At 39.0% G+C, this 121,896-nt stretch overlaps 3 protein-coding genes and 1 long non-coding RNA gene across 19 annotated transcripts; 2 read left to right on the plus strand and 2 right to left on the minus strand.

The window, feature by feature from the left end:
• Positions 1 to 19,139: 19,139 nt before the first annotated feature.
• ABRACL (ABRA C-terminal like) lies at positions 19,140 to 23,723 on the minus strand. 3 transcript variants are annotated; one of them, XM_051615579.1, is made up of 3 exons: positions 23,705 to 23,723; positions 20,849 to 20,915; positions 19,140 to 19,680 (listed from the first exon to the last, which is right to left on the minus strand). In XM_051615579.1, the coding sequence occupies exons 2-3, from the start codon at positions 20,907 to 20,909 to the stop codon at positions 19,496 to 19,498; spliced, it is 246 nt and encodes an 81-aa protein (XP_051471539.1). In that variant the 5' UTR covers positions 20,910 to 20,915; positions 23,705 to 23,723; the 3' UTR covers positions 19,140 to 19,495. The 3 variants fall into 3 exon arrangements, with proteins under 3 accessions (XP_051471539.1, XP_051471541.1, XP_051471540.1); XM_051615581.1 differs by lacking the exon at positions 23,705 to 23,723 and adding an exon at positions 23,553 to 23,643; XM_051615580.1 differs by lacking the exon at positions 23,705 to 23,723 and adding an exon at positions 23,195 to 23,285.
• Positions 23,724 to 23,742: 19 nt separating this feature from the next.
• LOC127383132 (uncharacterized) lies at positions 23,743 to 31,580 on the plus strand. Its single transcript, XR_007889118.1, has 3 exons — positions 23,743 to 24,098; positions 28,669 to 28,809; positions 31,027 to 31,580. It is a non-coding gene; the product is annotated as an uncharacterized LOC127383132 (long non-coding RNA).
• A 10,276-nt stretch (positions 31,581 to 41,856) lies between these two features.
• REPS1 (RALBP1 associated Eps domain containing 1) lies at positions 41,857 to 107,307 on the plus strand. 12 transcript variants are annotated; one of them, XM_051615872.1, is made up of 20 exons: positions 41,857 to 42,213; positions 58,396 to 58,519; positions 63,576 to 63,772; positions 71,300 to 71,453; positions 77,784 to 77,911; positions 78,361 to 78,523; positions 78,834 to 78,897; positions 79,694 to 79,848; positions 85,056 to 85,195; positions 89,985 to 90,065; positions 93,491 to 93,578; positions 94,400 to 94,501; positions 94,840 to 94,912; positions 96,976 to 97,094; positions 97,850 to 97,914; positions 98,854 to 99,039; positions 101,243 to 101,338; positions 101,955 to 102,103; positions 102,725 to 102,830; positions 103,868 to 107,307. In XM_051615872.1, the coding sequence occupies exons 1-20, from the start codon at positions 42,061 to 42,063 to the stop codon at positions 103,934 to 103,936; spliced, it is 2,412 nt and encodes an 803-aa protein (XP_051471832.1). In that variant the 5' UTR covers positions 41,857 to 42,060; the 3' UTR covers positions 103,937 to 107,307. The 12 variants fall into 12 exon arrangements, with proteins under 12 accessions (XP_051471832.1, XP_051471834.1, XP_051471833.1 ...); XM_051615874.1 differs by having other exon boundaries at positions 94,843 to 94,912; XM_051615873.1 differs by having other exon boundaries at positions 89,988 to 90,065.
• Positions 107,308 to 113,711: 6,404 nt separating this feature from the next.
• On the minus strand, positions 113,712 to 121,562 carry CCDC28A (coiled-coil domain containing 28A). 3 transcript variants are annotated; one of them, XM_051615887.1, is made up of 6 exons: positions 121,504 to 121,562; positions 120,566 to 120,760; positions 117,775 to 117,938; positions 116,708 to 116,862; positions 116,016 to 116,038; positions 113,712 to 114,659 (listed from the first exon to the last, which is right to left on the minus strand). In XM_051615887.1, the coding sequence occupies exons 2-6, from the start codon at positions 120,721 to 120,723 to the stop codon at positions 114,605 to 114,607; spliced, it is 555 nt and encodes a 184-aa protein (XP_051471847.1). In that variant the 5' UTR covers positions 120,724 to 120,760; positions 121,504 to 121,562; the 3' UTR covers positions 113,712 to 114,604. The 3 variants fall into 3 exon arrangements, with proteins under 3 accessions (XP_051471847.1, XP_051471846.1, XP_051471845.1); XM_051615886.1 differs by lacking the exon at positions 121,504 to 121,562 and adding an exon at positions 121,001 to 121,099 and having other exon boundaries at positions 120,566 to 120,752; XM_051615885.1 differs by lacking the exon at positions 121,504 to 121,562 and adding an exon at positions 121,001 to 121,091.
• Between the last annotated feature and the right edge of the window lie 334 nt (positions 121,563 to 121,896).

Genomic DNA, 121,896 nt, shown 5'->3' on the forward strand with positions numbered 1-121,896 from the left:
CCTCTCAGCTCAGAAATTATTTGTGGCAACTAGCTGAACGTGGACTCTTGTGAAGCTCCAAGTGTTTTTCAAGTCCTAGGAACTTTGTGTTCCAGAGCAGCACATTTGAAGCTTTTGCAGCTACTGAGGGAAATTAGTGGCATTTGTTACCTTTACTGCTGCTGTTCAGAAGTGGGTAGGTGATGAAGTTAAGGGAAATTATATCAATTTCATATAGTTATTGCTGAGATGACAGGCAGTGCACAGATTTTCCAAGGGAATATCATTTGTCTGTGAAAAATAACCATTTTGTAGGAACTTGCGAAACACAAAATTATCTACAACCTGGAAATTTCCCCAGTTCTCCATGAATGTTTACTGCAAAGAAGTACTTAGCATTTCTTCCAGATATTTCTTAACGAAAAAAAAAAAGGAAACACAACATGTAATCTGTGAGCTGTTACTCATTCTTTGAGTAACGGATGCTATGTTTTGCAAAGGCCCCAAGCAATGCATGGGCAAGTTTTCTCAGTGTCAGTAGGAGGGTGATAGAGCAACAGTTGTTGAAGGAGAAGAGATTAAGAAGTCTTCATGTCACTTTTGCAGTGCTGACTTAAGAAAAATTGGATTGTTTCCAAACATCCAGTGGGAAGTGTTTGCCATCCCTGGGATCTGTCACTTGCATTGATGGGAGCAACAGGCAGGGATTGGTCTCCTGCTGTCATTCAGTGTAAAACTCTGGCCCTGAGAATTTATGATGACATCCCAGAAGATGGGTTCTGCTACTACTAATTGCAGATAACTCGTTTGAATGGAAAGATCGGTTTAGACATCTGTGATAGTGAAACTGCAAAGCACTGAAGAGCTGTACATGAAATGAAGGGAAGTGGTGTTGTGTGCAGTCCCTTGTGTTCAAGTGAGTTTGAGTGCTAACAATCAAAGTTGAAGCATAATCATGATGTTCAGCTTCTGCTGAAACCTGTTCCTGCTGCCCCAGATCTTAGTTCCCTGTCCTGGGAGCAGGGCAGTTGCGACCACAGCACAGACACAGGGTTTCTCCAGCCTCCTGAGCACAGCCAGTGCAGCAGGCTTACCTGTCCCTTCCCACTCACAAGGTAAAGCCCTGCATGGTGATAAGTAAGTTATTCCATATTCTCTATCTGAAGACATCACTGATGATTGTGATAATCATGTATGGTCTCCTCTGTAAGCAGTGGGGCAGGCTGAGTTCAGTGCTTTCTGTTCTCCCACCATCCTCTCTCTTACAAACTGATGAGCCTCGTGTACAAATTATGTCTCAGTTGCATTTAGCTAACAAAAGCAACAATAAAAATCACCACTGTGTCCACAAAGAATAATGAGGATTAGAGTCTCATCCAGCATGCCAGGAGGCTCATTTGCATTCCCTGATCTGGCTACTCCCCATTTTTCCATTTTATGAAAGGACCCCCCCATACATCTTTCTGTCCCTGGGACAAGAGAGCTATAAGATCATGTTCATCACATCTCCTTTATACCTAATTCTTACAGAGCATATACTTCTGCCATAATTATAATTTCATTTATGCCTCTCCAGAAAAACACACCCATCATCTCTGTGGTTGCCCTGTTTATCATCTCCGGCTGCAGGAGCTGGTACCAGCCAGGTGCAAGGACAATGGCTGGAAATTCATTTTTCTGCACCAGCTGTTCCCGTCAGCATGCACCAAGTCTGGGTCCTGCTGGAGACTACCCTGTTAAGGCTGCTGCTGCTGCGAGTTTAATTTTATTTTAAGATCTAATCCAGACAGATCATTCTGAGATCGTGCCTAAGTATAGCAAGGGATAAATACCTTTTATAGAAAGGCATATATTAAATTATAGCTTATAGGTCTGTGTGAGCTTTGGGTCTTTTTTCCTCAGACTCACAGGAGATGTAGACTGGTATGGCTGGATAACAACAGGCAGTAAATCACTACCCTGCTATTGGCATCCACCAAATTTATTTTTCCAGTATATGGGTCACATCATGACTTCAGCCACCAGCAATGTCTGTCATGAGCCCAGTACCTGGTAAAAGCAGGTGAATGCCAAAGAAGAGCCTGCAAAACATCTCAGCCCTACAAAGACTCCAGGACCAGCAGAGGCCATTTCTTGGATCTGTTTGTGCCCACAGGAGTCAATCTGCACCAGCATCTTAGGGATCCCAAACAAGAAGAGAGGAGAGGGTGCTGGTGTAGAGGAGTTCATACTGAATTGATGTCACAGGAAAGATGAGAAAATTTGCATACTAAACATCATGAAGTGTCTGAAGCGCAGACTGAGAATTCAGGTCCCAGTCATTAGTTTTCAGAAGCATGAAATCCATAGTTTCCCATCTGAAAAGCAAATAAGACTATCTGGGTTTTCAGAGAGTTTCTGGTTCTGGTTTCAACTTCTGCTGTTCACCAAAACACTATCTGCAAGGTTTTTTAAAATTGCTTTGAACAAGATGTTTTGTAACAAAAGGGGAGATACAATTTGCAGCTGTATGAAAACAATGCAAAAGATTGAGAAATTAAACTCAAAAAATCTTTTTTAACCTCAATGATGTCATTCATAGATCTCTTCCAACTAATTGTTTTTAAATTAGTTTTTCAGCTAATTGTTTTACCTCCAAACCTATTTCATTAATATTAAATGTAGATAAAACTGACTGTCTTATAGTTATGGCAATTACATTTAACTTACATCAATGGAGATTTTCCTTCCCTTCTTTCTTCTTGTAGCTCAGTCTAATATCAGTCAAACTTCCCCACTGAAGAATGTACTTCTTCCTCTGAGATTTCTGCTTTCTTGCCTCTAGCTGAGAGAAGGAATTTGCCAGTACTTTGACCTTTCACTCTCTACTGATGCAACCTGATTTGGTAAATGCCAAACGTAGGCTAGTTTTTTCATACTTTTCCAGTTTTACCTGCTGATAATCTGCCATCCTCTGTGTAGACTCAGGTGTCTGCAGAATAGTTCATTCTGTTCTTTTACAGAACACCAAACGACAAATAGGATTCTGTAAATACAGTAATAAGAACCCTGAAAAAATGAAATTGTAGCCTTTGAGAGAGGTCACTCATAAGTAGTTTCAATTCCAATGGATCCAGTATTAGTGACTCAGAATTGTGTACAAACCTAAACAAACCATCAGTTCATGCTGAGATACAGAGATGGGGATTGCAGGTTATTTTTTGTGTTGTTTTGTTTTGTTTTGTTTTGTTTTACTTTCCTTCTAGGAGATCTGCTGTCTCTTCACAGCAATTTCACATGTTTATGGTGTGATGTTGAGCAAATCATCCTCTCTAGTTTAAAGCCTCCCATTCATTAGAATAAGGACTGTGATTTGTCTGTTCTTTGTAAAATGCTTTGAAATCCATGGATGAAATCAAGCCTTACACTGAAAAATCAAGAGCACTATGCATTTACAGAGCAACTTCTAAAAGCTTTAGAATGCTATCCTGAAATTATACAAAAAATGCATACATTAATTCAGAAGTGCTCTGGTTAAAGATGTCTGAAAAGGCTGTATTCCCAGTTCCTGGACAATCAGCTTTTTTGTTTTCATTTTCAGTTTTGGTTCAAATTGTATCAGACTCAGAGATGATTAATATTTCCTGCAATTAGAAAGTTCCAAGGGAAACAAAAAGTAATCAGAAATACCAAGGAAGGATGACTTCCAAAAGAAATCACATTCCCTAGTGAATCCTGCATTACAGACAATAAGTGTCTCAGGTGGGGGGTAAGGAAGAAAAGAAAATTAGACTTGCAGGATTCCTGTAGAGAAGAAACACACCTTGTGTATTTAAATTGCTATTCCTCTTATTTTTGTGTTCTAACCCTAACCCAAAATTCAAGGTTCTGTAGTCATTTTCTGTAATGATAAGAGAGGCGGGTGTCATTGACACAGCTCCACTTGTTTACAAATAATGTACAAAATCTTGCTTCCTGGAACAAGGCAGAAACCAGCAAGCTGGAGACAGCTTCTCAGAAGGGGGTCCTGTGTGGCCAGCCACAGCACACAGCTCAGCAAGATGCCAGGAGATTTTCCCAGCACTGTCTTCCTCGTACTTTTCCGTGCCATAACTTAGGCTTGACTTTACCTTCTTCTTCTTGGGTACAGAGGTTCTCCTGGGCTGGTTGCATGGAGGCATTGTCCAGGCAGCCAGTGTTGCACCCTGACAATGCTCTCAAAGCCCCCACTCCCGTGCACAGCATTGAATTAACAGACCCTGCATCAGATCTTTTCAGAGAACAGTTGAAAGAAAAGCTCTTGGGGCAATCTGAAAGCTCAAAAGGAGAAGATCAGAGAATCTCCAATGTATTTTCTTCACCATAGAATAGTAACATTAATGTGAGGGCATTTGTTACTCTGGGTCTGGCTGCTGCTTTGAATTTCTCAGATCGGTGATTTTCAGGAGCTGACTCCATTAGGTAACAACACAGTACACTTCTGCCACAAGAAATAGTCAGCATGACATGGGCAGGATGGGGATGGGTAAAGGTGATAAGTAACACAAAGGTGGTATGCAGGTGCCAACAGTATCTCCCCTTGGCACAGCCATCACTGCCAGACTCAACCTCCTCACTATATCTGTCACAGACAGAAAGGCCTCTTTTGCTCTAAGAAAAAAAAAGTCTATTTTTCAACTCCCAAAGGAAAGTGGTTCATGTATAACAGACTCTCACTCCAGGAAACATGTGTGAACTCAGTGTAAATAATAATAATAAAATCATATTATAAGTATGTGATTTCCAGAAGCAAAAAATCAGTCGGGAAGGGGGAACTCGAAAGAAATATAAGAGGTCTATTTCATTATCTAATTTGCTATCATTCCTTGATTTCTCCAAGTGAAGCTGTAGGCTCTATGGCAGATCATTAAGGCTCCTTTTTTCTGTAGTATAGATCACTGCACTACAGAAAAGCGAAGCTGGCCTTGGAACATGTAGGGATGTCATGAGCTCTAGCAATTCTAGCAAATCCGTAGAGGGTTTATGGAGGATAGCCCCAGGCACCTGATCAAAAGAGCAGAGAGAGTGAAAGTCATGTTCAGTCTTTGGAAACACTGAGAATAGCTGGGAAGAGCTGAGCTTTATTTTTTTTGCTAAGTTCTCTCACCACTAATGAGCAAAAGTACTTCTGTCAGGTGTTGAGTTTAGATTTAGATTGCAGTGTTGTTCATTACTTTGTTACAAAAGTCAATTAGATTTAACATCCAGATCTGTAAATTCTTTGCAGTGAAACAGGAAAAAAATGAAGTTACAGAATGAAGACCAGTTAATGGGAGTGTATGTATGAGTGGCCTGTGGGATTTTCTCATTAACTGCTGCACTGATTTATATTGTTGTCCTCACAATCTTTTTGTATCATGTTTCATTATATCCAAAGAATATTGTTACAATTTGATGGAAAATTGTCTTCATTCAAGGCATGGCACTTATTGAAGAACAAGCATGATATTCCCAGGCAACCTGTCATGCAATTTGCTGCCTACAGCTGCCAGCTCACTTCCATTGGATCTTCATCTCCCAGGTTAGCCCAGAAGCTGGGGAATGGTTAACAAGGTGATTTCAAAACACCCATATCTGCCTTCAGGTAAAAGAAAAACAACCACCTTTGTGTGGGACTCAGAAGGGGAAAATCCAGGCACCTCCCTCCCCAGTTCAGGAAGAGCTGAAAGCAGCTGCTTCTGCTGGGGTTCACGCTCATGCTGCCGAGTGCAGCCCAGAGATGGCCTGGCCAGGGGGCATGTCTGCACACATTGCAACTAATTGCACTCTGTACATCCTACAGCAAAAACAAAGACCAAGTAATCATCATTTCACCTTGCCAAGTAAATAAATACCACTACCCTCATCTTACAGACAGGAAAAAAATCGTGGGGCTCTCATAGAAAGAGCTGGGGCTAGTGCCAGGACCAGGAAACAGGTATCCAAACTCTCCAGTGTGCTACCTTTCACCCTGCTTCCCTTGGGCAACAAAACTGATCTCCCATGGTGTCAGTCTTGAGCTAACTTCTCTGGAAGAGGGGAAAGCAGCAGCCAACTTGTCCTGATGTCCCATGGACTATCTGAGGTAGCTGGACCCTTCCCTTTGCCAGGAGCATGTTGCACTTCCTAACTTTTGGCTTCTTGGAACTTGTTATTTGTTTGTTGAGAGGAACTGGGGTCTCTAGGGACCACATATGGTAAGGGGATTCTGGTTGCTTCTATAGTAGCAAAGTAGCAGGCACAATAAAATAACAGTGGCAAGTTTTGAAGATGAGCTGATGTTTCATTTCCAGTTGATTTTCAACATTTCGTATGTGTGCATACAAACACAGGTGCAGATTAAAAGCTTCTCATTAAAAAATAAAACAGGGAGCCTGGAGTTTCCTTAAACTCAAAGGCATCACAGATCTCATAGTTGAATCTGTCGTCTTCAAAGGTAGACCAATGCAAACTTCTTGCTCCTGTTGTAACTCAGTTAATCCATAGACTCCGCCTGTAGGCCCATGAGACTGTCTTCAAATAAGTATGCAGGTATTGTTCAACTTGCAGCTCTTCCTTCTCAGAACAAAGAAAGAAAATAGAATAAATAAATAAATTTTAAAACCCCAACATCAAACTTAGCAGAGAAAACAAGATGCTTGGCCAAACCTAGCTCTCTGAGGGAGGTGACAGTTGATATACCCTGCTAACACATCAGTAATTCTCTGTGCTACAGAAGAACTATGTGGTTCAGCTTGTTTGCTCTCAGGGCTGGTGCTGAAATCCCCTAGCCACATACTCAGGAAGGGAACTTTTTATCAAAAAAAGCTTTTTTTTGCACCACAAATACTGTACGTAGGTGATACTGTCCTTCCATACATCCTTGAACAGGATTGATTGTAGTGATGTGGTAGCAATGTGCTGGCACCAGAACTTAGCCCAACAGATTTGGGCACTTACAATTGGGAGGATTAATATCAAGGAGTAAGTCTCTGTGGCCATTACTAGCTCAGTGGCAAAACTCTGCTGATCCAAATTCAAGAGACTAATCTCAAGGATGACATTGTATTAGACTGCTGGGAGAAGGATTCAGAGGCTGAAGTCACTGGCCCAAAAGCAGAAATTAAAGCTCACCATGGTTCCAAGGTTATGTATACCAGTAGGGACTCCACTGTATAGGGAAACAAAAATGCTGTGGAGCAAAAGGAATATGATAAAGAGACCTGGCTGGAGGAGTCCATCTTTAGACAGACCCAGGATAACTGAACATGGTGTTTATCTCTACAAGAGTAGAGGACAGATTTTGTGCTTGCAGCTGGTTAGGAAAGACAATAACCTCTGCTCTGTTCTTTCTGAAAAGTAAAAGAAATGCCTTTTCTGCATTTAAAAAAAAGGAGAATCTCCACTCTAGACCATTCTTAGTACACCTATGCAAATACCTTTGTAGCCATTGGCAACAAATCTGGAAGGTCTGACTCCTTCCAAACAACACACCAACACACACCGAACCTCACATGCTCTTACTCTATACCCCTTCATTTTACCAGATCGTAGAAAGGGAGAAGGAGGGAGAAATCCAGTGGATTTACTCTAATCCCTGAATACAACTTTGGATCTGCTTTTTATGGTCTCAGAGCCACACCCTTGTCTATATAAACAATGTCCCATGCTGAATAGGCAATTCTGTACAGCCTGTGGAGAAGGAGAGAAGGAAGGGCAGTGAGAAACAGAGACAGCAAACAGTTTAGGGAAGCATAACATATGAGTGGTAGAGTTTGCATTTTATGCAAAAAAAAAAATAATTCTACTAGTTTAGTTTTTTACTAGAACTTGCTGAAGTTAAGAAGCAGAGAGTAATTTTACACACTCTGACACATTTAGATGAATGATAGAGGAAAAGCTTGGGAAATACCTTTCACATCCGAATGTACAGCATGATGCATCTTGTCGTTTGTATCAGCCTGGCCTTCTGCGTGCCTAAGATTTAAATGTAAATCTTAGCCAAACATGAGGATTTTTTAAAGGTGTTAATCACATAGTCTTTTTTACTGTGTGCAAAGTGATTTGAAATCATTGGGGAGCACTAATACCTCGCAGGGAAAGTTCCAGATTAGAAGACTGCGGCACTGCTAAGACATAAATATCACTTCACATGGAATGTCATGATTTGAAACCACCGGGTTTGGAAATGGAAAAAAGATGTATCTTGAAAGATTCAAGCCGCTTTGAATATGCTAAGCCCAATCCTACAGCTCTTACTGAGACATATTCAACAAACTACAAAGTACATGCTGCAAGATCAAATACTTTCTGCTGGAAAACTTCCAGGAAAACTTACCCTTTCTAGCTCTGCATATATTTAGAAACACTGGGCCTAGTTGTACAGCAGTTTGCACTCAGTGTGGTCACCTGCTGTTGTGCAAACTGAGCACAAACACTTTTTCTGATCTAGCAAAACATCAGTTTGTCATTTTTGTGAGGTGCAAAGCCACAGTGAAGACTTCGTTCTGCAAGGGTAAGAAGTTGCAGAGACAATTTTCCTACTTCCATGAGATTGCCTGGCTCTAATAAGCAGAAAAAGGTGGAGACAACAGTCCCACAAAACTGTAGAAGTTACCAAATAATGGAAGTAGAAAAATAACGGAAGTGCAGCAGCTTCGTTCCTATGAGCAAAATTAGCTGGAGAGTAGGAGAAAATTATCATCTGTACCATCTCATCCTCTAACCTTCCTCACAGGCAGTCTTGAGGACAGGAGGGAAAACACAACTTGCATCCAGTTTACATATTATTTATGCTGGACCTGCACTGTATGAGACCTAGTGCTCTGATAACAGGAAATGTTAAGAAAGGAAAGCCCTAAAAAGAATTTATGAACTAACAGCTGTCAATTGGTGATGCTCAGTAAGATGTAATTAGTGACACTGAATCAGATGGGATGTGTTTAAACACTACACTTGCTTCTAAAAGCCATTGTGTATCCACAGAGAAAAGAATAAAATATACTTCTAAGTTTAACAAATTTCTAAGCCTACCAAAATTTCTCTTCTTCTAAAGAAGATGCCCTGCCTTTTGCCAGTTCAGCAGTAATATTTATATAATAAGCTGGACTTGTGTGAGGAGGTTATGAGGAGTTACATGTTTAGCTTGATTAGTATTTTCTATTGCAAAAGATTTCTGAGCTTTTTTGCAGGGGCTCAGATGCTACCTCTGCCTCGTAGCAAGCTTCTTCAAGTCTGGAGGGGAGTGAGGACAAGTGCTCTGCCTGCTTTCCATAGAGCTCCATTCAAGCTTGAATAACAAACAATGTTTTTCAGGTTGCTGTGGTCCTTCTGCCATCTGCATTTGCAGTGCCAAGATACTGCCAAAAATAATTGAGCATGAGCCCTTCTGAAGAGGGAGGATGGAGTGTGCTACCAGGAACAATGCAGACATAGATCCAGGGTGGGACTTTATTATCCATCTTCCTCATGGAGGACAAGTATGTATAAATGCTTATCAATATGTAGATAATGCTTATCAATACATATATATACTCGTACAAACAGCACTTAAATTATATGCTCTAGACAGAGGTTAAACCTTCTAGAATTATGAATGACATCTTCCATGCAGCCTTCAATTTGGTTCCTCGCGTATGTGCAATGGAAGATAACCTTTAATTAAATGTTGCTCGGTTTTGGTTTTGTGTTTTGTTTTGTTTTTTCTACAGGGATATTGTCATATGGTGAGAACAGCGATAAGGAAAACAAGCAAGAATCAGAATTCATGAGGCTCCTTGCTCTATTTGCTCCTCCATTTAGGAAATGAAATTTCTGCAAAGAGCAAGGGCAGGAGACTGCAGGAGAGAGCATGTCTTTTGGAAGAAAGTGAGTGAATACTACAAATAAAACTCAGTCATATCCCCGATGCTGCTACAGGCTTCCTTCCTGACAGTAACCACAGTTCCCTCACTCTGCTCCACAGACAGTGAGTCAACAGTTTGGACACAACAGGGCAGAAAAGAAGAGCACAGGTCAGTAAAACATGGGCTGACATTAGAGTGCCTGGCAGCTCTGAAAATCAGAAAAGACTGAGCCTTGTAAGAATAGGAAGGCATGGAAACAAGACATAACACCCAGTAGGATTAGGTACCTATTAATATCCTGACTCTATGTGATATGAAGTTGTTCTTCCATAACAGAGAATTTGCATTTGGCAAAATTCCCTTGGGACAGCTTTTAAGCTCCACGCCAGCATGTGAAACACACAAGTTTTCTGAAAGACCAGTTACTCTACTCAAGAAGAACAACAGAAAGTACTTGCCCAATTTTTCTTCCCACTACCAGCAGTACATTAAATGACTTCATTTTGGAGGTGAGCCAGAGAGTAGCTTAACAGCTTGTTAGAAGGAATAAACGGAACATTTGAAAGCATCTGTGTAGCAATCCTGACCAGAAGACTGCTGTGCATCGAGGAACTGGTCATCAACATCACAGGGAACCTGAGCAGTCCCAGGCCTGTGCTGTGCTGCACATCCAGCGTGGCTTCAGCCTGTGTTGGGCTGCACATATTCCTTGGCCACGGGACAAATAGGAGCCGGCGGGCAGCCCCTGCTTGGTGCCAGTGATTATGCCACCTGCCTAGCCTTGCCTTTCTCTGGAAGTGAGTGCAACAAGATGTTCTCCTGCAAACATCCTCTAGGAGTAGAGTTGTTTTCTCGTAAGGAAATTATCTAATAGCTCAAAGGAGGAACCTCACTTTGGAGGGATCTGTCATGGGAAAATCCATCCAGTCCAATGCTGTGCAAACACTGCTTGCCCAGTGTCTGAAGGGACATAAGAATTACAATCTATGTTCTCTATTCTATCTTATTAAAATGGCTATTTTATTAATCTGTTTGTTGTTGGCCCTTTCTTACTGAGATTCAGAAAGAGCTGAGATATTTTGCAATATGACAGCTAGGGCTATGTGGCTTGGACTTTAAGGGATGGAAGAGAGCAAGGAGGGATGTAATTCTGCTTAATTTAAATGTTTATCCAAGAGATAGACTAAAACAACAAAAAAGAGACCTGTAAAATGGACTGCTGTTGTTACAGAAATGCAAACTTACACTTTACTTCCTTCAGTGAGAGCAGAGATAGTCACCATTTTGGACAGTCACCCAAAAAGCCACATCTCAGAGCACTGGGAGGTGGAGGCAGCATGCCTGCCCCTCATCCTGCATACCATCAAACAAGGAGGAGTTAGGTGAGTGCTTCCCAGGTAGAGACAGCAGCGTCCCCAGAGCAGAGCCCCTTGCTTGCAACCATTGGCAGGACTGGGCTGAGCACACAGTGGGTCCTAGGGCTCACTCAGGAGCATCAGCCAAGACTTCTCCCACAGGATTGCTGCCTTCCCACAGCCATGAGACCAAGTCCCTCATCAGCCTCCACACCTGTACTACCCAAGTGAACCTTTAAACCTGAAACAAATCTCATGCCAGGTGTATCTTTTTAAAACATAATGTTAATGGGTTAAATTTATAAAGGTTAAAATGCTAATGTAAACCTCTCTCATGAGACAAAGGTATCTAGAATATGATTGTACATACAAGCTGTGGCCCTGGTAGCATCTGGTCAGCAGTATGATATCACTAACTCCTGCAGTCATGAAGCCACAAGATCATGACATTATGCCTGAATGGCTTGGAAACCACATGTGCTGGGGACAGGAATGTGCATAAATAGCAAGTGCACTGATGAGACCTGTGATTTTCACACTGATTGCCCCTTTGCTTCTATAGCCACAGCCACATACATGGCCTGATCGTGTGCAAACTGCCCCATTGACTCCTAAACATTTGCAGAAATAAAGGTCCTGTGAAATGCAGAAACATTCTTAGAAATTTGATGCAAAAAAAATTTAGTTCTCCTGTGGCCTCACCTGAAACATAGAATACCCTCAGATTCTAGATTTAATAGAAACCTTACCCTTGTGCAGTAGACAGTAGCTTGAAAATATGATCAGCCAGAGTAAAGGGAGGCACAGAAAAACCACCTTGAGCATTCTTTACCAAAGAACTTTGAAAAACCTCATCTTTACATCAGCCTCTTGATATTTTTGCAGCCTGACTCATAAAATGCTGAGTGTGTGTGGGAGAGGTAGAGTGGGAGTGAAGGGATGGCACTGCCATTTTAAAAATTATTGTAAGTAGATAAAATGCCAACTGTCTGCAATTTCCCCTTAAGACATCATTAACTGGCCAAGATTATTGCCATCATCTATAATTAATAATGCAAATATGATTAGTTTTGTTTCTTGAATTTAAAGGAGACTGTCATAAGACTTGACAGCAACACATGAAGCTTGCAAGGTACAACTCAAATCAGGAATTTTCTAGACAGTGATGTTTCTTTTCTGGTTTAAAATGAAGATTATCAACACAGCAATTTAAAATATGTGCCTGCATGATCCCTAGCGGTCTGAATTGCAATAAAACAAAATATCACAGTATCATTAACTTTGCCCTGTTTATCCTTTTTACTTCCTCTTGCTTCTGCTGAAGTGAGTGGGTTTCATTTTCCATTCTGCATTCAGCCCAGGGGCTTTCTCCCACCACACATCCTGCCAGCACTCAGGCTGCAGACTGCAGAGGGGAAGGTCTGGCTTTGTCTTCCAAATGCAAGGCCTGCTGTCTCTGGCTGGTTTAAACATGCAAGGGAAGCATGTTGGGCACAGGCCTAAGACAGTGGTAACGTAGTACTGCCATTTTTCTAACCTGTCCTGGTTTTGCTGGGATAGATTTATAGAATCAACCTTCTGTTCAGGGAAACCGCGTTTTTGAGAAGACTGCAGCGCCCAGTTCACAGGAACAAAGTTGATAAGACACTTTGTTTTAGTAGCTGGGTTTCTGTAATGAACAAGGTCTGAATCAGTTTTGAGTCGGCCAGGTGCTAAAGCCAGGAGGAGCAGAACCCAGGGCAGCTGACCCAAGCTGGCCAACGGAAGTACTGCATACTGTAAACATCACACTCACTACACATTGGAACTTTGCTGGGGAAAGAGCTCTTACCTTGGTGTCTCATCCGTGAAGGGTCTCACCCCTTGTTTTCCACCTGAGGCCTCCTCTCCCATTTGCTGTGACCATCGTGCTCCTGCTGCAGCTGTGGTGCTCACAGTATTTGGCATTCACTGATCACTATATGGGCTGAGTGTAACTTTGTATTTTATAATAGTGTTGGGATTAATATTAGTTCTTCATTATTTTATTGAATCGGTTTTCATTTAAACCCACAGGTCTTTCTTTTTCCCGGTTCTGCTTCTCAGTGGGGATGGGTCATCAGGTGCTAGAACAACTGCCTAAAAGAAGACATAAACCTTCAGACTTCTAGGATCAGATTTGCTCAGTAATGTCAACAAAAATGATGAGACCCTTACTAGGATGCGTGTTTATAAATGGTGCCTCAAGCACAATTGAGAGTTCTTTTTGTCATTCTAAAAAGGTATCTGAGATGGAACCAAGCTGATGTGTTGCTACAAATTTGTGGGTCCCTTCCAACTTGAGATATTCTGTGATTCTATAAACTGCCAAATGTGTTTATAGAGAAGAAAACAATTCTGAGAAGTCCCACTGTGGCAGTTCCCTGCTATCGGGCCAGCTGGCTGGGCTTGCTTGAGAGTAATACAATACAAATGTAAGCACACATAGCAGCATTGTTCTCCACAGCACAAAGTGAGACACAGGGTAGGGAATCCCACTCTTGGCTCCAAGCAAACTGTTCGACTTCAGTGCTGCTTACACAGAAGCACAGACCAAATTCCCAAGGAGCCTGAGGCACAGCTTTTTATACAGTGATTTCTCTTCACCTGCTGACATGTTTTTCAGTGCACCATGTGCTGTGCAGGGGGTGAGCACACAGCAACCTGTGCCCACCTGCTGCAGATGCCCCCACACCCTTCCAGCCAGAGCCATTTGCCAGGAAAATGAATGGTCTCTTAGTTGACTCTTAAGAAGAAAATTACAGACATTTCTGTACAGGTCCAAAGACTACTCACTGTCCATGTTTCCCAGTGCCAGTCCTGGGGGAGTGAGGCATAAGTGTGTGCTGTCTCCCTGTGGGCATAAGTCTGAGACAGGTGCTTTGGTGTTCAGGTCAGACAAGCAGGCAATGCCACTGGGAATATGGAGGTTTGCATTATTTTAGGTTCCCAGCAAAGTTTTCCAGTCAAACCTTAGATGTCTGTGGGCTTGGAACTACTTGAGTACCTTGCAGATGTTATGAATCACATACTTGAATTAAGGTACTCAAATGCCACCAAAGGTACTTATAATGCAACTATTTCCAGTTTTGGATCTTTACTTCTGTGTCAACTGCTACATAGTGTTGAACTCCAGCTGAACAGTGGTGTCTTCAACTGCTGTTGCCTTTATGTTTTTTTTTTTCTTTTCTGAGAAAACTGAAAGCCAATTTCCAAGAAAATCATACTGTGTTCCCAAAGGAAGCTTTTTAGAACATTAGCTACAGAGACATACCAAAGCCTCTTGACTAATAAAGACCTGGTAATAATATGCCTTCTGCCATCAAAGCTTCACAAAAGACCTAATTCTGCAAGATATATAATCTCAATTATTCTAATGTGATCTTCTGCGGCATTTAGAAGACTTAGCAAAGACCAGAAAATGCAGCTCACTATATTCCCATTCAAACATAATTGTAATTTACTGAGTATTTCCCCACTGGGAAAAAATAGTCAGATTTTGAGTACATGTTGTACCAGTATGTTAGCATAATACGCATATACAAATACATGGTACCTACTACTGTCCTCTCTGGAGCACAGCTTTAAGCATGATGAGGTGTCCTTAAGACTCGTAGCGTCACTCAGCTTGCGGGGGTTGTGCAGGAATAAGCTCCAAAAGGGAGCAAGGTCAAGGACAGAATGTTGCTATATTGGTGAATATGTGGTACTGGAACATGCTCAGGTCTGACTCTAAGCATTTCTCTGGAAGGAGGTTTGATCTGGATCTGATCTGACAAGACTCTGGAGCGTGTTTGTAGATCACACTACCCACTCCTTAGGTACCAGCCTTGTATTTAACCTCCCCGAGTCACTCAAGTGTCCTGGCAGAGATAAGCATAATCTGCGATGACATCCAGGCTACACTGCAAGATAATGCTGCTTCTGGTGTGTTATTCAAAATACCTGCCAGGAGACTCGCTTCAGCTGCTTAAATATGCAACTACAGTGTATTTGTGGCTAACACTGTACTCAGAGTGGCAGAACTAAACTGAACTGCCACCCTCAGGAAAGTTTTATGAGAACAATTTCATATTGAGCAGTTTATGTAACTAGATTTTAAATACACCAGCTTTCTAGAAACACTGTCAAGCACTTATCCATAACTAACCCATTTGGCTTTTTTTTTTTTTTTTTTTTCCAAAGAAGTACCTGGAAATATTGACCATACAGATTCCTGGAAAACATTGCACTGGCACAGCTCTTCAATCTGCCATTAATTTTATTTGAGAATTCAGCTTAAAAAGCTGAAGATACCTTGCCTTGCAAATAAAATCCTTAGGAAATCTAAGTTGGTATGGGTGCTGGACCTTTGAATAAATGCAGACCATTGATCTAGCATCACCTGTAAGGTTAATGGACTCAACTTGGATCCTGTCTGCATGTATTGGAGAGCACTAAGCTGTTTTTTGTCCTTGCCTTTTTTTCTCGTACATAATAAATACACCAAAGGGGACAGATTGAGTCTTTTTCATAAGCTTAATGGATAGTTTCCAAAGGGAAAAATTTCTGGTCTATAGGGAAGCATAAAAAAACCAGAGTATTTTGACATACATCATCATCTTTTGGGTTGCAAAACAAAGTATGTCACGCTAACATTTATCCTGAAAGGTATTCAGGCTTAAACACATCACATATCACCAAACTCATATTCTTCAACCTAGCCAGATCACCCGTTCTAAACAGCTGTCTGAGCACTGAAACATATTTTTTGGCCTAGCGGTTGCTTTTCCTTCAAATGACTTTGTTCATATTTAGTTCTACCCTTCGCAGCTGGCTTTGGAATTGTTTTCTTACATATCAGAAAAAAAAGATCCATTGCAGACCAAATGTCCCATATTTGTTTGAGAAGAATATGAACAAGAACAGTACTTTTTCAAAATTACTGACTTGGCCAGCTTCCAAAAGAAACACATGTTGGGCTTTTTTACTTTTTTTAAGTCCATGAAACCATGATTCCCATCATACAATTATCAGACGAGATTTTCAGGCACTACTGAACATGAATTATGTTGCAGGTTATAGACCAAACCTTTAGGACTGTTCTTTCATACTAGGTGGAGGAGACACAAAGATATCATTAATGGTTAGTGTTTTGATATGGAGCCATAAGGTCAGCTCTGTGGCATTCACAGGTTCATGCTGCATCATCTTAGCAAAGGCTCTGCAACTGTTAAAACATGCTTAATAGTCACTTTGTGCTGCTGGAGTAGAAGAGAATCTCAAGACTACTTCTGAATCATCCAACTATTTTAAAATAAAACTGCCAAGTATCAATGACAATATAATCAGTTTTTGGCACTTCCTGCTCCTCTTACTCTTGTTCTTTCCTTCAAGTGTTTTTTGTGACAAAGAAACTAAGTAAAGATAACCAGCTTCACACAGATATGAATGGCAAAAGTGACATTGCTGTCACTGAGAGAGATCCCTTGAAGCAGAAAGAACACCTCCAGCAAAGCCTGGAGGATATGAGAGATAAGCAAAATACAACTTGCATTTTCAAGATTCATTCCAACATGAGAGAGGCATAAAAAAGATATCGCATCCAGTTCAACCCTTTCTTTGCTCAAGTTCCCAGCAAAAACTAATGCTCACAAGACAAAGAGCTGCAGAGTTTAAGATGCTACCACCTCTCACCAGAAATTACACAAGCTTGCACCTCTGTGCCTTCACAACTTAAGTCAAAACGACTTTGAAAAGCACGTTTATCTCCAGTCACTGGATTTTGCATGGAAACAGCTGAGGTGAGGCGAGTGCACACTCCACTGCATCAGTTACTCCAACAGTCCCTGCTGAAGACATACAGTGGTAACATCTTAAATGGTACCAGCTAGATTTGCATGGAGCTCATCTAATCTCTCTTTGAGGTCCCACCACACTCTCAGATCTTATGTAGATAGAGACTTAATTAGCTAAACTACTCTTTCACTAATTTCCCAGCATTATCACAGGCAGCTATCCACTGACCACCTTTTTATGCTGCTGTTCAAGATCTCTGTATCTTCCTACTTCTCAACAGCCAGAAGGAATTGCTATTTTGGAATCACTGGCTGACCTACAAACTTCCTTCAGACCCATGGTTGGCAAGGTCATGAACTCATCACATGGGACTGATGATTGTCCTACCGTTTACAAGAATGGGTAATGCCTTGTCCATAGTTAGCTTCTCTATTATCGTATCAAGTATTCCAGGAACTACATCTTGTGTCCTAACCATTTCCTGTAGTAATTACTGCCTTCACAGAGGCATGATCCCACCCATGTGAGGCAATGTTAGTATTTAATCTTCTCTCAAAAAAAAATAAATTACAAAGTCATCATTGCTCATATATAACTTAAAGTGAAGAAGCCTACACTATTCTGGGGCCAGGAGGCATCTTAAGTGTCACACTGAGGGCAAGTTCTTGGTTTTATGTCCTTGTTCATGTTGTTCCTCTTCTGCTCTCAGAAGCTGAGGGAAAAGGAACCTCAGCTCCCCTGGGCAGTACAGTGTCACACTGTCCTCTGGTGTTATAGATTTGGTTTAGTGCCAAGTTTCTCTGTCCCTTGCTACACAGTGTCCCCAGAAGCTCTGAATACATTCATTAGCATTGTTAAGAGAACAAGCCCAAAATGAGACATGAAGGTCTCTTCATAATCCCATCTCAGCTCCAAGCCTTACATTTACTGGTACCTAAATTTTCAAGACTGAGGCCCTTTCAATGCTAGAAGAGCCATTGTGAACATGCACAGAGAACTATAACCTGGCTGGGGCAGGCTGGTGCCCTCCCAGACCAAAACTGGCATCTCAGATCACAAAGCTCTTGGTATCTGTGAGCATACTCAGGCTATCCTGTGAAGCCAGACAATGACTCAGGCTTTTGACAAAATAGAGGCAATGGAAAAAACAACTGTGGTTATCTGGTAACACAGAGCTGTCTGGTCTCACGTGATGCAGGAGGCTTGGACTCAGTGCCCCTTCTTTCCACCTGTGGGGTGCAGGGGTGCAGGCACTGCCCAGCTCAGGTCTGGAAGCAGAATAGCTGCATTGGAGTGACAGGGCACAGGAGGCAGTAATCTCTGCTGAGCTCCTGCTCTGCTTCTCTGCTCCAGCTGGCTTGGACCCAGACAGCTCAAGTTTCTCTGTGTTTCACTCCCTTGCTCTCTAGCTTCTGGGGCCTGCACAGGCAGAGGCAGCCCAGATCTGTTTGCACACAGGATTCAAGTTGTCTTCCTGTTGTGCAAAGCAGAGCAAAGAAAGATGAAAGGGGAAGCAGCTGGAATTATACAGCTTTGGAAAGATTCCATAATTGTGTGTGCATTTCCTGTATCTGAAAGTAAGGCGAGACTTTTCATGCATTTTGCAGTTGGAAAAGGCTGCAAAAAGTAGAGGGAAAATCACTCATCCTACAACTTTAAGAGCTGCAGAGCAGAAGTACAGGGCAGTAAGCAGTGCTGCCTTCCCCATGTAGCAGCTCTCTCCCTTCTGGGAGGGAGTATTTTTGCCAGCTAAGAAGTATTAGCACTAAGCTAGTAAACAATCAAAAGGGCCTTTTTTCCTGCACTCCCACCACTTTTTGCCTGGAGTGATTTAGAGGAAGTATGATATCTGTGAGAAGAATAATCAAACCTGCTGTGCCATCTTCTGTTCAACATCACATGAAAGCATTCAGGGAGCTCCTCACCCACTTCCTTCAAAAGTCTAGAGGACAAAAAAATTACAGCATATTACACTGCCAGAGATGAATGAGGTACATCATTCACGGCTTTTTTATGTGCAATCTGGTCACTCCAAAGGACAGTCATTCTTCAGTTGAATCATGCTACAAAATTATTTCCATCTCAGTGGCATGCTTTCTGTGGTTCCTTAACTATGCTCCTCACAGGAATTCAGTTTGCTTGTTTCAGATTGCAAATAAAAAGAGAAACAAGAGCAATAAGAACTATATACATTTGAAGTATGTGCTTTTATTTTATACTCTCATGGCACATTTTCATTTGTAAACATTAAATTACCAGCCCCCTTCTTCATATGTTGAAAATAACCATCAGAAATTTAAGAGAATTACCTGAGTTTTTTAAAAGTTAAAAAAAAGAGAGATCAGATCTGGCAACTTTTACATTACATACAGTACCACTTGAGGAAGAATTACAAAAGGGAATGCTTTCCAAAATAGCACAGTTTTGTTTTGACTATAAAGATATAGAAAATACATCAAAACACCTTGGAATGATCAGCCATATTCAGAGAATGTTGCAAGTCAGTCTCAAACACTTCTATTAATGCAGAGCTGAAATGCTGCATCAGTCCTGCAGGAGCATGATATCAACATTGTCATGAACACCTTGTAAAAGAAGCTCCCCTTGATAATTGACAATCTTCCGTCGTTTTGCAGCCTTAAGAGTTCCCACTAGGGCTTCAAAGAGGTTGGCACACTTTTCATCAGCAAAGAGCACACCAAATTTCACACTCACTTGTCCATCAGCATCTAAACCAAAGACACAACATGAAAACACATACAGATTTTCTTTCAGGTAGGAGCTTACTAGGGAAATAAAGTGACATGCAATTGGAACATTGAAAGTAAACCCCATGGTAGTTCCCAGTTTATTGGGGAATATATTACAAATTATGATGGTAACCAGTAGGCAAAACTCCTGTCTGGTATGACTTCCCTTTTTTTGTTCCAGAGACTCTTGCCAATAAACACGTATCTGCTGTGTTTATTTTTACTGATGCCTCTACAAACCCTATGACTGGCACAAGCTATTAGATCTCTTCAAAGCATAAGGAGGAAAATAGTTTTAAATAATTAACATGTTAAAATATTTTTTCAAATTTTTTTCACTTATTAACGTTTAAGGTTCACACTGAAAAAGATAAAATGTGAATTCATTTCTCACACAAAGCAAAAATTTTAAAATCTATGTTAAGGTTAACTCCGGTTAACTATACTTTAAAGGCAGATGTAGCCATACAAAATGCAAGATGTACATATCTATTTAGGCTTTGAAAACCAAATGGAACTGAATGAAATGGCATCAGAACTGAAATACATGAGCAGGTAAAAAAATCCACAAATTGCTTAAATATTTGTAAAGAGAGAAGAGTTTTAACGATGAAAAACAATCTTTAGAGAAAAGGCTACCTTCTAAGCAAGTTTAAGAAAAGCTGGGACCTCACCAGTAAGTCCTGGATTAGTTTTGGCACACAGATCAATTCCTTCCATATAATACTGCCATGAACAGAATTCTGAAGTTCTGAAGTTCGTAAGTTACCAAGGAGGGAGGTGGAAGGAAAAGGTATAACTTTATTTTTTGACAGTTGTAGCACGTATTGAAAGTCTAAAGAAAAAGGTAATTTTGCAGTTGATTTTAGTGGGAGCAGGATTTCGGGCCTACACCCTCTGTGCTGCAGAGGTTTAAACGTTTCACTTCATAACAGGACTACTTGAAAGAATGAGAGGCAGGGAGTACCATACAGTCCAACATAAAGTATACACACAAGTTTTCAAGTTACCTGAGCCTGTTTAATTACATTTGCTAAGTTCACCTATTGCTACAACATGACAACATCTGTATGACATGTCTATCATATACATGGGTGTATGTTTAACATGACTACATCTGTACAGTCAAATATATTACAACACTTACTTTTGGTTCCCAGCCGCCGAATCTCCTCAACTAGGAGGCTAATTTCATGTTCCACATTCATTGTGGTCTAAAAAGTAAAATAAGTTTTGACAAAGTTATTAGGAGACCTGTAAATCCTTTGTGCCATCGTGGCCTGTTCTCAAGTTTATCAGGAATGTTGCAGCACTTTGTAAATCCCAGTAGCCTGGAGACACACGGCTATGGGATAATCAGAGATTTCAGTCTTGAAAAGATAAAGAGCCTCCACATTTGAAGGAAAGTGAACAGCAACTACAACCTTGGTATATTCTAAACACAAATAAAGGAGCTAATCTCAAAAAAAAATAAAGTGGGAAGAGCAGGGGGAGGGGTTTGGTAGTTTTAGAGAACAAGCTTAAGCTGACAGAGAATCAGACCATCACAGGTCTTCAGGGCTTTGCAATTTTCTGTCAATGCCCTCAAAAAAAATAGAACATTTTCCTTTAAATTCCTCTCTGAGATACACAGTAGATTTGCTTTTTCAAGCCACACCACAGCTTCCCACTTATGCTGGCAAGATACCACAGACATCCAGCAGGTTACAGCAGGGTCTACACATGCAGTGCCAGGAAGGACAACAGCTACTGCGAGCAAAACCATGCAAGTGTCCTAAGAAGGCCAACATTAATTTCCATTCACATAAATCCCAAGAAACTACTAACACTGCCAAACATATCCTGTGCACCTTTTTGCTGTTTTCTCCAGTGTGCATCCATTTTCACCAATGTGCATCAATGCCCCTCAACAGTTTAGCCATAGTCAGCTTAGACGATGTCAACACTACAGTCACACAAAACACTGTTCGGCTACAAAGTATCCACGGTTAGTAACTACAGGCATCCGAAGGGCGTTTGGGGATCTACGCTGTGCAAAGAAGCGTCAACATAATTGAACTTTCAGATGTGCGTTCATTGGGCAAAAACTGGCATCAAGGTAAGCACAAGAAAACTGGGTCCCACAAAGCAACACATCAAATGCAGCTTCCACGGGTGCCAACAGTGCAGCCTGGAACAAAATCTAGAGAGAGAGCTTCAGGAGCTGAGCACTGTCCTGGGGGGGCTCACTGAGCAGAGACTCCTCTCTATTGTTTAAGAAACCAGGATTTCCCCACAGATCTGGTAAGTAAATGGAGTGAAAAACACTGACATCTGGATGCATCATAAACTCCCCTTAAGAGAAAAGCGTCCCTTTTTTTTTTTTTTTCTAAGACTGACAGTTCCATCTCCTGACCCCTCCTGATCTATCCAAGATGTAACAATCTTCGTAACTGAGCCCTTTTCAGATCCCTAAGTCACTTGCATGCAGAATCACAGAACGTTAGGGGTTGTAGGGACCTCTGGGGAACGCTGAGCCCAACCCCCTGCCAGAGCAGGACCACCACAGAATCCAGGTCACACGGTAACACACCCAGATGGGTCTTGAAACTCTCCAGAGAAGGAGACCACAACCTCTCTGGGCAGCCTGTTCCAGTGCTCCACAACCCTTACAGTAAAGAAGTTCTTCCTTACGTTGAGGTAGAACTCCCTGCATATTGACCAAGCTTATTACCAGCACGGATTTCAGGCAGAGCCCCATCCAAAGCACAGTTTCATCTCTCACGCACAGCAGGAACGAACACTCCAGTGAGTGACAGACCAACAAGTAACATGGCAACACGATGTGCTACGTGGTACCACTTCTGCAAAGCTGCCTTAAAAGGGCACAGCCACACGGCTGCAAGATTTTAATTGCCTTATATGATTTCTAAGAACGTCTGGATTTTGTTTAACTGAGTACTTAATATATTATTACAAGTCACTGAGGAACATACGACCCACTACCAAAAAACTTACTCTATCAAGATTAATTTGTCCAAATGCCAGTTTTAATATTTGTCATTAAAACGCCATAATTTGCTTTTCCTTAAAGATGTTCTACTAACTTTAAGGGCTTTTTTGCTTTAAACTTTAACTCTTTAGATTCACGTTAACTTAAAATTATTTTCCCTCAGACCCACTCACTGCCAAGTTCAATAGCAACATTTAGAATAAAGATAAATATAGATGTATATATATTCTACATCATTGTGGAGCACTTTTGAGATCAGAGAACCGTGGCTGTGTAAGGAGTAAGGAAGAAAGGATTCTACGTATTCTAAGCACACTTCAATATTTACTTTAATATACTCGACAAGCCAACTATCAAAAGTCACTGGCAACTATTAAACTCTAATACTTAAGATGCTACGCCCTGCCGGAAGCCAGCAGGGTTTTTCAGTGCGTAGTGCGAAAATCAAACTTCTCTGTATGTGCTGGAAATTCACCCAGGAGCCGCACAGCACAAACACACCTTCCTAACCGAAGGCACCGACCTCTCCCGCTGCAGATACCGCCAACACCTGAGAAGATGGCTCCTCCGCGGGCCCCCCTGTGCGGGCAGAGCGCGCACCTCTTCCCACCCGGGCACCCCCGGCAGGGACCCCCCGGCAGGGGATCCCGCCACCTCCCCGGGCCCCGCCGGGCCTTGGTTCCCCCGCCGCCCGCGCAGGGCGCAGAGGGAAGCGGGCCCCGCCCGCACCAAGAGCAGCCGCAGCCGCAGCCGTACCCTCCCGCCGTCGGCTGCCCGGGCAGCGCTGCGCTCCCCGGAGCACCGGGAAGGAGGGCTGCCCCCGGCCGGTGCCCGCAGCCCGCTGCCCGCCGCCGCTCACCCGCTGCCGCCGCTCTCGCCGCGAGGGGCCGCCTGAGGCGGCGCCGGGGCGAGGGGCAGGGGAAGGAAGGAAGGAAGGCGGGGGCAGGGCGAGGGGCGGGCGGCGGCTCGTCGGCCTTCGGCAGCACCTCCCCTCGCTCCGCCCAGCCACACCTCGCCTCTCGCAGCCGCCCGGCGGGGAGCTCCGCGCCGCGGCGCTCTGGGCCGCTGGTGGCTGCAGGAGGGGCCGCGCAGCCCGGCCGGGCTCCGTCCCGCTGCCCCGCCGGGGCCCGTCCCGCTGCCCGGCCGCGCCTCCCCTCCCCGCGGGCTGCCGGGGCAGGTCCCGCGGGCATCCCGCCCGGCGCCGGGCTCCCCTCGGCCACTCGCGGGAGGCGGGCGCGCAGGCCCAGCGCTGCTCCCGCCTTCCCCGCTGAAGGGCTGGGCCGTTTCCTCCCCTCTGAGGACCTGACCTCGCTCTTTTCCGTATCAGGGAGTCCCAGCTTTGCGCGGCCTGCTGATTTGATCAGCACACCTCGTTCCTGTCCTGACAGAGGCATCGCCATGCTCGGTAAAGTGCCCTCCACAGCCAGCCCTTGAGTAACTCCCTCTATTCCAGCGGGTCTGCTCCCAGCACAATGCACCGTGTTGCTTCAGTCGCTTTCTTTCTGTCGCTGTACTGTGCCTCACACACTCTTATCTTGTCTGGCTTCCCAAGGTGACACGAAGCCACATCCTTTTCTTATACCTCCCACATTCGTTTTCTCCTAGAAAAACAGTTACCTTTCCAGAGAAAGCGAATGAGCCAGGCTAGTATAATTTACCTCAGATAAAACATCATGTTGTGGTTTATCTATTTTTTCACGCCGCATCCTTGTACTCTACGCTGTGGAGAGAAGGCAATTTAACGTCTTCCACCGTGTATCTTGGTATTTGTTGCTACTCTTGCTTCCTCTTCACCTCACATACATGTTTACATCTTCTCGCAAGGAGACAGGCGCTAAGCCCGAGAGCTGCGTTAACTCCTACGAGGCAACAAGGCAGCTGCCAACCCGCTAATCAGAGGCAAGGATCACATCAAATGTCTCTGGAAAATTCTCACCGGCACAGCTCGAGGCATTACCATTCCTGGCTGTCTGTCCCAGATCCATATCAGGCATGACTGCCCCTAAAGCAGAGTCAGTATGAGAAGCTATTTCCAGCCCTTGCAGTTCACATTTTCATCCATTAGCTTCTGAAGGCGAGGCTGAGATACTTTCTCAGACTGTGAGCTGTGCCAGTTAGGTCTGGTCCCTTACTATATTCTCCAATGCCTGGTGTAAGGATGAAAAAATAACTAGTGACACCTTAAACCAAGAAAAGCTCTGCTAGGGCTCGTTTGGCAGAACCTGCACCTAGATAAATCAGTTTGCACAGTGGAAATACTGCCAAGATCACATTTTTATCATCCTTGGGACGTGTAACTGGAGGTCAAACCCCTTCCTTTGTGGAGGGATTTTTTTAATGTGTTTTTATTAAAAGATTGACTTTTCCTCAGAATAATCAGGATTTATCAGTAACACAATCTTTGGCTAGTAAGGAAAAAACAACCAGTGCTGCTTTCTGCTCGAGGAGCTCTATATTCAGCTGGTGATAGCATATTGAAACATCTTCCTGCACAGATTAGCTGCATTTAACATCAGTAAGGGGTGCTCTTTAAAAAAAAACAAAAACAAAAACAAAACACCCACAAACTTATCAGACAGGAAAAACAGATTGAAAGAGCTACATTCCTAAGTCAATAATGAAATTTACATCTATCTGAATTGAATCAAAAGACAGTGGAGAATTCTCAGAAAAATGTAGTCTCTGAAGAGCATTGATGCTCTGCGCATGTCATGGCATATGTGCTTATGTTAAGGTATACTCCTTTTCCTAAGATCTTTGTTTTATTGGCCAACACAGTGCTAAATACTACAGTCAAAAGGATAGACCTTTAAAGGAAATCTGAGATAAACCTTTTAAAATATAATGTTAGCAAATATATAAAATATTCCAGTTTTTTAGCAGTATAGAATAAAAGTGCTTCTTTCCTGTTTTCTATTGTTAGAATAATGCTTCCAGTTGTATCTCTCATGCACCCTAGATTTCTTAATCATTGGAACACCATTACATTTGCACAAATAATGTAAGCCTTTACTCTGCGTAATGTGATTTTCATTATGGACAATTTAATTTTGATTGACTTATGATGATGATGATGAGGAGGAAATCTATGTTAGAAATTCTTTTCTAAGTCTGTTTTGAAGCATAGCTCCTAACTTACAAGCAGCAGATCAACTATATGGTGAAACGAGATGAGAAAAATAAAAATAAAAAATTTATGAATCCTCATTTTCTTTAAAGCTTTTATTTTTTTGTCTGGTTTTGTGGGTTTTTTTAGAAAGTACAATTTTACTGTTTTTCATTCTGTCTTTTGGAAAGCAAGCATCATGTACCCAAGTATTGTATAGTACCCAAGAACACATCAGGACATGATCAAAACACAGTATGATCTCAGTACTGTTTCTTTCATGGCCCTTCCTTGTCATGTAATGTTAAAATAATTCTAAGTAAATCTGTACTCAAAACCGTCTGTTACCATGACAATTAAGGGAAAACTGATGCTGCCAAAGTATGAAAATGAGCAGCATGAGGACTGAGTGACTGATTATGTCCTTACAGGGCCAGCAGCAGAGAGTAGGAAATGTGAAAATTAGGGAGATGGTGATTTTGGGTTGTTCTGCTTTCATAATTTATTTTATTTAAAGGGTACACAGGGCAGAAATGGAAATATTGCTCATACATACTTCATATCACTGGTTAAGGTCATCATCAGACTCCTAATTCTTATTGCTGTTTGTGCATTTACTCAGAGTGCTCCCAAAAAGTAATGAGATTCTGCCTTAAACCAGTCTATTTTAATTTGACCTTCCTTGGCATCTCACTGTAAGATGCACAGTTTTACATCAAGGCAGCTAGACAGAGGAATTATGCAACACAAGATTTAAAAAAACAGCTCAAGAACATAAAACCAATCAAATTAACACAACATTTTGCCTTCAGCAGTAACCAAGAACAGGCATTTATAAAACATTATAATCAACAAAAACTATCAGTTGATCCCCTGGTTTCTCTCCTGGCTCCTGGCACTGATTGGAGCAGATAATTGTTCCCTCTTCACCTTTCTCCATCACATTCATGCCTATAGCTCCCCCATCTCTCATCCTATTTTCAAGCTGAAAAGCCCTAGTTTTATTTAATCTCATGTAATATGAATTACTTCCAATGTTGCTGATTCTTCTTGTTGTTCTTTATAATTTTTCAAATAATTCCACATACTTCATTGGGATTGAATGAGTTAGAACTGTCAGCAATATTCACCACATAATGACATAATGATGTTTTCTTTTGTTCTCACCCCTAATAATTTGGAACATCTTACCTGCCTTTTTGAAGAGTGCTGAGCACTATCCACACTGGTTTCAAGTACTATTTCCAAACCATTAGTAATGAATTTGTCTGTTACAGGTCATTAGGATTATTTTCCTCCCAGTATATTACCTTGCATTATATAGTATGACCGGCTGTTTTACTGAGTGATTTGACACAGGATCACACAAACTTTGTCACTTCTTTTCATCAATGACAGCTTTGAGCAGCACAGGTTCAGAGATGGTACTAAGACCTCTCTAGTAACCTCTCTTCCTCATGAAAGCTGACCACCAGCTCTACCTCTTTGTCTCCTTCCTACCTTTCAGCTGTCTACTGATTCTGAATAGAGCCTGTCTTCTTACTCCATGAGAAATTAGTTTTGTGAAAGTATTTAATGTTTACAGTAAACATGTTGTAAACATACCTGTGGCAGCAGGTTTCTTGAAAGACAGGTGTGTAGCAGCATGGGAAAAGCCTGAAAAATGTAGAGGAAAGTTACAAGGTCATTTGCTAGGTATGGCCATTGTTTTCTGATTTCCAGCATAAATTAACTAAATATTCTCACTTTCCTAGTATTTCTTGATAACCCATGCTGGTTTTGTTTCGTACAATTATATGTGCTTGTCAATAGGCAGACATATGTACCACATGTGCATGCACACCATTTTCTGTTGAGACACTCCCCAGCTAAAAACCATTAGAGCTACCATGGTGATTTGCAGATTTCACTGCTAGAAGACATGATCTTACCTGTCTTCTTACATAGTCTGGGTCTTACTTTGTTTTTCAACACATTTTTGTTTAATATATTGATTTAGTAGACACAAGTTCCTGCCATATGTGCCTGTGTGCCATACTTTTGCTTTAACATCAGCAACCTACAGAAGTGCCAGAGATTCTCTGCTGTCTCCAAAGCTGGACAGAACCTTCAGTGCTGTGATGCAAGCAGGAATGTGTGTGTGTCTCTTGTCTTAGCCCAGCCCCATCATATATCTGTGCCATTGTCCTTCCATGAGTCACTTCTTGACACTTGTGCCTTATTATGCAACACACTGTAGGATTATGACTCAACATGAAGTTGTGAAGCCACTTCAGCCCAGGCTAAAACAGGTCTTTAAAGATAATATCTTCACATGATTTAAAGATTTCAAGGGGTAGAGGATCTACTACATTCCTCATTCCTGTGGGCTTTGAAACAGCACAGAAAAAGTAAGATATCTTTTCCTAAGACAAGACAGGGTCCTTGGCTGCAATGAGCAAAAAAAACCACAGCAAGTCAACATTGTTATAGAATCTGAGAGGGGTTAGCAATATTCAGAGAGTATGGCTGTTAGAGATAGTCAGAAGAACAACTGCATTTGTTGAGACAAGCCCATCAACCAGGAATACAACAATCTATTCCCCTACGAACTCTGTATCCAAAGCATCTCCACCATTTTTGGTCCAATCATCAGTCTTACTTGGCCACTCTGTCTGAAGTCAGCAATTGTATCAAGGGAGAAAATGATTGTAACAAAATGGAAAGTGTAGCGATAGTCTGGAAAACTTTCCAATAACTTCCCTGTAAAGCCATGTTTAAAAATATTAGTTGTATGGGCTCCTAGCTGTACTTTTCCTATAATGACCAAAAAAGCCCAAATCAAAACAGAAAATAAAAAAAGCCTCACTTTCTCTTTTTTCTCTCTCAGAGCTGAAAAAGTAACCTAGCAGATAAGCATTCCTTTTATCATAAAAGCAAACACGATGGACCAGCCTCAGAACAACAGCAACTACAAATACAAACGCAGTGACTGTGGCAGTCTTGGCACTTGAATGAGCACTTCATTGAGGTAAATGGAATTACTCACTTTTGCTGTTGTTCACCTGTGACTTATTTCAGAAATAGCCTCAGGGCATTATGTCCTTCTCATTATGCATTAGGTGCTTCAAACAAAATAATTATTCTTCTTCCTAAATTAAGCATTCAAAAGTATACTACAGTTGAACAGAAAAGAGAAGTACTTAAAATCTTTATGTAAATCACTGAAATTACTTGCTCTACACCTAATCCAAGAGTAAACCTCTGTATGGAATGACAGAAAGATACTGCATCAGTACAGCTAAAAGACTGGGCTCATAATGTAGTTATATAGTACACTCTGTAAAAATAACTATGGGATGACCCTAATCGTGTCTGAGAGTATATACTTGAAAATTGTAAGACTGAACTCAAAGTGTCCCTAAATATGCACAAAGTCAGAATTAGTAAGGGGCTTATTTTGAGCTTGGGTGATGCTTTTCTGCACAAGAGGATGTGAAGTAAAGAGCATGTGCAGTTATGTTTTGTGGGAGCTGAGTATTAAAAAGTGTTAAGAGACAGTTCACAAAGAGAAAAATAAATAATTAAATATCTGATTGTATTTAATGTGGTTTATTGTGTCCTTTGCTATAACAGCTGAACATTTGAGAGAGAGGAACATGAAGATTAATTACTTTTGCAGATTCCTATTATAAAAATCTCCTGTAGCAGGGAGGCAGCAGTACATCTTCTGACGTCCAGACAGCATGGTAAAGCTGAATCATCCAGTCCCGCTGTCCTCTTGTTTGGTATCTGGAGTCAGAAAAACACCTCCCCTTCTCCCTTTCCCTCTACACATACATACACATACTGGTATTTTGGGGACTTTTTCAGAAAACTAAAAATACTGGCTTTGCATAAAGATGTCAAATAATTGTAGCAAAAATGAACAGTAAATTAGTACAGAATTACTATACACATCCATATCAAATACAGCTCCAGGTGTAATAACTTTATTTATTAGTTTCGTATAAATTTCTTCCCTAAAGCTCAGGCATTTATAATGACTCAAGACAGAAGTACATCAAATCTTTTCCTGAAGGAAATCTTATTGAAGTGAAATTGTGGATTGACATTTGTCAGAAGTCATTTACTTAATGTATGAAATCTTGTCATTGCAAAAGTCGTTACATTAAATTAGTTCTTAGTGAAATGTCAAGACCTCCTGCTGGCCATGCAAGCATGGTTCACAGAAGTTTATAGTTGGCTAAAAAACATAAGAATACTTTCTTTATGACTGGATTATCAATAGTTAATCATAGTTTAATGGCAAAAAAACCTGTTTATAAGCATTTTTAGGGATAAACCTGTAATTTTGCTATTCTATATTCAGGTTCTTACCTCAAAACCTGTGCTTAAGTTGCACATTGGATCATTCAAATCTGACAGTCTTCACAATGACACTGAATTTATACTATATTTTTAAGTCAAGTACAGGAGCACTTTATTGGTTGCTGCTTAAGGAGAAGTGTATTTTTAGGGTAAAATTTATATATAAACTGGCTTTTAAGAAGTTTTTTCTGGTTTCAAGATACAATGCCAGTTCTGAAATCCGAGCGAGGTTCAAATTTGGAACTCATCAAACGTTTTGCATTTCACTGGCACTGCAGCCAAAAGACTTTTGTTTCTAAATAAGATTATTTCATGCTGTTTGAAACTGCAACAAAGAAGAATGATGAGACTCGCAACACAGCTTGCCACATAACACTGTGAATGTTCTCACCTACTGACCTAATAGCCTAGGAGGAATTTCTGTCATGGTGTAGAAAGTCAAACTACATGCAAGTTTCAAATAGCAGACAAATATCTATGAGGGAAATATTATGAGAACATTATTAATTTACACTTTTAAACACACCATATGGTTTGATTACAAATTATGTGTCAGTTTTCTTCTTCACATAACAACTCCATTTTATCAATTTTCATGAATTTTTAATCTGCAAAGTTAATTGTAATTGTGAATCCCAAAGTTCTAGGATAAGTCTTACCATTTTTTCTTTTTCCTGGGTGAAATTTTCTCCAAGCATCTCTGACATCTTGGAGAAGGCCAGATTTCAAAACATGGCTAAGAAAATTAAGCATAACTATCTTCTCGTTTGGTTCATAGTTTTCCTATGTGATTGTGTTACATGTATACAAATAATATTTGCTTCTCAAGGCATTGTGATGTCATATTTAGAAGCAAATATTATTTGTTCCTTGGCAGATGAATAGCACAAATGGATTTCACTTCCCCTACGTTTACTGAAGGAAGCACAAAAGCTGTCTTGCACAGAGACAAGTGTTTTCATTGTGAACCATTACAGAAACTTCCCAACGCACATCCTCTGATTCCAAGCCTTCCTTACGTAAGCTTAGACCAGCTTCAACTTCCTTCTGCTGTTAGGATACAGTTACTCCATTTTAAATAGTTCATCTCCATGTTTAATTTAATGGAAGCTTATAATATATTGCTAGATGACATGAAAGTATGCTTCTGATGGCCTGCAAATTTGACAGAAGCAATGAGGGGAGGAGGTGGGGAGAGCTGATGATTCCAGAATTTCTACATGTATTTCTGCTCTAAACCCCATAAATAACTGTAATTACCATGCTAACAGGAAACAGAAATGGGAGGGGTAGTTTTATTTTTTCTTTATACAATCAGCTGCATCATAGACTTAGCAAAGTAAGTCAGTGTAGGATGAGGAAATTCCCAGCTACATAAACAAAGCACACGTCCATCAGAGGCAAAAGGTACAGCTGAGCACATGTACAGCACTTGGGATAAGATGCAGAGGAAATTTTAGCCAACTTCTTCAGGAGTACATTCAGGAGAGGTGGGGTCTTCAAGTAGAAATAAAAAACAGTACAGGGAGTTATTCTCAGTTGTTTTACTGAGACACATAGCTGGAGCTGTAAGAGAACAGTGGAGCAAAAACTGGAGAAACAATCTCTAAAACAGAGGCAACTCATCATTAAGTCAATCAGTGGAACAGCTCTCTCTTGTCCTAGGGAGGCATCCAAAGCCGGAGACTCCAGCCAGCCAACTTTTTCTCTTTCCTCCTATTGAACAATTTCACTTGCCAGGGGAAGCAAAGGATAGAAGAAATACTATGGGAAATGTTGTGAGAGCCTAATGTTTTGCTTTTTCTTAAAAGGGTGTGTTGTGAACTTTCATGCTCTAATCTTTTACAAGACTGCACTTGACCTCAGCTGGCATTTTCTCAGAGCACCTTTCAGGAGAAAAACTGACCATGATTCACACTGTTTTAAAAGGCTGATGTTGCACTCAAATGTACATCAGCCATGGAAAATTATTTATCAGCAGGTGCCAGCAAAGTAGGACTACTGTGAACTGCACAGAAAACAATTAACAATCACCCTGAAAAGTCAGCAGGCATTTAAGAAATCATTGGATAAAGTGCAGTGGCTAAGATTTTGAGTAGTTGAAAGTTACATCTCTGTAGTAAAGAGAAATTAAAACCTCACCTTTGAAAAAAGCACCACTATAGAGAGAACTTCAGTAAGTAGGTCAGAGATTATAACTAACAGTTACACAGATAAAGAGACATGGGACAAATAGAATCATAGAATGGTTAAGGTTGGAAGGGACCTTAAAGATCACCAAGTTCCAGCCTCCATCCTATGAGCAGGGAACCCTACCACTAGACCAGGCTGCACAAGCCTTATCCAACCTGGCCTTAAACACCTCCAGGGAGGGGGCATCTAAAACCTCCCTGGGCAACCCATTCCAGCACCTTACTACCCTCATGGTGAATAGTTTCTTCCTGATGTCTAACTTAAATCTCCTCTCTTTCAGTTTTAAATCATTACCCCTTGTCCTATCACTACCCTCTCTGGTGAAAAGTCCCTCCCCAGCTTTCCTGTAGCCCCTTCAGGTACTGGAAGGCCACTATGAGGTCTCTCTGGAGCCTTCTCTTCTCCAGGCTGAACAGCCCCAATTCTCTCAGACTGTCAAATAATAGATAGTTCTTTGGTCACAGCTGTAGGCTGAGAGACATGTAAACTAAAGTACCAAGACTGTAATGTTGACTCCATTCTATCAATTAACCAAAAATTATCTAAGGAAACAAATTACCCTCAGTATTAACAGCTTGTCAAAATAGCAAGTAGGCATCAATAAAGACTTAGTAGGTCAGTTAATTGATTACTACAGATCAGAAAGTTTCCATCAGAGAGGCAAGCAGAAGGTGGAAAGATGAGTACCTCAAACCAGAAGAAAGGCAGGCATTGTTTTGTTCACTTACTTTCTAAGGAATACACATCCTTTATTTCATTACTGAGAAATAGATTTTTTATGTTTTCCCAAGCTAAAAACTGACTGCACAGGCTATTTTTCTCACAGGTCAGATGTGAGGAAACAGAGCCATTTCACTTCCTTCAAAATCTCTATATAAAGAGAAGAGGAAAATGGGACTAGGCCTATTATTGTTCTTACAGTTTCCTGCCTCCATTTTCACTATGCCTCATTCAAAAAAGCAAGGGTCTGTCACTTCGAGTGCATCATCTTTATTTAGTGGTTTTGGATATCTAATAATATATAAATGGCTCTTGTAGTACACAGACAATATCGTAACAGCCTTTATTTGACTAAAAGGTTGTATGTCAAAGGTAGCTGCTGCCTGTTTTTCTTTCATATAAAATATAGTAGCTCTTTATTCAAAGTGTTCACTCTCTTCCAATAGAATAAGCTCAAACTATACAAATAAATAACCTGCCCACAAAATCCTAATAAACTATGTTTTGTTTGTTTGTTATCAGCTGTTCTTCCTAAGTGTTCAGTCCTTAGAATGGCTGGAGTATGATTATCCAATCTGGAGCACCTCTCCTATAAGGACAGGCTGAGAGAGTTGGTGTTTTTCAGGCTGGAGAACAGAAGTCTCAGGGGAGACCTCATAGTGGCCTTCCAGTACCTGAAGGAGCCTGCATGAAAGCTGTGGAGGTAATTTTTATAAGGTAATTTAGTGACAGGTTGAGGGGTAATGGCTTTAAACTGGAAGAGGGTAGATTTAGGTTAGACATTAGGAAGTAATTTTGTCGTGTGACGGTGGTGAGACGCTAGAACAGGTTGTGCAGGGAAGCTGAAGATACCTCATCCCTGAAGTGTTCAAGGCCAGGTTGGATGTAGCTTGAAACAACCTGGTCTAGTGGGAGGTGTCCCTGCCCATGTAAGGTGGGTTTGGAATTAAATTATCTTTAAGGTCCCTTCCAACCCAAACCATTCTATGATTTTATGATTCTATGAAATAGAAACAAAAGAAAGGTTTGAGTTATAAAGTACAATTTGCCCACTCTTGGCTGTCCTAATCCTAGGCCAAGGTTGCAACAATTCTCATTGGGACAAACTTGGAAGTGGTACAAGAAGTTTCTGCTCTCTCTCAGCAATGAACTGGAGATTTGGGGAAACAGCCATGAGCTCACTGTATTCTCCCAGCAGGCCCTGCTTGGTTGTCCAATGCTATTCCTTCCAACTGTACGAGATCCTCCACAAAGGACTTGCCGGGATCATACCCAAGGCTTGTCCTCTCTCAGTTTCTTAGCTATTTGTAAGACACCTACAGAACCAAGCACTATCCAGGTCTCTCCCAAAGCTGGTCATGAAGAAAACTACTAGTATATGTCTCTTTGGGGCTGGAGAGGAAGAGGAAGATGAAATAGCCTGTTTCTTTCTAGCATCTGTTCAAGCTAGGAAATCTAAGCTGCCATCTTATCCAGGTAACAGCAGTGCTTGGACTTCTGCAAAGAACCAGTGTTGCCTTTTATCACAACCATTGTTTGATCTGTGGGAGAGTACAGAAGTGATACCAATTCAGGACACAACCTTTCAATCAGAGGGGCAACTATACATTCTAATCCCTTCCTAAGGAAATTATTTGCTTTATAAGAAAGCCAAATTGCTCTTAGCCTGAAAGAAAAGGCACACGGGAAGAGCAATGATGTAAAGAGCTGCTTTTCTTCACCTTTTATTTCACCTTCCAGTACAAGAAGTGATATGCACTTCAGGCACACAGAGTATTCTAAAACCTTCATTTTATGATTAAAGAACTGTAAGAACTCAAATAAATAAAGTACTTGGCAATGATTCCACTTAAATTCAGAGAGCTGTAGCACTACGTGGGCTGAGCCCCAATTCTCTAAAATGACTGGAACAGAACATGATGTTTCAAAAATAAAGAAACGCAATTTCTTTAGAACATTTGAATGTGTGTTAATTAAGTATATTTCCACTCTGCTTGAATCGTAGGTTCAGTTCAAATAACATGTATTGATTTTACATTACAGGACTGTCGTTAGTATTTGCTAACTGAATCAAGTGTAGCAGGAAGTTACTATGGTAAGAGTTTTGCTTCAGGAATGATTTATACACTGACAAAAAAACTACATCTTTCTTCTCTGACATCTTGAGTCTCTTAATGCAAACAGAAGAAGCTTCAATTTTGTGTATGTTGCATATATCTTATTGTCAAACTCAATAAATGTTTTTTGTGAATAGGAATGGTGGTGCAATGCCCACACACACTAGTATAAATGCCAAGTTATACTCCTCAATGTGATGGAACTATTCCAGCTTTTGCCACAATATATGTACATTTGGGACACGGAGGTGAGGTCAACAATGTAAAGGTGTGTGGAGGTTTGGCTGTGGGGGTCAGGGCAAGTTGTGAGCCCGCTGCAGGAGGAGAAGCCACAGTCAGGGCCAACCTCATCCCATGGGAGCTGTCTTCATCTGAGGTTATGCTGTGGGGTCTGTCCAGAGCTGCAGCCCCACTGCCTGGCAGCCCTGCCTGTCCCTGGTCATGGGCTGCTGACCAGACCTCCTGGCCCTGCCCAGTGCCCTGGATGGGGTGGTGGGATGGGGCTTTTGTTGGCAAAGGCTGTTGGCCACTGCCTGTCCTGTCATCACACTTGGCTCCTGGATTCTCTTGCTAATCCCTGATAATAAATGTGGGTAAACAGATGTGATTTGAAATAGATCTTCAAAATAAGTCAAGATGTTCAGAAGAAAAAAAAAAAGGTAAGACCAGAGACAGAAAAAAATAACATAAAATTAGAAAGGGTGAAGACATGAGAGTCTGTAAAACATAATAAAGCAAAGCTATATAGAGAGAGATCTTTAATTATTAGATGCCTTCCTACAGCCACCAGAGATAGAACACACAGCATTCTTAGTATTTGTCCTATACCTGACTCAAACATCAGAGAAATATCATTATTCTAAGTGTTGTTTTTAACCAAAAGAAGCAGATTTGAAAGCATGCTGGGGTGTTTTAGATCTAGAGGACTATAATTTAAAAAAATAAACTATATTATTGCGATCTTAAACAAATAAAAAACACAGAGGGAGTTTTACATTTTATTTATGTTAACATATCAAGAGCAGCTCACATCATCATGGGGAAAAAGGAAGGGACTAAAATTCATGGGAAACTGATCTTAATGAAAAATAGCTGAATCAATTTCTGAGCAAGAGACAGAATCACACTGTGAAATAAACTGGTGAATCTGGAAGCACAAGTAAAAGGAGCTGGAGTATGAATCCCAAGACTATTAATATTGTGGAGGACTATATTGCTACTGTGAGGTAGAAATATGTAGAAAGAAAGTTTAAAGGGGGAATTAAAATCCTTGGGTAACTGATTATCATTCAAAACTGTTGAGGAAAAAATAGATGGAAACTAAACTATAAGTTAAATGGAAAATAAAATACATATTTATATATACAGCTAAAAGCAGAGAAGAGGAAAAGGAAGGAAGGATGAGCATGTGTAATATGGGAAAGAGAGACGTGAAATTTTGCTGTCAGCAGTTCTTCCCACCTTGTAACCCATTTCTGACAAATCCAGCAATGTGCCTGAAGTTTCCTGAAGTAGCCATTAACAACCCTCCCAGATGGAGATCATTATTCAGTAGAATAATGATCCATTAGGAAAGGATAACATCCTCTTCCATCAGCAAGGTACAGCACTTCCATATTCAAGGAGCAAGAGGAAAGAGTAAAAACTATTAGAACAATGGGAACTGCTCAAGAATCCAGGGAGATAGGAACTAAGGATATAAAGGTCATGAAGGAGATATAAGATTGTTTTCAAACTGGTTGGGGCTTCAGTAATACAAATTTTTAGGGCTTCAAAACAAAGTAGGATGTAGAGAGACTACAAAGGTAACCAAATCACTAAGAATAAAGTAATTTGCATATAACCTTATCATACTATAAAGCAGTTGATGTCAATATATAAATAATTTCATAAAGAATTATGTCTGTTTAATAATGCCAAAAACTGCAAAGAAAAGTTAAGCTATCTTACCCTTCCTGACCCTATGAGATTATAGAAAATATTTATTAAAAAGGATTTAAACACTATCATGAATAATATGTTAATAAATACAGCAGCAAGACCCTATGGATTCGTAGTTAAATATTGAAAGGTTCTAAAAGGAGTTTTAATTTCTGTAAGAAGAGACTTATTTGATAGTATGATGCAAGCAGGAGATATCCTCTCCTTTTGGAAGAAATAAGAATAGGTTTAAACTCCAAAGAGAGGTAGGATTTGAGCAGCTGCTCAGGCTTTTGAGGTGCTGAGGTAAATATAAAAATTCACTCTCCTTTCAATCCATTATCTAAAGGAATTCCTCTCTGGAACCTATCAAATACATACAGATGTGATTAGGTGAGGGTAGATGCCCCCCACCTTTTAAGATGTGGATATGAAATCTCATCTAGAAATCTGCCAAAATCATAACAGAGTAAAAGTTTTTCCTTTCCAGTACCTCCTACACTGATTTTTTTAACTAAAAAAAGTCCTTTGGTGGCTTTCATTGAATTGTTTACTCCTTTTGACCAATGCATTTGGATGAAAGAGCAAACGAGACAATTTTTAAAAATATGTGCAACTTCTACAAGGACAGATATATATATAGAGAGAGAGATATAAATATACAAATCAAAAGCTTTACAGGAGAGATCAGGGACAACTGAGCAGGTGCAATGGTGGATATTACAGAAAAGGTATTACTCATTTTCCACTGAGGAAATTTACACAGAGAAATACTATTAAATAGTCCACAAATAGCAAATGTCTCCAGCCAGAATCCCATACATATTTCGGTACTGACACAACATGTCAGGGAGGCTGCTGAGAAAGAAGTTATTTTCCCCTAAGGGATGTGCCTGCGCAGAGGTGCGGGAGGGAACAGAATGACCACATCGTGGTGAGTAACCACTGCTTGCTTGCTGAATGCTCCTTACAAAGGGGCGCTACTTGTATGGAAGGGGAAAAAAATGATACACCCCTAGCGGTTACTGTCTGATTGACGGCTCTGTGTGGAAAGGGTTTTTTTCATCCACTGTGGAAAAATCCTACAGTCCTAGATGTGGGATGCCTTTTTGATGGAGAAACAATCCCAGCAGGACTGCTGGAACAGGGGGTAGGTTCTTTGAAATGTGGATGCCATTTTGTAGAAGGTAAAATCCGCAGCAGGTGAAACTTGACCCCATGACAAAACTGCTGTTTCTCAAAATTGCGAGAATGTAAACATCAAGGCTGGGAAGAGGTTGTAAACTACAATACACAGAACCTACATGCAGAAATTTACAGAAGTATTGGTACAAACCTCTGTAAAGTGGGTATATTTGCATTAAAATTATGCTCCTATATAAAGGAAATAAGGATGTTTTTAGAAAGGCAGAACAGAGACTTCCTTCATTTGTGTTAACACCATTCTCAAAATGTTCTCCTGCCTGGGAATAACGTATCCTACCTCCAAAGGTATCTTCTTTTTTGAAAAGATCAGACAGTAACAATAAAACAGCTCTAAAGTCGGAGACAGCAGGGTCTTTTTAAACAACTCCCATTCATTTCTATCTTAAATCTACTGGTATTTCCACTAAAGAGTCAGGATAGAACAAGTTCCCATAACTCCTGATGAGCTGCAAGTAAAGGTGTATATTGACAGAGACTGTAAAACCTGCTCCACAGCATTGTGTATGCAGAAGAATTTAGGAAGGCAATGACAAGTAACCTCAGGGGCATTTTTCTAAATGAGGTGCAAGACAGGAGGTGGACCCAAATACACACTTAATAACACTGAAAGTTATATGAAGGTGTTTGAATTAAAAAATAAATAAATCTGAGCATGTAACTTGAGTGCAAAAAAGGTAGTAGATGGGACCCACTAACTGTAATATGAACTCAGAGATTCAGAGACACATCAAAAGCAGGTAAACCCTAGACATGGCACTCCCATGACACTTGACAGAGACAAGACCCTGCATTTGTGCAGGAGTTATGTTTATTTTTCAAAATTAATCTCAGCATGTATAACAACTAGTTTTTTAGAAACCAATAGCAATTTCACAGCTGATAAAAGATACTGAAACATAAACAAGTGTTTTAACCAGCATTTTATTTGAATGATTAAAACACTATTTTTTTTTTTTAAATTATCAATGGACATACATATTTCTGGACATCTATCTAGTTGCAACAGTATTCCTTCTCTAAAAAAAAAATTAAAAAAAATATGTTTTATTCATGTATACTTTGGTTCTGATTATAAGAGTTGTTACAGGCAGCAAAATAACCTTGCATCTCCTCCCATCTGGGACATTAGACTTGACCTTCCTATAACAATGGTGATTTTCTCTGTCTTTGATCTCTTAAAGGATGACTGCTTTGATATCAATACATGTCATCACAGAAAATAAAATACAGTAAACTTAGGCACAATGAAAATACCTTAACTCTTAGCTATTCAGAGATTTGAATTCTAAGAAGATACATTGAAAAGAGAATAAGAGGTACATAAGATAAAACACCAAGATAAGTTCCTCTTCTTGCTCTGTTTAAATTATAACTCAAAGCAGTTAAACTAAATGAAGTTTTTCATGTACCAAAGGCTAAATCTACTATATCAAAAGTGTACCACTAACAATACATATTGCTGGGTATTTTGCCATAAATCTTTGCATTTCTAATATAATCTCTAGGAAATGCTGTGATACAAAGCTTTCCAAACCAAAAGAACTAAAAATAAAAGTACTATTTCATTGATAGGGTCAGTTGGACTGAAAAGTGAAAATATGGACAAGTTAATATATCTTACAAGCATGCAGGAACACTTTTCCTCAACTGACCCTGCAGCAAACAGCATATTCTCTAGCCAAACAAAATTAACTCTCATTGAGAACCCTTGGCCTGGAGGCTTGCAAGGGGATGATAGGAGGGATGGGAGATTCCATAGCCAAAACCAGAAAATTGTAGTGGGACTCTCTGGGACAAATATTCTTCTCCCACATACAGATCTTCAAAATTAGAAATTAAATTTCCTCCACATAATTTCATTTTTATTCTTTCTGCTCAGTCTTTAACTAGCATACAATCACTGACCCTGTAAGAAGCAAAGGAACTTGAACCCAAGCATCTACTAATAAGTGATCTAAAAACCTCTTCTACAAAAGGCTCTGTATAACTAACAGAATTGCAGCATGTAATTTAGCTGTGGAGGAAAGGTTACATTCCTTTTACTTGCAGAGATACTGATATGACAATAGCTCAAATTAAGTGACCTAAGATGCTAAATTTGCCTTATCTAAGTCTCTAAAATAATAATAACTAGGTAAAATATTTTTTAAAGTTCATAATTTCTTCAGTATGGCTATTTTGAGGAATTTTAACTGAGAAATGTGATCACTCTGTGGTTCTATCATTAATCATTTGGGGTCACAAGAGCTTGATAATGGTACATTTAGGGAAGGTCCTTTTGTCTGTTACCTATAAGCTAACATATCAGTGGTTTTCAGAAACTTTAGTTAGCAGCAAAAGGACCACGTACTCCAAATATCAAGGAATCTCTGCTTGAAGTTCAGGACATCTTAAGAGGCAGAAAGGATCAGGTGCTTACGGGAAGTACAGCAGTTTGCAATAGCAACCTGGAAAGAGAAAAACTGGAAGAGTTGTGAAGGAAGGAGAAGCGCGAAAAGGGAAGAAAGGCACGTTGAAAACGAGAGGATGCCTGGAAGTACGAAGAACTGGACTGCCACCTCAGCAGGATTTACATCAGAGTGGGTAGTCAAGAGAGTCTAGGAGGAGACCATGGCATTCTGCGTAATCCCTGCATGCCAGGCGTATCAGGGCTCCCTCCAGAAGCCGAAGCAGCTTGGAGGCGAGTTTAGTGTTACTTCGTTAGTGTTACTTCGTTAGTGTACTGCAGCAAGGGCATGGATTTCCTCAGGGAAACACGCAGAATCCAGGAAAACAGAGCCAAGATTCAGGCGTGTCAGAGCTCCAGGGGCAGAGGTGAGCCCTTGCCTGCTCAGTCTCGGAAGGCTGGTTCGCGGAGCTGCCACCCAGGCTGCTCCCTGCGGGCTGTGCAGCGTTCCTGCCTAGGGCACTGGCGGAGGGTGACGGCAGGCGGGGGGGGGGCAGCGGTTTCTGGCCGCGTCGCAAAACGGGACCGGCAGAACCTGAACCCGTGCGGCTCCCGAGCGCCCCAGCTCCCCGCCGCGGCTCCGGGAGCCGCTCGGCGCTGCCTCAGCCCCTCACCCGGCCCGCTGAGCCCGGTGGCAGCGGGCCGGGCTGCCGCGGGCCCCGCCCACAGCGGGCTCTTCTCTTCTCCGCGGGGAGCCGAGCACCTGCGCGCCCGCGCTGCGCACCCGGACCCCGCGGAGCTCCCCCGGGCCCCAGAGCGAGGGCCCAGCGCGGGGCCTCCGCGGCCCGGCCCGCCGCACCCACGGGGGGCGCTGCGGCGGGGCGCACATCCGGGTCTCGGGAAGGGAGGCGGCGCGTCCGGGCAGACACCGTGCCCCCTGCTCCTGCTCCGCCCGCCCCGCTCCCGAGGGCGCCGGCACCGCGGGGCGGGGCGGGGCGGGCCCGCGGGAGGCGATTGGCCCTTTTCCCCGCTGGCCCGCCCCCCCAGGGCGCGCGCTCGCCGGGCTGTGAGCGCAGGCGCGGGGGGGAAGGCGCGCAGGCGCGCGCGCGCGCGCCGCCGTGTGGGCGGGCGGGTGGGGCGGGGCGGGGCGGGGCGGGGGGGCGGAAGGTGTGAGGTGCCGCTCGCGCGCGGCGGTTGGCTGGGGCGCGCGGCGGCGTTTCCCCACCCCCCCGCGGCGGGCCGGGCGGCGCGAGGCGGCCCCGCGCGCGCTCCGCTGCCCTCCCCCCCCCCCCCCGCGCCGGCCGGGCCGTGGCTGTTGGATGCGGGGCGGCGGCGGCGGCGGCGGCGCGGAGCGGAGCCCGGGTGTAAGATGGAGGGCCTGACGCTGAGCGAGGCGGAGCAGCGCTACTACTGCGACCTCTTCTCCTACTGCGACACCGAGAGCACCAAGAAGGTGGCGTCCAACGGGCGGGTCCTGGAGCTCTTCCGCGCCGCGCAGCTGCCCAGCGACGTGGTCATGCAGGTAGCAGCTGCGGGCCCCCCGGGGGGCCCGGGCGCCGCCCCGCCGTTACTGCCCGCGGGGAGGCAGCCCCGTCCGGTGTTGCCGCCCCTCCCCTCCGCTGCGACCGGCTCGGCCCTGGCCCGACCGGCACCCTTGTGCTGGGGGGTCGTCCCGTCGGCGGTGGCCGGGGCGGGGAGGCCAGAGCGGGACCCGCCAGGCTTCTCGGGAGCTGTCGGCCGGCCCGGGAGCTGCCACCTGAGCCCGCGCCGGAGGGGAAGGCTGAGCCTCCCGGCGGAGGGGGAAGGGCGGGGGGCACAGCGAGCTGCTGCGCTGGGCATGCCTGGAGCCGGGCCCCGCTCGTGTCCTGGTGGGGCCTCTGCCTGCAGGGCGGGCAGGGGGATGTCCAGAGTATCTGCTGGCCACGTCCAGCAACTGGTAGGAAAGTGTCTTCTTGCCTTCGTGTCGGCAGAGGCCATCCAAAGCGTCAGAACCCCAGAGCGTTTTGGGATTGCGGGGGAGTTTTACCCCACAGTCTGCTGATAAAGAGCAACACAGAAGGAAATCTGGGTTTGTGTGGTTGGGTGCTACTGACGCTAATCCACCTAAGCCGTGCAGTCTGTTTTGGACATCAGTTCCCGGCAGGTGTTAACTTACCTGTAGTCATCAAAACATTTCTAACAAAGAAAAGTACTAAAAATGACACGGGCCCGTACTTGCAATGTGTATGTGCACAGCTGTAGTGCTTAGTTCCTTGTGTTCTTTATTTCCTGCGTCTAAAAGGTGCAGCAGTATTACAGAGCTACTGACGTAGAAAAGGCTAAGTCTGCTTTCGTGTGCCTTGTGTGCAATTACTTGAGGAAAGTGTTCCCAGTGAACAATTCCTATGAGCAGCTCTTTGTAATAATTTGTTGTTTATACATTTTCCTCTGTTATTGTTCAGTGTTTTAAAATTTCTGGTGTTTTGAGCTGTTGTGAGTAAAACTATCTACAGCACTGTGCTGCATTTATTTTATGCATTTTCATCCTCAGCCTAGTGAGATAAGCAGCTCTTTTAATAAAGTGTTACAGTTACTGTAGCCAGAAACACAGTACACAGATTTCAACATTCTGCAATTTAGTAGGTGACTTCAGGAGAATACCTGTGTTTAACTAGGGTTACTGTTGTGTTTTGGGCTCCTAAGAGCTACTTGCTTAGTTAAAATGAGTTAAAGATGCAAAAAAGTGGAAGATAGCAGTATAGGAAATGCTTCTTACTGGTAAAACTGGTAATCTCTTTTTTGATGACTTGCTAGACAGGACTTAATGGTAAGAAAGCCTGCATGATTAGCGTCAGGAGTGAGATTTCTCAAGGGACACTGACTGCATTATTTTGTGTGTGTTCCCAAACAATTTCAGAAGAATTATCCCAGGTGAATGTTTACATGTTTGTAGTATTTAAAATCTTTTTTCTGTAAATCTTGTCTGGATCACTGTAAATATAAAGTAGGTTAGTGTTAGACTTTGTTAAATGCAGAGATTTAGTACAAGGGCTTGAAAAAACTTGGAATTTTGAATACAAGTGGCCACAGACTATATCCTTATCTGTTGCAGAGGAGGTCAAATAGTTTCTTGCAGAGTGTATCACATCTGAAGGGGAGAAACTGCTCAGGCATCATTCCATGGGTTCTAAATAAATAAAGAAGCAGACCTGGCTTATCACTGTAGTCATCTCAAGGAAAACCTTGCAGTTAAAATGGCAAACAAGATAATAGATTGCTTGTGGAGTGAGACTGTAAATAATACAAAGATAGTCAAAATGCCCTTAGCAGGTTGACCCATTATGAATATCTTGTGCAATCATTGCTGGTAACCTGTAAAGTACTTGTTCTTACGAGGAAGAGAATCTAGTTAACTAGTAATTTTATGTTCTCCTTGAATTAGAGCAGTGCCTTAGGTTAACACAGGCATGAATACATCGGATGGAGGTTTTTCCCAGGGAATTGGATTTGATGCTTTGAAAGCTGTGACTATGTAACTAAAACATCAAGATGATGTAGTTTAAGAAATAAGGAAACCTTGTGAAGGAAATGTTTTCTTTTGACCACATAGAGCTGTGTTCTTACCTGTTCATTTGAAGCACCTGATACATGTGGGGAAAGGAAATTCATTCAGTTACCCAATTTTTAAATAATCCAAGAATGCAAGTGTAGTATTAGTCATGTGAATGCTAAGTACCTTTGTAGGTGTACAAAACAAAATTATCTCTCTTCAAACTCACAGGATAGTAGGTCTGAGGAGCTACCTCAGAGTTGTTCCTCTTCAATAGTACACGTCTGTAAATGTGTGGCAGATGCATTTTTAGACCTATAGCTTGTTTTGCTTGCAAATCTGTCGCTTAAAGGCTGGAAACCCATGCAGCCTTTCCTGCAAAGTTATGTTTGTGGGAGATTTCTGTTCTTGCAACAGGAAAAGTTAACACATGCAGCCAGTTCTTCCTAATAATTCTCATTTCTAACTCTAAGGGACACTGTCATCTGCATATTAAATGGGAATAAATGAGTATATAGAAGACTGAAACAGTTATGGTTGCTGTTTACAAATCATATGCTCACAAAGCAACAAAACCCATGAAGAGAAAAGCTATATGTCCACTTAATACATCTCGACAAAAATGCAGTCTTATTACCAGAATAAAAACACCACAAGCTGTGTTGCAGCCTCAACTGCACATGTGAGAACATCAGCCTTTACTAACCCGTATTTTTGCCTGTTTTGTGCACATCCTTGAAATTAGCCTTAAGGCAAAAGATTTGCATAGAACAGTGAATAAAAGTATGTGTGTTGGGGTAACAAGTCCGACTACTTCGCAGCACTTAAACGAGTCTTTAAATTGCTCCCAGGGCAATTAGCTGCTACAGTGATCTAATGGTGAGTTGCCACTTATGGAGGTGGTTCAGTCTTCCCCCTGCCCTCAGCCTTGTGCTCCTGCTTCTCCTCGCAAAGACACTAGTGCCTGTCTGATGCTGTTAGATACTGGCATTAGGGGCTGTGTGGGCAGAAAATTAATTGCAGTTTTTTGTAGCTTTTAACTCTGTGTTAGCTAACAATGGAGCTGACTGCATGTCAGTGTTGGTACAAGGAAGGAGGTGGGAAAACTGTTGATGAAGTAGAACTTGAAATAGAACTTCTAGAGCAAGTGGATACTTCAGTTGTGACCCAGCATGGGTTTCACGTTATCTTAAACTAGTAGAAGCTGAAGCTGCCTTATGCTGGCACTGGCATTCGTTTCAGCAGTGAGCTGGTTCAGGGAGCTTGTTCAGCCAAAAGTTAGGGGTTTTTTTCAAGTTACTTTTCACTTGGCTCAGCTGCCTGAGCTCATGGCTCAGTTGCATCTGCATCAGTGCTTGTATTAAGCCAGTAATATGACACAACACAAGTGGTGCTGACGAGCTGCTATGCACCCTGTGTATGTATTTCAGAAGCTTTCCTTTGATCAAGTTCTGGCCTGGTTCTGTAGACTGAATGTTAGCTGGGATTCATTAGGTGCACTCCCAGTGTGTATCTGCTAGGTTAGCTCACTGCCTGTTCTGAAGTGGCTGCACAGTATGAACCAGAACACTTGAGAGTTATCAGGAAATTGGTTTCAAAAGCACATTTCACATCTGAACTAAAATGCTAATGTAGGTATGCTACTAAAGCCAGCTCTTGGTGCCTCTGTACTGGTGGCAAAGGTGCTTATAAAAGGTACAGGCAAAAAATGTATTGGGAAGTTCATTACTTGTGCATGGGATTAGTATAATAGCTGTTCCATTTGATCAATTTGTAGAATTCTTATTTAGGTGATTAATCACAGAAAATTTCAGGAAATGCACTCTTATCTTTGATTATAAATCATAGAAATGTCACAAGACAAGAAGGAATGGGTTATGTGTGTGATATTAATTTGAAATTATTGAATCAAAGCGTCTTGCTTTAAAATGCATGACTATTAAACAACAGATAGGAATATTTGCAGTACTTTCTCTAAAACAAATTAATTATCATCTTCAGTGTTGGCAGTGTACAGCAAGATTACCTGATTTCTGATTTAGTTTTGGAAAGTCTTTGAAATGACAAATCATACAATTTTGCCCAGTTTCTTAATTGCTTGCATTAGCCCACTAAAAACAGTGTAAAGCCTATTTTTGGCTCTTGTTAGCCAATTTCAAGCTGCTTTTTAGTTTCTGAGGAGTTTTTACAGACAGATTAGTTCTGATTATTCTTATGTCATTGATGGAAAAAATTACTGTCTCTGTCTACCTCAACTCTGTCAGAGTTTGCTGCCTTTGCATCAGAAGTTGTAAGAAAGAGCATAGCTGTGATGCAGCTGCTTCATGGTAAAGCCCAGACTCTAAGCATAAAGCGTCATTCATCAGCTGTTTCTGCACTGTGCCGAAGCACAGACAAGGTGCAGGCATATGCTGCCTTCTGTTGTTCGAGGGGTGATAGCTTTTGGCAAACAAAGAGAGTGGAGAACTTGGAATGGTAGCGTCCTCAGATGCTGGAGCTCATCTGTGGCACGTAGTGCAATTGTAATGGGAATTATAATCCATAGGCAGAATAAAACAAAATTAAATTGCAGGTTATTGATTTAAAACGTTGGCCTCTTTGTTGGAGAATGGATATAGAAACAAAGAGTTCTAAGAAAAAAATAAATCAAACAACCTGCTCACAATGACTTTATTGTTGTAGTTAGTGTTTCACAAAGGCTACCTGTTTATCAACTTAGAAGGATTTGCTAAATGCCAACTGCAAATAGAAGCTGAGCCAGGGCATGCTTAGCATTATGTGTCTGGTGGAGACATGTGGAAGACTCAACTTTGTTCTCATTCATTTTCTGAATTTATTATATTTTTCTGAACTGGTGAGGTAAGACGTTAGAATTCCTTATACACTGCAAAGCCCATGCCCTCCTTTCAGTGATTTGGAGTATATTTAAAAATATGTACACTTTCAGATATTTGAAAAAAAGTACGCTGCTGTAAAAGCTGACCTTTACTTAATCTGAAAACAAGCCCAGATTTTAAAAAGGCATCACTTAATTGAATCCACACCACACATTTTGGATTGATATTTATTTTAAAGCTTACAACTTTTATATGTGACATATTTTAAAATAAATTTAGTTTATATTTGTTCTGAGGCAGTATTTGCAACAGATCATTAAGGCATTCTTTCAATGTAGAAATGTAGAACTATAGCATTTTTCCTATGCGTTCTTAATAACATTCTTAGCCTGAACACCATAAATTTGATGAGTCTGTAGCCTTTTAGGGTTATAATAATACATAATTTATATATGACATTTGTGTATATATAGTATACATAAAGGATGTTTGTACATACTTTATTCTGTATCTGGGTTCTCATTTAGGAAAGAAGAATTTTTAGAAATGTGTTGTAAATGCAGACAGTGCCTGGATCTGCAGCTAAGAATATCCAATTTGAGAAATGCTTTTTTCCCTTTCAAAGGTTATTGTAATAGAGCAGTTTTCTTTCTCCTCAGCTGAGCAGTGGGTTCGATTTTTTTCTCTGTAATGGTGAGATATCTAAGCAGTCTACTTTCTGTTAGTGCCAGAAATGGCTCTTGTCTGCTTTGTATTCTGTGAACAGTGCATCAAGTTTTCTGCAGAATTCTGGTAAAAGTATTGAATGATGCCGCCTTCACAAAGACCATAGTGGGCTGCAAATTGTTTTCTCTTTACTGTTTATTAGTTTAAGTAGGCTCATATCTCAGCAGTGTTTAGTCAGAGAATAATCACTTTTTAAAAGGAAAGACAGGAAATTAATGCCAAAATTTGAGGAATGTAGATTAGGTCTGTTAGACTTCCATTTTTAAAAATCTGATTTCTCAGTGTAGCTGACTGGCATTCATACTGTATACTTACATAGTAAATAATGCCTTCAGAATTGCCTATGCCAGCACAGCACTCAGCTAATTTCAAGTATCACAGCTCAACTTTGAAAAGAGGTTTTTTTTCTTTTTAAATGTGCCATCAGATGACAGACAGCAGGGCTGATTAATATCCATTCTGACATGACCGGATAGAATTTTAAAATTATTCAGAAATTTCAGCACCTTTGGCAAATTCAGCTGTCTTAGAATCAAGTTAGCTGGACAAAATTATGTATTGTAAACTTGATCTTTTTTTCCTTTAAAGATGATTCTTTTGTGGTAGAAGTTGCGAGCACTTCACACACTGCCTGTGGAAAAACTGCAAACACGTCTTTGTCTTAATTTAATTTTCAATCATTACTGCAGGTACTATGAAATTATAGGACTTTGCTGGCAGTCTGTGACTTTTCAGTTGTATTTGCTAGCTTTCAAAATATTAGTCCTTAAAGACAAGTTTCATGCCTATTAGGTCATAAATGTTTGCTGTTTAGATTAGTCATTCTCATAGAATTCCTAAACTTCAAGTTGCAGTTCTGTGCTTTGAGTTTGAAGTCAGAAGTGAGTGTGGGAGCAATATGTTGACTATCAGTTTTTTTTCACTGGAGTTCCACTAACAATTGGTCTAAGAATGTATTTCCCACTTGTTCTTTTTTCTTTACTATTTCTTTAGACTATAGGAATATTTTTAAGCCAGTGATCTCATCTGTTCTAAACTAATTTACTGAGTTGGTGACCATGTTTTGTGACTTGCTTGTTTTTCCAACTGCAGTTGGTGTCTAAATAGTTAAATGAACCCCTGCCCTTGTTATACAAAAAATAACAGACATGCCCGTCTGTGCATAGGAACTGTGTTTTGATAGGTTAAAGGACTTGGAAAAGATGACAGTCTGACTGGAATTTCTGGAATGATTGACTTTCTGACATCTAAAATGCTCCTACAGTATAGTAACAGAGCAATTAGTACACTCAGTTTCAAATACATCTTTCAACTTAAGTAATCCCAGAGAAGGGTGATCATGACTGAGCTGTGTAAACTTTAGCATTAGGTGCTAATTTACTTCTGCTTCAGACTATTAGTTGTGGATTTTGTAAAAAAGTCTGTTCTTACTACATTAGTGTGTACAACTTGTTCTTTATTAATTAAAATGTCTTAAATAATTTAAGACCTAGTGTTAGCAGCTCTGAGTATCAAATGTAGCTCTGTAAACATGCAGTTTTTAGAATTTTAACTGAGGTTTGTTTAAACTTTGATTAACGCATTGTTAAGACTAGCAAAGGCCTTACTGGAAGATGGAGGACACGGCAAAGCTATGTAACCAATTAACACTGGTCAGACTGATGTTCAGGGGAAAACAGATTGAGGTGGGAAAGCAGTGTAAAGTAATGGGCACCATAGCTTAAGGTAAACTTCAATGGAAGTTCTCAGGAATAACAAACAAGATCTGAGCAATCTTACTTAGCCAGGCCACAGCACAGCCACTAATTCTGGGATCAGATAATGCCTTAATCTTCATTTTACAGAAGCAAAAAGCCAGAAGCTTGTGTTCATTCTTTGAGGCTTTTCTGTCTTATGTTTTTTCCTGCATAGTGATGAAAGGTCATATGTGGAGAAAATATTAATATCAAAAAAGTAAGAAAATCATGACTAGCAAGGAATATCAGTCATTGGAATGCTTCAATTACAAATGAGGTCTGAAAGGAAACAACATGTCTATGTAAATGCTGCTCTCTTCAGCATTTACCACTTACATAGAAATTTTGCAGGAAAAATATTCAACTTAATACTGCATGGCAGGAACATCCACAATTAGACCATCCATATGACCTCCCTTGTGCTTTTCATTATTGGAGTATTAATTTGATAAAATAAATAATTGCTGTAAAATATCTTTACCTGTTGGAGCTAGATGTGTTCTTTGTGCTTGTATGGATACTTTGGCTACTGTTTGTTCCAGAAAAAACAATCACTTGGGTGTTACAGAATCATCCTGGAGTCTCAAATTCTTACTAGAGTGTGTTTCTTCATCTCCTATTGCTAGAACTCTTCATGGCACCACCTGGATGGAGAGGAGACACCCTTGTTTTGAGGGCAGCTCTTACCAGCATGTTATGTGTATATATCTTTCCCTCCTAATTCAGGTTTCTTTGAGCAAGGCAAAGAAGTTAGAGTTGTGAGTGCTCCTCAGTTACCTCAACCTTTTCTGTTCCTCCTAAATGCAAAGCACTACTTTTTTTGAGCTACAGCCTTACAAGAAGTTTAGACTCAAATGAACAAGCTATTGCTGCCAGGCGCTGTTCCCATGCATCTTGTAGCTGCTGAAGTGTTCATTAATTGTACAGAAGGCAGGTTCACTTTAATAAAAGAGCAGATAACCAGCACAGCAACTTTTTGCTGGCTTACTGGGTAGAGTAGTCCTACTGTGTGACCAGATAGATGTGCAACAGTTAGTGCTCAGGAGAGAGAAACTGTGCAGCTGAGAGCAGAGTAGGGAGTAGCTATTTAGGTTCAGCAGCAATGTAAAATTGCATAGGAAGAAGAGAATGTGTATGTGGAATATCTTTCTAAAAGAACCTCTTTTTATGCACCAAGAGTTAAAAATAGCTCATGTAGTTCCTCAGGCTGTCTTTTGCTGCTTCAGAACATATTTCCAGTTCTTCTTGCTGTTTTATTACCATTGCTGCTTGTAAGGTACCTTCCTCATGAGCACCTACTCTGCCAGAAGAAGAGCAGTAGAGAGAATCTTAATGCAAGCAAAGAGCCTAGAGGTCTTCCAGTTATGACTTTTTACTTGAGAGGATACTAGTTGCTTTCTAAAGTGAGTGTTATCTGTCTGTCTGTCTGGACTTTCTTTTGTTGGTGCCATTGAACATGTCAGAAATAAATATGCTTATTTATTCTGTCCTCTTTTTAAGGGTGTTTAGCAATAATTTGTTGGACTTACAGTTGAGTAGGACAGTCTGTGGCTCTAAATCTTAGAGAAATGTCCCCTCTAAATCAGTATCTTGAACTTTTTTTGAATTGCATATGTGATGCATCTGCCCCTTCATCTTTGTGAGTTGATTGGCAGTGGTTACTGTGTACTACCAAATCAAGAGAACCACTGACCCGGAGAGCTGTAGAGCTCTGCGTAAGAGGCACTACAGGTAAGAGTCACATGGATGGCTCATAACAGCTTCTGCAGGAGCTGTTAGCAAGACCACTAACTTTGATTGCAAATAGAAAATCAAAGCTATTGCAATAGTAGATGTCTTTGATAAGTGAGGCTAATCCACCATGAGCATATGTGCTCCCAGGAGCAATAGCTGGTGCTGCAGACCACTTTTGGAATGTATTGGTCAGGAATAACCTAAAAAATAACTGTTTCAGAAAGTCCTACAGTAGGTGAAAATTCTGTGTTGGTTTTTTAAGTGGTGTTCAACATATTTACTTGTTAAGATATATATATTTATTATATGCATCTGTCATAAATCAGAGTTTTGAAATATCAGTGCTTTTTGTCTGCTGCTTTTCAATTAACTGACTGAAGTAATGACTCTAAATTTGCAAATCCTTACTTAGGGAGGGCATATCCTTGTAAAACAGATCCCAAAGTACAGGGACAAGATCATTCCTCTGGGGCTTAAAATACCAGGTCATTTTTTGATCAGCTAATTAACTTTCTTTCTGATGTGATTAATTCTGAAATTTCATTTGATTGAAACATATGTATGTTTGAACCCAAAATTACCTGTAGAATGAGAAAGTTTAGTTCTTAGTATCTATAGAGAATTAATTGCCAGAGATTTTGAGTAGTGTTTTCTTCCTATTGGTGTTTTAGCCGTCTACTTCCACTGTGGGTATGTGCAGTGTGAAAATCAAGGGTGGAGAAGTATTAGGAGAGACTCAGACAGTGGGAGACACTACATTGTCAGAGAGTGTGTGTCGTCTTGGAAGTCCTTCAATATTATTTGTTTTATTTCTTTGAAGGCTTGTGTTCTGAAGCCAGGTTTGTAGCATTGAATGAGATCCATCTTCATGGAACAGTCAGTAAGACTTAAAAGGAAGACCTTACTGTTTGTTATGCAAGAAAGTACAGCAATGTCCCAATATACCCTCTGCCTGGGAATTCTTAGTATCAACTAATTAAGTATATTTACTACTATACTTCTTAAGTACCTAATACGATGAATGTATGTATTAGAGGTAATATTATACTTGCTGCTTAGCATATGAACACTTCATACTTACCAAGAATTGCTATATTTAATTCACTCTTTTTCATAAGTGCATTTTGCAAATAGTCTTCTGACAGGTTTAAGACTGTTTAAGGTTTGTCATATACTGCTAATAGTGCTGACACAGAATTCAGAGCAATACTTGGACTGTGTCTTTTAGTGGCATATTTTTTGTCCTGTCCAATTTTTTTTCTTGTGTGCCATCATGTGCCAGTGTTTGTGGAGCCTTGCCGAGAACTAGGTCAGAGACTTGACTTGGTTAAAAATAACTCATCAAAAGAAGTATCTTTGTCAGTTCTCTGTTTTGTTCCTGCTATGCAGTGTTGTCAGCTGTTGTATCTGAGAAGCTACCTGCCAAGTGAGATTTTTCTGAAGAAAAAATAAAAATTCTTGCTGAAAAACAAATCAGTATTGCTTTGTCCAGTTGATGATAGGTGAGAGACTGTAGTTAGAAAACTCTGTCAGGCAATTAGTGAGACAGCCTGAGATAAATGAAGTGACGGGATTTGATAAATTGAACAGTGCTTGCAGAATAACAAGATTAGAAGGGATTGAATTGTGAAGAAAGAAATTGATTCAATCTAGAAAAAAACCACAAAGGAGGTTTTCATAGGTCTTTGGTATGTAGCAGTGGTCAGGTTTTTTATGCTACAAAAGCAATGATTAGGAGTAATTTTTTAAACTTCATTTATACATCTCCAAATTACATTGCATTGTAGATAAATTGTTTATTTTTATTGGTAGCTGAGGTGAGTGGACCATGTGACTTAAGGAGAGCACCTTTGTAGGATAGTATATTCTAGTACCCAGTTTGAGGCAATATTCCAATAAATTTTTAGTTTGTAAAGCATCCTGTTATACCTGTTTAAGTTTGCAGAGAGCTTTAGAATTCTCACTGGTTAATTGCTGCATATGGGATACAGAAATAACATTGTTGACATGATTATATTTTTCATTTTAAGCTGTGAATCAAAGTCCATCTGTAATTATAGTCACATTTTATATTAAACTATAACTGAATGCAGGTTTTTGTTTTTCATTTTTTAGCTTTATAATCTGACATAAGTAATTAACTTTTTATTTCTTGCTTTTCATTAAAAGGTTTTTGTCAGTGTGCAAGGTAAAACTCAAAAGTTATGTACTAAATGCTGAAGCACAAGTATATTCCTTTGGTCTGGTTTAGCTCAAGTTTGTGTCAGATATTGTAAAATGAATATGAAAACTCATTTTGTACCTCTGGTCCATGGTTTATAAGATACTGTCTCTGGTGATTGTTTCATTTAAATATAAGAGAAAACTTCCTACTGTAAGGGTGTTCAAACACTGGAAAAGGTTGCTCAGAGGTTTTAGTGTCCCTCCTTGGATACGTTAAAAGTCCAACTGGGCACAGTCCTAAGCAACCTCTTGTAGCTGAGCCTGCTTCAAACAGCAGCAGGGGAGTAAATGATCTCTAGAGGACCTTTCTAAGCTCAACTATGTAGTCTTTCTTTGCACTACTAGTTAAAAAAACAAACAAATAAAAAAAACCACCACAAAACAAAAAACTTAGACCAGCGATACAAACATGAAAATTCCTACCAAGTTTTACAGTAGGATACTAGAATGCCTCAAATTAAAAATGTGTTAATGAAATCAGGACCAAAATGTATATTCTGAGTCCCACTTCTTCATTCTTTATTTGTATCAATATGTGATTTTTTTTTTTTGGTTGGCTGTTTTTTTTATTTGGTTTAATTTTGACTTTTCGGGAGGTTTCTTTGGTGGATAGACTTGTTGCTGCTCCAGTTCAGGTCAGGTGATACAAAAGGTCCTTTGAGTTTGTTCACTCACTTCTTCTGTCAGCATACACAATGTGTCTCGTAACTTCGAGCCTTCAAAAGTTGACTTGAAGTCTTCCCTCTTACCACCTTCTGGTATGGAACTGTAGGTACTTTAGTAACTCTCTCCAAGCAAATGAAATATTTTTATCTTTGCGATGCAGGTGGCATGCATGTTGCTTCATTTATTAGTTTACCATTGAAGTAATAGATTTCCTTCCATGACCAGTTGACTCGCCTAGTGGATGACAGAAAGGCTGTGCACATTTGTCTGTCTAGACTTTAGTAAAGCCTTTGACACCCTCTCCCACAGCATTCTGGAGAAGCTGGCAGCACTTGGCATAGACAGGTGCACTCTTGATTGGGTAAAACACTGGCTGGATCGCCAGGCCCAGAGAGTTGTAGTAAATGGAGTTAAATCCAGTTGGTAGACGGTCACCAGTCATGTTCCCTAGGGCTCAGTTTTGAGGACAATTGTATGAGGTTCAACAAGGCCAGGTGCTGAATCCTGTATTTGGTCACAACAACCACAGGCAATGCTACAGGCTTGGGGCAGAGTTGCTGAAGTGAAGAGTGGCAGAAAAGGACTTGAGGGTGCTGGTGGAGAGCCAGCTGAACATGAGCCAGCAGTGTGCCCAGGTGGCCAAGAAGGCTGACAGCATTCTGGCCTACATCAGGAACAGCATGGCCAGGAGGAGTAGCGAAGTGATCATGCCCCCGTCCTTGGCACCGGTGAGGCTGCACCTCGAGAACTGTGTGCGGTTATGGGCCCCTCACTACAAGAAAGACTGAGATGTCGGAGCATGTTCAGAGAAGGGCAACCGAGCTGGTGAAGGGTCTAGAGAATAAGTCGTATGAGGAGAGGCTGAGGAAATGTTTACAGATAATGAGCTTGATTTGCCTTGTAGAAGAACCTGGGGACAGGGGCTCTGTGATATTCTGGAAGACTCTCCCAGAGAGGTTTTCTGAATTCTAGAAAGTGTGTTTCACTCCATTTGTTAGGTATGTGATTAATTCCACTTCATCTGGAATTTCTAAAGGTTCTCAAGTCTTGTTTTTTCGGTTCACAAACCTTTCCAAGTTCAAGGATCTCTTATTTGAAACTTGTAAGAGTTCTAGAAGGTATGTGTTTAAAGTGGTGCCCTTAGTCAACAGATTGCTTTTTATGTGTGTCTGAGCTGTGCCAACTCCTGATGTTGTTGATGCTGCTGTTACTTCTTTATAGTATGATGACTGAGTGTGCAGTTTCATAATTTACAGCTAATGCACTGAGGTTTTATTTTTCTTTTGTATCAACAGCTTCCAGCTATTCTGGAGCTTCACAGATTTGTTGGCCTTAATCCAGTTAATTACAGTACTGTGACCTCAGGATCTTCATATCTAAGGAGATGAAAACAGTCATGGAGCATTTTGTCTTGAAGATGGCTCTGCATTCCTTGAAGAGTTAAAGGAAATTCGTTATTGTCTCTCTTCCTAAGAAGATGAAAGCACTAAAGATAAATCTGAGAGAACCAATCCCGTGCTTATATTTGTATTATTATTCCTCACCAACCCCTGTCAGTCCATAGATTATTACCTGTTGAATGTTTAAATCCTCCTTCAGGGAGATTATGAGTACGCTGTTTTGAGTGTGTTCAAGCGTGCTGTCAGTCAACAGAGGAGTCTCCACTAGATCCTTGCATTTAATTATTTTAGCTCAATCTTCAGTTATGTTTCTGATTGGGTTATTCTTTGTTTGAAACAGAGGACTTCTTAAGCTACCTATGGGTGGACTTGACAGCTACTTACACAGCAGTAGAAGAGCATTGGGGTGGTTTTTCTGAGTGTCCCTAGCTTTTTCCTTTTGTTGTTACCTAACATCTGGCATATTTTTCTATATTTATATCTATTTACTTTGAATCCATGCTGGACTTTACTTTCTAATACTTATCTGCCATGGTAGCTTAATAATTCAGTTTTTAACTGAAGTTTTTTCAATCTGGTATTACTAACTACCTCCAAATAAGATAATTTCTAGTCCAGTACTGGCTTTGAAATTGCCCAAAGCCATTAGTGTCTAATGATTCCATAGGCTCCAAATGCCTATGTCACTACTTTCATAAGAAGCTTTTCCAGAGTCTGCTCAGTTACTCATCTGTCAGTGCTTGGCCACTAGATCCACAAGCTTTTTCTGTGTTAGGTGTAACAAAGTACATAGATGTTCAACAGTCTTTCAGGATACAGTGCTTTTAAAAAAGGAATTGTTCTTGCTGTCTCACTAGTTTCCATTGTTAGCTGTCTCTTTAGTTTCCACTGCTTTCATTCTGCCAGTTATTTAAATTTAGTGTAGTTATTTTTGGCATTAGGTTGGGAACAGGCAATTTATTTTAGGTCTTGATGCCTCAATTTTTTATGGTTTGAATTGTCACCTGTCAGTCTAGACTCACTTCTTTCCTCATGACAGTTTTTGTAGATCAACCAACCTATTGAAACTAATGTATTGCATTCAACTGTATTTTCTTTTAGTTAATGAACTTTAAAAAATGTCCAGACATCATGCTACAGAAGTAGTATAATGGGAAAATAAAGTTAACACAAGTACTGTAGGACAATGTGGGACATGTAGTGCAGGTGTAGCCAAGTGGCTTAATGCAGCTAGCTTCTGTCCAGAAGTATTTGAGCTGCTTGGACAGTCCTAGACCTTCTGATCCCCTTGGGACTTTTTTGGAACTAAGTGTTTGTCAACTTCCCGCACCTTTTGGGTGACAGCTTATTTTCCTGAGGTCCCAGGATTCTCGTACATGTAGGGAAATACCCAAGCAGCTCTTTGTTGAGCTATATCTAGCTCAGCTGTAGTTCATAAACCTGCCTGTTGTTCTGATTGTGCAAAATTACCAAAGTCAGTTTCCTGTTTCAGCAGTGCTGAAGCATATGGGATAACTCATGTTGTTCAACTGCTGCTATGTGAAAATGTAGTTGACTTTTACTTTTGGAACTTGCTAGCAAGCAGAGCTCCTCTGCTTTTTGGAACTGTCTCCTCTGAAAGCTGGTAAGTTCTTTCAGGACAGCTTTTTCTAAGCCCAGTTAAGTCCATCCCAGTAGTTAGGAAAAAGAGCATCTTTATGTTTCATTTGGAACATTACAGTCTAGATGAGACAGCTACGTAGATACAAAGACACTGTAGCTTGGAGAGCCTGATTTGGGATGTTTAATGCTTAGTATCTTAGCAGTGACCTGACGCTGACAGTGCAAACCTACTTGTAAGTTTTTAGGTCTGTGATGTGAAGGGGTGGGCAGTCATTGCGTTTGAAGACATGGCTTGCTGTCTGGATGGACCAAAATTTATTAAAATTCATAACGAAGAAATAATCACCTTTCTGTTACATAGAATGCTGGGGGAAGAAAAGGGAATAAAATAACACCAATTCTTTGTTGTATTTCTTAATTGAAATAGCATCTGTGGCATTTTTTGTTGAACCTGAAGTTCTGCATTTCATCTCAGTGCTGAAATCCATGCATATGTGCAGATACTTCTTTGTGTTTGAAATGAATGCTTTAGAGGCTTGTTTTGTAAGTTAAAAGCTGAGCTATAGCAAGCCTGTATCATAAAAGGCTGGAAGGTATCATTTGCTGTTGTCAAGTTTTTTTACCTTTTTGTAAATTCTAACCTTGTTCACTGAAGTTCTTCAGGGGGGAATTTGAGGGCAGACCATCTCTAACTTGATCAGTAACGCTGTTCAATTTTGCCTAAGAATTATTTCAAAATCCTGATTTTGTGTTTCTGGATTACATCTGACAATACAGTACTAAAAATGCTGAATGTTTCTGCTTTTCTGTCATTGTGATTGAAAACACAATATAGGTGCTAATGGACTAGCTAGTAGTGACATAGGTTGTTTATTATGTGCTTTCTGGTGTTTTTTGGGAGGGCGGTTTATTTGTAGTTTTTAAAGGAACATGACCCCAGCTACCCTCTCTTGCATGCTCTCTCATCAACTCTGTGCATCTTCTAAAGCCTAGGTGAAAGAAAAGGTGGATAATTGGGAGAAGCTTGAGTTTCAGACTTGATGCTTTTGCTGGTCATGAGGAATCACATGCTGTGACTCATGTCACATAATGTTTAGAGATTGCATATGAAGTTGTTACTGAAAGATTGTCTATAGGAAGCTGAGATCATTTAATGCAAGGTGTGCTGCTCTTAAAATGTATGAAATGGCCTCTGCAGAGCATTTCATGTTTTGAGTGACTTTGTACGAGTAACTGTGTGTTTTGTTTCAGATTATGGAGCTCTGTGGTGCAACAAGACTTGGCTATTTTGGAAGAAGTCAATTTTACATTGCTTTGAAACTTGTTGCTGTGGCCCAATCTGGTCTCCCTCTAAGAGTGGAAAGTTTAAATACAGGTAAATCCAGGACGGGGCGGGAATTGAGTTGCCAGGTGGAATTACTGTGCTGGGCTCGCAGGTTCTTGTAGAGTAACTTTGTAAATTAGTTTGGTATTTCTTTTTAAGCATGTTGCGAACTTAAAAAATTGCAAATAGACTATTGGGGAGGGTATTCATACTACACAGTAAATATGAGGTGGAATACCTTACTCTTACTCATTAAGTATTGTTCATGGGGTAAATGAAAAACTATTACTGCCTATTGTGTAGGTACAAGTTGATTTTATAGATTACTAATGTGAGAACTTGTGTTCATACACTGTATCATACTCTGAATAAAGTACTAATAGGACTAATGTGAGTTGGGAGGAAATTCGTAGAGTTTTGTAGTTGCTGAGTTTATGAAGACTTGACTGCAACAAATAAGAGGTAATCTTTTCTAAAGTCACATTCCTCTACACATGACAGTTTTCTTCCTTCTTAACGCAGATATGAAGATTAATGGTTTAAGATTTTTCTAGTGAAAAATGTGGACTGTAAAAGATATTTGGTTTGCCCCACTTATCAGAGGTCAGCTGTGATAATAGGTAGTGAAATAGAAACAGGGGAAAGACTCTAGGAAGACCGTTCAGAACAGCAGAAGCTTTGATACGAGGCTCTGCTTTAGCCTTCTGAGTGATGTAAGTGGATCCATGTCAATGTTGCTCTGTGAGATGAAAAGAGACGTAGGAAAATGAATTAGTGAGTTTTAAGCTACCATAGCCCTTTGCAGCATAATTCACAATTCACAACAATCTTTGGAGCACAGCTTTGCATATAAGGTGACTTTCCTGGTAAGTTTTGTATCTGTAGAATACATGTTGCGATATAATTTATATATGCTGGTAATTAAAAGAAAGCTTAGGAGTTTTTGTGTCTAAGGGATATAGATTAAACAGAGTAGTTAAGAAGACTAAGTTCCAACCCCAACTGCCTTGGGCTGGGACACCTGCCACTAGATCAGGTTGCTCAGGGCCCCATTCAACCTAGTCTTGAACACTTCAGAGATGGGGCTTCCACAACTTCCCTGTTCAACCTGTGCTGGTGTCTCACCACCCTCACACTAAAGAATTTCTTCCTAATGTCTAAAACCTAAATCTACCTTCTTCTGGTTTTGATCCATTACCTCTTGTCCTCTCACTACAAGCCCTTATAAAAAGTCCCTCCCTGGCTTTCCTGTAGGCCCCCTTCAGATACTGGAAGGCCACTATAAGGTCTCCCTGGAGCCTTCTCTTCTCCAGGCTGAACAACCCCAGTTCTCTCAACCTGTCCTGGTAGGAGAGGTGCTCCAGCCCTCTGATCATATTCGTGGCCCTTCTCTGGACTCTTTCCAGGAGCTCCATGTCCTCCTTATGTTGGGGGCTCCAGAACTGGACACAGTACTCCAGGTAGGGTCTCAAGAGAACCAAGTGAAGAGGGACAATCACCTCCCTGGCCCTGCTGGCCATGCTTCTTTTGATGCAGCCCAGGACACAGTTGGCTTTCTGGGCTGTAAATGGACATTGCTGCCTCGTGTTGAGCTTCTTGTGCACCATCATTCCCAAGTCCTTCTTCTGTGGACTGTTTTTGATCCATTTTCCCCCCAGCCTGTGTTTGTGCTTGGGATTGCCCTGACCCAAGTGCAGGACGTTGCACTTGGCCTAGCTGAACTTCACGCAGTTTGCACAAACCCACTTCTCTAGCCTGTCAGGGTCCCTCTGGATGGCATCCCTTCCTACCAGCATGTCAACCTCATCACACAGTTTGGTGTCATCAGCAAACTTGCTGAGGGTGCACTGAATGCCACTGATAGGACTGAAGTGTTTGAAAAAGCTATAAATAAGAAAGGTATCATTATGCATACTCTTACAGTTACATTTCTTCTAGGCTTGTACAAGCAGTATAAACTGTTTTCATGGGTTTTGTAGCTTTTTTTTTAAAAGTGCGTTATTTCAGTCAGTGTTTTATTGGTATTCAAATTCTTTTCTGCTCATAAGCCACCGTCTGTTTCTAAACCATTTCCCTCATTTTCCTGATCAGTGTTCCCAAATCTAAAGCCTCAGGAAGTTGTAGCAGCATGCCCTAGAATCAGAAGGCTGGAAAAGGGACCTTAGACTCTTAATATCCGGTAGAACTGGGACCTGATATAACAATTGTGGGGTTTTCCATCAAATTCCTGTGTATGTAGCTGTTTCCAGGGTTTTTGTATGCTTGGTTATATTTTAATTCAAGATACCTCAACTGGAATGAGCTTTTCTATTAAGGAAAATAAAGATTTGGAAGACATTTGATGGAAGAAATTGAAATGAAGGCACAGAATTAATTCCAAAATACAAAATACTTTGCTGTAAAATTAGCAGCCATTGGAACTTTATAATAGAATACATTTCCTTGATTGATGACAATATTAGAAATACATACAATGGCTTCTAGATTTCTAGGAATAAGTCTCTGTAACTAGTTCCAAATCTCCTAAATAAAACAAATGCAATTGACAGAACATTTATTTTTATCCTAACTGTTTTTAGCTTTGGTTGTCTGTTGCCTTGGTTGCAGACCTGTCTATGAAGTTCCTGCTCCTAGGATGATTTGAATGTTGTAGCAGCTACTAAACAGCTAAAATTTGGCAGGCTGAAGACTCATAACATGATTGAAAGCTTGGGTTACCTTCCTTTGAAAACTGGGGTTCAGCAGCCTGGACATCTGGGTTCTGCCCACAGTCCATCTCCAAGAGGTCTTGAAGAGGAACTGTTAGAGCCACCCCAAACTAAATCGTATACTCTTTCTGTCTTCAAAGTAAAACATTTAAAACTTTTATTTTAGGCCATCTACTTTTTAGCTCTGCATTCTATGCATGTTTTATTCCATTATTGTCTTAGTGTTATTCTCTCTCTTATCTGGACATTTTCTCTCTCCATGTTTCTTTTGTTTTTTTGTTCACTGTGTTTCCCTTAAGTAAACATGAAGCTTGCTTTATATGAGTTGCTGAGTAGAGACTACAGTCAAATTTTGAGTACAAGTGTAATCTAGGTGATTCTTTGCTATGTGCTGTTTTGATTACTCATGTGTGCAAGGTAGTAAAAATACTGGCTTTGGTTATTATACTACAAGCCTCTAAATCTGTTGATCTTTGCTGTCCCAGAAAATTTCCTTCCAGGAAGTGAAACATTGAGAAATTAACAACCAGTATCTATTTCCTAAGTATGGAATACAGGTGTTTTGTGGGTTTTTCTGGTGGAAGAAAATGTTAACAAGCCTATAAAAAGTAGAGAACTTTCTGGATTTACTCAACATCAAGTTTTAATTCCATTCATAACAGCTGTCACATTTATAATTGAGGATTTTCTAAATGGTAAAAACGTAGTGTTAAAATGAGTTTATTTCTGCTGTCATGGGGAAAAGATGAGACAAGTAAGATTGGGAGATTTCAGTTGGCCATGTAGAAACTTAGTACAGGAGAACAAGCCTATCTAGTCTTGTTTTAAAATAAAACAGTATATGTTCCTTCTAGGCCCCACTACATTATTTTGTGAGTACTGCTAGAGGCCAAAACCTCATGTTGGAACAAGTGATTGCATAGACTTCCCGTGTCAGTTGGATGTTCTGGTGTCTGTATTATCCCCTGTTTTGCAAGCATACAAATTTTCACTTGCATACAATCACTTTTTCACCTTTTGCCTGGTTGTAGTGCACTGTTTAGCTAGGTGAATAACTTTCCTAGTGCTGCATGGGATGCAAGGCTAATGTGAAAATGGGCATCTAGAAATTATGAAGGCATCAGGAATTGTTCTAACAGTATTTCCATGTGATGGGTAAACAATATTTAGCAGAGGCTGTGTTGCATGCTTCTTCCCTGTGTTGAAAGCTGTTTAGCATGTTGACTTGTGCTTAGTGACAGACTTAAATCAAGAGTTTCAGAGTGTTTTTCTGTAATATCGGAGGAGCTCATAAAGGTGTCTGTGGTTGTTCAGGACTATGGATTCAAATTACAGTCTTCAAATACAATTCAGTTTAATGTTAATGTAATAAATGTAAAACATAAACATAAAGATGTTTTATGTAATAGATTGTATGCCACTTCATCTCCTATTTTAAGTCAGTTGTTAGTACCACTGCTTCATTTTCACTACCAAAAGTAATCAATGTAAGCAGTGAACAAGAGAAATCAAATTTGAGGTGTGCTTGGAAATCTGTTTTGTGTTGGGAGAATAATTTCCAAGTAAGCTATACAGCACACTGACAGTTTATTTTTAGTCACGGTGGACCAGTAAGAAAGTTGTGGTTGGGATTCAGAAAAATGGTAGAAATCTTGCAGAGAAAAACTGAAGACTTTCATAGCCTCATTTTTATATCAGACTACTCTGAATCATGGCACATCAAACTAAGGCTCTTCTAGCATTTGGTAGAAACTCTGATTTATAGGTGTTTGTAACAAAGTGAGGTGATATTGGAATGTTCCCAGTTGTACTGCAGTAAAACAGCTAATTTAGTTTTGATTGTAGAAAAGTGTACACAGATGTGTTTAAGGTAATAGTTGCAGTTTCTGCAATAAGACTAGATTATATTTTCTGTTTTGAGTATAAACATCACATCAGCTCACTAGAAGATGATACTGAATGTACTGCAGTGTTTCAGTATTTGTCTTGCTGATGAGCTGTTCTGTATGAAGACTTAATTTTATGCATGTGTTTTGAAAGTGTGAAAATCATGCTTCAGTAATTAAATGTTGGCAAAAATAAGAAAAGATTAGCTAAATCTAGATTATCTGATTGCTTCTGCATTTAGTACAAAGTAGTAGTGCAGAACTGTTATGGAGCTATGTGAAGTTCTCTTTGTATACCAAAACCAGAACTTGGGTAGCAGAATAATGAAGTATAATGCAGAAAGAATATTTGCTTTTTTCCAACTGGCAGATGTTGCTTGGCTATAGCAGCTGTCTCAGTGTTTAAGTAATTGAGGCATGTGTGAAATTTTAACTAGAAAATAGAAATGCATTTTTTATTTTTAAGCATTGTGCTTCTGTATAGTAAATGGCCTGCTTTGTTTTTTTTAACAGTAAAGGACCTCCCTCTTCCCAGATTTGTTGTGTCAAAGAATGAACAAGAATCAAGACACACAGCTTTGTATTCTTCAGATGCCGATAACCCAGCTTCATATTCAGGTGTGATTCCTCCTCCACCTGGCAGGGTACAAGTCAAAAAAGGCTCCGTGAGCCATGATGCAGTTCAGCAACGTACATCAACTGATCAACAGGTAAATTATCTTATAGATCAAATAGGACTCTTAACCACTACTTTGCTGCATAGGGCTTTGAAACTTTACTGCTTTTTATATAGTTTCTTAAAAAAAGCATATTATACAAGAACACCATAGATGCTTCTGAAATACTTGCATGTAGGAGACACTCTTTATGGAGTCCTACAATCACTGTTTAAAATATTGGTAGTAACAGAAAGGACTGAGACAGAAAAGAAAATCAGTGTTTAAGATGTGATAACAAATATTAAGTTTTAATCATTATTATATTAGTGTCTCCTTTATTAGATAGTTGATGCTGGCTTTCCTGTTCATTGGAACAGTGGTAGTGAATGCCATGGAAGACATGATTTCTAGGCCTTCAACATGCCCCAATACCTTTAAATCTGAAATACTTTATTTAGGAAAAAAAAAAGTCTCACAGTTACTTTTCTCTGCCTTACATTTTATTCAGCTATTTAATTGTGAAGTAGAAACAGTGAGAACCAGAAATAAGACATACTGTGTTCTAATAATGAAAAAAACTTTTTTTTCCTTTTGGCTCACTGTTTCTTTCATCTTCAGCTACAGAGTATCTGTGTAAATTAAAACGATAAAGATTTACGATTCTATGCCTTCTCCTAATTTCTTGGGTTTTATGGACTTTACACTCTTTCCATGTGGAAAGTTGTATATTTTTTTTCTGATTCTTTTCTACAAGCAAGAACACTGAGTGCAAATAGTAAATTTTGCTGGCTGTATATGTGTCTGTGCATAACTGCTAAATGACCTTTTTTCTTCCCCATTGTATGCTCTTTTCTAGCCTTGTTTTGTAAAAACTCAAGAACTTGAAATCAAGTCCCCTACACTCATGAGGAATCAAGGAATCACTTGTAAACATGTATTAATCTCTCTGAGATACTCTCCCAGAGTGATCCAATATAAAGAAAAAGCAGATTAGCAGAAGCTTTCCCTAAATACTACCACTTCCTTTCTTCCCAGCTGGAGATGGGGACTGTAATGAAAGGAGGACTGGCAGTAGATCTGAAAACAGCTTTTTGTCATCTAGTGTGGTTGTGTGTATTTGAGAGAGCTCCCAAGTGCTTGATGAAGAAATCAACAATCCGAGCTCACCTTGATCTGATGACTGGGGTTTAGTTTGATTGAATTTGTGCTTTGTATGTCCATAATCATGGTGTTAAGTTTTAGTGAACAGATGTAATATGCAGGAGTCTGTGTAACTTTAAAATAACAAAAAAGACTGGGTGTTTGAGGTCTTCAGGTTCTGGATAAAACTGCCACATATTCACAAAGGTGTATAAGCATCCACCTTGCATTTCTCCATCTTGACTGATAGAAGCAGCTTGGTATCTCTTTTGCTCAAGTCTGTATGTGATCATCAGAATAAAAGAAACTGTGTGTAAGTCTTTTGGGAGAAATGACACAGAGAGCAGACTTGGAACAAATGTAACAGACAGCACAGCATTGAGCAGAGCAATTTTAAGCTGTATTCATGGTCTAGAACATCAGGGAATTACTGTCTGGTTTTGCACCCTATTGTAAAACTGCGTTTTCCATGGCTGATTATACATTTCTGACTGCACAATTAATCCATTCAAGCAGCTTTCTTGTCCCAGTCTAATATTTATTGATTTGGACACCATGTTAGAAACAAGCTGAGAATTTCAATCCCCTTAGGCTGAGAAAGGGGCTTGAACCAGTATTTAACTATATAAATACTCTAATTGGGTTATTTTCCAAGACAGCTACAGTTTTAGCTGTGTTTTTTGTAGAAATTGCTGATCCAGTTGTCTTCACCTGGAGATACTGCTCAGATTTGTAAAATGTAGAAAGAAGTTCAGATAGCAAGTCCTCATTGTATGCCACCTCTTTCAATGATGAGGATGAGAAGAGCTGAAGTTTGAGAAGTAGAGCACAATCTTTCTGAAGGAAATCAAATGTCAAGATGGACTATTTTGCTTTTATAGCTTGTTGTGTGGTTGTTAGATACTCCATTAGTGAGTTTGCATTTTGATTTTACTTTTTTTTCTTAAACAGTTTACTGGCTTTGGTAATATATATGACAATATATATCAATATATATTGATTTCATAAAATACTTTGGCTGAAATATTTTTTGTATGAAATCATAAGTTACCTTAAGCTTCATGTTTAAAATCTATGCAGCTTTCTGTATTGGTGAAAGTTTTCACGCATAATAATAATTTATGTAAAATAATTTATCTTAGAGTATTGTCTACTGAAATGTCCTAACTAAAACTATTTCTTTATGAATGTAATATTTTGGCAGTTCCCCTCAATTAGCTGCACTTGAAGGCAGGGTGTCAGGAAATGTCAATCAGGTTGTGTTTCTAAAGAGTAACTATAGACGAGCTCACTTTTTAAAGTGAGCATGAGCTAAGTTCAGAAACATCCTTTTCCTATCTCTGGCCATTTTTGTGGTGGCATTTTTGGTTTATAGTGGCTAAGTATTATGTAAATACAGCACTGACCAGAAGTTTGTATCTTTTTGATATTGTCAGTATTAACAGAAGATGTCTGAAGTCAATGCCCAGCTGTCATGGAAATGGCACAACTGATTCTAGGAGTCAAGCCCAATAGTAAAAGATGCCTTTACTCGCTAGACATCATGTTGACTGCACATCCTAGTGGAGATAAAACTTCTGGGGAAAATGTTTTGTTTTGTTTTTCTGCTGGCATAATTTCTTCTTCCTAAATAATAGAATCATGGAATCATGTGTTGGTAGGTACCTTAAAGCTCATCTAGTTCTACCTCCCCTACCATGGGCAGGGACACCTTCCACTGGAACACATTGCTCAAAGCCCCATCCAACCTCCAAGCTGCCCTTGAACACTTCTGGGGATGGAGCATCCACAACTTCCCTGGGCAACACTTTTCCAGTGTTTTACCACCTGCACAGTGATGAATTTCTTCTGAAGATCCCATCTCAATCTGCCTTCTTGCAGCTTAAAACTTCCCCCTCAACCCATCACTCCGTGCCCTTTTCAAAAGTCCCTCTCCAGCTTTCCTGTAGCCCCTTCAGGTACTGGAAGGTGCTTTAAGGTCTCCCTGGAGCTTTCTTTTCTCCAGGATGAACAACCACAACTCTCTCTGCTAAGGCTTAGTAGATTGGAACACTTCTGCTGATAATGTGACCTATATGTATGTATACAAGCACTTTTGTTGACATAGGTATGTTAACCCCTGTGTATATACATACGTCTATGCCTTGGCAGTAGCTATGCTACTAAAAATATTAATTTAGGCCAATCTTGAGAATCTAGATTCTGTTGAGCTCTTGTGGTATTTTTAAAAGCAATCCTCCTAGTAGAGTAAGGAGCTGTCATTGTAGATGAAAGCTTTTTTGGCTCTATTGTCTTACTCCTTTTTAAAAAAAGTGTACTTTAAGCATTTTCTTAGAAGAAGCAGCAATGCTGAAATTAGGAAGTATTTTTCATCTTCTGAAAGTAGCTTAGAAGTGATTAAGTGTTCTCAGTATCAGTCTTAGATATTGCCCCTGCATCTTTTATGCTTTTTTGTTAAAACAAAAAAAACCAAAAACAAAACAAACAAAACAACAAAAAAACCCACAAACTTTTTTCCAGTGTCTTTAAAGTGTGATCCAGTTCTTGATCAGGTACTGCTTTAGGATACTTTCACCTGGCTTGTCACCTTTTTCAAGAAAGGTAGGTAGCTAGTTTCAATAGACGTTGAGGCTCCAACAGCTGAAAAAAATGTATGTAACAAATCCTTGGTATAACAGGTGAAAATAAAAGGTGCTCATTTACCTATGTGTGCTTTCAAGTATAATACTGGCACTCTAGGTTATATTGATTTGTTGCCACATCAGTGCGGCCTTAGGAGGGGACAGGTCAAATTTGGCACCTGTAGCCTTCCAAATTTGATCATTTCAACTTTTTCTATCTCTTATCGCAATCCCACTGAAGTTATGCTGAAATTCAGGTTAAATATAATGCAGTACCTTTGTCTAGAAAATCACAAAAATAATATCAGCCAACTTAAGTTTCCCATGCTGTGATTGATCCCTTTTCCATTTGTCTGTGTTTATTATTTTCTTCAAAATTTAGCCTAAAACCTTTCACACTGTTGAGGTCAGAATAACAAGTTTATAATTGACTGAATCACTCACCCCCTTTTCTAAAAATGTGTAGTGCTGCGTGTGGAGAAGTTCACATTGACCTTTGGTATGTTTTGTTCTTCAGAACAAATGCTAATTGGTTAAAAAACATGGGTTCTACAATGCAATTACCATCTCTAGCATAATCTTCATGATGGATCTGTTCCCTGACTCTTACGCAGGCTGTGTGGTATCAGGACCTAGACCCCAACACCCTTAGAGCTACCCTTCAAATTCTGTCTGGCTTCATTGTCTCTGGAATTCTCCTTAGGAGGCTTTCTTCTGGCCTGAGGTGTGAGATCCAGGAAAAGGTTTTTAATCTGATTTGACTCATATGCTTGCAATGCCCTTGGTCGGGATTCTTCCAGAGTTGCTTTAGTGCAGTATTGTGTTGCCTTACACTAGTTTGTTTCCTGTCTTCACTATAATTTTACTTTTAGAGCCATGTATATTATATCAACTTTTAAAATTAACATGCTATTTTAGTAACTGCTGGTCAGTCTACAATCAAGTCCAAGTTTGGGGTCCTTCATAGTGTCTTGGTTTTGGAATTCCAGTTTGACAAAAATCATGCTTTTTTATAACTTCTTAAAATGTGAATCTATTTATTTATTTATTTTATTTCAGATGGGCTACTTAACTTTTGCCTCTTAGCTAGAACCTTAATTTCTTAATTAGTTATTGAGAAGAATGCACTCAGCAGTTTGATTTAACATGAACATGTAAAATGGTTATTAATGGTTTATGTGAATAAGCTTTTATTTATGTTTTCTGGAATAATTTGAAGAGGAAAAAAACATGTCTTAAGATGGTAAAACCCAGAAAGTTGTAATTGTTGTGATTTTTATTGAGGCTTGTTTGGAGAGTAATTAAAAGCTAGTGTTTTAAATTTTTAAATACAATTGCATTGAAAGCGCTAACATAGTTTATCAAAATAAGATTGTAATAGTAGGTGGTTTAATAAATGATACATCAACTAGAGTATGTAGATGGTGAGTAAAATTGTCAAAGTTCCCAAGGAGATTAAGTGGGTAACTTCTGTTAAAATTGGTGACATTAAAAATTGCTGAGTTATCAGTAACCCAGAATAGGCAAACTGTTTAGTTGTTACATTATGATTTTGAAGAGCAATTAAGTTAGATTCTGTACTGTAATACTTTTAGAAAACTTTATCCTGGATATTTCTGGCTTTCAGAATAAGTTTATTTTATTAATAGATCAGACAGGTGAAAGTGAATGAGCCTGCTTCTTTACCTGCAACCTACACTATGAAAACACTTTCAATTTCTCAGTGTTTGTTGCAGCTGAGGAATAGAGGTGGCTCTAATGAACATGTTGCCTCCAATTACTAAAGTGTGAAGCTTAGTGCAAAATGCAAGTGGAAACTTGGTACAACAAAGTATGTTGTTTTACATGACAACTTCTGACCCACTGCAAAGACAGACACGTAGTTCATGATAACCTGTATATAAGGGGTGGATGAACCTGTAGGTAATTAGTTACAATAAAATCCTACTAATTGTGTTTTCCTGGTAAGTCAGGGATTCTACAGTCCTGCCTCCTCTCCAGTCTTTCCTGGCTTGCATCTTCCTTCTTCACACGCACATTGCGTCATCAGTATTTTGGCTAAGCAATTTTTAAATTATATATGGATATATACACACAGAGAGACACAAATATTTGTGTGTATATATGTATATATACACACGCATACATTTTTAAAAAATAATTAAGGAGTTTAGCTCTTCTAAACTTCTAGTAAGCTGGATCGATTAATGCCGTAAGTGGAATATAAGAGTGAAATTTGGTTTAAACTGTTTTTGGGATGTGTGTCTTGTAATGATGATAAAGCTAAAGGTGTGGCTTGTGCCTCTTGCAGAAGCTTATTGACATCCAAGTTAGTGACATGCTTTTGCTGTTTAATAATTTTGGAGTCTGTAAGCTGAAGATACAAATCAATTGTGACAAATCTATATGTAAATGTTCAAAATTCTGATATAACATTGTCTAGAACATTGAGAACAAAGTTAATTATTTATTATGCTTGTACTTCTGATTACCTTGATTACCATTATTACATGCTTTACAGAATTTTGTGAACCATATGTAAACATTTAAAGGAATTGAAGTTGATGATCCTATTTACAATTTCTTCCTATGCCTTGAGCATAAGGCCAAATGTTAGATGGAACCTTGCTGAATAGTGATAGTTGTCAGCTTAGTTATATGTCAAGAGTTTTAATGTTCACATGCAGATACTGGAAGTAGTGAGTGATTTCCTGTGGGTAGGCTGTCATAGTTTTATCTGTGTCAGGTTTTCTTCTGTGTCTTTCTGGAGCATCTGACTTACCAGGGTAAGAGTACTTGAAGTAAATGAATAGTGTCTGTGACCAAGCATAGCTTTCCCTAGGTTTGTTCATTGTATTTTGTGTAAAAATTCAAACATCCTTCAAAACTTGTTTGATGAAAGATGGCTTGTATAAAAGCGGGTGGGAGCGAAAGCTTTTTAATTTCAGTGATGCACCATAATGGTTCTCTAAGCACCTGTTGCACTTTGCTAAGCGAGTTAGCCATTCAACCTTGGTTCTAGCTTCCAGCCTGCAAGTGGCACTCTTAAGATCTAGATATAGGGAGGAAATTACTTTCTATGTAAATACTTTACTTTGTACAATAGAAATTATTTCTCATTGTCTTTCATTTGAAATGGGATAATCTCATGATTCCAGCTAGAATTGCACATGTGATTCTCTGTTTGCCTGCCTCTTCAAGGAGTGTATAGTGCAATATGGGATTAAAGGGAAACATGAGCCTTAACATCAGGGCAAAACTAGCTTGTAATTTGTACAGCAGAGAAGTATATCCTAAATGGCATAATTGTTTGAAAAAATTACATCTATGTTTTTGCATATTAAGAAAAAATATGTCCCATCTAGTGGTTTTCTTTTTTTTTGTAGTGTTTAATTCTGGTTTGTTTTTTTAAGTGAAAGTAACTGATTGTGAATCACTTGATGAAAATTAGGTATGATAGTAAGTTGTGCAGTAAGTCCTTTTTTGAGACCTGGGTTCAAATATAACTTTAATCACAAGTGAAAGTGAGTCTTATAATACAGTTTCCATTGTAAAGTCATTTAATTCGGCATTGCTGTTGTCTTAAAAATGCCAGGGTAAAAAAATACTAGATCATGTTGTTTGAAGTTAATGTGTCCAGTTCCAGTCATACTGTACGTGACTTCTCCTCTTCCCCTATTTTAATAAGTACTGAGATTTTCACTCTCTAAAATGAGACTTTAACTGCAGTGATGGTTATTCTTAGAAATAATGGTTTTTGATAAGTTTTTTACTAAATAAATACATAAAAGCCTAAAAGGTTCCTTTGTTTTATTAGGAGTCCACATCTCCAGTTGTTTCACCACAGCAATCCCCACCAACCTCTCCACATACATGGAGGAAGCACAACCGCCATCCCAGCGGAGGGAATAATGAACGGCCTCTTGCTGGACCTGGGCCTTTTTGGGCTCCATTTAGCGAAGCACAACCAGGTATTAATGTCTTCTGTTATGCTTCAGCCGTAACCCAAAGTTGTGGAATTATTAAATAAGCATATTAAATATGTTTAGGGTAGTTTGTATTTTCCGATCCTGGAAACTTAGTGGCAGATTCAGATGTTCATATAGAAGCACTGTGGAATCTGTGGTCTTGCATGTGGCGGATCCATTTCTTAGTGTGGCATGTGAAATGCTTTTTTAGACTTTGGAGGGTGGGGAAAAAAGTATGATAGTTTCCTAGTGGAGGCTTTCTAATAAAAGCCTGAAATCCTGTTGAAATTTTGCAGGCACTTTTAGTGTACCCAAAAATGTGGGAAGCTCAAGGTAAAGCAGCAGATAATGTTGGTTGTTTGAATTATGTTTCTGGTAGATTAGATTGTCAGAATAACTTTTTTTTTTTTTTTTTTTTTTTTGCTTTCTTCAAAGCTTATGTAAACATACTTGAAGCTACTGTACCTCCAGTACTGTCAAGGTAGAAACACTTGTTTCAGTAGAGCTTTTAATCTTTTATTGTTCTTCATCTAACATGAAGAACCTCCCTGTTGTTGTATCCCTCTGCTCAGATTTAAAAAGCTTTCACCTTAATACATCATCTTTCAAAAAGCTGCTTTCTTTTCTGATATCTGATGGACCTAATATATTTGGGATCAGCAAAGCAATTGTAATTTAAGTTCTTTTTTGTTAATAATGCTAAATAATATGTTGTCTTTTGTAGGCTGTAGTTTTGGATTGAACTGTGGCTGGTTGGTCGATTTCAGTTGTGATATTTTAAAATTGATCTGTTGCTTTTCAATTTGTCATCATTCTGTAGTTACAAGCATCCATGAAGGACCAAGGATTCTGTTGTTAGAATTGCTTGGATAAGGAAATAAAACTTTATTTTAGAAGTGAAAGGAGTTGTATACAGAGGTTTATGCCAGTGTCCTGAATGTTATTTGCTAGTAAGTGCCAATTTAGAATAAAAAAAAAATGAAGATTATTGGTCTGTTACATATATGATCACTTCCAAGGTTTCGATCCAGGCACTGATTTTTCAGCAGTCAGTATCTTGACTTGTTTCTTGCATGGTTTAGTTGATGTGCTTTTCTTACAAGTTGAAATCTAAGTTTGCTTGGTAGCTGATTTCTAACTTTTCAAGTTTTTCTAACTTATAAAATCAAGGATTCCAGGAAAGCAAGCAAACTATTTATACTCTTGAAAAGTTTAATATTGTTGTAATATGTTAATATTTCAGTTTGGCAATACTTTCTCTGTGATGTATAATGGATAAATTTTCAGTAGTAGTTTGAAAACTTATCTGAGCTATGTCAATATTAATAAATTTTATATTCCATACTGAAACACATCCAAAGTGTTTTTCAGGTAATTTGGAGATACTGTTACAGAAGGACTGTCTGTTCTGCCAGTGTGAAGGATAGAGTGGATTTTCGTGTATAAGTTTAACAAATTACCATCCTGATTCACTATGGGTGATTCTTTTGCTCTGTAGATGATTAATTACTCCTTTGAATTTCAGGTGCTGTAGACAGTTTGTCATTATTTTTCCCTTTCTTGAGCCTACTTTTTAAGGGACAGTATTTTGCAGGAAAACTATGTTCTACTGAACTTCAGGTAGATCTGGATAGAGTCTTGGTTTCTTAAAATCAGCTCTTCAGGTTCATCTTGATTCCCATGCAAGATGTTCTTGAGAAAACAGGTGATTTGCAAGTACACGGTACTATCTCAATAGGATTTAAGGCAGGGCTATGCCATTTCACCTGTGATCCAAGAAAAGCAGGAACCCAGGTCTCTCTGCTTGTGTGAAACATTGTTAAGAGTATAATGAGTTTGTCAGCTGAAAGCATGGAACCTCAAGTGTAAAAAAGTTTCTGATAGGTCTTAATAATAAACAGCATGCTGCCTTAAACCAGAAGGGCAAAAATCAAACCATATTAATTTTTGTTCAGATAAAGATATGTTTAAATAGAAATATTTTTACTTAGGTGTAGTAAGGACACTCCAGTGCATCCTTGTACTCCCAACATGAGCAAAATTAGAGTGCTTTCTGTATTGAATTGAGCTGGACTATAATTATTAGAGGATTGTTATTTTTAAAAATCTTACACTTATCCGAAGTCTTAAGCATAACTTGTAGCTATAGTTCTCAATTTCTTGAGGAAGAAAACCTGTTTTCATCTCGACAGAGCAAAATATTTTAGATTTTAAATTTTTCTTGCCACTGTGTTATCCAGTAATTTCAGTTAGGATAGTGTTAGTGATGGTTTATAAGTAGTTGGACTCTAAGGCACTGGTGTGACAAGCTCAGTGACCTGAAATCAGAAGCCAGTGCTTGTTACCATCTTTCTTCAAGGCTTTTTGTAAAGAGAGTCCCAAAAGGCTTACATGTATTTTAATTTGGGGAATTCAAAGTTCAGTGACAGACATTGATCACCTAGGTAGAATAAAGTGTATAGTTAGTTCAGGTCTCATCCTTAAATGTGTGAATGAATTCTGTTAAAACCTTTATCTCAAGTCTTCCAGGTGTCTTTGATTTGACAGTTTAAGATAAAGCTGTTCAAAAATTGTCTTGTTAGGTCTTAGTCCTGGCTTGCATCTCTGATCTCTTTAACATTCCTTCTAGATCAATCTTAATAGAATAATACAGTGGATGACTGAGCCCTTTGTAGGAAACAGAGTTGTATATGAGGTGAGAGCCTCCAATTTCTATAAGTACAAGAGGAAAAACCAAACACACCACTTCATACTTTTACCTCTTCAGTTAATTTGCACTGCAGCTGCTAGAAGGATTCTGACTGTGAAAAATTTGGGAGAAAGAGCACCTTCCCTACTTCAAATGATACTTGAGTGGCATGTCAGAATAGGGACAAGAAATTACTTTGTTACCTTGTGGTCGGCTTGGACTGGAAGCGAAGCAGAGTATTTTATGTTGACAGTATCCAAATAATGATTTTGAATTAGTCAAAAAATCTGAGATTCTCTGTTCAGTCACAGGTCCTCTATTAGCTTTTCTTGGCATTACATCAGAGTTCTGTTTTGATGTATGAATATGTAGAGGAACTTGCAGCCCTAAGCCACACTTCTGCTTTTCATTGTTGAGAGAGATTTTGCTGCAGTTCATGAAATCAAAAACCAGAAAGCTTGAGGGACAGAAGCAGAACCTGTCTACTGTGCTAAGGGTTCATTTCCATCCTAGGTCCTAGGATATGTACTCTCTTTACAGAGGACTGAATAGTCCTTTGTTCTCCTAGTTTCTGCTTCAGTAATTGTTGTTAATTGCCCTTGTTACAAGTTAAGAATTGTTCTTACCTGAGTGTGATTATTCAGGAAGGAAAGACCTCTACATCATTTTCTTATTGCCAAAATTGTACTCACCTTCTGGTTTTGTTCCATTGCACATGGCTGATAAGGAGAACTCTCGCTAGTCCACAAAGTTAAGTATTCAGTTCTCTGTAAATAAACCACATTTGTGTCCTTACTGAAAAGTACAGCATACTCAGTTTTCATCTGGATAGGCCATTTCTTACACTTAAGTTACCCTTCATTTTAAGCTTTTTTCTCCCACAGTAAGTAAGAATTTTCTACAAGTAATAAATGTGTTGATAGGATATTCAAAGTAGAAAAGAGGATATAGAGCAGCCACAAGAATTTAAGTTAGTTCTTCATACTACGTGTGGCACATTAGACTTCAGGAACTAAGTTAAATCTGATAACTGGTCTTAGGCCTGCTCTCCTGCAGAGTGCTGTGGATGATGTTCTCACTGAAAATACAGAGACAGTGTTGCAGGCTGCTTTATTAGGTTACGAATCATAATAAAATGAAAATACATGGATTATTCTGAGTTTTCTTCGTTACCCAGTTTTCTTCCACCTTTCCTTCTACCTCAATGCTTCCAGTCTGCATTTGTAGTTTGAGAAGAAAGTTAGAGGCGACTTTCTTTAATTCAGAGGTCAAATAGATGTCATGATTAAGAATTTAATTATGGGCTGGTGGCAATCTGTGAGTATGTGTGTAGATCCAGGTAATTTTTCTCCAATGTTCTCCAGCCCTCCCATCCTGTGTCCTAAAAGTTGCATTACAGAATGAGTAAGGGGGAACAGTAAAGCAAGAGTATCCTTGTTGTGATTATTTGTACAGGGGAGAAAGGAAACAGTTCTTGTAAAATGTGGAAGGTATGACAGTTTGGTGCTACTGGCATCTCCATTGCTGTCAAAATACAGCTCTGGAAGAGGTGTTATGCTACGTGGGCTACAAATTGAACTGCAGTAAGACATGTTTTTGGGAGAAGTAAGGGCAGTGTAAACATATATTAGGCTAGTGGTAATAATGTCAGTGTTTGAGGAGCAGAGAAGAGATCAATTGTATCAAAAGTCAAAATTTGTGTGCGGCATATCCATAGGAGAGACAGGAAGGACTTGTCTGAATCTCACTGTCTTTTGCCCTGGGCTGAGAGACACTCAGTTTTTCTGTCTCATGCTAGTGTTCTGGAGTTAGACCAGCTACCGAAGAATGCCACCAAGGCAAAAAACATTGTTAAACTTTGTTCTCAGCAATTTTTTATGAAGTCAGTAGAAGATACAGGCCACATCAGGAGCTTCCAGAAGTGGAGGACAAATTTGGGAACAAAAGGAGTAGCTAATAATGGCTAACTTAAAAAAAAATACAACAACAATCAAACAAAAACCCAGTAAACCCTTGATATTATTCTCATACTTTGGTGAATTTCAGAAATAACATAACCTCTCAATTTTCAGTGTTTATCTTATCTGCTTCAAAAAAATCTTTCTTCCCCTGGAAATCCCTATTCTATGTAGTGCAAGATTAAATCCATTGTGCACAATTATGGTTATTGTATGTAGGAGAAGAGCAAAGATAAACCAGTTCTAAGCATTTCTCTCATTACTTTCTTCTAGGAAAAAGGGAATTTATTCAATGAAAGAGTACTTGCATACTGCCAGATATTATGTAGCAATTTTGTATACTCACAATGTTACTGTCACTTAAGATGTGTGCCTCATTGATTCTCAGATTTCCTTCACTCTGTTTACTGCAGATTGTGTAGTAGTAAAGTCATCAGTCCCCAAGAACCTGAAATCATTGATATTTGTTGGTTTAATAAATAAACTACTTACATATAAATGGACTTCTCATAGCAATATTTTTTAGTCAGCATCTTGACAATAAAGTCTTCAGGTTTATCACTTCAGTTTAGATCTTAGTGGGAGGATTAAAGTTATAACATTAGTATCATCTCTTGTTTGTGTGTTGTGTGGAGGGTTTACAGCAACTCAAGTTGACCTGCCTTTTAAAAGGAAATAATATACAAATAAGGCAGAAATTTCTATAAATGTATTTAACATATTTCAAGAGAAAGCATTTAATTGTGCAAGAAGAGTAGATAAAAGTAATCAGTTTCACAACTGCCATTTAGATTTAAGAAGCTCAGCATTTCTTTTAGGAGTCAAGGAACAGAATGGATTCCTGGGATTCTTCTAGTCTTGTTCTAGATGGTTTGCTTTCCCTCAGATCAGAGTTCCTAAAATTTTTCATTTGCATCTGCAATGTAAGATAATTTTGAGTTTTGTACATAAAGCAGTAGATGGCTAAATCTTTCTGTAGTTGCTTCTTCGGAATATTAATATTAAGATGTTGAATGTCAGCAGTACTCCAGAAGTAGATTATAACAAGGCACTTGGTGAATCTCATTTCTTGTGGTCTAGGTAGTTAATGCATAGCAGTTGTAAGCACTTTATAGGGATGCCTGATATTATTCTTGGACTGTTTTTAAGCAATTGAGTTAAGTTAGTCTAGAAATAATTTAGAAAAAAAAAAGTGTGCCAAAACCTCTGATTTCTAAAAGGAATTTGTTCTTAGAATGCCAACTCAAACCTAAAAAGGAAATAAAATAATTATGATAAATCTGCATGCAAGTATTACATCCCTCTTTTAAGCTGTTTGTCCATACAAGTGTTGTTCATTTCCATTAAGTGAAAATGTGGATTATTAACTCATTCCAAACCTGTTAAATGGGTAACATCCAACTTACATTTTACACATGTTGCAATAAGCTCGTGCCTCACTTCTGTCTTTTTAGTACAGATTAAAGCTGACCTAATGTAAAAATCTACAGGAGTCATGAGGAGGCAAACTTTGTCACTGTGGTGCAGTTTGGTTTTCGTTTTCTTCACCATTCTTCAAGTGTGTATCTCCCTGACAGGACCTTGTGTTTCATGAGGAATTTTTTTTTTTTTAACTGCTCTCCATACCCATAGTTCTTAATCAGTTTTCAAGGCTTTTTGAAAAGGAAATGTTTCTTCTACTTTCAGGCTCATCTACTTCTAGTGATCCCATGTGGTCTGGGCATTCACCACCACCCCATCAAGAAAATTGGGTCAGTTTTGCAGATACCCCACCAAACAGTGCTCTTTTAGCCATGCATCCTGCTTCTGTCCAGGTGTGACACTTTATTGGTATTTTATTTGCTTCATTCAAATTGATGTTGCAATCCTTTTTTTCTTTTGTTTACTGTGTATCTGTGCTGTAGCCTGTTCAGTGCTATTTACCCAACAGATACTTCTTTCATTGACTTCATTGAACGATAAACTGAAAGCTACTAATTAAAAACATGTCAAGAATTATGACTTTAAAACATTTGTGTTTAGCTTTTTTGCGTATGTACCATGCTTTTTTTTTCTGCTTACATAGCTGCAGTCATTCCTATCCATATGTGTCAATGTGCAAAAATACCCAGTCATTACTCTGTAGATGCAATGCACTGATATTTTCCTGCAGTTTTTAAACTACTGCAAGATCTAACTGTGCTTTACTTTTTGAAAGGAAGAAGTTGAGAATTCATAGAAGCATGTCAGGTAGTTAATACTGAGGAAAAATATTTCATTTCAGGACCAGACAACAGTACGAACTGTAGCATCAGCTACAACAACAAATGAAATCCGTAGGCAATCAAGTAGTTATGATGACCCTTGGAAAATAACTGATGAACAAAGGCAGTATTATGTTAATCAGTTTAAAACCATTCAACCTGATCTAAATGGATTTATACCAGGTAAGTTACTCTTTAAAAAAATATAATTGTGGGCGCAGCACTTCTGTTACAAAGACACTGTTGTTTACTTAGGCTTGCATAACATTTTGAAGAAAGCTATGCATTTTACTGATAGTGTTCTAGTAAAGTCCAGTGTCATTCAAAAAAGTACTTGAGACTTATTTGCCTCTCTCCTTTGTTTAACCCTAGTAATTAGTGCTGTTTTTTCCAAAACCTTTGCTAAATAGCTCATCTCCCTTACCATAACTCTTAAGTCTTCTAATAATTTAACTTGCTTTAAATATTAAAAATGGTTGTTGTAATTTTTCAGGATCTGCAGCTAAAGAATTTTTCACTAAGTCAAAACTACCTATTCTTGAACTTTCTCATATTTGGTAAGTGTGATGTGTCTTTATTCAGGATAATTATTTAGAAAGATGACAGCTATCTGGCAGTCATCTGATCTACTTAGTAGAAGGTGTTAAGTGGAATTTTGCTAGTACTGTGGTATGTTCAGTTCTACTTAGATTTGTACCAATATTATTTTAGTGGGCTTTAATGGGTCTAGGCTGGCACTATTTACATGGCATTTCGAGCTTTTGAAGAAATTGTAAACGCTTCAGAGTAAGTAGTAATTGATTTGAGGATTTTAAAGTTAAATATTCATTTGAATAATTATATTTATTCAAGTCTAAGTTTAAATTAAATGTATAGATGCAAATAATTATAAATGCACTTAGTGGGACTTGGTGACAAATTTAGCTTTGACTTGGTGCAGAGCTTGAATTTCATCATATTCTAGGCTGCATCACTGCATGTGGTCATGGTAGATTTGATCCTTATTTCAGTGCAATTATTTCTAATTCAGGTGTTTCCCTATTAAAAATAGCTCTTTGCCTCAGCACTATTGTTCCTTTAGTATGCTTTGGCAAAAATCTAAGGCAAATAATACTGTGTGTTACTGTCTTAAATAAGTTAAAAACCTTGAGAAATAAAGTGAGTTTGAATTGTCTTCAGGCTCTAAGAAATACTAATGAAGGCCCCTCTTTGAAGAATAAAGTGTGTAGTGCTAATATGAAGTGTTAAACTATAAACTACATTCTTTATCTTCCAAGTGACACAACAGAAATATGACTTTTGGAAACAGATCAGCTTTAAGAAATTTTACTTAAACTAAGTTTTCCTTTTTAGGGAACTCTCAGATTTTGATAAAGATGGTGCACTGACATTGGATGAGTTCTGTGCTGCATTTCATCTGGTAGTTGCTAGGAAGAATGGGTATGATTTGCCAGAAAAGTTACCTGAAAGTTTAATGCCCAAACTGATTGATTTAGAAGACTCAACTGGTAAGACATGCTTCAACACAAATTTCACTGTATTCAAATGATAGTATAGTTAAGATTACATTATATCGGCAAATACTCATAGGTTCGTATGAGCATACTGCATTGGTCTGTGTGAAGTGAAGCTATGTGCAATTTTTAGAAATCTTAATCATTGCTTAGAGCTAATCTGAGCACATACGTATTTTTGTACAGGGAGATGTTTTTTAGGAACAGTACACATAGTGGCTGTTGCATTTGGAGATACTGCCTGTTCCCTTCAAAGGTTAAGGAAAACAAGATTGTCACAGCATGGAGTTTATTCATGATCAGCTGCTGTATTCAAAATTCCCAATCCAACAATACTTCAGACTTCCTTTTAAATGAATATGCTTTCTGTTCACCCTCATTTTGGAAAATATGACACGAGTTTCTAAGTCTTGACGGTATTTAAAAAATATTCACAGATTTAATGCTAGGGGTAGGACTGTGTAGTTTAAACGTACAGGATCAGTAGCACAGGTGTTTCTTTTAAATTCTACTCTGGACTTGACGGCATGATTTGTCCTCCATTGCTTTGACACTTAGTCATTCTGTGCATGGTGTTTTACCTTTGGATGCTCCCAGATAAACCACTGAATGTATGTGTTATGCTTGTTAATATTTGCCAAATGCTCAGTCCCATAAATGAAAAGCAAACAACTTTTCTATATAAAAGTGTTGTTCAAAACCAGGAAGTTTATGGTCATCTTTATTTTTTATTTCAAAACAGACAAATGGAAAATTATAAAAATGCTTTAGATTGTTTTTTTAACGAGTAGTCTTTGCTTGGAAAGTCATATTATACTGTGGGTTCACAGATACTGTGGTTTCCTAGAATTTTCTTTCTTTTTATTAATGACTTCAAAGGGAGTCTCTGTATACTGTGTTGTGTCAAAGGCTTACGTCTGAGAATTATTGACAAGTTCTTCAACTAGATACTGTGGCTTTTACTAACACCGCTTTAATCATTAAGCGATTTTTTTGTGGGAGTAGCGTGGCTCTTCAAAGAACCTTTCCAACAGCAGTCAGCCACAACAAAAGTGTTTTCAATATGAATAAGCATTTTGCTATGACAAAGATGTTCAAAAGAAATATATACAATTAGTTCAGTGAATACCTAGCAAGTATCTAAAACATACCCACTCTATTATTGTGTTAAGGCAATGACAAAAAAAATATAGGAAATGGAATAGACTTTGTATAAAACATTGTTGCTATATCTGTATATAAAACAAAATTGCTATATCTGTACCTGTTCTTCTGCCTACCTCTGGTAGTAGATTTCAAGGCTTTTATTGTTTGAATGAAGTTGTCTGGAAACTCTATAAATCGGGCATTAAACCAAAAAGTGTTATGTGTATGTTGTTCTTAATTTTACAGGCAACTTTGCTGATGTAAAACTTATTTTTATGAGATATAAAGTGGTCTTTAAATTTAAAGAAAAACTATTTTTAAAAGTAATGAAAAGCAAGTGTTTTTCCCTCTGGTATTAAAGGGAAGTTACCATGTTCTGGTGAATGTTAAAAGGTTACCATGCTGTGTAAGCTGTGCTTTAAAAAAAAAAAAAAAGCTCTGATTGATGCTTGATTCTGCTGTTATCACTAGCTACAATGAAAAGTGACAGTTCTTGCAAACTTGAAGAGTTTTAGCCAATTAATTTGTTTGTTTGTTTAAATTTGGGCCACTAATATTGGAAATAGCAAATCCTTTCTAGCACTTAACAGATTTATCACCAAAGCTTGTATGTTGAATAAAAGACTCCATAGTGAAGTCAATAACTTCTCCTAATTGTAGTTAAAGCAGTCCCAATCTCCAGTCTACAATTCTTATTCTAATCTACATGAAAAGCTATTCATAGGTCTGTGAGCAAACTATAATACATGAGTTCCACTTAAAGACTGAAAATCAGCCTAGAAGGATACCAGTTAAATGTCTGTAATAGTTTCTTTGTTTTAGTTTTCATAAAAGCTGTATTTCAATAGAACTTGCTTCCAACAGCCTTCTCAGAACTCGAAACTGTAAAGTAAGGGCACTGAAGTATCTTTTTAAGTCCACTTCTTTTCATGGGAAAAGACTTTCTCAAAAAAATTGTTAGCATCTCCTGCTGACTGAAGCCTCAGTATGAATAACATAATTTCAAACTGTTCAAGAAGGTGAATTACTCAAATGAGTTTTTGAACCAATATGCAAGATGGTTAACAATAACTTCAGAAGTGATAACAATACCCTTATTCTGTCCTTTTGTTAGAAATGTACTCCTTGATCTTCCATGCTTTCGCACTGCACTTGAAACTTGCTGTTGCTTTCCATTTTGAGTTTTGAGCTAGTGACCAGCAGAAAGAAAACTAGCAGAGGCTCCATGCACCCTATACCTCTTGTGGTCTGCTCTTTCCCTCATGAGCCCCTGTGAATCTGTTGTGTGACCAACTGCAGGTGTCCCTAACCCATTAACGTATTGGTCTTGTCTTACATCTGGTTTCATGATACATATTTATCTCACCTGATAGATGTATAATAAAGCATCTATATAGTTGGTCATTTTTCGGGTATGGCACTATGCCCCCATAGAATTTTAATACATTGACATGTTAAATGAGGTGCTAATATCTTTTTGCTGACAAGGGAGAAAAATGAGGTGTTGCAAGTTCTTAGAATAATGTGTTAATTCTACAATATATTCAAATGGTTTTAGTGCTTTGAGTTGGAATGTATACTTGGAAGAACTATTTGGATTGCAGTAGCTCCACTTAAGATTTAACATTGTGTTGAGGTATTTATGGATAGATAATGTCAGCTCTTCAGAATGAACAAGCCTTGTGTAAGAACAGCCTATAGAAAAAAACTGCAGTGAATGGAAGTGAGAGCATGAAGTCAGGCCGTTGTACAAATACTTCTTTAAGTGCTTATACATTTATTTTATAATTGAATGCTGTTGATAGCATCTGTCATGGCAGAATTTATGTTCTGCAGCTGAAGAGTGCTACTCATTTTCTAGTATGTAAATAAATCTGAATACTTTCCTTTCAACTCAGTTTTATCTCAATTAGTAAAAGCTACCAAACCTTCACAAAACTCAAAGCAAGTTTTCTCTGCTGTGAATGTTTTTGTTTGGGCTGCTGCAACAATGTAATTTCTTCATAAGAAAAAGTATCTGCCATACTTTGTCTTACACAACTTTATTACTTTAACCCCTGAAGTTTTCCATAGGTGTCTTACTCATGTTTCATGTAAATATTTGCAAAATTTCTTGAATTACAGATAGCTGCATAGTCTATCCACAGCAGTTTTCAGCCTTATTTTTTTTGACCGAAAACTAGCAATGAGTTCAGCTATCTGGTGCACCCCCATTGAAATGAGAATTTAAAGTGTTTCTTTAACTCATGAAAACTGTTTGTTCGTAGTACACTTCAGAGCAATTTACATGCAGTGCACGTTACAAAAACATTACTGTTGGTGTATTTGAATTTAATACAGTATTTTGTGTACAATGACCACTGTGTCATCTTGACTACTTGGTAACATCAGTGCACCTGTAAGCATCAGCTTATTGTAGCCTTTTTTTTTTTGCCAGTTGCTTTTTACCTGAAACAGGTATTAGATACCATTTTTGTCTTGAATAATTTGTAAAGCCATTTTCCCTAAAGGGCTGTACTATGAGGTTCTAGGTGCTGGGCATAATTTTGGGAACACTGAGTCTCAATCTGATTCCTGGCTATTTACAGGAAGTTTGCAAGGCCTTTGAAGTCTTTGAGTTACTGGCTTATATGTGGCTTTTTTTCATGTCAACAGTACCTCAGCCTCCCTTGGCCTCAAGATGGGACAATTTCTTTCTAGACTTAAGCGTTTTGGCTGTTCTTTTTAGGCTGTGCCTCTTGTTGTGCCCAGCAACACTTTGGAGACAATAAGGGTTGGGTTTTGGTTTTCAAAGGTGCAGTTGTTCACCATTGACTATTCAAATATTTCCAATTGGAACTGTTTGTTGGTGCCAGTTTTACCCCACCAATTACAGGTGTCCTCCACTCCTGCAAAGCAGCTCAGTTTGACAGCAGATTTGTTAAGAGTTTCTTTGGAAGGGAAGATAGCAGACAGAATATTGAGCTGTCAGAGCAGAAGAGCACACTGCAAAGTTCAGCTCTTCAGGAGGCTGAAACAAGTCCTTTTGTTAGATTTCAATCAATTTTTGGTACAGTGTATCACACATTCTTGTGGCAGTCATCTTCAATTATATTATCTGTCACACAGACCTTTTAAATGGTAATTTAAGCAATCTTTCCTCTTGTGCAGTATTTTGTCTTTGTTAGAGTTTTAATTCTTTGAACTACAAACATCTTAATATGTCTTCGATTCTTATTAGCCACTCTTATCTGTTCCTCCTGTTTCTGAACTTGAGTTTTTTGAGGCTTTCATTGCTTTAGCTTGTACTGTGGTATCTAGCAGAGTAGAAGACAGGATTTTACTGTGTTAATGGAGAATGCTTAATCTGCTATTCAGCTTTTCTTTACCCAATTCTCTCATAGTTTGAAGAGGATGAAAATAACTCTGCTGCATCATAAAAATTTGTAGAATTCTCAGAGTTTTTTCTGCATGGGACTGTACCTGCTGAAAGCTCTGGGAAAATTGAAATAACATTAACAATGTAGAGTTACAATGTCACAGCTGCTAGACTTGTTCAATTTGCAAAACTGGGTGAATGGAAGAACCCTTATTTCAGCAAGGAGGCTTAAAACATAAAATGTTCTTTGAGTAGTATTCCAAGGGAATGGCTTTCATCTCTTATTTTTTGTTTGTGCTTGCATTGATACACTGGTTTTGTTTTAATCTCTTATATAAGGAAGTATTCTTTAAGATTAACTTCTTGGTTCTCAATGTAATAAACTCTAGTGTTATTTTCACATAATATAAGAAAGAACTGTATATTTCTATATGTTATCAAAATCTAAAAAAACCAACAAACCCAAAGTATTGGGACATAGTATAGTACAGAGTAATATCTAAAGTCAATTTTTTAGAACGATCCTCAAAATAGGAGTAGCACCTGATAAATAGTATATTTGACTTGAATGAGTTTTTGTCAGCAGCTAAGTACTTCATTGGAAAAAATGAAACCAAAGGGTAGTTTGTACTTTCTGTGGGATGTGAGCAGCTTTTCTGAGAGTAAACTGAATGCAATTCATTATTTTGGTTTATAGTGATTCCTGTCGTTTCAGAAGTTGGGGAACAGACTGGTGAGGTACGTTACTCCAGCTCTCCAGCAGAAGCACCTCCAAGCAAGTCTCCATCAATGCCATCCCTAAACCAGACCTGGCCAGAATTGAATCAGAGCAGTGAGGTTAGCACTTTTATTTAAGAGCTATTTCATTGCCAGTCAATAACTAAATTGTGTATGCATCCATAACTCATAATGAGTGGAATGTTCATCAAAAAATGTGAAAAAATTCAGCAGGACACAGGAAGGTTCTACACATGTTTAATTGTAAAAAAAGGTAATGTTTTCTTCCTGGTTTTTCTGTCTCATTGTGAAATGAACTACTGTTTAAAATGTTGTCATTAATAGTGATTAAGCTTTATATTAATCACAAAATGTTGTCATATAATTTATTGGAGAATGTGAATCTTTGTTATTCAGGATAGGGTTTTGGTTGGGTTTCTTTGTTACCTCTGATGGCCTTTTTATAGCCAACACTTCTGCAAAGCTTCAAAATAAATTTCTGATGGAACTGGACATTGAGACTTCTTTCCAGAGGTGATTTTATCCTGAAATATAAAATATATCACCAGTAATGTAGAGAAGTCATAGCTCTGGCTTTGTTTCAGAAGCAAAGATGTGAAGTTGAATCTGAAGCTAACTGCTCACTAAATTTATTCAAATTTAAAATTTTTACTGTTACGGACTGGTGATTTGTAGAATCATGGAATGTCTTGGGTTGGAAGAGACCTCTAAAGGTCATGTAGTCCAACTCCCCTACAATACACAGGGACATGTCACACTAGAACAGGTTGCTGGGAGACTCATCAAGCCTGACCTTGAATGTCTTCAGGGATGGGGCCCCCACCACCTCTCTAGGCAATCTGTTCCAGTGATCTACCACCCTCATATTAAAGAACTTTTCCCTAATGTCCAGCCTAAATCTGCCCCTTTCTAGCTTGAAACCATTGCCTCTTGTCCTATTGTTAACATGCCCTTATCATCCTTTATCTTACATATTTGCTATATAAGGAGTCTTATATAGTAAAACTATATTTTGTCAGAATTTGAAACTGAAGATACCAAACAAGACTTTTTCCCCACAGATGTCTATTTTTTAAAAAACCCGTAGGGGCTTGATTCCTGGAGTTTTTCTTGTTGCTCTGTCTTTACATTTTTGCCTTTGTGACTTAGAATAAACCAATGTTTTATTCTAAGAGCTACTTCAGAGACTCAGGTGAGTTCCTTACTACAGCCATACTTTAAAGATGATGTAGGCTTATTTTTCATTAGAAAGGAAAAAGTATTGAAATTATTTATGGAAAACATTTAATAATCTGAGACTTGCAAGAACAATTTAAAACTTAACATCTTAAGTCCTGTCAGCACCTGAGTATTGTCTTACCTGATTCTGTTATGAAAGAGCCTTTTTTTTTCTTTTTTCTTCCTTTGTTAGACTTCACATGAATAGAATGATAGTAAAAGATTTAGAAAAACCAAAGGAGTGTCAGTATGAAACAGAGAAGAAGCAAATATTTAGGATTAAAGTTAGGAGCAGAAAAAAAAACATCTTTCAGGACTAAGTACGTTGTAAAATCTACTCTTCCTTTTAAGGACAAATGCTAGCATCTCAGTGATGTCCTTACCAAATAAAAAATGCAGGAAATTGTGAGTCCTAGTTGTTCTTTTTGACAGTGACTCTTAGACTGCTGGTAGGAAGCTGTGTTTAAGGAGGGAGGTGAGCAGATACTCAGTTGTTGCTGAAAAGCTGTAGACATCTGCAACTGTATTAAAATTTGCATTGATACGTTCCCTCATGTTTGCAACAAAGAGTCAACTTGCTAATCATTTTATAAGCTGCATTATAATTGGAGATTCCTTCGTGGTTCAGTGCAGCTCAAATCAATTGAATGGGATAATTGCATTAGTAGTATTAATGACAATTCTCTATCAGCCAAAATCTAGTCTTACAAAACTGACTTTGTCCATTCGGATAGATAATGTGACATTTTCTTTCTGAGAATCTACTAAAACTTTAGGAGGTTTGGAAAAGTTCTCACAGTAAATATACTACCAAATACTAACTATACTAAAGTTAGAGTTGAATGTTGATTAAATGTTTAGTTTTTCATTCTAACACAAAGGAATTTCTGTTTCTCAGCTATATTGCTGTGCATGCTTCTTGCTTCTCAACATTTTCTCTTCAGCATGTGTCAGGTCAAAGTCCTCAAGGCTTTAATGACATGAAAAAATCTCTGGTATTCCTGCAGGCACCAGTGTAATTGTTTCCTCTTTAAACCTCTTATAACTGTCATCAACAAATGAATTTCTTGAAAAAGCTAAGCATCTTTGGATCATCTGCCTTTCCCAGCAGCCTCATCCCAGTCAGTTTCAACTTTGTTCTTTATAGCTTATGGTTGATTTTTAGACTCAAGTTACTCTAAGCTCACAAGTATGAACCAATGCATCAATCTCAAGCTTCAAATAAAGGGCACCATGAAAGTCCACTTAACTCTAGATACTACATGCTTCACATTCTTATCTCTTCACTCATCACTTTCTCACTTCAGACATCTTTTTCATCCAATGTCAAGGCACTCTAGTTAGGAGAGCTAGAGAAAATTGAGAAGCCTCTTAAATTTTTGTTCAGAACAGCTGAGTGTCATGTGGTCATATTTACTTTGACACAAGTGTAGAGATTTGCTTTTGAGTTCACAACTGTTACACCCTCCTTCAGATCTCTTGGTGTTCTTTCCATAAGGGTTTAGGTTGTTGTGAGTTTTAGTTTTTTAGTAATTAACCTTTTGAAAGTATTTTTGGAACATTTTTGCAAGTCTAGAAGACAAGTGTTTTAGTTTCAGCTAGTGTGAGTTTTATGTTAGCCAGTTAGTTGTATTGTCAATGCCCTTAAACCTTTCACAGAGTTTGAGATGCAATCCAGTAATTCCTTAATATGTGTAGCTTTCTATTAATCAGGGAATTAGCAGTAACTAGCTTCTGGTAGTATTTCAAGATGGAGCACAAACAGCTTGTTCCCCTGAGCAGTCAGGAGGTGTTGGTGTTTATATGTCTGTGCCCAGTTGGGGAACCTGGGGACAAGTAAAAAATGTCATGCAGTTTGGCATCAGAGGAATAGAATAAGAGGTAAATTCAACATCCATTTCTGAAAAATAATACTTTAACATAGATCTTAAATATAACATAGATGCTATATATGTCTTTATGGAAGTTGCAAAAACTTAAAAAACTATTTCTGTTATTATATGGTCTGTTTGCCAGTCTTCACTGGCAACTTTGCTGCTGGCCAAATTAAATTTAAAAGGTTAGTAGTAGTCCTAAAATAAATATTAATGTGTGTTTCACGAAAGTGAGCAGCTGTGTAAACACAAGAGGCCCAGTCAGGGGAAAGTCTGGCAGAACTTGACCATGAAGTTTCTGACTTAGTAAAAATGGGTTCTGTCAACATGTTTGTATAGCTCCAAACTACTTGCAGTGCTGCTTCTAAGTGACACAGATGAGGTTTAGTAAAGGGAGTGAGACAGAGCAGATAGGAAGGGGAAACCTTCCATCCTTACTAAAAAGGTTTTGTTAGATTTTGTCCATTAAGGGGGTAGTTTTGTGTGTTTAAAACAAACAACCCAAATAGCAACAAAACCCACCCCCAAAAAATAAATATGAACAGTATCCCATAATTTTCACCTTAATTAAGTTTGATATGAGGAAATAAGGCTCTGGCTCCGGGGGCACCACTTAAGAAAGCAGTCAAAAATTTAGTTGGTATTTTTCTGAATGTAATTTCAGCTGATTGAAAGCAGTTACTTAGGAATTTCTAGAAGGAGTTATTTCTGAAATAATGGTTTTAGACACATACAAGCCATTCACTGAATATAGCTCAGTGTAGAGGAACACATGAGATTAGGTTGACTATCACCAGACAGTTTGTCCTGTATCTTCTGGAATAATTTACATTAATTTGCCTGTACAGATGGGACAAAAATATTAAATCTGTTTTCACAACTATGTGAATGGTATTTTTTTCAGATTTTCTTATCACTAAAAGATTTGTATTTATATTTTTTTGTTGTAGTGTTTAATATTTACATTTTATTTTACCAAAATATAGTAAACTTAGTATTCCTATTGTGATTTGTAATCTGGTTTCTGGATCACAGACTAATTGTATGTACTTTGGTACTTGTTTGATCCAGTTGAGTCTGTAGTTTGACTTGCTGAGCATGAAATAACTCTTGACAACCGTGTATTGATACAGCATGCCTATATCTTATAAAATTGTTCAGAGATTGACTTATTTGCTTGTAGCAATCAAAAGTATGTTTGAATTTGTTTCTTTGCCTTGGCAGTGATTTAGACTTGTAAAAATACTATTTACAGCATAGAATCACTTCTCAGGGGTTGCACTGGCAAGCTGAACTTGTGTAATTGGAGTACTCTGCTCAGTGTTCCTTTGCCTGGGATTTTCTAAGAAAATCTTAGTTTACAAAATACGTTTGAAACTTGGCAGCTACAAAGCTGAAGAACTTTTCTCTGGATTTTAAAATTACAAATGTGCACAACATGATTTTATCTTTGCAATATTTGAATGCAGTATTTGAATTTGACAGGTTTTTTTTACCTGTATGATTTTCATTGGCAAACATGAACTCTGAAGGTACTTGTTTTGACTGCACACTTGTATCTTCATTGTGAAATGTGAAAGCAAAGATCAGTACTGACAGATAACAAACCTGGGTGCACAACAATCTCAGGCTAAAATAGAAATATGAGTTTATCAGTGTGCTTTCCAAATCAAGTACTGTCCAGCACAAATGTAGTGCTTCCCAGTGCAGCCTCCAAAATACTGTGCTAAATCTCCTCAGTGATCTTTTACTCCCATCTTTCTTATCATGCTGACTTCTCTCCTCTGTCTGTTCAGCAGTGGGAGACATTTAGCGAACGCTCTTCAAGCTCACAAACTCTGACCCAATTTGATTCTAACATTGCACCAGCTGATCCTGTAAGTCAATCACTTAGCTTGCTTGTTTGAAATTAATTTTATTAACACTGAATTTCCATTCATCGTTTTTAGCTGTTATGCATGATTCCATGGACTGCTTTTTGGGAAATGGTGGCAGGCTTCTTGATTTTTTTTTTTTTTTTTTTTGCTTCTTTTAGGAATATAAATTTCCTAGTGCAGGTCATGTTTAAGATCTGAGTGCAAATAATGCATTTTTCCCTTGATTTTTATGTAATACCAAATGGATGCTGTCAAAACCTGTATTAAAGTATTTGAACATAATGATTTTTTAAAAATATTTGTAAGCTAATACAAGGGCCACTGCCAGTGATAAACAGGTCCCATTTTAGATTGTCTTCAGTGTCTTCATATCTTTCAAGTTGCAGAGCTTGATTTGCATGAACTTTTAGGAGCTGACTGTACAATGTCACTGAAAAAAAAATGCTGGTCTTTAGTGAGTGTGATATTTCATACTCCTAATGTTTTCACCAAGTTACTTACAAGGCTTTTCATATTTCTCCAGCTAAACCTGTGCTGTTCTGATGCTTTACTTGGTGAGGAGTGCTCTGAAGGATTAGTTAAATATCTTGCCAAGTTTGGGAGCCAAGTTTGCTACAGTGTTTCAAGTTCTGCTGTTTTAAAACTTCACAGCGTGTGACTTTGAAGCAGTCTGAAATGCATTAAAAGGACTGCAGTATTTAAGCTGCTGCTTTCATCCTGCTTTTCTTACTGATTTAATTACCACTGCTCATATCCATTTTTATTTCATTGTGGTGTTAGTGTCCATTAGATTATATAACAAAATATAATAAGTGTGCCTAATACACATTTAACTGCTTTTAGTATTAGACTAAGGTCACTTCTGAAAAGATATAACACATAATATATTTATATTTTAAATACATCAGTTCTCCACTCTGAGTTAACACTGATATTTAGGTGGAAATAGCATTTCTAGATGCTGTAAGCTAGAATTCAACTGCAATGTTCCTGTGCTCAGAATTGTCCTCAGTAAAAGTTCAGTGTCATGGTTAAAGTGGAAACCTGCCCTTTTCATCCTAGAGACACTTTTTTGGTGTAAATTTACTACGTTTTTATGCTTTAATGAAATAAACATGATGGAAACCGGTTTATAGTCGCTTCTTAGTGTGTATAATTGCTTGGCAGTAAAGAGCTATCACTGTCTTGTTTCCACAATAAGAACATAATTTATTTTTATGCATAATTAGGAAATTACAGAAATCTGAAGTTTTTTCCCTTATGTTGACAATCTGAAAAGTAGAACAGTGATAATTTATGGAAAACTCGTAGCTCTGTGTGTGTGTATGTGTGTACATGTGTATATGTGCAAACAAATTCAACAGAAAAATGAAAAATGTACTGGGAGAATTTTCTTGAGTTGTTTTCTCACAGTGCTTCCAATTGAGAAAAAACTTTAAATAATAGGAAACTTTGAAAGAAAACTTGATGCTTGCTAAGGTAACAGACTTTGGGAACAGATACTTCACAGTCTTTATTTTCATAGGAAAATAAGAATAAATGACAGCAATATTAGGTGGCAGTGTGCAGGCTTGTTTTAGCAGCCTCAACAGTGGTGCATAGGACTGACTTACTGAACAACTTCTGCTTTCCCAAAGGACAGAATCAGCTTTCTTGAGCAGTTGTTAATGACTAACTAAAGAGTAAATTTATAGACTAGTTCTTCTCTCTTTATTCTGGGAAATCAGCTGCATTGGCAGTAAAAGATAAGTAGAAAGTAAAACAGTGCATTTATCCCCTGGTATAGAAACATAATTTGCCTATTGTAAGTGAAAGTTGGTAGTATGTTAAGTTGTCTCATGTAAAATTAGATTCACTTTCTGAATTAATACATTATATAAAAAAACATTTACCTGTTTGAGAAATTACTTTTGTAGTAGCTGCACAGTAGATTACAGCAGAGGACTGAAGTAGGTACAGCAAGAGTGGTCTTTGCATGATAATGCCACTCAAGGGGAAAGAAAATTGTAACACATTTCAAAGCAGTATAAAAGCCTGATGAAACAAGAGTGCTTGAGATGTGACTAGAAAGTGTTTTTTAAAAGCTTGTATTTGCAACAAGAGTGTAATGCAAGTCACTTTAAACAGTTTTAGAAAATATTAATGTAAATGTATTAGTGATTAGGACAGATTACATTTCTGATACAAGGGTAGCTTTGGAACTTCATGTTATTTCTAGGAGTGGAATGTAATTTGGGATGTTTTGTGCTGTCGTTGTCCCACCCATTCATACATTCTTGATAGAAATGACAGTAAAAAAGCCTGAAATATCTATGCCCATATTTTAGGTTGCTTGGGAACAAACATCAAAGTTTTGAGATTTTTTTTTTTTAGCTGTCTGCACTCAGTCTCCCAACCAAAGGGAAAAGGCTGTATTAAGTTCATTAGAATGGAGCATGTTGTCTCAGCTACAAAGAAAATGTCAAAGTGTAAAATCAATACCTATCTAGAGGTATATTCCTTAGGGCTTGTTATACTGAAGTTTAGAAGATTTTACTGTTTTGAAGACTCCTAAAACTATTTGTCTTAAACTGCTACAAAGTTACCTTACTTTGTGGAGAGTTATGCACACTATTTAAAGAGGCCATAGCTTTCTGAGGTATCATAAGTAAAGCTGAGGAGTGGGGGGTTGAAATTGTTTGGGTTTAAGATGCACTTGAAGTAACAGATATCTGGTATGACAAAAATAAAATAATTATTTAAGTTGGAAGGGACCTTAAAGATCATGTATTTTCAACCCCTGTACATGGCAGGGGCACCTCCCAATAGACCAGGTTGCTTAAAGTCCCATCCAGCCTGACCTTGAACACTTCCAGGAATGGGGCAGCCACAACTACTCTGGGCAGCTTGTTCCTGTGTCTCACCACCCTCACAGCAAAGAATTTCGTCCTAATACCTAATCTAAACTTATCCTCTTTCTGCTTGTAACAATTACCCTTGTCCTATCACTCCACACCTGTGTGAAAAATCTCTTCCCAGTTTTCCTGTAGCCCCTTCAGCTACTGGAAGGCTGCTATGAGGTCCCCCCAGAGCCTTCCCTTCTCCAGGCAGGACGACCCCAAGTCCCTCAGCCTGTCTTCATAGGAGAGGTGCTGCAGCCTCTGGAAATGGTGGAAATCTGGTAAAATCCAGGTCCTGTTTACAACACAGTAATCTATAGAAACATTTCTAGTGCCCTTTTATGGTAGTATGCTAGGTTGCACCTTATAAATAATGAGAGAAGCTTTAGCTTATAGTGCTTTGGTTTTAAGTATATTCCATTCCCTGAAACTGTATTTAAAAAATAATGAAATTTTGTTTAGAAATTGCAGTTTGCATGGTGTCAGAGACTCTTAATAGAATAATTTAAAATGAAATTAACATTACTTAACTAATCTCTTCCACAGGATACTGCAATTGTGCACCCAGTTCCAATAAGAATGACTCCAAGCAAAATCCACATGCAGGAAATGGAGCTTAAAAGAACTGGAAGTGGTAGGATATTTCCTCTTGCAAATGAGGAAGTTTTTGTAAAACTAGAGTTGGGTTTTCTTCCTTAAACATCCTGAGGTTTTTTTTCTTCTCTTTACATGAATATAACTGGCATAATTAATGAAATTCTCTGAATTAAGAAATAGAGTAGTGTTTAGATGGATGCAGAGTTTGAATTAGCCATTTGCTACAGTGTGGATTTCACCATTGATAGGAGATAATTGCTTGGAATAGTTCAGGACCATCACAATACAGATCTGTTTTGGACCTCTGGGAGAATGTCTGGTTTCTTTATTAAATACTGAAGGGAGACAGTGAAGTTGGAAGACATAGCCTGCAGTTGTAAAGCTTGTTCTCATGTGGCCGGAGTTACTGAGTTTATTATTTTGAAACTTGACAGTATTTGGGAGTATTAGGCCTTTTTTTAAGTGTTTTTTTTAATACTCTAGTCAAAAATAAGCAAGGTGGTTTGATAGTTTTCTTGAGAAACAGTGGAGTCTCAATTTACAGATATATTGCATTATACCAACTCTTCTTCTGAAGTCATGTAACTCCTGCACAATATTAAGCACATTTCTTTTAAAACTTCATTAGCCTTGTACATAGGTAAATATTCCCAACTGTAAATGCTGAGAAATAGAAATAACTGTTACAATATAAAACTTCAAAGTTAAAATGATTCTTACCCTGAAAGTGTTGCAATGCAAGACAGTTTTAGTCTTGAGTCACCTCAGCAAAGGGCTGAAAACTAAATCAAAGCTTTGGCATTAGAAGTAAAGGCTACTTTGAATATCTTTGTTTATTAGGATTGTTTTTCCATCTAGATCATGCTAACCCTACTAGCCCACTACTTGTGAAACCACCTGATCTCCCAGAAGAAAACAAAATGAGTTCATCTGTAAAATTCACAGCTGGAAATACAGTTAGTAAGTAGCAAAGTACTTTCTGATCTAATTTTTTACATTATGCAAAATGTAGATCTGATATATTCTTCAGCAAATGAAAACTTGCTAGATAACAACAGCTCTAAAATGAGGTAAACTTTACCCTTAGAGACATTTCTGATATGAAGTATATATTGAAATTACTCAGACTCAAGGATTTTTAATCCTGCCCATATGATACTTTACAGGGAAGCAATACAAGGACATAAACCTTCTTTAAAAACAAAAATTGGATCTTTCACATTATAAATTACCTGTATATGTTTAGGATATATTAATGATGCAAAATGAACATGAAACTTTGTGCTTTCTCTTGCCAGCAGATGGTTACAGCAGTTCGGACTCCTATACTTCAGATCCAGAGCAAATTGGAAGCACTGTAATACGGCAACGGTCAGTAGAGTAGCAACAGAAAAATAAAAGGTGTTTAATGGAGCCTGTTTTAAGCTTCTGGTTGTTTTACAACTAGCATGTAAAACGATGGCTAAACTGCTTCTTTTAATGCTTGGGAACCTGGAGGCAGTTTATTTTCTTATGCATTAACAATGTATCCTGCTGCTAATGTGTAAAGTGAAAATTCAGAAAATCTAAAGTGTCTTCTAAAGAAAGTCTAAAGTGTTGTTTGGGATTGGCCAGTCAAACAAAACTCCATATTCAGTTAGAAATCTTGATAAAGACTTTTTCCTTAAACACAGGAGAATGTACACAGGGGAGATCATGATGGGCTTTTATAAAATGAAGGGCAGTAGTAGGCCCAACTGAAATTAAGGGACTGGAGGAAGCTAAGCAAGCACATAACCAAAGCTGTGTCATTTGACGTAAGAGAATGTGCTGTACTAGCTGGTGCTAATTGTTCCCATTAAATCTGCCTAAATAGGATTAAAAACCAGCTATGCCATTAACCATCGTACAATCAGTTTCAGAGGTAAGTTTCAAAACAAAAATAATTAAGATGACGAATGGCAAAGAAAGATTTGCAATTGCCTTACAGTACAGCAGCTTGAAAACTTCTTTCCTTCATTGATACGCAGTGGTAAATCTGGTAGTGTCTCCTGCTTCTGTGTATTTTTTGCACTATCGACATGATGATTTCAACTCATATTTTCATCTCATTTTGGGTTGGGTTCTCTTGCTGAACTTGTGTACATGAGCAAAGCTTTCTGGTGAAGTTGCCACTTTGTGGCACAGGTAGCTTCTCTCCAGATCTGGCAGTTCTGGCAGTGTCCACCCAGGAAATTTTTCTCCCACATCTTTTATTTCCTTCCACTGATATCTCTTCTACCAATAGCAACTTTTCTATAGAGATTACATTGTCCTTAACCGTACCATTAGTCCAGAGTACTTTCTGTAATTTCAAAAAGCAAAAACTGGCAACGCTGTGTTGGATAATGATACTTCAGGAGTGTCCTTAGACCACTTGCCGCCTTTTTCCTACTTGTGCCTTTTTACTAGACTAGATAGAGAGGTTACCCTAGGACTCAACGTAATTAGACTGTGTGTTTGAAGAGTTACACAGTGTTACAAGAAGCATTGTTCTGGAGAGTATATTAAGGAAGCAGATTTTTCTGTTGTGATAACTCTTGTTTTCTCTCTGGGCTTACATATGCAGGAATTTCAGGGTTTGTGTGAAACTTAGGTACCTCTTACCCCTCCTAGCTTTTTCATCTTACAGAGGAGTTTGTATCAGTTAATGAGTTGAATAAATGCGTAGCCGTGTTCATGTCAGTGATTCAGTAAGTCTATCTTGCATAAATTGGACTAGTTAGGAGGTTTCTGCAAGCTGTTTTTAAATGGAAGCTCTACAAAAATTCTGTGGACATTAAATCCCACTTACATATCCTTCTTTCTGCATGCGTGCTCAATGAACTTACAAAAGGTATCCACTAGATGGTGATCCTACCTAAGAATGATTTAAAATTTCTGAAGGTGCTACTCATATAGATTTGGGAAATTTCAGGCAGAGTATTAAATAGCCATCTCATACACTCAGATTATATCCTTGATATACCTGGAGGCAGGTCGAACAGAAATTTAATATTCTTCAGTGACATTGAATTTGAACCCTTTTAAAACCTAATCAGGATATTGACTGCATCTTAAATACTTTGCAAATTATAGAGACTACCATCTGGATGGAATTACCATATTTAGGATTCTCTGTTCCTGAACTATCATTGTTTGGGATGTATATCAAGCTGTTGGTTTCCAAAGATAAATTACTCATGGTAATATAAGAATAATTTGGATAATGGAGATTTACTTAAATGGAAATATAAAAACCAGTGTGAAATCAGAGAATACCAGAAGTTTAAAACCGATTTTGCAATCTTCAAAATCAGTGATAGTCGGGCTCTTTTCCATCTGTCAAGCTTTATTTTTTAATTGCATACTTTGAAGAACTTTGAATTTTAGTTGTAGCTGCCTGAAATCACTACAGAAGCTTTTATCTTTTGCAGATCCCATTCAGGGACGTCTCCAGATAACGCTGCACCACCGCCACCCCCTCCAAGGCCTCATCCGTCTCATTCTCGATCATCATCTTTAGATATGAACAGATCCTTTTCAGTCACCCCAGGTAGATATACTGTGTTCTTAGTCTTTATTATTTTTCAGCACATATATTCCTGAAGCAGACAGGTGGGTTTTTTTTCCACTGAAGAATTATTTAGAGTGTGTTTTTAAAACACTACTTCTGAATGAAGAAGCTGAAAATGTTGTCACTCTTCCTGTTTAAATTAAAATTTGTACTCCACTTTGCTTACACAGATAATTGAAAAGTAAATTCTGAGTGTTGCCATTGTAGTCCTTCAGATGAATATGGGAGGCAAAGTCAGGAAGTAACATTTTGTTAGTGCACCCTCATGCAAAGAATTGCATCTGCCAGTACATTTTCAAGATAATTCTTTTGGTTTAAGTTGTATTAGAGATGGGTGTTAAGTATTTCACTTCAGAGATTATTAAAGGTAACTTCTGATGCTCCAGTTAAGCGTTTTTGTTGTACTTCTGACTTGTCAGTACTTCTCAATTCAGGATCACAAAGAATGAGAAAATGTTAAGTGACTATAAAAGGAAAAGGAAAAAAAGAACTAAGATCAGAAAAGTTAGGATCATGTCTGTACTTTGAGCTGGAACAAAGGACAAGATCTAGGTTCTTATTCCTTGTTTTGTCTGTTTGCAAATTTGAAAGGAGGTGACAGTTATTGTCCTCAACATGATAGGTTAATTTATAGGCAAAATGCAGGATTTCATCATGTTGACAAGCCAAAAAATTAGGTAGCACTGTAATGTGAAGAATAACAGTCTTGGCCAAATGAGATGCCTCTTTTACAGGACAGCAACAGGCTGGAGTTGTTGCCTATCCCCCTGCAGTGCCTCCAAGACCACAGCCTTCACAGGTGATGTTGTCACTTTTGAAAAATCATACTCTTAACTTGGTGCATCATTTTTATCTAACTGAATTTTAATTTTTCTCTAAAATGAGTAGTATTGCTTGGTATTTTTTGAAACTGCCAAGATGTGAATGACTGCAAAACCCAGACTGGAGCCAAATGTTAGCCCTTCCTGAATAACACATTGCTTCTGGTAGAACAATGGGAAGAGATTAAAGTAGACATTAAGGAGGAGTGAGTGGCTCTGGAGCTCTAAAGTGTAGGAAAGAAAGGAAAGTTACACTTTTACATTTCTTTTTTTTTTTTTTTTTTGCAAAATGAGTATTGTCTTCCATCTGTATCTGGCACAGGGTATAGTTGTATGTAACATGCCTGCTCCCAAAAGGAGTGATTGCACTGTTTCCTGTGTCATAGACTTGGTGATTTTTGCAGTCTTTGTCTCAGTCAGTTCAATTAGCTGATTTGGTGAAAACAAATACCAGAACAGTTGTTTTTATTTTGTCTCAACCAGCTGAATTGTTCGACTGCTGTGAAGATCTAACATAGGACAGATAAAACTGCTTTTCAGTTGTTTTTGAGCAGCAACTACTTGTTAGAATCTGTGTTAAACAGCAGTTCAAGTCAGTCAGTGCAAGGAAGGAGGCTACAATGACAGACATATTCCATTCACTGTGATCACATTAGCATGTTTTCTTACGGAATGAGACTAAATAATAGCACATCTGATTGAGATTCCTTTTCTCTTAAATATCTATTTTTATTAACACAGAGTGGTCTATTTGTGCCTTGGATGAGATGCACTTTGTCCTACTGACAGGACATAAATCTTTGTCCACTGAAAAGGCAAATAATCTTTTATCATTCTGTGACCAATTGTTTTTTGGCAAGATTCTTTGCATCAGATACCTATGTTAATATTGTCATTATTTTTGGGTTTTTTTGCAGGGTGCAGGTCCTCATGTGCATCGCCCAGTAGATGCTGAAGGCCTAATAGCTCATACCAGTACCTCACCTCAACAAATACCAGAACAGCCAAATTTTGCAGACTTCAGCCAGTTTGAGGCATTTGCTGCTTCAGGTGTGAACAAAGAGGAGGAAGATGAAATTGAAACACACTCAGAAGTCTTGCAGGTGAGCAGAAGGGAAGAGTTATGAGACTTTGTTAAAAACCTACTTCTGCTGTTTTAACTCAGTGGGGTTTTTTATGATGTCCCAATCCATTGCTGGAAAGCAATTACGTGGGACACTTCTGCATTTATTTAGTAACTGCCAAACACCTAGACAGAAGACATTTTCTTCTCAGATCTTGATTGTAGTTTAGAAGATTTTGTACTTACTAGCATATATGTGTGCAAACATTATTGTGTTGGTGCATTTAAGACTTGCCATAGGCAAAACTTTTATTCTACACACACTTGATACCCTTCCAAATGACTTACAACTTTGTAGTTTTTTTGTAAAGTTTTTTTTCTAAGTTTTAAAGTAGTCTGTCTTAATAAATGAGGTAACTGCCAAGTCTCAAACATCTGCCAAAACTCCAGTTACTTGGTTTTGTTCAAAGCCATTGCACAAGCAGTGAAAAAGACTAGAGCTCTGACATCCTTCTGTAATGCACTGTAAGAGGTGTTTACAAAACCTTGTTTCCTATTTCAAACACAGGACTAATGTCTTAATAGCTTATTGCTATTACATGAATTACTTGAGACTAAAGACTATTGCATGAGATTCAACAAGAGCAAATGCAGAGTCCTGCACCTGGGAAGGAACAATAAAATGCACCAGTACAGGCTAGGAGGTGATCTGCTAGAGAGCAGCTCCATGGAAAAAGGACCTTGGAGTCCGGGTAGACAAGAAGTTCTCCATGGGACAACAATATGCCCTTGTGGCCAAGAAGGCCAATGGTATCTCGGGGTGCATTAAGAGGAGTGTCTCCAGCAGATTGAGGGAGGTTCTCCCCTCCCTCTACTCAGCCCTGGTGAGACCTTACTTGGAGTATTGTGTCCAGTTCTGGGCTCCCCAGTTCAAGAGGGACAGGGATCTACTAGAGAGAGTTCAACAGAGGGCTACAAGGATGATTAAGGGACTGGAACACCTACCTTACAAGGAAAGACTAAGAGACCTGGGGCTTTTCAGTCTAGACAGGAGAAGACTGAGGGGGGATCTAATGTCTACAAATACATGAGGGCTGGGCACCAAGAAGGCAGGGAGAAGCTCTTTTCACTTGTGCCCTGTGATAGGAGGAGGGGCGATGCACTCAAGCTCAAGTGTAGGAAGTTTCACCTTAACATGAGGAAGAACTTGCTTACTGTGAGGGTTACAGAGCACTGGAACAGGTTGCCTGGAGAAGTTGTGGAGTCTCCTTCTCTGGAGACTTTCAAGACCTGTCTGAATGCCTTTCTGAGTGATCTGCCCTAGTTGTGTGTGGTTTTTTGGTCCTGCTCTGGCAGGGAGTTGGAGTCAATGATCTTCAGAGGTCCCTTCCGTCCCCTGATATTCTGTGATACTTCATGTTTTGTTTTCATAATTTGTAGCCTTCATCCAGATTGTAAGTTCTCTGGGACATCTTAGCATCCTCAGTTGGAAAAGTACTTCGTAGTGCTCTAAGGGTCTCCCAGCTATCAGCAGCACATTCTTGCTTCCCTTAATCAGGAAGGTCAATGATGTAAACACCATTTGAGCACTCTCTATGTACCTCATTGCAAAATCAGCTATGTTAGCTTGAGCTGCCATGGAAAACTGCTGAAGTTAAGCTTGCTGATTGTTTTGCTTTGAGGTGGATGGGGAACAGTTGCACTGTGTTCCAGTGGAGGGATTAACTTTTGGCAGTAACAGATAATGGTAATGTAGTAACAGAAGCAGCTGTAGCAGTATATCATCGGGCCACAGTCTCTTTTGTACTATACTGTGCCTCATAACACTGGGGATTGGACTTTATTCAGAATTCTTCTAACATCCAGAGCACAACGCTTGAGAGTGGAGTATGTTCAAATAACTATTTCTTCTTATTTTCATAGTGACTTTAGTTTCTTTCAAATCTTCATTTCTGAATGAAAAGACAGGTCTGACTGATTCTGCAGGTACAGCTTTTTACTGTGTGCCTCTTCTGCTCCCAGGCCAAAACAGTATTTATGGCCAAGTTAATTTTACATGTTTTTGCTCCAAAGCAGATACTCTTGTAATCCAGCCTGTGCTTCTAAAGAAAAACGGAATGAATTTTAGGTGTTAATTGTATTCATGTATCAGAACCACAGCATACTTCTATTTATTACAACTGTTTCTGAATGAAATATTTTTTCAAGTAGTAGTTTTCTAAATATAGTTTATATCCCTTTAGGTTGAAAAGCCATCTGATTCTGCAAGTTCTCTTAGAGTTGCCAAAGCAGATGGAAGAGTTGAAGACAAAGCTCCTGCTAATGTCCCCACTAGTGCGGTATGCAGAGTACACTTGGAAGAAGTGTACAGTTGTCTGATGTATATGAAATGATACAACTGTTTCAATTTGCAACAGCAACTTTATACACTTCCACTTGAACTCAGTTTTCTTCGGTCCAATATGTGCTTGCAATAGGCATAGATGTGTATGGTGATTTTTTGTATTAGAAGATGTTAAAGATCAGCTTTGTTCTCGAGAAAATTAAGATACTTGTAAGCATTTAAATTTTTTAAATAGCAAAACTTTTAGTGTAGAACTTTGTTAGTTGGAGCTTTTTTTATTACTGGCACTTATTTACAGGGGGGAAGTGTGCTCTGAGATGTTGTGTGTTCGCAATTGTCAGTCGTACCATGATGTTTCTGCTTGCACAGTTCTTTGTCCGTGTGTAGCAACTTGCTCCCCTTTCACCACAGGGTAGCATCTAGTACTTCAGTTTTTTTTTCCAGACCGTATTAGAATGCAGCTAGATGTCCATCAGAAAATGTCCCATAGCTTGTAAATTCTGTTAGCTCAGTACCTGATTTTAAGAACATGTGGCACAAATGACCAGCATATAATCCAAGTAAAAATAAGTTAGGTTGTGAGAATTAACAGGCTCTTTTTTCCTCTTCAGAGTAAAGGCACTACCCCACTTGCTCCACCACCAAAGCCTATTCGCAGAAGATTAAAATCAGAAGATGAGCTAAGACCTGAAGCTGAGGAACTTTCACAGAAAACAGGTGTCATAGCTGCTGTTCTTGCTTCACAGCCATCTATTCCTAGGTAACACAAGAAGTGTATAAATACATCTGTTACTGGAAAGTTTACATTTACAGCCTACACACTGTGTTCTAGAAGTTGCAAACAATTTCAATGTGTTTGAATTAGACTGATTTAACCATCTAAAGGCTTTTGGTTTTAAACAAGATCATCCCAAAGCCTTTACTACTGAGAAACCTTTCAGTGATCTGGAGTTTTGAAGTGTGAACTCTTTTAATTTCATCAAGTATGTTGGAAATCAGTGGTGGAAGTATTAACATGTCGTGTTTGATATTAAATAATGATCGCTATGAGCAGTCCAAAATGTCTTGTCTTTGTGTCCTAGCATGAAAGCAGACTATTAAATTACTCACTTTGTGGTAAATCAGTTTGGTGTGGTGTCTTGGGACTTCAGAAAACTGGTTATGACAAGTTCTTGAACTGTGCTTCTTGCTGTTTCATGGAAACCAAGTATATGTGGCTTAACAAGGTTAATCAAGCCACGCAGAAGAGGGAAAATTAACAGTGTAGCAAGGTTAAAAAAATTTTGAAAATCAAATTCTGCTCATTTAAAACGAGACTATGAATGAGATATTCAGCTAAGCAACAAAATGATTTATTAAAATATTTCCTATCTCTTCTCAGATCAGTGGGAAAAGACAAGAAGGCAATTCAGGCATCAATCAGGCGTAACAAGGAAACCAACACTGTTTTGGCCAGATTGAATAGTGAACTGCAGCAGCAACTAAAGGTAATTCCATAACCTTTGTCTAAGAGAAGGGCCTGAAAGAGCAATATAGTAACGATGCACAGTAACAGGCATCTCTGGAAACCAATGGTATGCATAGTAGAGGATATTGAGGTAAAATATTTAGTCATTTTTATAGATCATAGAATATACCTAATTGTGACAAGCATTGTGAAATTCCGAAGGATGCTCTTATTACTACCAAATACATTTTTCAATGTATTCATTTTCTTTCAGCTACACTAAACAAAAAAAGCAGAAATCTTAAATTAGTATTAATAATTGGGGATAGCTGTTGTGGTCATCAGATATCTTAAAAGCAGTATTGAGAAGAGCATCTGAAGTGGCCTGCCTTCTGAAGAAAACAGCAAACCTTGAAGCCTTACAAAATTATTTAATTTTTTTAAAATAATTATAATCTGAAATGCACAACTTGTTGTTTAAGAACAATAGTAATCTGTTTAAGTCAGCTATTATAATTTTGGATTTCTCCATAGGCACCATCTTAACATCTTTCTCTTGCCATCTTTCTTATCTTAAGATATCTTATTTTAATTATGAAGTTAATTTTTTAGAAAAACTGAAATGTAAAAATGAGTTAATGTGGTACTGTCTAGACTGGAAGATAGGCCAGTTTAAAAGTTATCAAGCCTGAATTTCACTTGTTTATGTTTATGAGAGTCAAGGTGCATAAAATTCACGTAACAGGAAAAACTGGAGGGAAAAAAATGAGTTTCAAATCCTTTAACTGAGGTTAGCGCTTTTACCCCCTTAACATTTTAAACTTAATTAGAAGATATTATAGTTGGTTTTGCAGCTGGTTACAGCTAGGTGGTTTTAAGCAAGATATTTTCTTTTAATGAGCAAATACTAGCTGGCCAGTCTTCTATTCAGATTGTGGGAAGAGTTCTCCGGATTCTAGAAGAGACCTGGATCTCAGTTCTCAGAATTGAAGCTGACATTTGCCTGTTTGGCTCACATGAAGACAGTTTTAATATTAATTCTCTGTGGACAGTTAGTAGAAAATCTTTCTTTTTTAGGATGTTCTTGAAGAGAGGATCTCCCTGGAAGTCCAACTGGAACAACTTCGACCCTTCTCTCACCTCTAAGCCTACTGCCGTTAACTGTGAATTTACTAATTTTGAAAGGGGTGTTCGTTTCAAAGCCTATTTAAAGATCCATGCATCTAGCTCAGTGCACTGTATTCTACATTAAATGTTGTGGTTCTATTTTGTCAATTTGTCCACTTTTGTATTTAAGTATTTTAATTTCAGTACAGAGAAAAAAAAACTTTTTCCTTGAATGTGACACTGCCTCTCACATCATTTTCTGTGGGCATCCCTGATCTTTGTTGGACTTGAGTTTGCAGAGTTTGTCGCCAAAATTTCCAACTGGAATTTTTTAGTGGTTTCTTTTTTTCCCCATTAAAACACTGTTGCAGAAGAGGATTGCTAATCAATTTACTTTAAACTTTAAGCACATAAACTCTTCTTTTGTTATGGCATTTATTTTATTGTGCCAGAAAAGAGAAAAACTAGTAATCTGTCATCAGCCAATGTTACTTTCCAAGCTGCCTTTCACAACTGGAAAGTTGTTCACAATTCTAGAAAGCCTGCCTCTTTGCAATAAACCAACTAGTTCAGGTTGACAGAGTTCTTGCAGGCTGTTTGCTGTATCATCTGGATTTGATTTTTTGTTGCATACATTACAGAGTATGTAACCACAGATTGCCAGGTGTTCACATTTTATCCATTCATGGTCCTGATTCAGCTGCATGTGTATAAAGATCTAGGGTACAATTGGTAGTCTCTCAGACCTTTTTCAGTCCTCCCTTTGTGAAAAGTTGGGTGTAAATCCCCAGCATATTAATTACACATTCCCTAAGCACCACCTGTAATTGCATGTTTCACACATTACCTTTTTAGTAACAAATCACATCCACCAGTCTTCACTATAACAAATTGTATTGTCAAGTAATGTGTCAATACCTCTATGAACTTCTACTTCCCAGCAAAAAAAAAAAAAAACAACAAAAACAACAACCCACAACAACAAAAAAAAACCCACAAAAAATTAACAGTTTGCTTTTTAGAAATTCTGGGGTACCTTCTGTCACCTTCTTTCCAGGCCTTATTTCTCTGGAGTTTAGACAGGCTTCACTATCAAGAGAGTTCCCTGAGTGTATCCTGCTATTCAGGTTGATGTACTGTATTAGGATTTGTTGTATATTGTATGATACACACCTTTTGATCTCATATGTAAATTTGCATTAATTGCTGACTAACAGCAAATATTCTATTTAATGGCTTCTTCTGGCTGTGGGATCATAGATGTTTAACTGCATGGATGTATCTCTGCAGAATCAGAACTAGCAATTGTGTGATTTTTACACCAATAAAACAGCACAATATTTTGATTTTGTTGATTCATCTTTACCTGGGAATTGAAACTTGTTCAAAGAGCGGGGAGGGTTTTATTGCAGGTCTGCAGGCAATTTTTTTGTAATTTTGACGCATGTATGCAAAACAGTCCATCATAATCACCTGACCATTTTCTTCCCTCATTTCTTAGCTGTTGGTCGGAAGTGATCAAATTCTCTTCGTAATCTGTGGCTGTACTCCTTTTGTATTCTCCTATAAGCAAATGTCATATAGTTGTAACTTCTAAAAAGTAAATGCTACTACTGACTTGGATCAAAGAAACGTATATTTCTTTAGTCTGCATTTCTGGTTTGATTTCCTTGAGAGTACCTTTCAAAATTAAAACCAAATGGATCCCCGGTTAGCTGTCCTTAAACTCACTGTCTCACTTCTATGCTTAAATGAAATTCTCTTAACATCTGCTTCCCTTACACAAGGATAGCTCAAATCAGATATTTCCACTGGATATGCTCTTTGTTAACATGAAAAAAAGTATTTATTTTTCTGGTTATTGTATAGACATTGGATAATAATGGTTATTTTTAATACTGTAGCTATGCCAACATTTTTTCAAATGTCATGGAAGTGTTGCAGATGCCTTATGTATGTAATCCAAAGCAAGATTCCCTGGTATGAAAGACACGAATGTCATAGTTGGATGAAAAGATACTTTCTATTTGCATGTTAATGGATTAAAAAATGCTAGCTAAATGGGCACAAAGCTTACATATAAATTACTTTTCAACTGTGCCTTGCTGATTAGTAGATAAAGTGCAAGACTTTAAGAAATAACATAACCAGGGAAATGCAAAAAAAAACACCCAAACCAAACAAACCAAACCAAAAACCCAAAACAGACCAAAACAAAACCAATTCAAAGTTGATTAACTAGTCAGTTCTATTATAACTGCCAAATAGCAAGAACAGTGTTTTAAAAGTGGGAAAAGTGGGTCACTTATGGTAGTAAAAAAATGTTGATTTCAAGCCAACTGTATCTTGTCCACAGGTTATTTTGAATTTGAAAATACATTTTTAAAATAGAACTTTTCATATTAATATTTAAGTACTAACCCTGTGTTTGTAGCAGCAAGATTCTTAAATCAGAATTTAACATTTTAAGCTTAAATATAAAAAGCCTTTTACATTCAAATGTGACATGTAGATATGAATTTATGTAACATCCGTATCTTTCTAGTGGAATGTCAAGTTAGTATCTCAAATTAAGAATTTAGGCAATCTGAACATTTTTGTGTCTTGCCAACAAGTCTGTTTTTAAGAATTTTTGTGGATTACTTTTAATGTATCATTCAGTAAGTTTTAAACTAGTTTTCCATGATCAGAAGAGCTTCTAACTGAAAAATTACTTATGTCTTAAGGACATCACTGCCAATGATGTTCAGAAGTTACCTCAGTAATGTAACCCAACTTTAATCCTGTATAAAATTATTCCCCTGTCTTCTCCATTTGTTTGATCTTGATCCAGCTACTTGATGCATTCTTTTTTATGAACTTAGATTGTAAGCTCTTTGGGGCAAGGAATTATGTACTGTACAAGTGATGTGCTCTCTATATTGCAAGTATAAATGTAGGCTAAATAGGATGAAGTGTGATTCATGTACCCAGCTAGGATGGATGGACAGCAGCATGCATTTCTGAAACACCTGCAAAATGTTTTTCTTTGGACTTTGTGATTGGGGGAGTGTCTCTTTTCTAACTTGATTTGCATTTCTGTTGTTTCTCCTACTAATGTGCCTCTCATTCCACCTGCTTTGGAGTTGCTTTTTTTCTCTGTTCATTGCCTATCTTTGGACTGCAGAGAAGACTTCCAACCTGCAAAGGTAAAAGGCTGAAAAGTCACTTTTTTTGAGCAGCATTTTAAGTCTACCCAATGTAAGCTAGTATTTTCAATTTTTTTGTACTTCACATGCCCCTCATTCTATTTGCAATTATATAGTACATTAACTAGAGGATCTCTTATTACTGAAAATGTCTTATGTGTGATAAACAAACTTGAGGTTATAAAAACTTAAAACTGAAGAAAATAAATCTGCAGCATTGTTTCTTGTGTGAGATGTCTCTGTCCCTTATGGATGGGGTGTACTGTGTTTCTGGTCTACAGCAGGGCTGAGTAAGTTGTTACTCTCCTGGGTTCTGCTATGCCAAGAGTTTGCAACTTTATGAATGACCTAGGCTGAATCACTTTCCTAAAAGAAAGAAAAAAAAAAAAAATTACCATCTCCTGACTCGTTCTAGTATTAGCTTCTCGTAGAAGGTAGTTTCACTAAATAATAATAGTTTACAAAAACATGGTACTCCAAAGTATATAACAACAATGCAATGCTCACTCTGTGTGGAACATTAAAAAATAACTTACGTATTTTAAATATATTTGTATGCTTAAGTTGCTTCAATAGTATACAAAGTAGACCATGCGCAGTTGAGTATTCAGTTATACTCCCCTAAGTTCCATTTTTTGAGACAAATAACTAGTTTCATAAGCAGAATTCCAGCATGATGTACATCCATTATGTACTAATCATTTATAAGACGGTTCTATAGAAGAAAACACATGAGAACCAAGGACCTTGGTTAAGAAGGTTAACATTAAGACTTCTCTAGTAACAAAAAATACTAAAATGTTATTTCTCAATAGTCTTCAAAAATACCTAACTAACTCTTGTATAGGAACAATGTTAAAAATGTCTATATACTAATAACCAAATGAGACTCCACAGTGTTGTCCTGATAATTAGTACCCAAGCAAAATACAAGCCTCTGAAATTATTGCTTTTCAAAATTGTTATGTGTTTGGGGAAAGAGTTTACTACTGTGTAATTTTCATTCAGTAATATTTCTTCAAATTGGCAACATGGGCTTTAAAGGTGTAATTCCTGCTTTAAAACTAGATTGTACACTAGTTGTGCCTAAACTATGCGGTGCTGATTGTGCACTAATTGTACCTCGTTGTGCACTAACAGTGGACTCCAAAGTGATATTTCAGTACTTTTTCCATCTTAGAGATATATAGGTATTCAGTGTCTTGCATTTAACTTACTGTTAGAAATAGCCCTTGTTTTATTTTAATAGTAAAAAAATCAGAACTGTAACTATTAAATCACAGAATCACTGAATCTTCAAGGTTGGAAAAGACCTTCAAGATCAAGTCCAACTGTCTGCCTTACAACCCCTAATCACTAAACTATCTCCCAAAACACCACGTCTGCCTGTTTTTTTAACGCCTCCAGGGATGGTGCCTGTACCACCTCCCTGGGCAGCCTGTTCCAATGCCTTACTACTCTTTCTGTGAAGAAACTTTTCCTAATATCCAATCTGAACCTCCCCGTCACAACTTGACCCCATTTCCTCTTGTCCTGTCGCTTGTCACTGACCTCACCATAACCTTCTCTCAGGTAGTTGTAGAGAGCAATGAGGTCTCCTCCTCAAAATACTAATTTTGTGATCTCACGGCTCATATCCAGATCTTTAGGGGAATGTTAGTACTATTTGTCACACTTTGACAGCATGCTGTAGCACAGAAAGTTACATGAAATCTCTTCCATCTTTGGTAGATGAGGTGTTCTTGATGCTTTCACTCTTACAGATACAAAGAAGGCATCTAAGCTGGAAGCAGTTCAAATTACTATGATGTTTTGACTAATCTTGATTGTGAGCAACCTAGGAAGTTAACAAACATAAATAGTAAAAACTATTTAAAGTGACATTCAGGGGGGCATTGATGAAAAACCAAATTCTGGCAAATACTGCTCTTGAACCCTGACTGGAGTGTTTGTTTCCAAGTATGCTGAGGAGCTCAGAGAGGTAGATACAAATCCTACTCTACAATGTGTGTAAACTCTTAAATATATCCCCTACAGCAGCAGTGGTGGCTTTTGCTTTCTGTTATCTAGCTTTAGAAGTCCGAACATTTATCTGTTTGGCTCAAGTCAGACTGCATTTAAACTGACAGAGGAGGGTATGGTCCATGGGGAAGAACAAGTTAAATGTAAGGAACAGCACTTTGAGTTGGGAATGTCTTATTTGGTATCTTTTAAAAAGTCACATAAGACTAGCATTTGAAAGAAGAATTGCATATTGAGAAAGAAGGCACTAAAATCAATTATTTGCCCTGATGTGCAGCTGTGGGGGAGTGAGGAGTGGAATAAGCATTACAAGTTACTGTAAACTGTGACCACTTGCATATATCAACACTTGTTGGGGAATTCTGAAGGTCTAGCATGCATGATTGGCTGTGTCAGACTTAGAAAAATGGTAGGTATGGTAAGTAGCTTCAGCAATATATGACTTTTCAACAGACATTGGAGGAAATACTTTAGGGAAGCCTTTTTGGTATCTTAAGAGCGTGTTTCAATAAAATGCCATGGAATTCAGAACATGCTATGTGCTGTTGTGCTTTATTTTGCAGGTCTTTTTTAACTGATAGAAAGCTTCAGTCTCAGTATGAAAATACAATGTGCATTTCAAGAAAGACATTATGAAAGGAATTTATAGGAGGTTGTAATTCTATGTATTCTATCAGAAACTGCAGAAGTGCCTCTAACTTGTCCCTTCTATGCCTCCTTACCTGTGGAAGAAGAGCGCTGCAATTTAAAACCAACCCTTTTCCTAGAGCTTCAACCCCATTGTCATTCATTGCCCTCATGCCTGCTTTCTGCTCAGAAGGAGCTAAAAGGTCACAGAAGAATCAAGAGGTCATTTGCCATAGAACTGTACTTGAAAGGAATATATTTATTGGTAGTGTTAAAGCAAGAATATTTCCATGGAAAAGCAATACTAATTCACATGTCATTTTGCCAAAAATTAAGAGGCTTATCATTTTGGTGGATTCGGTTGTTTTCACCATAGGTGGACTTGCTAACCAAAAAATACACTAAAATTGTATTAGAATGCTTAGAACTTTTAATGCCAGAAGTATTAAATGTTGTTTTGTGAATGTTTTTTTATACTTTTTTTTCCTGTAGCCTTTTCAAACAGTGGAATCTTCTGAAGATTTAAAGCTTCCTTTTTGCGAGTAGCTATGCATGTAGAATGGCAGGAAAATCTTGGTTCCATAGATTTAAGTGAGGTTGCGTTTCAGCTGTCACCACTCAGGACTGTTCTGAGCTGAAATTAGTATGAAGTGAGTACTGCCAAAAATTTAACAGAATGGACATTATGTTGATTCCAAGCTAGAATTTTGGGTATAACATTGCAACACCGTCCCCAAGGCAGAGGGACCGCGGCCACTCATGTCCCGAGACTCTGCCAAGAAAGAGGAGCCTGAGCCCGCCCTGGGCTCCGGGGTGGGATGGGGCTCCGGACCGACACGGGCAGCTCTGCCTCGGCGGCAGGGAGAAGGCTGGGGAGGGGAGCAGGCTAGGCAAGAGAGAGGGCTGGGGTGGCCCAGTCCCAGTCGCTACAAGTACAGGCCTTCGGGAGCGCCGCAAACAGGTTGTGGCGCAGCAGTTCATGGTGGCAGATGGTGCCAGGTGGTGTCCCTCAGAGGTCTGTATTGGATCAGTGTTTGCATCTTTTTAATATTTTTCAAACTCTGTGTGAAGACAGTGCTTGCCAGTCTGAACAGATACCCATGCAAAATGATGATCACATTAAAGTGTTTGGATAGTAGCAAGGAATACAACTTGCTTCCATCCCATTTCTACACACCTTTCAAAATAACATGGTACATTCCTAGTTTAGTAGTGAAACTTGGAAAATGAAACTTGAGGATTTTGAAAATACATGCTAGAGTTGTTTTTCAAGCAAATGCTTTAAAAATCTCCCACTGCTACACCCTGCTGCTGTTTGCTAGTCTTTTTCATTAGAGTGAGTGCTGTCAGTAGAGCCCTAACATGCAAAGTTGCAGTCCTGCTGGGCTGTTTTTCTTCCCAGCACACAATTTTTGAGGCCTGAGAATGTCTCTGAAACCTTACCCAGAAAGAGCCTTTGGGGTGGTTCTACTCCTGATCCAGCTCACCAACTGTTCTTCAGCTTAACATTTACAGAAGTAATAGTGTGTTTTACTGTAACAGGTTCTTCCCTTCCTACTAAAGACCCAACTTTAGAAAAGTAGAAAAAAACTACTTCATTATCTACTAATGTGGGATTGCAGGTTTATGAACTTAGGCAGTTCAGCCACTCTGTTTATTTTTATACTGTGACTTAGTTTGGGTTTGATGGCAGAGAAAGCCTTTTCTAGTGCTGCTGTTATATGGGGAGCTGTGAGTTTAAAAACATACTTTTGAGGTTTGTAAAGTACAAGGAAAATTATTACCAGTGATTTGTAAATCCACACTTGGCACAATTTAATCACCTAAAGTAGATGTCGCCCAAGAGGCTACAGCTTTAAAATGTGTGTGACAAAAATAAAGAAATGGCTGTCATTATTTCCATTCCAGACTGGCAACCTCTTGAATGTAAGGCTGCTTTGAGAGGACTACTGGTTTTTATTTGTATGCCTTTCTGAATCCACAGCTGCCATTTTAAATCAGACCTGCTGAGATAGTTTCATGAGCTTCTGAGCACAACTGTTTCCAGCCAACCTAGAACTTTGATTTCTGGTACTTCCAGACACACTGCCTTACCTTAGAAACCATGTTTCCTGACAACTTCAAATTTCAGTGACATTCTTAGGATAAAAGCCTTGTGGTTTCCACTAAAGATGTTGCATTTCACAGTGCATCTATTGGAAGTTCTAGCACAGAAGACAACAATCTCTGCTGCATCAGAAGGCAAAGATGTGTCGGCTAGTTAATCAGTGTGAAGAAAAGCTGAGCTCCTACACTTCAGACTCCATTACTCCTACACTTGAGACTTTGTGTGAACAAAGCATTCCCACAGCTGCTTCTGTCCTAGGGGCAGGAGCTGGGGTCTATTGCCTTTTGTGGGAAACGTGTAAATGCCCTCATTTTTTTTTTATGTGAAAGATTACAGTATGACTCATGCAAAACTTGCTGGCTGATCTGCAGCTCATTTGCAGTCACTGTGATCATCAGTAGCCTGTCACCACACCTTGCTCTGAGCCAGCTGAAGCCTAGAACTGGGTTAAGGTTGCTCAGGTTTATTGATGCAGGTCTAACAAAAATATCTTCTCTCTGCAGTGCAGTTGTTACATGGGTCCTGCTCTGATGTCTCATCCCTGTTGTCATACGTTCTACACAATACCCTGGTTGGCACTTCTGAGCAGTCAGTGGAGGGTTTGGTATGTACTCATTCACATGAAAAATTTCATCTTTTTATATTGAGTGAACAGCGCTGTCATAAATAAAGCCCATGTTTTGTGATGATGACAGTAAGATTGCACAAGTCATAGATCACTGACAGTGAATTTAATTATTTGTAATTACAAGGGATTGGATTGCCAGTGTTGCTGGCTAAACACATTGTGTGTTTATAATCCTGAACAGTCTCTGAACTCAGAACTCACATGGACAGAACAGATTTATGCATGTGACATTTAACATGAAGTGCAGATTCAATTGCATGAGGAGTGATGAAATGCAAGCACATTTAGAAAAAATAACTCTTAACATGCAGCAAGCCTCCTGGCATCCTCGTGTGCTTTGGGATAGTCTAGGCCAAATTTGGATGCCATCTTCATTTTCAGTAAGTGAGCTCTGTGCCCAGCTTCCCTGTGATAGGGAAACTCTGAGCAGCTCCCTTCTAGAAAAAAAAAAATTACCTTCCAAGCACCTGTTACACCTACAACAGTTGGTGTTCATACAAGGGAATAGTCAGGGAAATAATCCATTTGAAAACAGTTTTGATTTCTCATAAGAAGCTTGAGACTTTGTGTGGAAAAAGCATTCCCACAGCTGCTTCTGTCCTAAGGCAGAATTATTGCTTAAAGAGTGGGTGGGAAAAAAGCACCAACCTTGGCTTCAGTTTTTGAGAAGCATGTAGTATTCTAGTTCTCCTGAGTCATCTTTGGATTTCACATCATCACAGGTATACCCAACAGGCTGGGACTTGGGAGGTATTTTTACCAGCATGCATAGAGAATCTCAACAACGAAAGAGATGAATTATGTAAAACAGACAACCTAAAGGAAAAGCCCAGCTGGGATCCCTACTGATTCATTAATCATTGCAATTTGCCTGGTAAGGGAGGCAGGGAATAATGGTGTTTGAGGCTGAACTTGTAGCTTGAGCACGCTGGTGGTGTTTGAGTCACCTTTCTATCCTCAGCTGCAGAGTGCAGGCTTGACACTACATGCAATTCCAGAAGGAACTGGAGCTAATGGAATCCACAGCTACATCTTGTGGCTGAAGAAGCAACTTCTCTAAAGATGCTGAAAAAAAGGCATCTTTGTTCCCTGCCCACATGCCCACTTTGGGTGGATGAAAGCTTCACTCTTAAATAGAAGGATAAGTATTTCATTCCTTATGTAGTTAAGTATATACAATATGGAATCTGAATGTATTACCTAAAACCCAATTATAAAATAAATTTAGAACCAAAGACATAGTTTAATGGACTAGGAGAGAAATTTTTTATCTAAAAGCAGCCTGATTTTAAGTTAGTACAGAATATTTTTCCTCCGACTGTGAACACTAATACAATACCAATTAATATCAGGTAACTTATAAAATAGGAATCACTACAAAATTGCATACACTGGATTTATTGAACAGTAACTATTTACCCAATTTTGGAATTTCACAATACTTAATTGTGTGGACTACTGGCATGCATGCTAGTTCTAATTTAGTGACACTTTATTCACAGTTACAAAAAAAGTAAACTCGGCAAGTATTCAGACCGTGCAAGAACTCGTATCTTCTTAACACAGCTGAACAGAGAGCAGCTGCCCTAAATTAATTGTCATATATTTAAAATGTTTTACTTTATTAGGAATAAATTAATCTGTGGCATCACTGATCAACAGGACACTAAAAATAATGTGCAATTGTGTACATACTGATCAGAAAGGCAACATCATCACTACCTTCATAAAAATTGGAGAAATGCTAATGAACTTATATATACATATATCACTTTCAACCATATGAACAAGACTGAGCAGAAGAAATGTACTTCCAAGTTTCCCCAATTTTTCTATTTAAATAAGGCAATAATTAAAAGCATAGCATCATAATAACCTACTTCAAACTCCAGATACTGAGTCCTGACATAATGCAGTGCTCAGAGGGGAATGTACTAAAATAAACGCTTGGATTTACACTTTGCTCCTTCATTGTGTAAAATAAAAAAAAAAAGCCAAACAAACAAAACAACCCACAACAAACCCCCCCAAAAACAGCACAATAAAGTCAAACCACAAAACCCCAACTGTTCCAGATTCCACTGTCAGGAAAAACAAAAGCTTCTGGAGGAATCCTAATTGACAAAACTATTCTTTCAGCCAGTGGCACTGTTTGGAATATCTTGAGCATCTGCTAGATGTAGCTTTTGGCTGAAGCAAACCATTAAGGAGTAACATTTTCACATACAGATAAGGTGTAAGGAAGATAGCAGTGTTACAGAATATGCTCAGTCCTGTGACAGGTATGCACTAGTCCAGATGAACTCAGTTAATATTAAGTCCTGTGCTAGTTCTCAACCAGTAAATTAATCTTCCTCAGTGAAGCCTTAAGCATTACACACCTCTGGATTTGGCTGGCAGATCAAGGGGGAGTGGCAGATTACTTTTATCATTATTATGATGACATTCCACTTGTGTTATGAGCCTGGCATGAACTGGCTTTACACAGTCACAGAGAATGTGCACGCTAGTCTCAAACCAGAGTTCCATCTTCCTCAGTGCACACCAAGGGAGTAACATCAGAAATAACTACACTGCAGTATAACTGGGTTTGTTCAGCCTTGAGAAGAGAAGGCTTAGGGGAGACCTCATAACCATGTTCCAGTACTTGATGGAGACTCCCTATTTACAAGGAGTCACATAGAACAGACAAGGCGTAATGGGCAAAAGTTGCTCCTGCGGAGATTCCAACTGGACACAAGAGGTAAATTTTTCACCATGAGGACAGACAAACGTTCAAATAGTCTCCCAAGGGAAGTCGTAGATTCCTCCACATTGGACAGTTTTAAGTCTCAGCTTGATGGGTGCTGAGCCATAAAGTACAGTAGTACCTAGAAAGGTTGGACCAGATGATCCTTGAGGTCCCTTCCAACCTGGCATTCTATGATTCTATGATAAACTAAATGCAACACTCAACTGTGTTCTTAGCTTATCAAAAAGCATGATATAACAGACAAGCCTAAACCATTTAGCTTTATCTCCTCCTGTGTGGGCAAAGAGCACACATTTGTTCAATTACCAAAGCTCTGCTCAAGTATTTGACTCAATTCTAGTCTAACCCTAAAAAACAGGAAATTAGTTCAGTCCACTACTCACAGTAAAACCAGTGACATATTTACAGAAAAAAAAACTAAGAGTCAACAGCATTCACTTATCAATGGGACACAAGACTTCTGAATACTGTAGAAGGAATATTACTACCAATGTTTGTTCCAGAATGTCTCAGCAACAGACTCTGCTTTTGACAGGCTTTGCCACTGACTGTCAACACATAAGTCTCAAGTGGTACACAAGAGCTAAATAAATGACCACATGAAACAACAGCCTGTAACTAAAAGTGTTAAGATCCAGTCATGTATGTATTGGAAGAACCTAAAATCCACACTGTATTACAGTAGGGATATGACTCTTGTAAAGACACCAGTTACCAGAGAAATAAGACTGTAATTTGATTACAGTTAACAATAATAACAACAATGCCAAATAGACATTTAAGGAAAAGGATACATAGATGAATTCAGTTCTTCTAGCTGCAAAACAAACGTACTAAGTATTAGAAATGGCAGTTCAGTTAGTAAAACAAATGCAACAATTATGTTGATATGATTAAATACATTAAATACATTACAATGTATTTATTTGCAATACAACAATGAAGAAAATAATTAATAGCTTGGGCTGAAAAGTGTAATTTTACTACAAAAAGCAAGCAAGCCTGCACTGAATTCTACACCAACAGAGCTAAGTCTCAAATTAAGTTTAAAACTGCCAATCTCAGGAAGCTTAAAGAACTTTTTACAATTCTGGTTTTCATAGAAATACACTGAAGAAAGGAGACAGTGGAAATGTAGAATATACAGATATAAAATCGTTGTGTGTGGTTTTCCCCAGATGCAAGAGGATGGATCACAGGGAAAATGGTTGTAGTTCCCTGGTACACTAGCTGTCTCTGAACAGGCCTACATCCCCAGACAGTTTACAGCTAAACTGCTTCACTCACCAAAACAAGCAGCAGCCTATAAAAAAGAAAAACAGGTCCTGTGTTTTCTCAAAACCAAGATGAGGGCAGGGCTTATGTCCTGGTTCGCTACAGAACCACGTTCTCCTCAGCAGTAAACCACTGCCCACCCAGCAGTGGTGGTTTCCTAAACCGATTGCTGTGGGCAAAGTTGTGTGTGTTCTGCCTTCCCAGTACTTACATCTGACAACAGCCTATCCAGGTTGGAGTCACTGGCTAGTTTTCTTTTATCTTCAGGGAGTTCCTCCAGCTCCCCATAGAGCTCCAGATTGAGGCGAGCAAGTTTCTCCTGCATACTCCGCACATGCTCCATCTGCTCTATGGAACATTCATTTCCTAAAAGGATGAGCAACAGCTTTAGATAAAGAAACCTGAAAGAACAATTGAAGGTGTGAAGGTGCAGCTTTCTGCATTGAAGGAGAGGAATTTTAACACCCGACTTAGAAGTTAATTTGATTTCTCAATCATTTCTCCCATTTCACTACTGAAGTTTCTGTCATTCTGTTGGGTGTTATGTGCTGAACTTACAATAAACTGAATTTCTCTCCAGTTTAGGAAGACCCTATACTTTTAAATTTAAGTGTGATCACAGTAAACCTTCTTGGGGATTCTTTCTTGTAACTGATGCTTTACATAATGCAGGCTTTTCAGGTTCTCTTGTAGAATTGGTGTGGAATTAACATGACAGACTGACCTAACACTAAACTTGAAAAAGCATTTATGCATCTTTCTACACAGTATAGGGAAAAAAAATAGAAGCAGAAGAGTGTCATGTTTTTTTTCTGAAACTTCCATCAACTGTGAAGCAGTAAGATGCTATGACAAGAGTAAGCTGGGTAGAATGCAACTTGCATTGGATTCCACAGGAGTGGTTACCAAGAGTCTGAAGTGTTAATATGCTGCAAAATCAGGTGTTAAATACAATTACTTTTTATTATTCCTATACTATCATAAATAGGTGACTTTAAACTTGGTATCTTAAATCTCTAAGCCAAGGTACTGCCTTTGGTATGCCATGCTGGAACAATGAAGTGGCATGTGAATTATTTCACACCAAAAGATAACCCTGCAATAGGACTACCATTTTGAAATGCAGTAGTATCTATTAAGTTATGTTAATCCTCATTTTATATAGCAGAAACCAATGTGTCAAGCTGGCAGTCTGTCCATACAGCACACTTTTTTGCAAATGTTACCCTTGTACAGCTATAAAACAAATTATTGTGTACAGACAATTCACACAGTTACCAAATGCTTGAAGTTTGCCAGAGTGGAAGTCATTCAGGAGACTGAGAAGTCCCCTTTCCATTTCTTGGACATCTGATACATCTGTGAGAAAAGAATGCTGGATCGGTGCTGCCTGTGCCCCTTTTGCTTCACCTCCTGGAGGTTTGGCTTTCTCTTTAATTACACTGAAAAAAAGGAATAATTAAACAAAACAAAAATATTACTTCCTGCTTTCACTGAGAACCTGAAATGTTCAGTAAGTGTACATCTGGGCTTTGAAAACAAAACGGAAAGTAATATGTATTTCAGTCACTCCTTTGAAATTAAAAAATGGATCAGGATCACTAGTTTGTCTCAACGATAAACAACATTACTATCTTAACAGTTTGATACTACAAAATGAAAGACGTCCACAACCTGCTTTCCTGCATCAGCAGAGCATGTGTATGTAATGGTCATCTTAATAATGTGAAGAGGACCATTACCCAACAACAACACACAGCACACGGGCAGTTACATAAAATCACCCAAAAAGCTTCCACAAACTTGTTAAGACAGAGAGAAAAACCCTCAGCAATCATTACGCGCCTGTTGTCACAAACACCTATAGACTGCAACCAGTGTGGGAAACAAACCAGAGTGCTGATCTTGCTTCCAGACAAATTTTCCTATAGTTCCTTCTTCCCACATTCAAATAACATCCCAATTCTTAAAACTCACCATCAAAAGCAATCTCTCAGTCCTCTAGCCCATATCAAATGGAACTAATCCATGCCCAAACAAGTCTTATATGTGCTAAAGATTCTCTATAGCCCCCTCTGCAACAAACCCATCAAAATTCCTGCATCCCATACATTTTTCTCTGGACATAAAATTTACTCAGAGCACTGTGTGCACACATAAAAGTACACAGATCAATCTTAATAACCATTGTAAATCTAAATGAATGTGCGACTGACATGGAAGCTAAACACGCAAGTATCAGTCAGAAGCAGCATATTCTATTTCTGACCAGAGACAGACAGACAGACTGCATCCTAAGCGAGTACAATTCAGGTAAGGGGCTGTTTTCATCCTGGATTTGGCCACCCATGTGTGTACACAGCCTTCCTCTCACATTGACATAGCTGCTTCTGCAGCCTCATGGTGAGTCTGATGAGTCTGTTCAGATACTTATCTGGTAAAAAATTATGAGCCTAAAAATTAAAGTTTAGAATACTATGGGATATTTAAAAAAAAAATAAATCACAGACTTAGTAAAGGCTTTATTTAATTAGTGAAGATAATAACATTTATAGCATAGTACCCCCCACCCTTCCCTTAAATACTCCCATGCTCTCCAAATCAAAAAGTCTCTCTTTCCTATGGGAAATAATTCTTTTTCCAGCCTAACAGCTTCTGCAGTCTATAAACATTGTGTAGACTATGTAGTCGATATGCTGGAACAACTAACAGTCCGACAATTACTATATCTGGTTCAACTCAGAGCAACATGTCTCAATTCAGGTTTAACTTAAACTCTTTCTGCCTCAATTTCAGACTTGACGAAAGGTTTGTATGCCAGAGATATCTATTTTTTTTCCACCTGTAGCTGAAGTTTAATACAATGTATTATTGCTCCTGGAAAATTTAATTATATTCTTGCAGATGAAGTGAAAGTTAATAAAATACTCCCACTCCCCTATTGTAACAGCAGTTCATCCTCACATTGTTATGTCAATTACCATTCCTGCTTGGAAAGTTCAAGAAACTGTATTATCACTGCTTAGTAAGCTTGACTTAACAACTGAACAAGAATGTCCTTTTCCACATCTTAAACCAAGAGGACATTTTCTTCTCTAGCCAATATTGTAGACTACAATAAAGGAATTTCTAGTACACTCCAGAATAGTGTTGAGACTTAAACTGTACAGTTAGCTGCAGCAATTTACAGCCCATTAGTATTTATTTCTCTCAAAATATTAGCATATTTTTTCCTGAAACATAATGCGTAGACTTTATATTGCATAAATTCTTTATTCATCAGGGCAATACTGGATCCTTCAAACAGACTATCTATGCTAATAATGACAGTTCAGTATTTTCTCTTCAGACTTGCAGGTCATTAAGCTTGGCTGTCTCTCTCTAGCTACCATTTTCTTTAAGATCCCTCTTCCCTCATTTATCTACTGTATCTGCCACAGCCAAGAAATATATTTTCTAACATGCAGGAAAATTAACATTCTCAAACTGAAATAGATGTATCATCAGTAACACTCAAACTATCCTACAGTGGTACTTTCTGAAAAGCTGAATGCTTGTCTCTGCACATGAGTATGTCCTGAGAGCTACTACTGCCCCCAAACAGAAAACACCCAGAAATTTCAGTTCTAGCTCATCCTGTTCAATTTACATCCTTCATTTCCTGTTCTACTTGACAGTTCCAACCTTGCAGTCATTCAGTGTTGTATTTGTTCCTCACAGCTGTACTTATCTCCCATGTGATGCCCAGATTTGCCCGTATTTGATCACCTAACTCTTGTCTTTCAACAGTCACATCAGGTTATCATGTCTTCAACAAAACTGTTATGAGTCTACAGCATTGTGTAACATTTTATAAAGCTTACAAGAAGAGTATTTAGTACACTCCTTTTCTGTAAAATAACCATTATGTTGCTTTGCTTACAAAGGCAAATAATCAACATTTTCACAAGTCTGAAACTTGCTCTTTTCACTCTGCCCCAGCCAATCTGACCACTTTTTAGGCTGGCTGAACACTGGCAGGTTTCTGGCTCTTACTTCCACTGAACTTGCAAGATGTTCCCAAGCTTACCGTTTTAACTTTGGTTTTTGTACTGCAGGCTGTGGTGCAGGATTTGAAAAGGCTGTACTCTTACTGACCGGCACCGAGTTTTTCTTGGAGCTAGCAACCTGAGCAGGGTGACTGGTAGATGATTTGGGGCTCCTCCTCTTGATTTTTCTTTCTTCCATTTCTTTCAGTTTACTGCATCTAGACTAATCTATTGTCCTCCAAAGGGAAAAAAAAAAAAAAGAAAGAAAAAAGAAACATCCATCAAAACTGGCATTTACAACAAAAGCAGGGGGAAAAACAGGTCACAGTGCATGGAAATCCGGCTTCAAAGATGAGCTGTCACTCATTTCTACAAACAAGAGTATCCAGTTTCCAGAAGTTGCCCCGGCCTGCCCGATTAGCGAAACAGGTAAGAATTAACATCTTCTGCATCCGCGCCTGCCAAGAGGTACGTACCAGTGACCTGAAAGTTTGCGTCCCGTGGGTTACTGCCAGAGAACACGGTGACTGCTCCAGTCCACACCGATCAAAACACCGAGAAACGCTGGCGCCGTGGGAACGCTCTGAATCATCCTCGCCAAAACTCCTCCGCAGGGAGAGGCCGTGGCCTTGCCAGCACCCCGCCGACGCCGAGCTGCCGCTGCCGCTGCTGCCGCCGCTGCCGACACCCGCACGACTGACGCGCCAGGCCGCTGCTGCCGCCGCTGCGGGAGGGCCGCTCCCGGGCGCTACCCAGCCGTGCCGCCTGGGGCGCCGCCCGCCCGGAAACGCACCCCCGGCGGAGGCGGCAGAGGGCGGGTTCCCCGCGGCCACAGCGAGGCCAACCTGGGCAGCCCGTCCCGGACCGCCCCCCGAGGGCTCCTTCCCCGCCCCCCGCCCGCGGTACCGGCACGGGCGCCCTCGCCGCGCGCCGCCACGTCATCAGCACGCGGACCCCCCCCGCCCGGGCCCGCTCTTACCCCCTCCCCGCGGGCGCGGCAGGTCACGTGGCCGCGAGCGGGGGCCGGGGCGGCGAGGGAGCCCCGCCCCGCCCTTTGCCAGATGCATTCTGGGAGTCCCTTGCGCTCCCCGGGGAGGTGGGGGGCGGGGTGACTACCATCCCCAGAACCCCCCGCGGCCGGCGGGGGCGCGCGCCGGGCACGGGGCGGGGCCGAGAGCGGCTCTTGCGCATGCGTGGGAGCCGCTCTTCACCGCCCCACACCCCCCCTACCCCCCCCCTTCCCCGCCGGCGTGAGGGGGCGGGGTGGCGGGTGCGGCGTTAACGGCCGTTAACGGCTGGAAGGGGCGGGGCCGCCTCCCGCAGCGCGGTGCGGGCAGCCGGGGCTGCTGCTCCCGGGACGGGCGGCTGGCTG

The sequence above is a fragment of the Apus apus genome, chromosome 3 (genome assembly GCF_020740795.1).
Source record: "Apus apus isolate bApuApu2 chromosome 3, bApuApu2.pri.cur, whole genome shotgun sequence".
Lineage (NCBI taxonomy): Eukaryota > Metazoa > Chordata > Aves > Apodiformes > Apodidae > Apus > Apus apus.

Excerpts from the sequence above, each read along its gene's own strand:
- REPS1 (XM_051615872.1), top strand. The coding sequence starts at position 42,061 with ATGGAGGGCCTGACGCTGAGCGAGGCGGAGCAGCGCTACTACTGCGAC. Across the intron at positions 42,214-58,395 it reads CCAGCGACGTGGTCATGCAG|ATTATGGAGCTCTGTGGTGC; the intron begins GTAGCAGCTGCG and ends GTTTTGTTTCAG. Across the intron at positions 63,773-71,299 it reads GTACATCAACTGATCAACAG|GAGTCCACATCTCCAGTTGT; the intron begins GTAAATTATCTT and ends TTGTTTTATTAG.
- ABRACL (XM_051615579.1), bottom strand. The coding sequence starts at position 20,909 with ATGAATGTGGAACATGAAATTAGCCTCCTAGTTGAGGAGATTCGGCGG. Across the intron at positions 19,681-20,848 it reads TCGGCGGCTGGGAACCAAAA|ATGCTGATGGACAAGTGAGT; the intron begins GTAAGTGTTGTA and ends TCTTTGGTTTAG.
- CCDC28A (XM_051615887.1), bottom strand. The coding sequence starts at position 120,723 with ATGGAAGAAAGAAAAATCAAGAGGAGGAGCCCCAAATCATCTACCAGT. Across the intron at positions 117,939-120,565 it reads CAAAAACCAAAGTTAAAACG|TGTAATTAAAGAGAAAGCCA; the intron begins GTAAGCTTGGGA and ends CCTTTTTTTCAG. Across the intron at positions 116,863-117,774 it reads TGGCAAACTTCAAGCATTTG|GAAATGAATGTTCCATAGAG; the intron begins GTAACTGTGTGA and ends TCATCCTTTTAG.